Below are 144,179 nucleotides of genomic sequence, written 5' to 3' on the forward strand. Positions count from 1 at the left end.
AGTTTGTCAGAATTAGTGGGTTTTTGTTTGTCTACCCGACTCTTGAGGATTGACCACAAGTTCTCAATGGGATTAAGATCTGGGGAGTTTCCAGGCCATGGACCCAAAATTTCAACATTCCGGTCCCCGAGCCACTTAGTTATCACTTTTGCCTTATGGCACGGTGCTCCATCGTGCTGGAAAATGCATTGTTCTTCACCAAACTGTTGTTGGATTGTTGGAAGAAGTTGCTGTTGGAGGGTGTTTTGGTACCATTCTTTATTCATGGCTGTGTTTTTGGGCAGAATTGTGAGTGAGCCCACTCCCTTGGATGAGAAGCAACCCCACACATGAATGGTGTCAGGATGCTTTACTGTTGGCATGACACAGGACTGATGGTAGCGTTTACCTTTTCTTCTCCGGACAAGCCTTTTTCCAGATGCCCCAAACAATCGGAAAGGGGCTTAATCGGAGAATATGACTTTGCCCCAGTCCTCAGCAGTCCATTCACTATACTTTCTGCAGAAGATCAATCTGTCCCTGATGTTTTTTTTTGGAGAGAAGTGGCTTCTTTGCTGCCCTTCTTGACACCAGGCCATCTTCCAAAAGTCTTGGCCTCACTGTGCATGCAGATGCGCTCACACCTGCCTGCTGCCATTCCTGAGCAAGCTCTGCACTGGTGGCACTCCGATCCCGCAGCTGAATCCTCTTTAGGAGACGATCCTGACGCTTGCTGGACTTTCTTGGACCCCCACCTGCTGTTAGCATTCCATTGACTCCCATTCAATATATTCAATATTTTATACAAAATGTATAAAAGGCCCCATTACCTTGTATCTTACGTTATGGCCCGTAGAATACCATATGGACAGGAGAAGTTCGCAGGCAATCTTTTACTGTCTATGAGGCTATCGGGGGGACGTGGAGACATAAAGTCAAGGGAGAAGCCCATAGAGAGTCCATAAAAGCAACGGGACAAAATTATTCAACAACGTCTGCAAGATTCGGTGGGTGATTCAGATTTGTCTTGCCACAGCGATTAGAAGACTTAAAATTGTCAGACAGGTTGCTCACGTGACCTTTACGTCATCAAGCTCAGTTTGAGTCTGTGCAGTTCGCTCGACCCCCAGGAAGTGCGTGCTTCTAATTGACTTCACTTCTTGGATTGATGTTGAATATCTGATATTTAAATTTACAAAAGTAAAGATTTAACTATCTGGTAAAGATATTTTTTTGTTATACAAAAATAAGAGTGTGGAGCAAAATTTTGTTGTTAACTTAATAATAATGTATGGAAAATACCATATACACAAGCAGAAATGGTCAAATAATAAACCTAACATCATATTATTTGAAATTGAGCTTAAACATTATATTGAAGCCCTAAAAGAAGCAAGAAATAAAAAAGCGAAACGGATGTATAGAATTTTTGAATCCTTTTCTTTGTAATTTTTTTATTTTCCCGTGTAATTTTTTTTTTCATTGTTTCTTTGATGCTGTTTTGAATGTAATAATACATTGTGTTCCTCTGAATATGTATGTTGTTCTGCAAAAAAAAAAAAAAAAAAACACCACTTCTCTCTGTTGAATCTAATGGGGTCGCTGTGTCCATTTCTTTTACTGTCTGTCAAACACCAGGGCCCTTGTTCATAAAGAATCTTAATGCAAAAAGTAGCTCCTAGTGACAAAATTCTAAGAAAATTCTTAGAAATGTGGGCGTTTACTCTTAAAATTAAATAACAAATCCTAGTAAAGAAAAAAGTAATTCAGAAAGCATCTTAACCCTTAAAAGAGGTCTTAAGGTCAAACTTGTTAGGAGCACAGACGAGGACTTTTAAGAGGCTTAATAGTTTCTTTAGCAGAGGAGAAAATGGCAGAAAGACGAAGAGGCAGAAGAAATGTGTTGCAGACAATGGATGACAGTGAGTTAATAAGACGCTGTAGATTAGATCGTGCAGGGATCATGTTTGTGACTGATCTTATTAGAGACGTGCTAACATCTCTGACACAGCGCAGAAATGCCATAGCACCAGAAATTAAAGTAATCACTGCATTACGATATTTGGCAACTGGGAAACTGCAACAATGCAATAGTGATGATTTGGGTCTGTCACAACCTTCTGTAAGCAGAGTGATCACACAAACAATTACAGCACCTTCAGAACATCTTATTGTGTCGCAGTTCATTTCGTTTCCACTGGACATTCCCACCTTGCAGGCTCAAAAAACTGCATTTATGAATATAGCAGGCTTATAGGTGCGCACAAGCAGGGGGAATGAACCGTTAATAGTTTGTGCTATACGCTCCCATGTCTGCTTCTTGTCCCTTGCTGTGACACCCGGCCCGAATTTTCCTTTAAGAATGGCCTTGTGTTCATCCACTAACTGGGCTAACAGTAAACACTGTTCCTCTGTCCAGTTTGGCTTTTTTCTCCCTTCTTGGTTTTGATTCCATGTTTGATACATTAAAACCAACATTAAACCGCCACTTAAATAGGACAGCAATCACTGTGATTGGAAAGAGTGGAACAATTTGTATCATTCTAAGCCAATCAAATACCTTATATGAAATTACAAGCATGGTAAATAAAACAAAGGATTTATATACACACATATAATGTGTGTGTGTGTGTGTGTGTGTGAGAGAACGGTCAAATAGGAAAAATTAGGCATGTAAATTCAAAGTGAGAATTAGGATAAACTTGCTCTTGCTCTAGAGTTGCTCTCAGATCGGTCCCGAATCGCTCTTAAGCTAAGACTCCTACGTACAAGTTTTTAAGCTAAATTAAGAGTTTTCTGAGAGGATTCTTAGAATCTTTATGAATACGGGCCCAGGAGTCTACGTGTGACGTCACGGACACTACGTACATGTTTTTATACGGTCTATGAACCGTACCCACAAATTCATAATCCGTGCGCACGTTTTGTATTTTTTTCTCCTACAGGTGACCTCCCGGGCTCCGTGGTACGGTTGTTTGCGTCTGAAGCTCATTCCTCCAGCAGAAGACCGTCAGAGCAGCCGCAGGTGCGGACTCCAATCCGGCTGGTAGCGGTAATTCACCACAAGCTGCTGGTTCGCCAGCTGCCGAAGAAAACCTGCACAGAGACCATGTGGTGTAGCCTATGGTTGTAGCTTCATGCTTCCTGAGACACGCGGATCCTAATGAATGCGTATAGAGCAGCGTTGAGCGGATATTATGCGCGTGAATGGAGCAGATGAAATGAGAGAATAACCAAGAAGATCGTGTTTACAGGTGAGCAGATAAACGAAACGACGACTTTCCTCCGGGTAACCTTCATTTCTCTGTTTAGATATCAAACTTGATCGCCGTGAACTCACGTGATGACAGCGTTCTGAAATCATCAACATCATCATCTATGTCTGTTTCTCGGTTTCTCTCACAGTGAATTGAATTTGCTGGTGTTTACTCCGGTAATTTATGGCATTAGCCTCCCAGCGGAGAGGAAACAGAGCAGCTTTTGTGCCACGCAGACGGTCAAAGCAAAGCAGTCTCTGTCTGAAAGCGTCTTTCACTTAAGCAATAAAAAAATAACTCTCCAGCTTAATTTGTTTTAATTTTTATTATTATTTATCTTTATTTGTGTATTTGTAAAAAAAAAAGAACACCGGGTTTCAACATTCGATTCGTCTTTAACAATTCTATAATATTTCTATATCTTTATGTAGATATGCTATATATATATATATATATATATATATATATATATAGAGTGTGTGTGTGTGTGTGTGTTTATATACGTAATTGCTTATTCTTGAGATAAGGGACAAAACATGTTTTAAATGTTAAGTTTTTATTATTTAATAATACATTATTTCTACATGTTTATATTTGTAGAGAAAAGTTAGTCACAGCTAATGAACCATGGAAAGGAGCAGGTTTTGCTGAATGTTTTTTTTTTTTTTTTTTACATTTATTCACTTAAATTAATTTGTGTCAACTCCCTTAGATGTGTTTAAAAGCATCATAATCTAATTTGTTCCACCCAATAACAGTGTGAAGTCTTCAATTATGAGTCATCTAAAGGAACATTTAAAGTACTTTAGGGGTTTTGTGTGTAGGACCTGTTTTGTTCCTTATCTCAAGAATCATATATATATATATAATTTTTATTTTACTTCTTTATTGCCAATATCCGACCGTGATAAGTACACTACTGCTAAGAAAACATTTATCTTGCATAATGTTTTATTAATCACTAAAGAATTTTAAGCAGAGTAGAGACTTCTGGTAAACCACAATTTTAATATCCTGACTAGTGCGTATGATCTCTGTATTTAAATATGCAAAAATGTTATTGACCACATGACTGAAGGTGGCTTGAAGCAGACAGAAAGGAGAGGCTGTTGTAAATGAAGCAGTGCTGTGTTTAGATTCAGATGATGTTTCTGAAGAAGGGGTGGACAAGAGGAAGATGGAGAGATGTGTTCGTGTTAAATCTGTTCAGTGAGGTTTGTTTATGCTGGAATAGATCATTAGACAGAATATTAATGGGTCCATGACAAATAAGAGTCTCCACGATAAAGAAAAGGACAAATCTTTCAGATTTATTGATTTTGAGGCATAGATTGTTTGCATTATACTCAAGAAGGTTTTGTTGGCTAATATAAAATCAAGCAGCATCATGAATATCAAGATTATTTGAATGCACTTTTCTTAAAGAGCATGTAATCCGATTAGTTTTGCGATCCTTCCTTGTCTTGAGTATGAAAAAGTACTACTACATACTGAAATCACTTTAGGTTTTATACTGCAAACCAACAAACAACAACCATAAAGCATACTTTTTGAGTACATAAACGTTCAAGTGATGACATTGATAATAAAAATGAGAGGTAAAAGTTTCCCTAGTCCAGGATTTATTGAACACGATCCTGAGTAAGCAAATCAAATGTGCGTTTAAAACCGACACAAATAAAGCAATGTTCATGTAAGAACAACACAACCGTATTAGAGATGAGCATCCTGTCACTTCAGTTAATAAAATGATCAAATTTGAGTAAAAAACACTCAAGGTTTACCATCATATTTTTTTCAACATATGTAATGAAATATCATTCATTCTTGTGTTCAGTTTGTGAAAAACAGTGCTGAAAATAGGATGCTTTTAACTACATTTTTATTATTTCTTGCACTTAAACATTTTTGAATCTGCTTCAAGGGCTATTGCAGAGAAAGTTCATAAATATTGAGATATTGCTCAATGTCAATGGATGGATATCTTGAAATACTTTAGATTTTTCCTCAGTATATTTCCTATCCATCCAATCATGTAAGATCCCTCTCGCCAGGTGTTTTTTTAAAATCAGTCAATCCAGAGAGAAACCTACTGAAGCTCTAACAGACCTTTTGAATGGAAGCACTAGACCAGTCACTAAAGAGTTAATCCATTGACATTCTCTGCATATCTGCCACCTAAATTCCCGGCATTACCTTCTTCGTGTTACCCTCTAAAGTGACCCTATTTATCTACTCACATGCTGTTACCCTTGTGTTTCATTTCTTTGGCTCTTGTGAAGATAATTTGTGAGCTGTTGGGAACAAACTGCTTGATTTTTAAAATGTGGCTCTTTCCACACATAACTGAAATAAATTGGCGGGAAAAACCCTCCTAAGTGCTCTCTGTCTTACGAATACAAGTTTCCCGTGGTGTAAAAGTACGCTTAAGCATACTCTCCAAAAGAGTACGTAAAAATATACTTAGGTGTGAACTGAATGTAATACTTTTGGACTCTTTATTGCATGTTGAAATGCGTTTAGCTGGACTTTTTTTGTTTTTGTCCCGCTTAAGTTGGACTTAAGTACATCTTTACATGCAATTTTGTAAGGGTTTCTATTGTCTTTCAAATATGGCTAGAATACTGCTGAAGATACTGACAAGCATTTATGGTAAACTATAATATATTTGTTTAATGTCATTTCTATTGAAAATTGTATTTTACAGAATCCTTTAATTTGGCATTATACAAATGTCGCTCTTTAAAAGTGTTCTTAAGTGTGTTAAGAAATAGTCATGAAAGTGTCTCAATCTAAGTCATTGAAATTGACTTTTATTTCATTAATATTACATATCTGCAAGTACAGCTTTTAAAAATATACTTTTAAGATTTGAGGTACACTACACAGTCAGCACAGTTAAGTACACAAGTGCATGTTCAATACAGTTAAGCGCACTTCTTTTGCACAAGGGCCTGTAACCAAAACCTTTTATTTAATCTCCGTCCAACTGTTGGAGATGATGTAGAGTCAACTTTTTAAGATCCAGTCAGTTTCTGATATCATAAAAATGTTAACGTACCCATTCATTGCTTTTCAAAGTTGTAGAGTTTTTTTCCTTTTTCATGATTCAGGTGTGCTAGGTGTGTTGTTATGGGGATTCATTAAGTAGAATTGCTGTTAGATACAGTACTTGTTTAGTATTAAACACATCTGAGTCAGGCTGCTGTCGTAATACATCAAACCCATTTGTGGTGTGTCTCATGAAGGAGGTGGTAGTGTATGAGTCATGAGTATGAGTTCATGCGATTGAAGCAGATTTGCATTGTTTCCTTAGCTTCAGTTTACAGCACAGCAGTCAACAAAACTCAGTTACTCAATCACTTCATATATCGTTCATAGAAATAATGCTGTGTAACAGGTTTCGTTGTTGCCGGTTATAAATTTATAAAATGTAGAGCCTTCAAACAGCTAGTCTAAAATACAGTACAACTGAATACAGTACTTAAGATAATTTTGTTTTTAAAACCAAGAGAAATTTAAGTAAAATTAAAATATTTAAGAAGCTGATGAAGTAAATTGAAGATAATGGATTAAGCAATTTTTGTTTTCTCAAGAAATAATCCTGACTCTTTGAAAAACTTAAGTGTAAAAAGAATAGCCTACTTAATGCAAAAAATTTAAAACAACATACATTGTGTGAACTGAATGTAATGTTTGTTTGCATGTTAACTGCAATTAGACAAAAATATATTATCATTTAAGCTAACTTAAATAAAATTACAAATAAAGATGTATTATGCTATCTTTCAAATATGACAAGCATTTATGGTAAACTAAAACATACTTTAATGTAATCTCAGTTTAAACTTATTGGTCATGTATTTACATATTTGCAATTACACATTTGTAATGAAGTTGCAATTTGTCACAATTCACTTTAATTGTAATATTGAATAAAAGTTCAAATAAAAATGTACTTCACATGTGCTTCAGTTATTCAGCACATCTAATTTAACTTCTTTAAATCAAAATGAAAGGTTATTAAAACTGATTTAAAATGTAATTTAAAATAAAACTTTTAATTTGCCACTTTTAGAAGTGTACTTAAGTGTGTTAAGTCACTTAAGTGGCCTTTTATTTCTTTACTATATTATCTGCAAGTACAGTTTTTTTTATATGCCTCTAACAGTGCATAAGTGCACATTTAATACACTTAAGTGCACTTTTAAAGAAGGCTCATTATCACAAAATATATATAGTAGTCTGTTATCATTTATCTTTGCATTCGTTCCAATTTACCACCGTTGCAACCTAAACGTCCTCAAACAGCACGGGTGTCTGCTGGGTAATTCAATTCCTTTTTCGTGTGTGCGAGAGAGTAAACCTGCTGTGACGTGAACGCTCCTCCTACTCTTTCTCACAGAATGCTGTTTGTCCACATGCATGCTCACGTTTAGTGTAGTTAAACTGTTGTAGCTGAAGCAGTCATGTACCAGATGTCTTGCTGTTTTGTGGAGGAACTGCAGTGTTACCTAGATCTTTTCTGTATTTGGAGTAAATAAAGGTAAAGATGTATTTTTCTCATTCTTTTCTAGACTATAATTGAGCGCAGCAGCTTTAAGATGGTCAATGTTTGTGCCGTTTGTGATGTATTTAATGTAAAGCTAGAATTGTGTTTTAATGATTTGATGTTTTGTTTGTCAAACAGCTGCCACCCGTACAAAATGAGCCCAAGAGAAGATGCTCCTGCAGACCGGTACGTTCTTCATTGTGGATTAAATTTTTTACCTTTAAAACACAGAAGTGTCTCAAACTAAAGGATGGATGTGATCGCAGTGAAGCACAATGATATGTGACTTTGAACAAGGGTGTGGATTGAGTTTAATTGATCTGAAAGCACAGAGTGAGTCAACAGAACAGACTGTAATCAAGCTAATAGCTTCCCGCCATTGCCTCGAGTCATTCATTGTTATTAATTAATGTATTTTTTTGTAAAGGTAGGGGCTTTTGAAGCCTTTAAAGTGTCTTGAGTTTACTTTTCAAAATAAAAAAAGCTTAAATCATGTAAAAAAAAATGTCTTAAAAATTTGCAGTCATCTTAAATTTGGCAATAGACAGTCAGGAGTCAATTAGCAAGATTAACTCAGAGTAAATTAAGATTTATTAAAAATGACAATGTAACCAGCTTGTAAATAGTCTGTAACCAGTGTTGCTATTGTTAAATAAAACTATTACAGATGTTAAAATATAATAAAAAAATAAAAATCTTGCTTCTTGAAATAAAGCTGAAATAAAATACAAATTTAACAAAAAACAAACAAACAAAATTAAACCACGTAACAAATGTTGCCTTGGCAGCTAATTGGTGTTAAATGACTAAAATTAATAAAACTGAAATTTAAATAAAGATATATATATATAATCGTAATCGTAAGTAATAACGAATGAAAATATAAAAGTATAAGCTAATTCGAAATATTATTAAAAGCTGTAGCATTAACCAAAATAACACTAACGAGGGATGCAAAGACTGTATATCAGCCTTATTTTATTTATTCATTCATCCTGTGTTTAATTGTATATACCAGTGGTGCCCAACCCTGCTCCTGTCCTGCAAAGTTTAGCTCCAATCCTAATCAAACACACCTGAAGCGACTAATTAAGGTCTTCAGGCTCACTTAAAAATTCAATACAGGTGTGTTTGATTAGGGTTGGAGCCAAACTTTGACCCTATACTGACCCTTTATTAATTTATATATACAGTACAAACCAAAAGTTTGGACACCCCTTCTCATTCAAAGAGTTTTCTTTATTTTCATGACTATGAAAATTGTAGATTCACACTGAAGGCATCAAAACTATGAATTAACACATGTGTAGGTTCTTCAAAGTAGCCACCTTTTGCTTTGATTACTGCTTTGCACACTCTTGGCATTCTCTTGAAGAGCTTCAAGAGGTAGGTTACCATCTCGATTGGGTTCAGGTCCGGTGACTGTGGAGGCCAGGTCATCTGGCGCAGCACCCCATCACTCTCCTTCTTGGTCAAATAGCCCTTGATGCCTTCAGTGTGACTCGACAATTTTCATAGTCATGAAAATAAAGAAAACTCTTTGAATGAGAAGGTGTGTGCAAACTTTTGGTCTGTACTGTACATAGAGGTATATATAAATATAGTTCATATAAATATAGACATAGAAGGGCTGTGTGTATTTGTACATAAATTAAAAATTATCTTCTTATAATAATAATAATATAACAGTAATGATAATAATACTGTTTTATTGTTGTAGTTTGACACATAATAGTATGGATAATTAAAATATATTTTGATCAGAAAATAGTATGGATACGTTCAGTTCCCTGCTTTCACTCGTATATTCTTGAGAAACAAAATCTAAAATGTCATGATTTCACTTGAACAGTCTGTTGACTGCTCTTCTCTCTTCTCTCTAGCGGCTTCTTCGTCGGGATCATATTCTTCATCCTTGGCCTGGGAACGCTGTTGCCATGGAACTTCTTCATGACGGCATCTATGGTAACGGAATGTGGAAAACATTCCAAATATGGGAATTAAACCCAGTGCTGGTCATATGGGAATAACACAGGATGTTCTCAGAATGTTTCTGGAACACCACAGTTGTTTCTATTTTTACAGGCACTTTAAGCTGAGAGAAATTCCCGAAGCCCTTTATTGATCTTGTTTCGATCCGGATTCTCCAATAAGTTCACTAATTAGTTTGCTACAGTAGTTGGCTAACAGCCAAGATTAAACTGATTAGACTAGAGTTTTATCTTCCATTCTAGCACTCACTATACAGGCGTAATATTATTACACTTACAGTTCATTTTTATGAATGATAGTTCATTAGTAAAATAGTCTTATTTGAGATGCATTTAAGTTTAAATCACATAACAAAATACAATTAGAATAAAGCAATACAAAGAAAACCCCCTCGCTGTTATAATTTCACTGTAAACCACTGCTTCATGAGGATTATTGCTTTTATAAAACGTTTATTCCATATATATAGCAAGGTTTCACAGAATAAAACAGAGCAAATAAAGTCTAATGATATTAATAAAAACTGTATTCTTCCACCAAACAATGTAGTTCCTCAAACAGTTCCAGCAAAGTGGTTTCTGAGCAAAGTTGTATGTTTGTAGAGTAATTTACAACATGAATGTGGCTCAGCCAATCAGAATCAAGGACCTGAACTACCTGTTTTATAAACTTCACATATTTAATTAATCACATTTATATATTTATATATATATATATATATATATATATATATATAGGCCACTCTGCTTGATAGGTCATCTGTATCGACGATCAATAAAAAACGAAATCAGTCAGGTGACCACTAGTATTGACTTCTCCTTCCCATAATGTTGCGTTTGATTACAACCCGAATTCCGGAAAAGTTGGGACGTTTTTAAAATTTTAATAAAATGAAAACTAAAAGACTTTCAAATCACATGAGCCAATATTTTATTCACAATAGAACATAGATAACATAGCAAATGTTTAAACTGAGAAAGTTTACAATTTTATTCACAAAATGAGCTGATTTCAATTTTGATTTCTGCTACAGGTCTCAAAATAGTTGGGACGGGGCATGTTTACCATGGTGTAGCATCTCCTTTTCTTTTCAAAACAGTTTGAAGACGTCTGGGCATTGAGGCTATGAGTTGCTGGAGTTTTGCTGTTGGAATTTGGTCCCATTCTTGCCTTATATAGATTTCCAGCTGCTGAAGAGTTCGTGGTCGTCTTTGACGTATTTTTCGTTTAATGATGCGCCAAATGTTCTCTATAGGCGAAAGATCTGGACTGCAGGCAGGCCAGGTTAGCACCCAGACTCTTCTACGACGAAGCCATGCTGTTGTTATAGCTGCAGTATATGGTTTTGCATTGTCCTGCTGAAATAAACAAGGCCTTCCCTGAAATAGACGTTGTTTGGAGGGAAGCATATGTTGCTCTAAAACCTTTATATACCTTTCAGCATTCACAGAGCCTTCCAAAACATGCAAGCTGCCCATACCGTATGCACTTATGCACCCCCATACCATCAGAGATGCTGGCTTTTGAACTGAACGCTGATAACATGCTGGAAGGTCTCCCTCCTCTTTAGCCCGGAGGACACGGCGTCCGTGATTTCCAACAAGAATGTCAAATTTGGACTCGTCTGACCATAAAACACTATTCCACTTTGAAATAGTCCATTTTAAATGAGCCTTGGCCCACAGGACACGACGGCGCTTCTGGACCATGTTCACAAATGGCTTCCTTTTTGCATGATAGAGCTTTAGTTGGCATCTGCTGATGGCACGGCGGATTGTGTTTACCGACAGTGGTTTCTGAAAGTATTCCTGGGCCCATTTAGTAATGTCATTGACACAATCATGCCGATGAGTGATGCAGTGTCGTCTGAGAGCCCGAAGACCACGGGCATCCAATAAAGGTCTCCGGCCTTGTCCCTTACGCACAGAGATTTCTCCAGTTTCTCTGAATCTTTTGATGATGTTATGCACTGTAGATGATGAGATTTGCAAAGCCTTTGCAATTTGACGTTGAGGAACATTGTTTTTAAAGTTTTCCACAATTTTTTTACGCAGTCTTTCACAGATTGGAGAGCCTCTGCCCATCTTTACTTCTGAGAGACTCTGCTTCTCTAAGACAAAGCTTTTATAGCTAATCATGTTACAGACCTGATATCAATTAACTTAATTAATCACTAGATGTTCTCCCAGCTGAATCTTTTCAAAACTGCTTGCTTTTTTAGCCATTTGTTGCCCCCGTGCCAACTTTTTTGAGACCTGTAGCAGGCATAAAATTTTAAATGAGCTAATTAAGTGGATAAAAGTGTAAAATTTCTCAGTTTAACCATTTGCTACGTTATCTATGTTCTATTGTGAATAAAATATTGTCTCATGTGATTTGAAATTCCTTTAGTTTTCATTTTATTAAAATTTAAAAAACGTCCCAACTTTTCCGGAATTTGGGTTGTATAATGCAGTGTTAAAATGGCTTGTTTATTGCGTTTAAATCATATTTGGTTCTTACAGTATTTCAACAACAGACTCAACACGTCTGAATGGAGTAATGGAACAATAACCACCAGGAAGGAGTATTATTTTGATAACTGGATGACTCTGCTGTCCCAGCTGCCTTTGCTGCTGTTCACTTTCCTCAACTCTTTTCTCTATGATTGGTAAGAACTGTTTTTTTTTTGTTCCTGGTGCACAAAAACCACATGGACTTGACACGTAGCTATGAATTCTACATGTATAATATATTTAACATTTACAACATTTGCGTTTCAGGATCTCGGAGAAGATGAGGATAGCAGGCAGTCTGGTCTTCATCCTCATCCTCTTCGTCCTCACTGCTGTGCTGGTGAAGATCTCGATGGAGGAGGACCGCTTCTTCTCCGTCACCATGGCCACTGTCTGGTTCATCAATTGTTAGTGACTAGAGGAACCTCAGCATTGTTTAGCAGCACTCATATGCATATAGTATACGATATGTGTATGTGTTCAAGAATGCATTGCATTGATCAAAAGTAACAGTAAAGACAATGTTATAAAATATTTCTATTTCAAATAAATATTGTTCTTTTTAACTTTTTATTCATCAAAGAATCCCAAAAAATTTGATGTGTCGCAGTTTTCACAAATATGTTGTTTCTAACATTGATAATAATCATTTTTTATATTAGAATGATTTCTGAAGATCATGTGACACTGAAGACTGGAGGAAGGATGCTGAAAATACAGCTTTGCATCACAGAAATAAATTACATTTAACTATATACTCGCATATAAAACCATTATTTTAAATTGAAATAATATTTTACAATTTTACTGTTTTTACTGTATTTTTGATCAATTAGATTCAGCACTGGTGAGCAGAAGAGACATCATTCAAAAACACAAAAAAATCTTACAACTCCAAACTTAACTAACTGAAAACACCCTTTTAAATGGTTTCAGAGTAAATGCATAATTACTGACGTGCATCAAAATATTTTTTTTCATGTAGATCACCATCATGGATATTAGTGTTTTGTGTGCTCATGGTATTTATGTCTGTGTCTCTCTCAGCGTTCGGGGCCGTGGTACAGGGAAGTCTGTTTGGTTTGGTGGGTTTGTTGCCACAGAGGTACAGTGCCATCTTTATGAGCGGACAAGGGCTCGCTGGGACATTTGCTGCTCTTGCAATGATCTTCGCCATCGCAAGTGAGATTTTGTGCTATTTTACTATCATTTTAGTTATTAACATCTTGAATTAGTTTTTCGTTTCTGTTTTCTTATATTTAGGGTGTGAGTAACCTCTCACACAGTTCTGTATAGATCTGTTCACTGTGTGTGTGTGTGTGTGTGTGTGTTTAACAGGTGAAGCTGATAGTGAGTCTGCAGCTCTGGGTTATTTCATCACTCCGTGTGTCGGGACTCTCATCACACTCTTCAGTTACATGCTGCTCCCAAAACTGGTGAGTGTGTGTGTGTTTAGATGTAATCCTGTCACATCTGTGCGGTTTCTTAGTCACCTGAATCTGAGACTGATCTCTGGAGTGTGTGTGTGTGCAGGAGTTTGCTGGGTTTTACCTGGACAGCAAAAGCAAGAGTTACGAGCTTGAGACGTCCAGCCGGCTGCTGCCTACAGGTGAAACTTACCGTCTATAAATTCACAGATATTGGACTGCCATTCCACCAGTTAAAAGCAATATAGCAATATAGACTCATTTACATGTGAAAAAGAACACGTTAGCATATTTGACGTGCAATTAAGTGTCTGAAACATTACATTCAGTTCATGTTAATTGCAATTGAATGAAAATGTATTACATTTTAAATGTATATTAAATGCAGTTAGCTAGCTGAACTTAAGTGTTTCTTAAGTTAAGTACATCTTTATTTGCAATGTCATTAATACTTTGATATATTATTCTAAAATATACTTTAATGTCATTATTTTTGAAAGTCTTTTGAGACTTTAAAAAAATATTTATGTCTATGGAGGCAAAGCTGAAACTTCATCAAAATAAAAGTTATAAAGAACGGCATTTATTAAAAAAGGAAATATTTTGTAACAACATACTCCACCATTCAAACGTTTGTGGTCAGAGAATTTTTTTTTAAAGCAACGATGTGTCTAATTCTGAAAATTCAGCTTTGATCACAGGAATAAATTAAATTTGAACAGATATTCACATAAAAACAGATTTTAAATTGTAATAATATTTCACAATTTTACTGTTTTTACTGTATCTTTGATCAAATGTAGCCTTGGTGAGCAGAAGAGACTTCTAAAGTAAAACCTTATTGATCAACTGATGTTGATTGTAATTAACTTATGAGTATATACAAAATATATCATATTGAATAACAAACTAATGTTAAAATTATAATCCAGTATTTTATGTAAAGTATGTGCTTTACTATGTTATTCAAGACATTCAAATAATTGTACTTTAAAACATAAAAGATTATTAAAACAATGATATAGAATGTTTTTAAGTAAAAAAGAAAGAAAAAAATCCTTTAACTATATACATATTTTTGTTAAGCGTTTAAAAAGTGTACTTAAGTGTGTTAAACAGTCATGAAAATGTCCCTTTTTAAGTCACTTAAGTGTCCTTTTATTTCATTGTGTTGTTTTATATTATCTGCAAGTATGTTTTTTGTTTAAATATACATGTATGATTTGAAATACACAACAAGTGCACATTCAATGCAATTAAGTAAACTTATTTTATTTTATTTTTAAGGTGACTCTGTCCCTCCAGGTGATGTTGAAGGCTGTGAGAAGACCAGTGATCCGTCTGTTGGCTCTGTGGCGAATGGGAATCCTAATAAAGGTGATAGCAGTGTGATCGAAGAGGAGGGGGTCAGACAGGCCTTCATCCCGCTGCAGTCAGAAAACAAGTCCACGCAGAAGAGCTCCATCCTGGAAGTCTTCAAAAAGGTGCCGTTATATTTTACCAATAACAGTCAAGTCACCTTTATTTATATAGCGCTAGGGCAGGGCAATATGGAGCAAAAAATATATCTCGATATCTTTACAGGAAAAATAACCCCCCAAAAACTACTGCAAAAACAAATATGCCAAATATTACGTTTAGGGCCCTATGAAACGTTGTATTTTTTCTTCAACATGTGTTTTATTGTTTCCTAGTTCTGTGTTTTAGCATGTGTAATTATTTAAATGCATGAAAACAACTTAAATAGTAAAAAAAAGAAAATCTTACAATAGCCTTATGTGAAATTTTTTTTTCCCTTCTGAAATTCTGTGTATTTACATTTTTCTGGTTATAAAATGTAGGCATAAAACAAACATTTAATTTCTTTTAATTATTTAAAATTAAGCAAACTTTATTTATCATTTACTATTAAAAATAAAACATGGAAGAACTGTTGTGTGATTATTCCTTAAAAAAATGTTTATTTCATTTTAATAGTAGTAATAACTTAGTGGGCTATGTACATTCTGCTAAACAATAGTAATAGATTTCTGGCAAATACTTTTATTTTGACGGGTTTACCTTTACAGTTCTGTGTATGTGATACTACAGTCTGTGATGTGATATATGATGCTAGTTTTACTCGGATCAAACGGTCAAATGCTCATAAAGTGCAGTTCTTGAGATGTTCTTCATGTGTTTACATCCTCATTTAGTGAGAGGAAAGACGCTAAAATCACGCGCGCTTCCGTGTGTGTAATAGAAGAAGACACGCTTCTGCGCCATTCATTAACACAAGACACGCAGAACATGCAGGATTCTTATTTAAATAGACTTTTCCGGCTTAATATTTGCAGATATTAGTCCATATCGCGATTTGATGTAAGCGCAATGACTTACTTTTGATTAATTCATTCAAAATTTGACAAATTCCGTGACATTCCGTTAAACTGTAAATTCCGTTTTTATGATTCCGCGATTCCATTCCGCGTTTTCTGCATCGCAGAAATCATAAGGCCCTACAGTAGACATCTGCCTGCTGTTCGTCCTACGCCTTAAAACCGAAGTATCTCCATATAATGGAGCCAGTTGTCCTTTTTTAAGACTTTTTTTTTTTTTTTTACTAGTTCTGTAAACGCGAGGGGAGGGGGGACAAAATCAAGTACAAATATGGTCATACTTCCTGGTTCTTGTAAGAACTCTAGCTGCTGCATTTTGGAATAACGTGAGTTTGTTTATTAAGTGTGCAGAACAACCACCCAATAAAGTATTACAGTAATCTAACCTTGAATTCATGAATGCATTCATTCATGTCTCTGCATTTGACATTGAGCGCATAGGTTGTAATGTAGATATATTTTTAAGACTAGGTTTTAAAAATCCTAGAAACATGGTTTTCAGAAGAAAGATTGCTATCAAATAGCATACATGGGTTCCTAACTGATGATGAGGAATTAACAGAGCAGCCATCAAGTGTTGGTGTTCTAGGTTATTACATGTTGAGGTTTTAAGTCTGATAATTAACACCTCTGTTTTCTCAGAATTTAGCAGTTGGAAATTACTGGTCATCCAGTTGTTTTTATATCAGCTATGCATTCTGGTTTTCAAATAGGTATGTTTCGTCTGGCCACAAAGAAATATAGAGCTGAGTATCAACAGGGAAAGCGAAAACCATTTTTCCTGATGATTTCTCCCAAGGGTTACAAGGGTGTGCACGGATAGTCGAACATTCGAATATTCGTTCTGCTCTAATTATTCGATAAATTAAAATGATATTCAAATTTTGCTATATTTTTGCTTGCCATAAAAAAAAAAAATCCACAATAAAACCTAATTCGGTAACTTTCTGTGATTCTCCACGGCATATTTGAAGATGTATGCAAGCAAAAAATAATGAATGAATGAATAAGAACTGCGGGGGGTGTCTGCTGTCTTGGGTGACGGGATGGGGGCTTATGGTATTAGACTTCGTTAGTCTGCCACAAATAACAACAACAATAAAATCATGAACTCAAATGTCATTGTAAAAAAAAAAGCAATCAGACCGTAAATCAGTAAATCAGACCTTCCTGTAACGCTAACGCCAATAAGCTTAAACGAAAATAAGGAAATAATTGTGTACCGGAGTATTTTTTTGTACACAGTGCCGCGAACTGTCAATCACTCCTGTACGCGTGCATCACTGTCCTCCTCGCAGCTGCAGCAACTTGCGCTCTCTTCATCAAGCTTTAAAACAAAAAGGGGACAAAAATGTCGTATTGTCTTTGTGCATATAGATTAATTAGATATATCTAAATTCGTGCCTGGCCGCCTATGGTATTTCTTAAAAACTTTTTTAGAAAAAAGATGCTGCAGCCGATGAGCAGCCGGCGGGGGCTGGTTGCAGGACGACTCAACCTCCGCAGACAGTTTTTAATGTTTATCAGACAATAACTACTCAAGATTTTGCTTTAGTATAATTTTCAGGACAATTAGGGCCAGATTCGGGACTCGAGACAACAGTTTAGATTTCGTGACTTGTCCCGAATTTTTCGGGACGTCTGGTCACCCTAATGCCCACTAGTCGGAAAAGGCTGAGCCAGTTCTTCAGCGATGATTACAGAGAGTCCAGCCGGGACGAGTGGGAACAGTTTTTGCTGGAGCCATGTATTCCACCAGATGAGGATCCCATTCAGTGCGCATTGTTAAAGGTTTTTAGCTACAAAACACGATGTGTAATGTTCAAGCTTATTGTAAGCTTGTTCAAAAATGACGGAAACAATAAATGTTGCTGAAAAATAACGTCTGTCTCATTAAACTTAATTTAAATAAACAAATATTTGAATATTCGTTTTTGTGAGCTCAAATATTCGAATGTGATATTTGCGGAAAACGCCCATCCCTAGCTACATGTAAAGTGTGAAAAGCAACAGTCCTAGTACTGAGCCTTGAGGTACTCCATACTCCACTGATCAATGTGATATCTCATCATTCACTGCTACGAATTGACGACGGTCAGATAAATAAGAATTAATCCATGCCAATGCAATTCCACTAATGCCAACATAATTTTCTAGTCTATTCAAAAGAATGTTGTGGTCGATAGTGTCGAATGTAGTGCTAAGATTCAGTAGCACTAATAGAGAGATACAACCACGATCAATGATCAGATCAGCAGATTATTTATAACTCTGAGAGCAGTCTCTGTACTTTGATACAGTCTAAACCTGTATTACAGCCTGTGGTCTGTTTTGGCTGTTATAACAGTGGCTTATTGTCATCATCATCTTCTCTCTCTCTCTCTCTCTCTCTCTCTCTCTAGATTTGGCTTATGGCGTTCTGTGTGACGTTTGTATTCACCGTTACACTCTCAGTTTTCCCTGCGGTTACTGTAGATGTGAAAACTGTGTATGGAGGAAAATGGGGTACGAAACGCACACATATTGATTAAAATTGTAATTACAATGACTACCAATTCATTAAAACCCTAGCCCTCAAAGAAAATATTTTAAATATACTATCCCTGATCCCACCATAACCATTAATTATGCCTAAAATCAATGGTAGATGAATTAGGGTTAGCTTTATTGCTAATTAATAGTTTTTTTCCTTCTGTCTAATGTTTATCTGAGAATGAGAGTTTAAAGCAAGACACAACAGGTGAATGAACAGATATCACCATGCTTTCCCCAGTTGATTAATCACAGTGTGTTAAGACAGTTGTTTTGTATTACATGTTTTATGAAGGTTTTTTAAATAATAAATTGAGGCATTATCTAATTAAATATGTACTACTTAACATACATTTTCAGGAAAAATAAATAAATAAATAAATATATATATATATATATATATATATATATATATATATATATATATATATATATATATATATATATATATATATATATATATATATATATTCTGAACATTGATATGTCAACAAAATCACAAGAATTTTTCAATTTTTTCACTCCATAATTCAGAAAATACTGTCAGCGCTCAGAAAATAAATATATTTTTACCATGTTTATAGCTGGTCTGGCAAAAACGCAAAATAGAGATGGATCGATTAAATAATTTCATGACACATCTCTATTTTATTTGATAATGCTGCCATCTGGGGGATCTGTAAAGAATAACACACTTTGAGCACTTTTCAATATTGTATGTATAAGGGATGTGCATCACATTTTTTTCTCTCTCCCTCTTTCTTTCAGAACGATACTTCATTCCTTTTTTTTGTTTTCTCTTGTTTAACTTGATGGACTTTACTGGCAGAACTGTCACAATATTATTGAAGTGGGTGAGTGAATTATTTTATCATTAATTCTTCCATCAGTTCATTTATATTTCACCACCAAGAGAACTGCAGATAAAAAAATTAACTCAAGCTGTTCACAACCAGTGTGACGTGAATATTTGTTGCTTTCTTAGAAATGTTTCTATACCTGAGTGAACGTTAATGGCACTTTGAGATATATATTTCTGTTACTGAATGAAGGAGAAAGTGGCATTTTTCCACAGCCTGTTTTCTTTTTTCATTTTATTTGTTTTATATTGTGGTTCTTGTTTCTTGGTGGATCTTTCATGCAGTATGTAATTTCTCCTGTGTGCTGTGTGTCTCCCGCAGCCGTCTAAAGACAGTCGTTTGTTCCCGCTTCTGGTGGTCTGTCGAGTGATCTTCGTCCCGCTGCTCATGATGTGTAACGTTCAGGAGAGACACTACATGCCTGTGCTCTTCTCAAACGACTTCATGTTTGCTGCAATCATGTTGTTTTTCTCCGTGTCCAGCGGATACTTTGTGTGTCTGTCCATGACCTACGCACCACAGTGAGTACACAAGTTTCAGCACATAATGTGTACAAAAAGGCTCTCCATGGCTGCATTCATTTGATCAAAAATACAGTAAAAACTGTAATGCAAAGCAGAATTTTCAGCATCATTATGCCAGTCTTCAGTGTCAAATGATCACCCAAATTCACCCAAAAATTTACATTTGCTGAAAATGTGCTCACCCTCCTGTCATCCGAGATGTAGATGAGTTTGTTTCTTCATCAGATTTGGAGAAATGTAGCATTGCATCAGTGTCTCAGCAATGGATGCTCTGCAGTGAATGGGTGCCGTCAGAATGAGTCAAACAGCTGATAAAAACATCACAATAATCCACAGCACTCCAGTCCATCAGTTAATGTCTCGAGAAGAGAAAATCTTTGTGCTTGTAAAAAATGCTTAGTAAAATGAACCAAAAAAGTAAAAAATATCTTAATGATAGCGTCTTACAAACATGCAACTTTTCTCTTCTCAAGTCATTAACTGATGGACTGGACTGGTGTGGATTACTTGTGGATTATTGTGGTGTTTTTATCAGCTGTTTGGACTCTCATTCTGATGGCACACATTCACTGCAGAGCATCCATTGAGGAGACACTGATGCAATGCTACATTTCTCCAAATTTGTTAAGATTTAAAATAAAAAAAAACAAAAAAAACTCAGGGCTACGGTTGGGAATCGTTAGAAAAGTTCTGGTTCCCGTTCCATTAAAATCATTAAACAACTATGTATAAAATTGTGGTAAGGAAAAATGCACAATACTCAACTATTCAATACTGTTTATTACTTACTGTCAACTTAATTTAAAGGTTGGCAATGTCAAAATTCAACATTTCCGGTTCCATTTAAATGAATTATTATGTTTTTTTCCTATTTTCCCTTCACTGAATGTAGTGTTGCTGGAAGGCAGTAAGTAATGTTGAGTAATGCTAGTCCATCAATCAGCATGTGTTTCAAAGTTGATGTTTTTTACGCTATCAATAACATTTTGCTTTTGCTTTTTGGCAAAATAGTCCCTTGAGGGCTGAGACACTTGTTTATTTCCCTAAATTAATAAACTATAACCTGTTACAATTATAACCATGTATAAACACTCTCCATAAAGCCCCAATTTTACAAATTATAATGCATTTAGGAAACGGTGTGATCCAGTGAATGGTTTCCACATTTTTTGACATTTAAAATGCATGAAAATAAATATTTTCTATCACTTTGTTTAGCACTCTTGAAGTGACCTGTACACTAAATAATCTACCCCTCATAATTACATGACAATAGCAGTTTATTTATTTAGTGATCCAAGTTGAAGTCAGTGTGTATATTATGACAATATGTGACAAATATAATGTAATTTAGTGATGCCGGTACATGTACAGTCAGACAAAACAACATGCCAAACCATACGTACCAACAAACCAAAATGTAGAAATTGCTCATGGTTCTGGTTCTTTAAAAAAAAAAAACAGAACCTAAATAGGTTCTGAATAAGAACCGGTTCTCGGTTCCCAACCCTTCTCAGGGCACCACAAATATATAGATTCTCATTTCGGGTGAACTATTGCTTTAAGAACACACTGCACACATCACATACTGATGTTTTTCTCTCTTTCCAGGCTTGTGGAGCCTAAAGATGCTGAGACGGCCGGTGCGTTGATGACGTTTTTTCTTGCTCTGGGTCTGTCGTTGGGAGCAGCGTTGTCGTTTCCTCTGCGTTTGCTGGCCTGACCTCACCATCTCACTCTCACTCCTGAATCCTCGGCTCTCAGGCTCCTGCAGCAGCGCTCGGGTGTCAGTCTCGTCTCTTACTGTTCACACACATCAGACACATTCATGAAGGGAAGCAGTGACATTACGCCGGTTTATTTGGCAGCTAAAAAACATGCTGTACAGAATCACCATGCTGTCATAAAGGGAGAAATTAATAAAAAAAAATATATATATATATATATATATATATGTCACACTTTTTTTTCTTGGTTTGGCTGGTCCTGCGACTTATAGTCAGGTGCGACTTATTTATCAAAATTAATTTGACATGAACCAAATGAACCAAGAGAAAACATTACCGTCTCCAGCCGCGAGAGGGCGCTCTATGCTGCTCAGTTCTCCTGTAGTCTACACTGAAAACATAGAGCGCCCTCTCGTGGCTGTAGAGGGTAATGCTTTCTCTTGGTTCTCGGTTCTAAATAAATGCGACTTATAGTCCAGTGCGACTTATATATGTTTTTTTTCCTCGTCATGACGTATTTTTGGACTGATGCGACTTATACTCAGGTGTGACCTATAGTCCGAAAAATACGGTATATGTGTGTATATATATATATATATATATATATATAATACATTTACATGCACAGTCGTGGCCAAAAATATCGGCCCCCTTGGTAAATATGAACAAAGAAGGCTGTGAAAATTCATCTGCATTGTTAATCCTTTTGATCTTTTATTTTCAAAGATCACAAAAATGTATCCTTTCATTGGATAATAAGAATTTAAAATGGGGGGAAATATCATTATGAAATAAAGGTTTTTCTCAAATACTCGTTGGACACATTTATTGGCCCCCCTACAAATTCTTATGAGTAAAATATCGCTGAAGTATATTCCCATTCATATTCACAATTTTGAGCACTCCAGCATGATCATAAACGTGAAATTATACTTCCATGGCTTCTCGTTTCAAAGACAAATAAAGAGGAGGGAAAACAAATCCCAAATGCCCTTAATCATCCATCACGATGAGAAAAACGAAGTATAACGAGTATAATGCCGCGTTTCCACCGCAGGAATTTTACCTAGGAACTAGGGCCGGTACTCGTGTGTTTCCACCGCAGGAACCAGGAACTAAATAAAGTCCCGGGTAAAAAAAATGCCCCTCAGAAAGTCCCTGATGGCGAGGTGGTACTTTTTCAAAGTTCCGGAACTTTCGGGGGCGGGACTTGGGCGCTAAACATGCTGATTGGTTGAGTTTACGCACCATTTATTCGGATCATTTTCAAAATATTACTGTTATTGTGTCATGAAATGTCATTTTAAAAGTATTTCAGGCGAGAATGTAGTTGTTTAAAACTCAAATCTGTGGTTAATTTATAAAGGCAGCGCCTATTTAAAAATGTGTTTCACCGATCTCAGAGACGGTCAGCTCGACGCGATCAGCGGGAGCTCAGTGATCATCTATCCGCCGAGAGCAGCCTCACCTCGGCCAGACCTTCTGATATGTGCCGCTGGCTCTGATGTCTCTTTAGTGGTTAAACATAAAACATAATTCGTTTTGGGTAAATCTAACAGGTTATCTTTGGTCTGTATTCAATTTATCTATATGTTAAAACGAAAATAAAAAAGGCAAATTTATAGAATATTTCGTTTCATTGTAATGGCTGTATATATGCACATATCCCTGAACTAAGTACATTTCTGCAGCTGTTATTATGTTTAAATGAAAACGAAAGGAGGCCGTGGTATTTGATATCCTATTTCGTTTTATTGTAAATATACAGCGAGGAAAATTGCAGTAGCCATGGTCAGCTGACTGATGTTATCAAGTACGCTGCTGTTTGCAGATTTACCAGATTTGCATAGTTGCGGACATCACACTCCCGAGACGAATGAACAAACTCTGAACTACCGAGGATGCAAGTCCAAAATCAGCGTACTTCGTATTGAGAAACACGCGCAGACCTACGTCACCAGTCTATTTGCCTAATCTTCCCGGTACTTTACACCACGGTGGAAATGCAGAAAGCAACAGGTCTGGGGGGGAAAAAAAGTTCCTGGTACAAATGTTCCGGAGAATTTCGGTGGAAACGCGGCATAAGTCGCATCAGTCCAAAAATACGTCATGATGAGGAAAAAAAACATATATAAGTCGCACTGGACTATAAGTCGCATTTATTTAGAACCAAGAGAAAACATTACCGTCTCCAGCCGTGAGAGGGCGCTCTGTGTCTTCAGTGTAGGTTACAGGAGCACAGAGCAGCATAGAGCGCCCTCTCGCGGCTGGAGACGGTAATGTTTTCTCCTGGTTCTAAATAAATGCGACTTATAGTCCAGTTCGACTTGTATTGGTTAATTTCTCTCTTTCATGTTAAATAAATTTTGATAAATAAGTCACACCTGACTATAAGTCGCAGGACCAGCCAAACTATGAAAAAATATATATTATAGTCCGGAAAATACGGTATATATATGTATATATATGTGTGTGTGTAATATATACACATATATATTGAATGTCAGGATACTGGGAACAATACATTTTTGATAAAATAAAATAGTCAAAATGCAAGAAATTTTTTTTTTTTTTTTTTTACTAATTCCTAGCTGTAGTCACTAGCACTATTGTAAATGTATATAAGATCATCTTCAGACAGTGGATGAACCACTGGAGGAAACTTGTGACCATGAACAGGAGATTTACGGGAAAACCCTTGCATTCAGGGAAGTTTTGAAAGGAACATTATTATTTGCATTTCTTATAATTATGGAATATTTATTACGTATGTAAAATGCAGTTATACACACATCAAAGTTTCTCTGATTCTGTACTGTTCTAGGTCACCAATCGCATAAGAAGCAAAAAAAAAAGGGTACTGTACTATAAATATGTACAAAATGTCAGATTTTCTTGCATTAAAGCATACAACATGATCTTTGCCCAAGTCATGCTGGGATAGCAAGGATGATCAGGTTTGACATCGTTCAACATTTCAAATTATGCTGATAATGGGAGGATAATGCATTTACACTAGAAGACTATGGACTGTGATGCTCATGACATCATCAGTGTTCAAATATGCATAGATGGGCATTAAAGAAAATTAATTTATTATTAGGGTCCCGCAGACAGGACGCGCCTTTAGTTTTTCACAAGAGACAATTAAATCTTGACTGTTAGACCAGTTTTCAAACTGAGAAAAACAAATCCGTGTTTACCCAATTTGACGTTATTTCCAGTATTTTCTGTTTTGTAAAGAAAGGTTGGAAATGAAATGAATCATGACTTTCATTCTGTTGAAAGAACTGATAGTGGCATATACGAAGTAGATGTTCTCCAGATAATATTTAATTATATAGACCCCCCCCCTCCCCCTTTTTTTGGGTGAAATTACAGTAAAAGTGCATTTGTTGTCTTTATACAATCATATTATTATTTTAGTATAAAAAAAAATACACTTCTGAGGTACATTTCTGTCTGTTACATGCAGAGTTTTCTTTTCTGCCCTGTTACACTTACAGTCAAACGTAAGCTCTTGTAATGATTGTCATGAGCTGGTCATCTCATGTAGAAACCTGCTTTACACTTCTGTGACCTTTCATTTCACTCATGCATATGGAATATTTAGCAGACGCTTTTATCCAAAGCAACTTTCAGTGCATTCAGGCTATCAATTTTTACCTATCATTTATATATCTGTGGAACGTCCTGTACATATGTTGGGAGTGTACAAAGTGCCATATGAAATTGAGAGGTGAATTGTTTTATAGGACCAGCAAAGATGTTACAGATCTTTTAGAAACGTTGATTGTTTTGCAGTGTTTATTTAGAGTGATGCTTTTAATTAAATATGAAATAAACACCTGTTATATACAGTAGAATCGCCCAATCTGCATCTTCCTTCCTCCAAAAACACAAGATTCATTTACAGTCGTGCGTTCAACAGAGCCCACTGTATCAATAGAGTCACTCCTCGTCTGAAGAGCCAGCAGAATGACTGTAATCTTGTTCGTCTGTGTGGATGAAGTGTATGTTGTAATAGGTGACAGTATTCTGGGATTGTTTTTGAATCTTGGAGTACAGATATACTGAAATAAATGTCTATTCATATTTGTGATTTACACTTTTTTTCATTTTTGTTTTGCATTTTATGAAGTGATTGTAATCATGCAAGTTGCTTCAAAAAGAGATGAAAGGAAACAGATTTTTGTGTGCTGAAGGTCACGTTTATTTGTGTTTGTAGTGAAATCCAATACTGTATCAGAGGAACATGACAATATAACAAAATATATCACAGTAGTTTGTTCTACATCCAGCAGCAAACATCTCCGGTGAAGGCAAACTTTCAGAAACGTCATTACATGCACTGATGCTTGTTTTCTTTTCAAATAAATCATCAGTATCAGCACATTGCTCTCTCTCTCACACACACACACACACACACACACACACACACTGCTTCTACCAATATCAAACAGTCGGTTCTGTCTGTATAATGTTAGTTTTCTTTAAGAAGCAAAGGTGGTTGCTCAAATATTTAGAGCCAACAATCAGTATAAATTGTCTTGTTTAAAATCAAGTGTGTGTGAGTGTGTGTGTACTCATTCAAGACTCTCACCCTATTGCCCCCATCAGTATATGTGTTTTTTGCAGTGTAATACTAGGAGTATTGCTATTTTTTTCATTTTTTTTAATATATAATTTTCACATTTTCTTTCCTAACAGTGGTGTGTATAATTGAGATCCTTCAATCGTAAGGTGCTCTGTATTTTTGCTCTTTGCCCACTGCTGCTATAGACAATATACTATTCAATAAGTTTTTTTCCCCCATGACTAACTACACAAAATGTCATTGATTTATTCCCTCCGAACACCACTGAGGGTGAGTTTTTAACCCTCCTGTTGTGTCTTGGGTTAAACTGTTTATTTCGTGTTGAAATTTTGTCAATTTCCTCATTTAGGGTCATGGATGTGCACGCAAACGTTTGACACACAGCTGAGTTTTGGAAAGGCAGGTCAATACGAGCCTCGCTGGTTTCCATGCAGTTTGCCAAAAATCGCAGTTAAAAAAACAGAAAATTTTATTAAAGCGTCTAACACTAAAATATGAAAATGTATGAAATTTACAACTCTTGAGTTTAGTGATTATGGCAACACTTTACAATAAGGTTCATTAGTTAACTACTCTAGTTAACACAAACTACACATGAACAATCAACAGCATTTATTCATCTTAGATGGTTAAATTCATAATTTACTAATGCATTATTAAAAATCAAAATTCGTTGACAGTATTTAATGCACGGTGAATTAACAGTAAACGACTGTATTTTCATTAACATTAACAAAAAAAAAAAATACTGTAATAAATGTATTGCCATTGTCTGTTTATGTTAGCTAATACATGAACTAATGGAACCTTAGTGTAAAGTGTTTACAAATTACAAAACCAAAAAATGCAAAGTACAATAATTAGTGCACTAAAACCAATTTTTTTTTTTTACTGTTTATACTTGGAATTATTTGCACCGCAAGTGTTCAACTGCACGCAGACATGAGAAAATGTATATATTTTGGACACAATAGAAATATATGGCAATAATTACATTCCTAAAAATTTTTAGTTTCTGACCAGCTAAGAGTTCTCTGTTATTATATTAATTTACAGTGTTTTACACAGTTGATTTTTGGCAAATTGCATAGAAACCAATGGAGCTCACCCAGTTTTTTTTAACGCATCAGTAAAGAGATATTTGTGCATTTTCTAATTCTGAAATGATGGGAAAGTACATTGTAATGGGTTGTGTCACGCAGCTGTGTGCACTTTCAGCATTTTAAAGGACAAATACGTGTGTGTGTGGATCGTTTCTGCACTCTCAGCGTAGTATGGCAGATTGTAGCAGTCTGCTGGTTCCTCCACAAACTAGCAGTAAACAATGCTCTCATTCATAGTGTCTGAAACATCTACAGGACCTGTGTGTGTGTGTGTGTGTGTTCATGACAGCACAGTGAGTGTGACGGCTCCTTTGGTTTTCTTCAGAATACAGACGGCCTCCTCATGAGTGACTCCCTCCAGACTCTGGCCGTTAACGGCGATGATTTGATCTCCGCGTTTCAGACGCCCATCCTCCGCCGCGGCCCCCTGAACACACACATCAGATAATAATGTTTCTATCCGTCTCGTGTCATCAGTGGATGAACGCACTCGCTGTGTGAAAGCGTTACCTTGCTGAAGACGGTTTTGACGTAGATGGGAAGGTCACCGTGAGGACTGCCGAATCCGCCCACGATACTGAAGCCCAGTCCATCAGGCCCTCGCTCCAAACTGATGCTCTTACACTGCGGCGGACTGCACACACACAGATGAAGAGAAAGATGTTCTGATTTTAAATCACATTATTTTATACCCATAAAATCAGGGGCATGATTAGAAGAGAAAAGTATCAAAAATGCACTTTTTGACAAGAGAGGGTTCGATTAGGAAATTTTCCTGACCATATATATTTCTTACCTGAAATGCAATTTTATTTATTCATTCATTCATACTCATAGTTTTGCTAATGTAACCAGTTATTGACTCTTCTCATACAATGACATTGGGTGTTAACCTCAAAAACAATAATAATAATAATAATAAAAAAATCGATGCATTCATAGTTAAAGATAAAAAAAGTTTTGGCTGAAATCTAATGATGTTCTCGGTAAAAATTTGTGAAAATGCAAGCACTGTGTGAGTCCAGAATTCATGGAGATCTGGATTTTAAAAAAGATAAAGTATCTGGCAACCGCAACCCTGAAAGCTTTATTAGAAATAAAGGTGACTTGAATACAGAAAGGTACTGAGATTCAGGATAAACCAACCATTATTAGTTGACTCACTAAAGCCAGTTGTAAGTCACATTTGGCACTTGATAAATATTATTTTATGAGGCTAAAGAGAGAGTTTTGTGTACAAACCCCAGGTCATCGTGGAAAATGCTGCTGGCTGTCTGCTCTGCTGACGGTCCAGTCACTGTTGTATCGCCAGCAACCACCTACAAAGTAATTAATAGTTCATGTATTTGTTCTTATTTTATTACTGACTGGTTACTTGTCATTTTTATTCAATTCAAAGTTTGAAACCAAACTCGTGCTACTGCAACAAAATTACCCAACTGTCAATTCAAAAATACACTGAGTGAGCAAAAGTTCTAATGGTAATTGTGAGATAGCTAGTTCTAATGGTAATTAAACAATGTTTACATATGAATAAAAGCCTACATTAAAATCTGTCATATAAATTGGTCTCTTCAGTAGATATTAGCCTACTGATTGCCACCATTGATGGACAGTATATTCTGTGGTTCTTCCCGGTTGTACCGAATATCGATACCTTTCAAAGTATCATATCGAAGTTAGAAATTTGAGTATTGTGACAAAATACATTTTGTAGGGTGCCACAAATTTGTTAAAATTTCCAAAGGGTGCCGCAACTAAAAAAAGGTTGGGAAACATTGATGTAGAGACCTGTGTTTTTGCAAAAAGTTTGCTTCACAATAGTAAGTTTAAAGTGTGTAATGTGCTTGTACTTTAGCGGTCTTGGTCTATAGATTAGGTAGATGAGTGAATAGTTTCACTGAGTGCGCCTCAAGTACCACTTTTAGTATCCAAGAAATGTAGAGTTCAGCTAATTGCATTAAATATACATTTAAACTATAATAAATTTTCATTTAATTGCAAATAACATGCCGTTAAGATTCTTTTATTTTTGTAATGTATGCTTAAGTGAATGCTGTTTTTTTTCTACCTGTAACTGAATGATTCCCGTCGTGTTCTTCAGCAGTGAAACAGCTTTATTGTGAGTCATTCCCTCAGTCGAGTCTCCACAGATAGATACAATCCTGTCTCCAATCTATTACACACACACACACACACACACACATATTAAACACAAGAGACTGCGATTCACAAATACACACCAGCTTCAGATGTTAAACACACACACACACCCAAAGTTTCTGCGTCTGAGCTGCCAGGCCGCTGGGGTTCATCATGGCGATGAATATGGGCACGTCACCCAGAGGACTGCCGACCCCTCCAGCTATACTGATGCCCAGAGAGTCTGACGGGCCCTGAGACACATACACACACACACACACACACACACACACACACACACACACAGACAGACAGACAGAAACACGCACCCACACACACACACACACACACACACACACACACACAGACAGACAGATCCACAGACACACACACACACACACACACACACAGACAGACAGATCCACAGACACACACACACACACACAGACAGATCCACAGACAGACACACAGACACAGACAGATCCACAGACACACACACACACACACACAGACAGATCCACAGACACACACACACACACACACACACACACACAGACAGACAGACAGATCCACAGACAGACACACACACACAGACACAGACAGATCGACACACACACACACACACACACACACACACACACACACAGACAGACAGATCCACAGACAGACAGATCCACACACAGACACAGACAGATCCACAGACACACACACACACACACACACACACACACACACACACACAGACAGATCCACAGACAGACACACACACACACACACACACACACACACACACACACACACAGACAGATCCACAGACAGAAACACACACACACACACACACACACACACACAGACAGACAGATCCACACACAGACACAGACAGATCCACAGACACACACACACACACACACACACACACACACACACACACACACAGACAGACAGATCCAGAGACAGACACACACACACACACACACAGACAGATCCACAGAAAGACACACACACACACACACACACACACACACACACAGACAGACAGATCCACACACAGACACAGACAGATCCACAGACACACACACACACACACACACACACACACACACACACACACACACACACACACACACACAGACAGACAGATCCACAGACAGACAGACACACACACACACACACACACACACACACAGACAGATCCACAGACAGACACACACACACACACACAGATCCACAGACACACACACAGACACAGACAGATCCACAGACACACACACACACACACACACACAGACAGACAGATCCACAGACAGACAGACACACACACACACACACACACAGACAGATCCACAGACAGACACACACACACACACACACACACAGATCCACAGACACACACACACAGACAGATTTACAGACAGACACACACACACACACACACACACACACAGACAGAAACACGCACACACACACACACACAGACACACACACACACACACACAGATCCACAGACACACACACACACACACACACACACACACACACACACACACACACAGACAGATTTACAGACAGACACACACACACACACACACACACACACACAGGAAACAATGAATGAGTCTCACAGCCTAGACATATGACCCAAAATATCTCATTTGATTGGTTATTTAAATGGTTTATTGAAGAAAAAAAATACTGACCTTTGTGAATTCAACCGTCCTGACGTCTCTATCCAGCACTGCAAGGCAAGAAAGGAAAGGTTGAAAATCAAGAATTGAGCATGAATCATAACGTTGAGCGGTTTGTTCTTACACTCGTGTGTTTTCTCCGTGTCTCCCTGTAAAGCTGCACAGCTGGAGAGAGGAGTGACCTTCCCGCTGCCCGTCTCGCTGGTCTGAAAACACAGATATTTCACACATCTGAGCGCATACACACCAAACACAGAAAGATTGATTTCAACCATTCATTTCACTGCAATTTTAATCTTTGGCATGGCCTTACTCAGTCAATATTTAAGATATAAAATTATATTTTTACAGAATGTTCTACATCTTTATAAAGGATGATTTTATGTAGAATATAGTAAATCACACACACAAAAAATGACTTTAGCTGGGTTTTCACAGGCAGGGTCGCAAATATAAGTAACAACTGAAATAATTAAAGCTGAAGAGCTAATATGACTAAGACTGACATTTTTTTATTTATATATATATATATATATATATATATATAAAATAAACTAATAAATGAAAATGTAATTACAAAAACTTGAAATTGAAAAATAAAAGCTAATATAAAATAATAACAAAACTATATAAATGATACATGTAAAAATAATATATAAAATAAATAAATACAATAGTATAAAATGTATTTCTTTTGTTATCTATTTTGTACATGTTCTATCTCTACCTTTTATCCTTTAATTAATTTCAATACTATTCTATTTAGTATATTGTTTCATTATATTTTAATTGTCATTTTGTATTATATATAAATTATTGCATTCCTTTACTCTAGTTTTATACTTTAACTTATACATTTCTTACCATTTTTTTAATGTAAAGGCGTGTTTGTTAAAAAAGCAGTTCACTGCGTGTCATACTACTGTATATGGATGGTTATGTATATGACAAATAAAAATGTGATTTGAAATAATATAATAATAACATAAAATAATAATAAATAAAATAAAGTGTAAATAAGGTAACACTTTACAATAAGGTTTCATTATTTAACATTAGTTAACATGAACTATACTTATACTTACTAATACATCATTAAAATCAAAAGCTGTATCTGTTAACATTAGTTAATGCAGTGTGAACAAACATTAAAATCCATTAACTATTATTGTAAAGTGTAACCATTAATTCTGCTATAATAACATGGGTGCACACTTTAGTAAGACCCGCTCCAACTAGTCACAGATGTCAAACCTGCTTAAAATCTGACGAACGTAGTGTTCGAGAACAAACTCGCTGATTGTGTGACAGTGTTTTGGGATCATAGCTTCAGATGGATGAGTCTTAAACAGCAGGATGTGCGTCTGACCTGACTGCTCTGAGACAGACGGCGCTCCGAGTGGAACGGCCCCGCCCTAAAACGGCCCACCTCCAATCTGATTGGTCCAGCACAACTCTGAGGGACATCCAGACCGGTTGATGTGAGTGATGCGTGTGTATTGGTTCTCACATTCACACCAGATCAATCACATTTACGATGAACAATTCTCAAATCTTACCGCACATTACTTCTTCAGCTTTTCACAAGGGTTAGATTTGTTAACAAAAAAACTAGAACTAAAACTATGAACTTGAAACTCTAAATAAAATACAAGTAAACATTAAAATATGTAAAAAAAACAACAACTTAAACTTGTTTTAATTAAAATTTAATTAAAAAATTAATAAATATTACTATGTAGACAAAAAAAAATAAATGATAAAAATTACAAAAGCCCAACAAATTAACTAAAAATAAAATGTTAAAAAATTTTCAAAATGTTAGCAAAAACCACTGGTTTCACAAGGTTCATAACGTTTCAGCTAAAAACTAAAGCGATTTCTATACAAAACAAACTTTCGATTATCCATCTGAATGTCTGAAGATCTTTCAGTAGTAATCAAATGGAAAAGGCAGTGCTTCTGACGTTCACCTTGAGCAGCGCTGCCACGTACTCTTGTGTGGCTGAACGAACGTCCTCGCCGTTAACCGAGAGGATCTGATCTCCCTGCATCAGCCGTCCATCCGTCTCCACCGCTCCACCCTTCACAATGTCCGAGACGAACACCCCTGTGTCGCTCCTGAGACAGAGACAGAGTTAATCACTGACAGAGACACACAGCTGAACATGCATTATGAGCACTTGTGAAAAAAGACTGTATACCGTTTAAGTTTTATAAAAAATTGATTGAATTTGCACTTGTGGTGTACTTCAAATCACAAAAATATATTTTAAAATATTCATAAAATACAATTGCCACTAAAGTGCCTTAAAGAGAGACACTTTCATGACTGTTTCTGAACACACTTAAGTACACTTCTACTAGTCGATTTTTTAAAAGATTTTAAAAAAATACTCGAGTTACTCGACTACTCGTGGTTCATGCTACTGTAAATGAAAAGACATATTTTTTTTTTTAGCAATAAACGCTTATTAATTCATAGCCTTATGCAACAATTACATATATAAATTGTCAAAACTATTATGACATTACATATTTAAATTTTCATGTAACAGCCAGTATTTGTATTTGTGTCTGTAACAATCATAACATTTTTCGTATCTGCATTTGGATACAACGTCGTACAGTACTTGATAAGACCGTTATGGCTATCTTTTTTCATAGTTATCACTCAACAAGTATGATGTGTTAAACTAAAAAAATTATTCATTTCTAAAATAATATTTATCATGCAAGCAGAGAGATGTCATGACAAACGTTTAGTGATCATTTGAACACAACTGTATCCATTCAATGCACACATTTTCATTTCATTAACTCTTTAAACGAGTCTTAATGTTTAGTAAACTTCACTAAACAGATGTGCGTGTGCCGCACAAACCAGCAAAAGATAAAGATGCAAACATGTAGGCCAAATAGAAAATGTATCCATATCTAAGTTGATTATTAGCCTACTCTCTGGTTTTTGAGAGACTGAGACGCGCTGCGTGGCTGTTTGATTGGTGAGCGTGCTGTGCTTAATCTATTCATTTGTATCATATCGTAGCCTAAGGTTTAAAGCATTGCCTTTTAAATATATACAATAGAACGTGTATGATGTATTATTATAGGTAATATTATTCTAGCCAAGCTCTGATTTCTGAGAGATGCAAGGAGAGACAACAGCAATGGTGTGTTTGATTTGCGCTCTTTTCATTCATAAAGTTTACATTGATTCACTTCACACTCGTGACTTTAGAGGTCTGTGTATAATATTGCGCTGATCCCCTGACTCTGCTGTTATCTAGCAAACTCCGGACTGTGCAAGCTTCAGCTGAGTATTCAGGCAGAATTATTCCTTGTCTGTTATTCATTTTTGAAGCCATTATCCGAGCCATTCGGAATAAGGAACTCGGCTTCAGGCACAACCCTAATTATTTACATATTTTATTTTTACACGCAACATAGATAAGGTAATAGAAAGTAACAGCTACACACAATATTGTTATCCTAAAATTCACGTTGTACTTGCAAAAAACTTTTTACGCATTATGGTTAATCGATTGTTTCCGACAGCGCTTGACTAGTGGTTGAAGTAGACTACTGGACTACTCTAGGCAAGCCCTAATAAGTAGTAACATTTTAAAATGTACTCAAGTCCCACTTAAGTGAGTCAAAAAGTTCAGAAAATTGCATTTAATATAAATGTAAACTATAAAGCATTTACATTTAATCACAATCAACATTTTAATTTTAGCGTCTGAAAAAATCCCATTCAGTTCCCACTTAAGTATGTTCTTTTAAACTCTTTTAATTCTGTAGTAAGTATTCTTTTTCAAACAAGCTAAAGTAAAGTGATTTGTTTTTCTTTTTCACAATTGGAGTTATATCTTAATGTTATCTGGCAAATCTAGAAAGTAGACTGTGTACGGAATATTTTTTTTAAAGAGATGTTTGTGTATATTTTTTCATTTCATACTCATGAACCATTGTTGCAATTTAGCAGCAGACAATGAGCACACCAGAAAACTGATAACTCACAAATACCAGCTTTTTAAAATAACCAGTTTTAATAACCGTTTATATGCACTTCAGTAAATCACGTTTAACTGACTTCATTAATAAATCAATTTATTTCCCTGTTGTGACATCAGAACAACCATTTGCATATCTGACTACAAGCATTCCATGTATTGTCAGTTTTGATGTTAAATAAAGTTTGCAACATGTCAGCGAGAATAACTTACAGCTCATTTATGATCCTCTAATGTAAGTTGCAGAAGCATCCATTTCACATTACATCTGTCATGATTTATTTTCATTCTAATGTTTTATTTTTAATATTGACACGTATCCTAAACTTATTCAAATGCAAGACATACTGAAGCATTTTCAGCTGTTTAGATACAGATGAAATATGGAACACAATTCTGATCAGTGTGCAAAAATATGTGGAAACCCAATTAACTTTACTGACTAGCTCCTTTAACTAGTGTTTTAGTACCTTCTCCCGATGATGCTGAGTCCGAGTCCGTGGCCTGGTTTCTTCTGAAGTTCGACGCTCAGAGAGTCCCACAGCTCGTCCTCTTTATACTGACCCTCGTCTCTGAAGACCGTCAGACAAACACACTGCGGAGTCTGCCGCAAAACATTGATGGCCTCGTCGTGCGTCGCCACACGCAGATCTACACCGCTCACCTGAGACAGACAACGGAGAAAGAGAACAGCTGGCATCAAATCAGAGCACTAGTCAGAAGAGCGTCTGATGGTGGAGATTTTACCTCCAGAATCTGGTCTCCTGCCCACAGGCGGCCGTCTTTAGATGCGGCTCCCTCCTCGTACACCTCATGAATTATTATAGTGCCCTGAACAGACAAACACCGTTCTCATGAATGAGTTCTTCCATCCTTGTCAAAAGGAAGTGTGCTACTTTGTATTCAATGTCTGCTTGTTGTGCGCTTCAAATTTTTAAAGTATATATATAAAAAAAAACATACTTGCAGATAACATAATATTAATTAAATAAATAAAAGACCACTTAAGTGACTTAAAGACACTTTCATGATTGTTCCTTAACACACTTAAGTAAAAATTGCACAATTGGGCCAGTGTTATGATAGTATTATTTATATACTATTATAGTGTTTATTTAGACTTTAATTCGTTTATTTATTAGTTTGTCATTTGTTTTAGTTTTGTATATTTCCATTTAACTTTGAACTTAAATCTTTCAGAAAATTCTAATTAGCTTTTATTATTATATTTTCAGTTTTCATTTTAATGCATTAAGTTTAGTTAATTTTACATTTTAGAAATGGTGTAACATGCCTTTTTCTTTTTTAAATGAATTTTATTCATATTTAATTTAAGTTGTTTTATTTATATTTCTATTTTATTTATATTAATATTTTGAAGTAGCTTTTATTATATATATATATATAATACATTTTAATTGTAGTAATTTTGCTAAGCTTTTGTCATTTCTATTATTGTTTTATTTCTATTTAGTTTTTATTAATATTCTTAAGGTTTTAAGTTTACATTTTCAGTTTTCATTTGAATATGTTTAGTTAATTTATTTAAAGTTTTAGTAATTGTCTAATGTTTTGTCATTTGCATAATTTTTTTTCATATTTCTGTATAAATATTTTTTTTTTATATCAGTTTTAGTTATTTTAGAACTTTTAGAACTGTGTTGTTTCAGTTAGTTGCCAAGGCAACATTATCTAAATTATGTTCTAATTAAAAAATATATTTTTTATTTCAGGATTATTTTGCTTAAAATATATATTTTTTAAATATATTTTTATTTTGAATTAACAATAAAAACCAACAACTGGATTTTCTTTGAGTCCCAACATTTGGATTCTAATATATCAAGCAAATTAAAGATTGGTGGAAGCTAATTTGAATTGAAATCAGGTTTCTATCAGTCGAGTGTGAAATAGTCTGAGTTTATTCACCAGAAGAGTGTCGCAGCCGCCCACGATGCTCAGCCCCAGTCCTGTTCTGCCCTTGCAGATCTCTATAGTGGTCTCACAGCCGGGGATGATGGGACATGTTGCCGGATCAGACGCCAGTGTCGCCGGTGTGGAGCATCTGCTCGAATCTGCAGCACAATAATAATGAGGACAAAGATCAGCTTCTGATTTATTCATCAACAAACTCTTTCCATTTTCCGTTAATAACTCCCCGATCCCCTCCTCTCTTACTCCTGATTGGCTCTGTCTCTGATGATGTCAGAGAAACCAGCGGCAGGCTGCTTCCCAGGTCCGATCCCGAGCAAATCTGATTGGACGAGGAGGGTTTGGAGGCGGAGTCAGTGCAGATGCTGAGCTTGACGGATTGCTGGCCTTTCTGCAGCAGTGACATCACCTACAACACACACACACGTCACATCAGACACTGACGATTTTGGAAATACTGAATCCTATTTACATACACTACAGTTCAAACATTTGTGGCTTGGATGGATTTTTTATTTTTTTGTCTCTTCTGCTCACCAAGACTGCATTTATTGGATAAAAAATACAGTAAAAACTGTGAAATATTATTACAATTTAAAACAAGTGGTTTCTATGTGAATATCTGTTAAAATGTAATTTATTTCTGTGATGCGCAGCTGTATTTTCAGCATCATTACTCCAGTCTTCAGTGTCACGTGATCTTCTGAAATTATAATATGATTTGTGATACATTTAGAGCAGATTTTTGTCATTTAGATTTAGATTTTTGTTTTGCTTTATTATAAACAGAAGTTTGGATATTCTTTTCTCCTTTTGCTTTACACAGTAGACAGAAAGTCATAGGGGTTTGGACTAACGCAGGTGAGTAAATCAGGACACAACTGCCTACTGCTTTAAACTCTTGCTTAAAAACATTTCACAGCTGGAAAGAGTTTTACCTTTTCCACAGAGAGTCCCAGCACCATCTCATCATCCACTGAGAGCAGCCGGTGTCCCGCTGCATTCTGCCCGTCCTGAAACACACACACACACACACACAAAACTTATTCTGTATGATTTATAAGTGTTTTGAAAAATGGGGACATGGGTTATGTCCTCATAAGTCACCCTCTCCTTGTAATACCTGTGTCATGCCCATGTCTTTATACAGAGTTGTGTCCTGATATGTCACAAAAACAAGAGCACACACACACACACACACACACAGAGGTTTGAGATTGTGTTACTATAAAACACAGATACTCAATCAAAAGCCTTATTAAAACTAAAAGACACAGTATTAGTTCACACCGATTGACATTAAGTGTGACTTTTCTTTTTATGAATTATTTACATTCACAAAGTGCCCTTGAAATGTATTATTCCATTTTCAGGCATGCTGGATTGTGATTGAAATTAACGTAAAAACTGAAAATGTAAAATCTAACTCAAAACTTTAACACAAACTATAACAGTTCATCAAAGATGCTAAAATAACACTTTATGTTTACTTTCCTAAAACCCTTTGCTGGTCTTATCGAGCACAGTTCATCATCAGAACAGAAAATGTTGGTCTTTGTCAAACAAACAAACATTTCAAGCCCTGAATATCAGAAATATGTCACATTAGAAAAGTAAAATGAAGATCATTTCTGTGGTCTTTAATTCTTACCGTTCCAGCCGCTCCGTTCTCCTCCAGACTCTGAATGATGCGTCCGCTCCTGCTGTCATCCTCCTTCAGAGAGAAAGAAACACTGAAGATCAGCGCTACGGAGAGAGAAAGCACACAGAAGAGAGCAGAGGAGTGTGTCTCACCACAGGTAGAGTCACGTGCTGGATCACGTCTAGTGTTGAGCGGGCCGTCTCAGTCTGCGGACCAGAAAACATGAATTATTGAACCAGAGGGTGACCGTTTGTTTGCTTAGCTTCAAATGCTGGCCCCTTACAATCTCTTAAAATCATGAAATGGACTTATCGAGATGTAGAGGAATGCTAACGGATAGCGTTATGTTTTCGAAAATAAAGTAGTGAATGAACCTTTTATATACATACATCAGGAATGTTTAATGTGTGTCTGTTCGCTTCACCTTGTGAAAAGGTAGTAAACTTTACAGTACTTTAAAAAGAGTATTTATTATGGAAATAATATACTTAAGAATGGAATATTTTCAGGCAATTAATTGCATGCTAATTGTAATTAAATGAAACTGTATTACAGTTTATATTAAATGCAATTAGTTGAACTGTAGAGTGTTTTTCCCCCACTCAACTAAGACTTAATATATCATTTTTATGCATTTCTTAATTACTTCTGTTATCTTTGAAATATGGTTAAAGTACTTCTAGATGTACTGACAAGCATTTATAGTGTAGTGTGCTTAACTGTATTGAATGTGCACTTGTAGTGTACTTCAAATTGAAAAATTATACTTTTAAAATGTATTAATATATTTTAAATGCACTAAATCGCAACATCACCATAACAAATGTGTAATTACAAATATTTAAATACATGACATACAGGTCTCAATAGAAATTATATTTTATAAAGTATATTTTTAGTTTATCATACATTCAGCAGTACTTTAACCATATTTCAAAGACAACATAATTAACAAACAAATATGTACTTAAGTCCTACTTAACTCTAAAGCTAATGTCCCTCTATATAAATCAGAACTTCTATTATCTTTGAAATATGGTTAAAGTACTCCTGAATGTACTGATATATTTGGGATTACACATTTGTCTCAGTTCAAAAATAATCAAGTACAGTACTTAACATGTCTCATCAAAAAAGTGTACTTCTTTAAAACATGACAAACAATGATTAAAATAATGATTTAAAATGCACTTAAAGTAAAACTTTTAATTTGACATTATTACAAAGGTCACTTTTTATACTTAAGTGTTTTATAAAAGTGTCTCTCTTTAAGTCACTTAAGTCAAGTCAGCTTTATTTATATAGTGTTTTTAACAATACAGATTGTGTCAAAGCAACTTTACAATATTAAATAGAAAAGGCGTGTGTCAATAATGCAAAATGACAATAGTCAACACACAATTTTCAACTTAAGTGGCCTTTAATTTTAATCATTTTATAATATCTGCTTCTACAGTTTTAAAAAATATATACTTTTAATATTTGAAGTACACTATAAGGGTACATTCAGTTCATTTAAGAGCACTTCTTTTTCACAAGGGTCTAAAGTTGACTAAAACTGATTCAGAAATGAAGTAAGTAAAGTCTATTAGAGCTAAGTTGGCACACAGATGTGTGTGAGTATACAGTACCTCAGTGTGTGTGTCCAGTGAGTCGGTCTCCTTCATCGGCCCGACAGCCATCTGACTCAAAGCATCTCTGTTCCTGAAACACACACAACCACACGTGTCAGTGTGCAACAGGCTTCAAAATCTTTTCAGATCAACACCTACATGCCAAAACCTTCGACATACCGGATGAAGATGATCTTGACCTTTGAAGGTGCGCTTTTAATGATGGAAGAGGCGTTCTGATGACTGCGGCCGTACAGAACCTGACCGTTTATCTGCCAAGACAATCAGGTGAATCAGAAAAAGTATATACTTGCAGATAAAATATTAATGAACTGAACACACTTTTAATGAGTGACATTTGTTATAATGCCAAATTAAAAGTTTTACTCTCAAAATTTTTTTTAATAATTTTTTGATAATATTTTGTTGCATATAAATTACATTTTATATTAAAGTATATTTTAGTTTAGCATAAATGCTTGTCAGTACATTTAGCAGTACTTTAACCATTATAAATACAATAGAAGTAATAATGAAACTACATATAAAGATGTATTTACATACCAACTTAACTGTGTCAAAAATAATTTAATATTAATTGGATTTAAAAAACGCATTTAATATAAATGTAAACTACAATATATTTTCATTTATGTGCAATTAATATGCTATTAGGTGTCTGAAAACATTACATCCAGTTCACAATTAAGTATATTCTTTTAAAGCAAAGTGATAAGTACTCTTTTTAAAAGTATGCTAAAGTGTATTTATTTTTTCACTCACCTCTAACAGTTCATCTCCCACTACAATGTGTCCGTCTCGGCCGGTGGCGCCGTTGGGATCGATGCCCACCACAAACACACTCATGCGTGAACGATCCCGGTTCCCTGCCAGACTCAAACCCAGACCAGTGCAACCCTTCTCCAACTCGATCATGTGCAGCTCACCCGGTAAACGACCGTACCGCTCTGTTACCTTCTCTTCTCACACACACACACACACACACACACACACACACACACACACACACACACACACACACAAACACACACACACACACACACACACACACACACACACACACACACACACACACACACACACACACACACACACACACCTGCAGTTAGATGCTTTCACTTGTAAATTACACTTGCAGAATATCACTGCAGTCTTATAACAGATTTACACTTCAGTACAGTGTGAATGGCCATAAATAAAACTCCTGTGAAAAAGTAGTGTGCTTAACTGTATTGAATGTGCACCTGTAGTGTACTTCACATTTTTAATTTATACTTTTAAAACTTATACTTTAGTGACTTAAACAGTGACTAAAACATAATGATTTAAAATGTATGAACTTAATTTGACATTAGAAAGTGCACTTTTAAAAATGTACTTGAGTGTGTGTAAGAAACGTCTCTGTTACGTATGGTAACCCTCATTCCCTGAAGGAGGGAACGGAGACGCCACGTCGCTGACCGACGAATATGGGATATCGCTTCGTTAGACCGATCTACTTCGAGTGTAAACTAAACGAGCCAATGCACATTGGCATGCAATTATTGCATCCAGCTGCTGCTGATCACTGCGTGAGTATAAGAAGGCAGCAGGTGCAATGCATACCAGCTTTTCGCTTCGGAGCATAGCATTAGTATCGCTCTGCTCAACTGTGTCTGCTGTGAACTACGAGTTCAGCACGCTCTCGGAAGCTTTGTGTGTTTGCGAGACGGCGCTTCAGCGGCGGTCGTTCCTGTGTCGAGTGGATTGCACACTTCAGGCTGCACTACCCCTGTCGTGTTGCAAGCAGCCAATTCCCCTGTGTGCCTCAGCACTAAAAGAGCATTTCCTAAAGAGCAAATTTCTCTAAAAGAGCTTCACGGGTGCGTCTTTGTAAAGAAGACGGATCGTCATTATAAGGATGCCGTTTCACCTGTGCGTTTCTGGGTGCGGTCGTTACCTGGCAACGGGTGATGGTCACGATCGCTGTCTCACATGTCTGGGTGTCGAGCACGCTGAGGTGGCTTTCGTGGATGAGTCATGTTCTCACTGCGAGAACATGACAATCTCGGAGCTGCGAACCAGGCTCTGCTACCTCCAGGGGGGCGGATTCCCGTTGCCGTGATCTGGGGCTTGTTCTGGCGAGGGTCACAGTGGTGGCAAACCCCGCAGGGAACCAACCCTCTGGGGATCACCACTCCAATTGCACCTCTGATCCAGTGGAGCAACCCACGGAACGCGCTGGGCCCTCTTCAAGGAGCGTTCCAGCGGTATCCAGTGGGACCCCCCCCCCACTGGATGTCGATCTCAGCATCGGAGGGAGAGCTGTCGGATGACGATTCGGCTGCGCTGCCGCCCCTGGGACGGTGGCAAAGCCTGAGTCGGATCCCGAAATGGCAGCTATGCTTTCCAGGGCCGCCAAGAGGGTAGGGCTCGAGTGGAGTCCCCCACCGCATTCCGAACCCTCGCGGCTGGATGATTGGTTTCTCGGTGTGCAGAAGCAGTCTGAGGCGATCCTACTCACGCACCCTCTGCCAACCCGTGGAACCAGGTGAGCCCTGCACCCCACACTCGCACCACACACCGGCCTGCTCACATGCCGCCCGAGTTGGGTCCCTGAGTTCCACCTCGCTGCCCCACTGCGGGTACGGCTGTGGCTGTGGTCAGCACTACCCAGCCCGTCTTACTGGCTTCTGCGAACCATCAGCCTCGGCTATGCGATTCAGTTCACCCGGCGTCCCACCAAGCTCTGCGGTGTCCGCTTCATTACAGTGAAAGCGTCCGATGCCCCTGTCTTGCAGGAAAAGATCACAGTCCTACTGGCGAAGGACGCGAAAGAGCTGGTCCCTCCAGCCGATATGAGGACGGGATTTTACAGCCCGTACTTCATTGTACCCAAGAAAGGCTTTTGCGTTTCCCCCAGTGAGCCTTCTCGCACAGACACTGTGCAAAGTCTGGGAGGAAGAGGAGCAGGTCTTGCTAGTAGCGCCGTATTGGCCCACGCAGACCTGGTTCCCAGAACTAGTGCTTCTCGCGACAGCCCCTCCTTGGCCAATTCCTCTGAGGAAGGATCTACTGACTCAGAGATGGTGCACCATTTGGCACCCGCGTCCAGACCTTTGGAAACTCCATGTCTGGTCCCTGGGCGGGACACGGAGGTTCTAGGTGGCCTACCCCAAGAGGTAGTGAACACCATCACTTCGGCAAGAGCACAGTCTACGAGACACGCTTACGCCTTGAAGTGGAACCTGTTCGTCGAGTGGTGTTCTTCACGCCGAGAAGACCCCCGAAGGTGCCTGATTGCAGTCCTGCTGTCCTTTCTGCAGCAAGAGCTGGAGCGAAGGCTGTCTCCCTCCACCCTCAAAGTCCAGGTTGCTGCTATTGCTGCGTACCATGACCCCATGAATGGGAAGTCTTTGGGTAAGCATGACCTCATCGTCAGGTTCCTTAGAGGGGCCAGGAGGTTAAATCCTTCTCGGCCCCCCTCTATACACTCTTGGGACCTGACTCTAGTGCTTAAATCACTACAGCAGGGCCCATTTGAGCCTTTGCATGCAGTTGAGCTAAAGTTTCTTTCATTGAAAACTCTGCTCCTGCTTGCACTGGCCTCCATCAAGAGGGTAGGGGACCTGCATGCATTTTCGGTCGACGGTTCGTGCCTAGAGTTCGAGCTGGCTGACTCCCAGGTAATCCTGAGGCCCCGGCCTGGCTACGTGCCCAAGGTTCCCACTACACCCTTCAAAGAGCAAGTGGTGAACCTTCAAGCGCTGCCCTGGAGGAGGCAGACCCAGCCCTGGCTTTGCTTTGTCCCGTCCAAGCATTAAGGTACTACGCAGACCGTACACAAAGCTTCAGGACCTCAGACCAGCTCTTTGTCTGTTACAGAGGCCGGCAGAAGGGGAGTGTCGTCTTTAAGCAGAGGATGGCCCACTGGATTGTGGATGCCATAACCCTGGCTTATCAGGCTCAGGATGTGCCCTGCCCGTTCAAGTTGCAAGCTCACTCAACTAGAAGTGTTGCGTCCTCCTGGGCGCTGGCTCATGGCACCTCATCTGACAGATATTTGTAGAGTTGCAGGCTGGACGACCCCTAACACGTTCGCTAGGTTCTATAGCCTTCGTGTAGAGCCGGTATCCTCCTGTGTTCTCACCTCAAACGGGTAGTGGCACTGAGAGGCCCCGGTTAGTGTCGGCTTGCTTAAACTGCTCCAGAGTGTCTGTACTGTAGACCCTGTTGAGATCTTCCATCACCCTAAGCAGCTGGACGGGGCGGAACGTCCGGCGCCAGGCCTTCATGATGAATCCGTGAGAACCATGGAAGGCTGGGTTCCATATTGAGACCTAAGCGGTACTCGTATGAGTAGCCATCGAGACCTCCTTCTGGAATGATGGGGATTCCGCAGCGTCCCGGTTCCAAGTGGAACGGGTACGGGTACGTTTTCCCAGTGTTTTCCAATCTCACCCAGTGAGGTAGTGCTTTGACAATGGTGAGTGGAACTACTTGTTCTGAGCCCCGGCCTACACCTAATAGGGGCGCAAGCAGCTCGCACAGGGCACTGGAAGGGGCAGCTCCCATGGCGCTTTGATAGGGATCCCATATTCGTCGGTCACCGACGTGGCGCCGAGAGTGACCGACTGAAAGGGAATGTCTCGGTTGGAATGGGAATGGAGACGCCACGTCCCGTCGCCATGGTTGCTGTACTGCCACTGAGCTGGCGGGTCTCCGGCTCGGCTCCTCAGTGAAAACCTGGTATGCATTCCACCTGCTGCTTTCTTATACTCACACAGTGATCAGCGGCAGCTGGATGCAATAATTGCATGCTAATGTGCATTGGCTCGTTTAGTTTACACTCGAAGTAGATTGGTCTAACGAAGCGATATCCCATATTCGTCGGTCACCGACGTGGCGTCTCCGTTCCCTCCTTCAGGGAATGAGGGTTACCATACGTAACAGAGACGTTTCTTACACACACTTAAGTACATTTTTAAAAGTGCACTTTCTAATGTCAAATTAAGTTCATACATTTTAAATCATTATGTTTTAATCATCTTTTTTTCATCCATTAAAGAAGTACACTTATTGTGATGTGTTGTCTAACATGCTAAAGTAAACACATGGAAAGCAAAATTTTAACTGTAGTGTGTTATTCAGTATTACTTTTAAAAGTTAATATATTTTAAATGCACTAAATCGCAATATCATCATCACAAATGTGTAATTACAAATATTTAAATACATGACATACAAGTCTCAATAGAAATTATATTTTATAAAGTTTATTTTTAGTTTATCATACATTCAGCAGTACTTTAACCATATTTCAAAGACAACATAATTATTTATGAAATTACAAACAAAGATGTACTTAAGTCCCACTTAAGTGGGTTAAAAACACTTCAGCTAATGTCCCTTGATTTAAATCTGAACACATTGAAATTTCATTGCAAAAAAAGAGTCTTAAAAATATTATATTAAGTTCACACTTAAGTATATTCAGTAACACTTTATTTCATGGGGTCCTTGTTACACGTTACTTGTACTTACAATAGTAATAACTATAAATTATGCATAATTACATGCAACTAACCATATAGTAAGTCCAGGTATTTAATAATAATACTCAGTACTTAAATGTATAATTACACTATTACAAAGACTTTTAAAATAAAGTGTAACCTTACATTATTTTCACAACAATAATCATTCAAATAATATTATTGAAAATAATAATAATAATATTAAGTATCCTATAATGTATTTCTTTTTCACAAGGGTCTCTCTCTGAATCTAGTCCAGTGTGATTCAGTGTGTTAATGTGTGAGTATGTGAGACTCACTCCAGCTGTATCCGTACTCATCCTCCTCTTCCTCATCAGGACCGTCATTATGAAGAACGAGTCTGTCGGGAATCTCCGTCAGCGTGTCCGAATCGGTTTCCCCGACATGTGGAACGACAGGCAGTGACAGGACGGGTGTCGACAGGAAGCTTTTTCCCTCCTCTCGATTCAGCTGGCACATATTTAAAAATATAACCCATTAAAACATATAATTTATATCTAATTAGCATGTCATCTGTCAGCATGGCATCCTCGATTAGACCCATGAAATATGAAGCATAATGTAATCAAAATTACATTTAACACATTAATCTGTTCTTCATTTCTCAACATGAAGAACCAACAAACCAAAACATGCTGCTGTTCTTTAAAATCCTTACAGATCATTTGTTATCCTGCTAAACTTAAGTAAATATGATAAATATCATAGTTACAGTGTAAACTTTCGGTTACTCAACATACAATAATAATATTACATTGTTACATTTGTAAATCAAATGTTGTTCCAAATGTGATAACTTTGATATATGGAACTAAATTGGAGATGTTTCACAGAATGTTCATGCTGCTCTTTACCTTTCAGTCTTTTCTTGATACAATTTTTTGTGTCATTTTTTAAATTTAAAAGCTCCTGGTCACTGTGTGGAAAAGAGCAGCAGGAGCATTCTGGTAAATATCTCGTTGTGTGTTCCACAGAATAATGAAAATCATGCAGATTTATGGGTGCATGGGTAAAATAACACGTCTTTGTGTTGTGCAAATACAAACTATTACTTCAAAAAAGTCTGCTTTTTAGTTATGTTCATGTTTGCATATATCGGCATATACAGTATATATATATATATATATATATGAATTACCTATATACAAAAAAAAATTCAATAGTGCAATGCAAAAATGAATGAAGTAACTACTATAAATGTAAAATATTTTTTTAATACATTTTATTTTTATTTGTATAATATTATATATTTATATAATTAAATTTTCAAAGATTATTTTATGTATTATTATATAATTATATATAATATTATATGATTTAACAGAAAAGGAGAAAGAGGGTTTTAGGGCCATTTATATGCAAATTTTATGAAATCAGATGATCCATAACTGCATATAGGTGGGAGAGGAAACACACACGCACACACAGACACACGAGACACGAACCTTAAATGGTGTAGGAGTGAAAGGATTAGTCGGACATAGACGGAGGAAAGGTCTACTGTGAGTGTCAACGGCCTACAGAAAACAGAGAATAACCAGCACCAGTGAGACACAGACAGAGAGAGAGAGAGAGAGAGAGAGAGAGACAGAGGGAGAGCAAGTACGTGTTCAGACTAACTACAGCAGAGCACATCTAAAACATCATTTACAGCACAAAATCTGTTCCTGAGTCAGTTTAGAAAAGGCCTGAAAACCAGCTGATCTACTGCTGACCTCTGACAGCCCACACACTTTCTGTCACTGATGGAATAGAACACTAGCGTACCGCCTGATAGTTCTGAAAACATTTAATATGCAACGCTGTTTTATCACACTGACTGTGTGTGGCATATAGTCATCAGTTTGGAAATGAAAACAGTTATTTCTCCATTTTAATTAAATTGTATGTTTTATTTTATTAATTTATGTTTACTGTTTGCATTATAAATACAGTTTAAATAAAATAAAACAGATGAAAACCTTTACGTTAAAAAAATTATTTAAAAAAATTATAATTTCAAGAACTAAAATTACTAAAACCAAAATAATTATAAATTAAAGCTAAACAGAAATGCTGAATAAAAATAAAAACTGGTAAAAATTACAAAAGCTAAAAAAGACAAAAATTACTAAATACTATAAAAGTATATTAATAATACTAAAATAACACTGGCATGTCATCCTGTTATATGTTTACAGAAATACACATACAGTACTATGCACAGTGTAGATGATATACTGTACACTGCAGACATGGTGATAGAAGTTAGTATGTTACTAACTGAGTCTCACACAGCGCCTGAAGCATAATGCATGCAAAAACCGTATCAGTTTAAATATGCATTGGCAGACTTTTACGCAACTTCTTTTGCTAACAAATAAAGTTTTGTTTACAATGTAGTGGACTTCTATAACGAACTCGTCTGAAGAAGATCCAGTCTCTAAATTTGACAATGTTTCCCAGATTAATGACCTTTTGAGGTCTGCATGAGGCATCAGCGATGACTCCACCTTTTTATTATTAATTATGATTCATTTTGAGGCCTTATTATTATCCAGTCATTTGTGATTAGATACTGGATAAAATCACAGCATGCGTTTACATTCAACAGACTCGCTCTGAAATGCAAAGCTAGAGAAATCATATAACAGGCATTTCCATGAGTTCTTCAAGCCTGAAAATCAAGTTTGTAAAATTAATATTACATTTTTTAAATGAATGAATGAAACACTTGTGTGATTTTGCTAGATTTACAGATCCTGGAACTCAGTAAAAAAGTGATATTTATTATTTTTTGTACATTTTAGTTCTTAATTTTGGACTTAAAGATGCATTCACAAATCAGAGTTCAACTCACTGGGGGAAAATATTGTCAGTCAGTTCAATTAAAATCTTCGCCAAGTGATTTAATGATGAAGTAAAATAAAAACTAAAAATTAGATGGAAAAATGTAAACTAAAAAAAAAAATAGAAATGTTGCCTTGCCAACTGACTGAAATAACATAAGCACTAAAAAGTACTAAAACTAAAACTGAAAACTAAATAAGAATTTAAAAATAAATAAAAATAATTAGTAAGTACTAAAAAAAAAAAAAAAAAACTACAAGAGCTGGTTAATTTATATCTAATTTATAATAGTTCAATAACACTGTTATCACTGATTTTCTCTGTTTCTATTGCCCAAACAAATATTTTTTTTTGTGGTTAACATGAACTGTTGTTTTGAAATGTTCTGATTTTCAAACAGCTCTTTGTTGTTATGAAAAGCACTCCATTAATTCCTGAAAATATTCAGTTTCATTGAAGACAATCATGCAGGTTTAAGAATGACCAGAGAGTGAGAAAACAATGAAAATAAAATAAAATAAATTTAGAGCAGTAACAGAGTCATATATCTGTGATGAAGATTCACTGGCGTCTGTCTGCTCACCTTCTCACTGCTGCTCTTCAGATCGAAGGCTGAGATGTCCTCTATTGCATCCAGCGCAGATGTCTGCCGTTATTAAAAATTCAAGAAGAGTCCTCGTCAAACACAGTCCCACAAAAATACACTACAAGACTTCAACAACATCATTAAACTCTAATGTCATTGACCAGCTCTCTGTTGGTCCAGAAGATCTGAAATAAAGTCCTGCACAGTGATGAAAGTCTCTCTTTATGGCCCCCCTCGTGTTTTGTACTTGTTGTTCAGAGCCACTGAAACAAAGCTACTTTTAAGAGCCATCTGCAGAGAGACATCTGCTGGGCGGGAATGAGGCACGGATCATTAATGCACATCTGGACAGAGACTTTATAAAGGTCTGATGAAGAGAAGGACAGACCGCAGAGAGCCGGACTTTACAGGTGCCTTGATACAAGAGCTTTGCTCAGCTGAGAAATTCAACGACATGTTTCAGAGATTCAGCATTATTGCAATACATTAAATCCTGTAGTTTTGGGATTTTTTTCAGGTTGAGATTTCAGCAAAAACAGTCACGATGTGTGATTTCATGATTAAAAACAGCTGTTTTGAGTCGGATCATGAAACCCATTTACACTTTAGGAAACTTATTTTGAAAAAGTACTTAAGTGTGATTTGAATGCTTTCGGACTCTAACTTTTGCATGTTAATTAGGATGAAATTGGATATCATTTGAAAGCTTGGTAACACTATTTTAAGGTGTCCTTGTTACATGTACTTACTATTATAATAACAATTAATTATGCATAATTACGTGCAAGTAACCCTAAAACAAACCCATATCCTAACCCTAACCATATTGTAAGTACATGTAGTTAATTAATATTACTCAGTACTTAAATGTATAATTACACTGTAACAAGAACACCTTAAAATAAAGTGTAACTGACAACTTAAACACTCACAATTCATCCTCCTCCCCCTAGTGGGTGGTGTCAAGTGTCATATTACTAAATTTACTACCATATTTTATTATCAAAATGTTTTCTAATCTTGACAGATTAAAGTAACCTCAATTTTTGTGATATCAACTTCAAATTTGGAACATAATTTAACTAGACAAATGGCTTTTGAGTATACAGCAATTTTAGATTACAGAATAATTTTGTTAAATATTTATTTTATATACAATATTTTTTTTAGAACAGTACAAGTTCTTTACAGTAAACCTAAACTTATATAACTTTTTTTACGTTTACATTTTTTTTAATTCTTCAGCAATAATCTGCTGATTGTCTTCTATAAAAATAAATCAACCTTAGTTAAGAGGTTGACTTCTTTTTCACAAGGGACATTTTGATTCTACAGAGCATTTCATTAGACAAAAAGTCATATTTTCATTGCTAGTATATACTTAGAAAACCCCAAAAAACTTTAAAAATGAACCATAAACATGGAAAATTTTGAGGAACAGGGATGAGTTTTCTAGAATGTGCCGCTTGATAACCGTTCAACACATCAGATACACACACACACACACAGGCATCTCCGTCTAACCTGTAGCGGTCTGAATGTAAAGCAGGGATTGGGGTAAGGATGGAGGGGTTGCTCTGAGCGCTTCAGCTGTAGCTGGGCTGATGGAGGTTTCTACAAGCACAACACAGAAGGTTAGCAGCCAGAATCACCCTGCACCAGGATATCAGCTTAAACACATTTCATCTAATGAGATGACTCATTAAAACATCTAATATGTAAACTAGAAGTGCCATTATTTTTAAAAAGAGGCCTGAGGGTAAATCAAACTAAGTGGAGGACATGACTCAGGACATTTACAGTGAAACAGTTGAACTTTGGAGGGCCATAACAAAGTGTTACTTATTTAATCACATTTGATTGAGTTCGTAAATGTGTTTAAGTTGACTTACTGGCAAATCTTAACATTAAGCCGAGCTGAATGCGGGATGCTGGGAGCGGAGATAAGAGGGCCGAACAGAAATTACCTGACACTTTGGCACAGGGACGCATTTTAAAACCGTCCCGTATTTCTCTATGACAGGAGGTGAATCAAAACTATACAGAGAGTCAGGCTGAGAGACAGACAGACAGAAGATGAGGTGCAGAGCGAGAGACAGAGGTCTTTCTGAGCACTAAACCGTATCAAAAGCGGTTAGTTAGTTAGTGCTGGGAAATATATTAAAGATTCACAATATATTCATTATTATGGAAGGATATTGTAACAGTGTCTGGGTTGTGTTCCCTGGGTTTCCACTAGGTGTCCTCAGTTCCCACAGTGTTTATCATTTATCACTTCCTGTCTCCTTATTTGGTCACCTTCCTCCTTGTTTAGTTAATTGATTGTTCCCCACCTGTCTCCTGTTTCCCCATCATCCTTTTGTGTATTTATACCTGGTCTGTCTGAGTCTTAGTCACGGAGTCCTTGTTTAATGTTGATGTTAATTCATGTCCGTCATCTTGCCTTGCCCTGCCTTGTCTTCGTGTTTTGTTTATGTTTGGATTTGTTGGATATCGACCCCTGCCTGGACTGTTTATTCTTTGGATTGCCCCTTTAATAAATACATACCCGCAATTGGTTCTCTCTCCTGTGTGTTCTGTAACACCGATCGTGACAGAAGGACTCCGTCACTGCAAGAGCCAGCGGTATGTCGGCTTATGTCTCCTCCCCAGCCACAGTGCGGGAGAGGAGTGGATTTGAAGGAACTCGCCTGGTGGTTTTCCGGGGAACCCAGAGGAGGTCGCCGAGGAGGGAGTGGTCGAGAGGATACTCAGCACCGCTCTCAACCAGGGCCGCCCTTCGACCCGGGGCTCGTGTGGGATGGATTAGAGCCACCGTCTCACCATGGCGGACGGAGAGGAGAGAGGAAGCGCACGTCCGCCACAGTGGCGTCACTGCCCATGATGGCCGCTAGTCCAGCGCCACAGCACAAGATGGCCGCCAGCCCAGCGCCACAGCACAAGATGGCCTCCAGCCCAGCGCCACAGCACAAGATGGCCGCCAGCTTGCAACCACAGCACAAGATGGCCGACTCAACGCCTGAGTCTCCAGACAAGGTGTCACCGACTCGCCAAAATAGAGGGCGGAGGAGGAGGAGACAGGCGTCTACCGTTCCTCAAAGCCCAGAGGACGTTCCCGAGGCGGTGCCCGATGCTGTTCCGGAGACCGAGGCGGTGCCCGATGCTGTTCCGGAGACCGAGGCGGTGCCCGATGCTGTTCCGGAGGCCGAGGCGGTGCCCGATGCTGTTCCGGAGGCCGAGGCGGTGCCCGATGCTGTTCCGGAGGCCGAGGCGGTGCCCGATGCTGTTCCGGAGGCCGAGGCGGTGCCCGATGCGGTTCCGGAGGCCGAGGCGGTGCCCGATGCCGAGGCGGTGCCCGATGCTGTTCCGGAGGCCGAGGCGGTGCCCGATGCTGTTCCGGAGGCCGAGGCGGTGCCCGATGCTGTTCCGGAGGCCGAGGCGGTGCCCGATGCCGAGGTGGAGGCCGAGGCGGTGCCCGATGCCGAGGTGGAGGCCATTCCCGATGCGGTGTCCGAGGCCGCTCCCGATGCGGTGCCCGAGGCCGCTCCCGAGGCCGTGACCGAGGCAGTGCCCGAGTCCGTTCCAGAGGCGGTGCCCGAAGCAGAGGCGTCTCAAGTCTCCACAGGCAGTCCAGAGTCGAGTCAGGTTCCAGTTGACCCTTCAGAGGCGAGTCAGGGGCCAGTGAACTCTCCAGAGTCGAGTCAGGTGCCAGTGACCTCTCCAGAGTCAGGGCCAGTCACCGTTGAACTTTCAGAGTTAAGTCAAGTCACTGGGTGGTCTGCTGCTCCGCCCTGTTGGACTCCGGCATCGACCACAGGGGCGTGGTGGTCATCTGCTTCACCCTGGAGGACTCTGGCCTTGACCACAAGGGTGTGGTGGTCTTCCGCTCTGCCCTGGGGGGCTTCCGCTCTGACCACACGGACGTGGTGGTCTTCCGTTCCGCCCTGGAGGGCGTTTGCCCTGACTACACGGTTGTGGTGGTCTTCCGCTCCGCCCTGGAGGACTCTGGCCTTGACCACAAGGGTGTGGTGGTCTTCTGCTCCGCCCTGGGGGGCTTCATGTTGTTGTTTTTTTTCTCCTTTTGTTTTTGTGTTAATGTCGGTCCCTGTTCCTTTCTGTTAGTCTGGCCCTCCGTCCCTCCCCCTGAGCTTCCACCTGTCCGCCTCCCTCCTGGTCTCTGTTTTGTGTCTGTCTTGGAGCGTCTGGGAGCCGCTCCTTAGTAAGGGGGTACTGTCACAGTGTCTGGGTTGTGTTCCCTGGGTTTCCACTAGGTGTCCTCAGTTCCCACAGTGTTTATCATTTATCACTTCCTGTCTCCTTATTTGGTCACCTTCCTCCTTGTTTAGTTAATTGATTGTTCCCCACCTGTCTCCTGTTTCCCCATCATCCTTTTGTGTATTTATACCTGGTCTGTCTGAGTCTTAGTCACGGAGTCCTTGTTTAATGTTGATGTTAATTCATGTCCGTCATCTTGCCTTGCCCTGCCTTGTCTTCGTGTTTTGTTTATGTTTGGATTTGTTGGATATCGACCCCTGCCTGGACTGTTTATTCTTTGGATTGCCCCTTTAATAAATACATCCCCGCAATTGGTTCTCTCTCCTGTGTGTTCTGCAACACCGATCGTGACAGATATTCCATATATATATATATATATATATATATATATATATATATATATATATATATATATATATATATATATATATATATATATATACAGTACAGACCAAAAGTTTGGACACACCTTCTCATTCAAAGAGTTTTCTTTATTTTCATGACTATGAAAATTTCATTTGACCAAGAAGGAGAGTGATGGGGTGCTGCGCCAGATGACCTGGCCTCCACAGTCACCGGACCTGAACCCAATCGAGATGGTTTAGGGGTGAGCTGGACCGCAGACAGAAGGCAAAAGGGCCAACAAGTGCTAAGCATCTCTCGGGGAACTCCTTCAAGACAGTTGGAAGACCATTTCAGGTGACTACCTCTTGAAGCTCATCAAGAGAATGCCAAGAGTGTGCAAAGCAGTAATCAAAGCAAAAGGTGGCTACTTTGAAGAACCTAGAATATGACATATTTTCAGTTGTTTCACACTTTTTTGTTATGTATATAATTCCATATATAATTCCACATGTGTTAATTCATAGTTTTGATGCCTTCAGTGTGACTCTACAATTTTCATAGTCATGAAAATAAAGAAAACTCTTTGAATGAGAAGGTGTGTCCAAACGTTTGGTCTGTACTGTATATATATATATATATATATATATATATATATATATATATATATATATATATATATATAATTAGATAAACATCACTGATTACCACTGATTACCCACTCATTGGGGGAAGTCGTGGCCAAATGGTTAGAGAGTCGGACTCCCAATCGAAGGGTTGTGAGTTTGAGTCTCGGGCCGGCAGGAATTGTGGGTGGGGGGAGTGCATGTACAGTTCTCTCTCCACCTTCAATACCACGACTGAGGTGCCCTTGAGCAAGGCACTGAACCCCCAACTGTTCCCTGGGCACCGCAGCAGAAATGGCTGCACACTGCTCCGGGTGTGTGTTCACAGTGTGTGTGTGTGTTCACTGCTCTGTGTGTGTTCACTTCGGATGGGTTAAATGCAGAGCACGAATTCTGAGTATGGGTCACCATACTTGGCTGAATGTCACGTCACTTTCAATTTCAAATTTTAAAAGTATATAAAAAAACTGTACTTGCAGATAATACTTGCCATATTTCACAGACAAAATAAGTAATTGTGAAATTAAATATATATAAAGATGTGCTTAATGCTTACTTATAATTAAATACAATTCTTAGTGTTCTTTTAGCAAAAAAAAAAAAAAAAAAATAAAACCTGAAGAAATTTTTTTTCTAACTAGATCTTTACTGTATGCAACATTTTGAATATATTCAAATTAGATTCCTCTGATTAAAAAAAAATAAAACACTGCAGAGCAAATATATAAACACTGAGCTATACAGCAAAAAATATCCTTAAAAGGCTGAAAAATGTTGAGATTGTCAACAGAATGTAAACAGTTTTAATTTGATTTATTAAAATTTACATAAACATCTAACTTTTAGATAAAAGAGTGTTTAATAAAGTTTGATATTCAGTTAAAGCTATATCACCCAGCCACAGTTAGTATGCAGCTGTTATAAATATATTATAAACACCCACACGTGTTAACCATCATCAATAAATGGATCAGTTCAGCAGAAGAGTGTATAGTGTGTGTGATACTGACTCTGTCTCTGTGAATGATGCTCTGCACCAGGAACACCACGGGGTTTCCAGCGTTACGGATGGCCTCCACCGCCTGCTCATGACTGGCATCACGCAGATCCGCTCCGCCCACCTGTCACACACACACACACACACACACACACACACACACACACACACACACACACACACACACACACAGCTCAACTTTATGAGCAGGTATGTAGCCCAAAACCTGCCAGAAAATGCCAGCCTGCTTACTTAAACAGGCTGGGATGTGTGACAGTGTTCATGCCAAAGTAAAAATGCATTAACTGAATTTGCTATCATTTATACTATGATTTAAAAAAAATCAGACAGCAAGCTGAAAACTGCAAAAACTGTGCCATACCACTTCCAGCTTAGACAGCTTCAATTAATGTAAAAGTTCATTTTAGTGTGTAGGAACAATGACGCTAGCATGTTGCTAATAGTGCGATACTGCAACAAGCGCTAAAATACACTGCACATCCAAATATTGTGTGAAGCAGTGACTTCTTCATAATTTAAAAGACATTGACATTTGACAATTTTAAGTAAATTAAAAACAAACGTAAATAAAAGCAAATGTAAAACATTTAAATAAATGTAAAATAATAAATAAAATGTTAAACTGTTTGGATTTCATCAAAGATGTGAGCTTGTATAACGCTTCGTCAAATATCTTAAGGTATTTCCAGCATTTCTGCTGTGATTATGACAGAGCTGTTTGTTTTTATAATTTTATCTTATTAACAATAACTGAAAATATGTAAATAGCAAATTAACTGCAATTCATTTTGTAACTCCAGATTTTTCAAGAACTGTATGTTATTCAATAAAAACAAATTTGAGAGAAAGTAAAAAGAAATATGACCTCTATTTACAACCAGATTTTGTGTTTTTTAGCAGTTTAAATTAGATTAGAGTTGGATAATTAATATATATTAATAATAATTTATCACTAAGTAAGTGTGTATGTACCTCTAAAATCCTGTCTCCTGTCTTCAGTGTGCCATTGCGTCCAGCTGGACTGTCCTCCAGGATGTGTTTAATAAAGATGCCCCGCATCACTTCCCCGTTGCTAAGGCGACTGCCCATGCCCCGCCCACCAACAATACTGATGCCCAGAGATTTCCCAGCTTCCCTGTGCAACTCCACTCTGAGCAAACACACACAGAACATTCATTTAACATCCAGTAATGCCAATTTGCAACATCATGATCAACATATTTTCATGACTTTCTCACAGTTGTCTTCACTGATGTCTTTCTCATCATCATGATCCCACCTTCTAATTTAACAGCATCAAAATTAGCAAACTTTAAATATATATATATATATATATATATATATATATATATATAAACAGAACATATTTTGTCTGTTTCAATATGCCAAACTGTTTATAGCATACAGCCTATTTCATCAAAAATCTAATGACTGTAAATACGTCATATAGCTCTATGAACATGAAAATCCCAATTTTAAACTTATGGTGGCGCTAGAGGGTTCGAGTGAGAGAGCCCAAAACTGGTCAGATTGATGTTCATACCTTCCCTAATGAACGCACCAAATTTTGCTCCAATGGTTTTAAGGGCTGCCATATAATCCCAAAGCAACTATAATTAGAATACCAACAGAAACCGGTTTCTAATACATATCTATTCCTAATAGATATGCCCATGTTTTTCAATCACATGCAACTTATTGGTCTGTCCTCACCTCCGTGGTAGATTCCAGCTGTTGGAAGCTGCTGTCTGTCGTTCACTCTCCTGTCCTTCTCCATCTTCTCTCTCTGGAAGATCTGAGACTGTCTGACTAAACACACAAACACAAAGCTTTCATCTTTTGTTTTTGGCTGACAGTATGTGTGAGTGGAGTACGTACTGTTGAGTGTCGTTTTTGCCATCAGAGAGATCATCACTCTGGAGCTGCTGGCTCGCCCAGTATTCCTCTAAATATTCTGCAGGAACATACGTGATTCTGCACACACATAATCACAAGATTCATAAGCTTATGATGACATTTGACTCATCAGACCTGTCATCAACACTGCCAGAATCAAACTTCATAGGAATCTCCCAGCTTAAACAGCATTTGTGACTTAATGGCCGCTTGTTCTTCAGTAAAAAAAAAGAAAAAAAAGAAAAGAGGAGTCGATCAGCAATATGCAATAAATGATTTAAACTGAGCTTAACTTGCATTGAAGCACATCTTGTTTTTTCAGCATTATGGGTAATATGTGATATTCTTTGCCTATCTCTGCCCAAGGTGAACTCATAAATCAGTTATGTGATTGTCAACAGCAGCTGGTGTTTTATGGGTTAGTAAATGAATGTCCCACAACAAGACATTTCTCTGTTTCATTTGCATTTCATCCAAAAAATTCAAACCAATATAGTCTGACTCAACAGCGAGCCCGCTAATTTAGCTTGAATTTTCATGTTTCTGGATCAGGAGTCAAAACAAAAATAGTTTTTTGCTTCATCAATTGACTGTAAGTGAAGATGACAGATCTAATGGAGAAAAATCAAACCTTGTTTTGAACAATTCATGCATACAGGCGGAGATATCAAGACATTAGGAGTCACGGCACATCGATGTGAATCAAATATTCATTAACCACACGTTCAGAGAAAACGCTTCATAAATGAACAACAATCGATGGCTGGAAATGAAATCATTGACATGAGAGAGAGATGTTAGTCAAAGATGAACAACACAAAACACACTATGTTAGAAAGAAACGATGGCCTGGAATGTTAACGATGAACGACAGTCTCTTGAGAACACGAATGCATGTTACCAAGGAAACAACAACCTGCTCAAACACTGCTTGATGAGGAAGCGCAGCATGATTGAGTTTAACTGGAACGTGAGTGTTAGGCATTAGTCAGGTCAAACCTACTATGCAGTACAATTCAAATTTGCCTTAAAGTATTGGTTAAAATACCGCAATTAAAACTGAAACACTCTCCTATCCTAACTTAATTTGAAATTCTTTGGTGTAGACCTCATACACTTAGCTTTAAGTGAACATGGGGCGAATTTGAAATCATTCACTACTTTGTTGTGCATAAATGTTAACCTTTTTTGCCATGTGAACTCACTTCTGAAATGAAAAACTATCAATTTAGCAAGTTAATTTTTTATTTATCTAGTTAAAATTATTTTAAGAAAACACGTTTCTGCAATGCATACTTTTTTCACAAATGAATTCACTACAAATTGCATTTCAACCTGTTTGTCTTTTGTAATATCACTTCAATAAATTTTAAACAAATAATAATAAAAAATATATATAGTGGGAACACAACAGCATCAAATATTTGTTTGTAAATATTTATTTATTTATTAATGTAAAAACAGGAATATTGTGAAATGTTATTACGATATTTCAAAATAAATAATTCTAATTAACTGTTACATTTAAAAATTTTAAAATACATTTAAAATTGTATAAATATTTAAAATGTAAATTTTAAATACTTTAAATAATAATTTATTCCTGTATTTTCTGCATCCATTACCCCAGGTGTTCAAAGCAACTGTGCTGCTTAATATTTTATAATAATAATGGTTTAACAATTTTAACAGAATAGAAATAAAATAAATAAACAATAAAATAATCACAAAAAGGTACTGCTTAACAGAAATGACCCAATAATGGAGAATTAGATTCAGCAGAAGAAAGAAACTCATACAGGTTTGGGATGAAATGAGGGAGAATAAATGATGCCAGAACTGTGTCCAGACTTTGAGCTCGTGTGTGATTAGAAGAGAATGGAAGCAGGGTTGCGGGCGGCCCGAACAATCTGACTTTTGGATAAAGCTCTGAGCGACAGCTCAAAACAAACACAAGCAGGGAGTGAGGACAGACAGCATGAGGAAGGCAGTACTCACACAGAGACGGGGCTCAGCTCTTCCCCCGCAGCACCTGTGGATCTGGAAACGTGAAGAGTAGTTTACGGACACAGACGCCGCTGGCAGCGGGAGGCAAAATAAAGCCAGTGACTGCAGCTAGAACAAGCTCTCTGCTGCCAGACAGCTTCTGGATCACCGTTGGACACGGATAAGCTTTGTTTTATGAATGTCTGTTTAACCTTTCACTGTGAATGTAAATCCTGAGCTCTGCCGAGGTTGATGGCTCTATTAAATTGGCAGCACCCTTAAAGTACACCCTGACTGTCTGTACATAAATTCCATTTGAACAGATTTACCAAAAAGTACCACCAAAAGTAACCAGATCGACAAGCTAGATGCAACCAAATAATATCGGTCTATGTGAAAAAGTCCGGGGTCGGTACGATTTTTTTATGTTCTTGAAAGGATTCTCTTTTGCTCACCAAGGCTGTATGTATTCAAACAATAATATAGTACAATTGTGAAATTTTTCTTTTTATTATTTAAAATAGCTATATATAATATATTTTAACTCTCTGATGTCTAAGGGGGTTTTGGGGGGTTGGAGAAGTTTTGACATGCCCTGCTTTTTTCAGTTGCTTATGACCATATACATGGCTAAAGTCTGAAAACACTGTATTCAATTTATTCCTGTATGTAATTAACATCATTTGATCAAAGCTGTATTTTCAGCATCATTCCTCCAGTCTTCAGTGCCACATGATCTTCAGAAATCAGTCTAATATACTGATTTGCTGCTCAAGAAACATTTCTGATTATCATCAATGTTGAAACAGCTGTGCTGACGGATATTCTTGTCAAAACTGTGACACATTTAATTTTCCAGGATTCAAATATGAATAGAAAGTTCTAAAAGAACAACGCTTATTTGAAATATAATTGACCTCAGACCTTTGAACAGTGTAGTGGATGCAGCAAACAAACACTTTTATGATTAATTAATAAGCACACCATGCAATTAATTTAATTAGAGTTGTTACTGAAAGGACAGCCCTGCATGTATATTCATTTGGTTACTTCCCTTAGCAAATATTGATAAATATGATTTATTTAATTATTAATCAGCATATAATGTTAGTTGTTCAATTAAATGATTAGAAACTTTACAAAAGCTTCCATTTGATAACACTGGTTAACTACATTAGTTAACATGACTAACAATGAAAAACACTACTAAATCATTTCTTAATCTTAGCTTAAATCAATTTGAACAATTATTAAGACATTATTGAAATCCAAAGCTGTATCTGTTAATATTATTTAATAAACCTGAGATGACATAAACTCTGAACAGTTAACAAAGATGTATAAATACCGTAACGCATGTATTGCTCATTGCTTGTTTATGCAGTAAACAAATGTTAACTAATGTAGTCTTAATGAATAGCTTTTTGAAAAAAAAAAAAAAATGACACTCTCTCTGTTTAATATAAATAATATAAAACAATAAAACACAAACCTTTCTGAGAGTGTCTATAATTATCCACCTCTCAAAAATACAGCATCTGATTTGTGCCGAGAAGTTGAACTGTGTGTGTGTCTGTCTCACCCCAGGTCTGGTCCGATCAGAGAGTGTCTGCGCAGCATGGCTCGCGCCTGAGCATTGGTCAGGTTTCCCGTTGGCTCTCCGTTGATGGCCAGAATCAGGTCCCCGACCCCGAGCCGGCCGTCTCTGCTGATGGAGCCGCCGTGAATGATGCTGCGGATCAGCATCCCCGGCCCGTCTTTCAGCGCACACACCGTCATGCCTGAAACACACGCGACCGGACAGGATGGCTGCTGTTTATATGCCATGCCAGCTTCCTTGGCTATTTTTTAAAGGTGAAGAACAAGTTGAAATTTGCATTGAAAATGCTATATAATGTTTTTGATGTTTGCTTTAGATAAAAAATAATCTAAAATGCATTCAAGGTTGACTCTGGAAATGTATTTAAAAGATACCATATATACACTATAGATTACAATTGGAGACAGAATTTTAAATGATTGACAGGAAAGTTTTACTGAACTGCAATTCAAATAAATTCAACACAGTAATAATTTTTTGACTATACATTTTTTTTTAACCTATGATGCATATTTATTCCCTGATATGTGCAATATGTATATATTTTTTTTACATTTATTTTATATGTAAATTATATATATATATATATATATATATATATATATATATATATATATATATATACATATATATATTTTTTATATACTTTATATGTAAAAAAAAAGCGCGTTTTGTTATATGCTTGTGTTGTGAGAATTTGCAACACTTGTGTTGTCAAACTGATGAAGATGTTTTCTTCATTTGCTGGTGTTTTTAATTTGCATGTGTTTTCTTAAGTCACAGCATGTTGAGCTCTCTCGGCCACCATACATTTCAAACATTGATTACTAACACACTTTATGTTGTGCTGTGTGCATAAGAACATGATTACAGGTAATTCATGCTAAAAAAATGAAGTATCACTAAATATAAATAAAGTAGAATGCAGACACAGACATTAAAGGAGGTATTATGAACCTTTGATGACTGTCATCTTGGTCTTCCATGAGGAGCACTTAGTGATGGATGTCGTAAAAAATCATCCGCCAGGAAATTAAATGCACTTTAATTGCAATCTTCTAGATCAAGAATGGGAGCCCATTAACACCTGTGACAGTAAAACTGAGTCCAGATCTAAAGCGGTGTAAAGCAGCCTCAAATGAATGCCAGATTTCCCTCAGCTGAATTTTCAATACCCTATTAGCGTATATTGGCAAAGCAGACTGTGTTCAATTGCTGCTTCGGGATAGAGGCGCCCCAAACTGCTGCTGTATGATCCCACGGCCAAACCCACTTCTTAATCATTAGTGAAATCAGCAGCTGGGGAAAACTTCTCATCACATCACTTGCTGCACGTATACAGCAAGAAATATTCCCTTCATATTTTCCTGTTTTAAAGTGAGGTCACATTTACCATTGCACAAATCTACAGTTGCAGAAAATATAATATTAATTACATAAAAAGCCACTTAAGTGACTTAAAAGAGAAACACTTTTATGAACACAGTTAAGTACAATGCTTAATTATTATAACTAAGTGTATTGTTCAAGTTGTATTTTAAAGTGCATTTAAATTCATTATGGATTAATATTTTTGAATGGAAATGACAATTAAGTATATTTTAGTAAATAAATGCTTATCAGTAAATTCAGTGCACTTTATTCAAGTAATTATGAAATTACTAGTGCTGTCAATTGTCAAAATGTAACAAATTAATAACACATTTTTCTGTAATTAAAGGCATACTTCAGCCCAAAATGAAACTTTTGTCATTAATCATTAACCCCCATGTCGTTCCAAACCCATAAAAGCTTTGTTCATCTTCAGAATGCAATTTAAGATATTTTGGATGAAAACTGGGAGGCTTGTGACTGTCCCATAAACTGCCAAGTAAATTAAACTGTCAAAGTCCAGAAAAGTATGAAAAGCATCATCAGAATAGTCCATCTGCCATCAGTGTTTCAACTGTAATGTTATGAAGCGATGAGAATACTGTTTGTACGTGTAGAAAACAAAAATAACGACTTTATTCAACAATTCCTTTGTCAACAGTCTCCTCTGTTTCTCTCCACATCACTCCACAGACTGTTGACAAAGCTTTCGCCGCATGCAGCAAAGCCAGTGCCGCCGTCCACGAGCCCCGCTCCCGCCGCACTGAAGACTCGAACACCGGTGACTCTTGTGGCAAGCTTGCAAGTTGTGGATATGGCAAGCCCTATATACATTTAATTGCCTGCTTCTCACATACGTCCTCAAGAGCACCCTCCAGTGCCAGCCCGCAGCTCAGATCTAATGGATATGGAATTACCCTAAGGTTTCTCAGCATCCATCCTCTCCCCAGATTCCACTCTAGGGCACTTCCCTGAGCCTCCTTCATCTCCTAAGTCTCATTAGCCTCCAATGGTCCCGTCCAGCCTTTCTTCGTCTCCTGAGCACCCAGAGTTAAGCCCACGGCAGACTCCTGATCCTGAGTTAAGGAAGGCTCCTGATCCCTTGTCTAGCCCAGGAAGGGCTCCTGGCCCCCAGTTAAGTCCAGTGTCGGCTCCGGGCCTTGAGCCGACACTGGAGCGAGCTCTGGGGCTGGAGCCGACACTCACCTAGTGATTTTCCTAGTATTTGTTATTTTTTTTTGGGGGGGGGGGGGGGGGGGGGCAGTAGGGATCCAGCCATAGAGGCCGAGGCAGGGGCTGGGGCCATGGACTCGGAGGCTGCCCCACCATGGCCTCCCGTATCACCGGCTCTGCCATGGTCGTCCGAGCTCCCTGCGCTGCAGTGGTTCCCCAGGCTCCATGCTTTGCGCTGGAGGTCTTCCTTGACTCCAACCTTTTCCAGCCCTGCACCAATCTCCAAGGCGACCGCCCCCCTCCCCAGTGTTATGGCTCGGGACCAGCCTTCCGGGAGGGGGAAGTAATGTCACAGTTATGGACTTCTGTTTTCCTGTTCTTTCTGAGTTTCCTTATTTGGTTATGTTCCTTTTCTTGTTTAGTTAATTGATTACTCCCCACCTGTTCCTGTTCTCCCTGATTACGTTCCATCAGTTTGTAAGCCCTGTCTGTTTGTCTTTTTGTTGTCAGTAATCTAATTTCAGTCACTTACATGTGTTTCTTTACCATCATGCACTGTTTAAGACTCTATTTCAAAATGACAAGTTTAATTATTGCCGCTGCTGTAAGAAGAAGCTACAGATGATCCGCCAGCTGAAACAACCACACACGTGATAGAGCCTACTGACCAGGACTCCCTCTTTATGTATTCAGACGTATTTGCTTTTGTAATGACGCAAAGCGAATAACCCAAACCACTCAAATTTATAAAACATTATTACAAGCTTACCGTTGTGAAATGGGCCAAGGTAAGGAGATAGTAATATTTAAACACTGACTGGTCATATTTAAGCATATTCTTTTAAAGTATATTATTTCCACAGTAAGTACTCTTTTTAAAAGCATGCTAAAGTTTACTACTGTTTCACGAACACACTTCCTCGCTGTTCTCATACCTAGACTGGAGTTGCCCTTGACCACAGTGATGGTCCTCTCAAAGCTGCTCCCCCCCGCGGCGTTTAGCTGCTGGGCCTCGTCTGAGGGTTCATCTGGAAGCAAATCCTCCTTCTGAGAGTAGAAAAGAACAGAATCCTCATTAAAATGATATCAAAGACTGAAGTCAAGGATACAAAGTGATGAAAGAGGTCAGCAGGATGAGGCGGGATTGTGAGGGTCGAATCGGGAAGCAGGAATTATGGGAACAGATTAGCGATACTATGGGAAATTAGCCATAATATTTGATTGCTGCTTGACTGTAAAAAACGCACCACCACAGTGTCAGAGTTGGTCTGATGACTTTCTCTGTATTTACTATAACTAAGTTCAACAGTTTGATGCCAGGAGAAGGACAGCACGATTTGGGGAAGAACCTAATTTGCGATAGTGGTGACAACATTTAAAATGTTATTATTATTATTATTATTATTATTATTACTAAAAATATTAAAATGATAAATATTGCAATTGTATAATTTCATTGTAAAATAAAAAATATGTAATAATTAGAGGTCGACCGATATCGGGCCGATATTTGTCATTTTTTAATATATCGGCATCGGCCGATATCCGTGTTTAGTAGTGCCGATTTAAAGTCAGGCACGTCGGCGGGCAGCCCCGTGTTATTGGTGCGGTGCAAAGTGTTGCTGCTGCCACTGCATGTGAAGCACCCCAAGCCAAAACTTTTGGAAGATTCAACAACAGTCCTGGGAGATAAACCATAGGTTTGATGCAGACAATAATCAGTTTTCCATCCAACTCATTTGTATTTAGGGATGTCAATATTCAATAATTTCCATGATCGATCGTCGTTTAAATTAATGATCAATTAATTACTTTAATGCTGCAAAATGCGTCTGCAGCGGTATTATTATTATGTGCAAAAGCCACTTGGAAAAAAAGCTTTCTCACCCGAATTAAAGGGGTTTTAGTCTGAATAAAATGCTAGTAGCAGGACTGTAAAATGAATAGATGTGATTATGATAATTTGATAAAATGAAGAGAGCGCGCCATACGTTGGAGATCATTTTACTTTGTTGACTGTTTCTCGTCAAGGAGACCGCTGAATGCGCCTCTTTAAATGGTTTCGTGGTGCTCGTTGTTGTATTTTAAAATGCATCTGCAATTTTTTCAAATGACACACTATAGTAGTGGTGCAACGGATCATCATTGATCAATATCTTTGGTACGGCACACACGTGACCCCCGGATTGATTTATGAAAAAAAAAAAAAAGTTGCGCATGTTTAGTCCACACTCAGTGGTCATGGCGAGCGGAGGAACGGAGGAGCTTGAACGGCCCGCGCATTTTGTATTCCCTGTCAGATATAATGATGAGGAAAGAGGTTGTTAGAGTGAAAATAATGTGCCAGATCTTTATGAACAGGAGAAGAAAACAGTTGTGGATGAACTATCCCGAGCATCCTCTGTTGCGCTCACGAAAGACGGGTGGACGTCCAGGGGACGGAGAGCTCTGTGACGATAACTGCTCACTTCATCACAGCACACTGGAAAATGAGAAGTCGGGCTATTATGTTAAAAAGAAGATATTATGTGCACTTCAAGTTGATTTCATATATTTTCATTTAATAATTTAATGTTAATAAAAAAAGACAAAACGTATGTTTATTTGTCTTGGCCTTTTTTTTTTTTTTTTGCTGATCCGAAAAATTATCCGATCCATACGAGGACGAGCGAGCGAGCGCAGGTTTGACTAGATGTATTTGGAGGTTATTGCTCACGTCTCGTTCTGCACATATCCAAATGTTTCCATATTCGCAATGTATCTGAATGTTAAACTATAATATTTTTTATTTATTTAATGTAAACTAGACGGAAAGATCATCCTCTACACATGAGCAAAAACGTCCTTGGCATCACAGCAGAGTGGACCGGTATACTACGGTCTATTTAAACTGACCAGTGTAACCTTTTAAATGTTTGGTTGACTGTTCTTTATTTTAATAATGAACAGACTGTGATGTAAGTTTGTAATTAGTATGCACTTTAGATGTTCTGTGTCATTTATACCAAACTCAAATGTTGCTGGTTGCTAGTGTGTTTGCAGCACTACTGTTATTTATTTTTTATATATTTATTTTTTTATATTTTTCAGATTTTTATTTTTAAAATTGTATTTATTTAAATGTATATTTAAGTTTACATTTATGTTCCAACAAACTTGAAAAATTCTACTTGATAAATGCTCTAAAACTATTATGTAAATGATTGACTTTTATATATATATATATATATATATATATATATATATATATATATATATTACCTGTTTTATATATTTAATACTTGGTCAGTTTATTGATATTGTTTGGTTAACTTTGGATACTTTTTTTTTATTTTAATACCGTGCAGTGCACAAAATTAAGATTCGAGAGATGGTTCAAGTCAGTGCTCAATAAATGATGATAAGTTTAGAAATGTTGTGCATCCACTTATTATTAGTGTGACATTTTTGCATGCAAATGAAGGGGAAAACGTCAAGATATCGGCCCTAAAAATCGGCAGCACATATCGGCCATCGGCTGACCCTGACCTCTAAACATCGGCATCGTCATCGGCTATAGAAAAACCCATATCGGTCGATCTCTAGTAATAATAATAATAATAAATTCACTGTGAAATGAAAAAAGAAAATGATTATATTTGTTATTAATATTATTACTACTATTATTATTATTATTATCATCATAAATAATAATATTTGATACCAATATATTAAATAACGCCATTGTAAAAATTTACTGAAAATTGAAAGCTGAATATTTAATAATTATTCCTAAAAATATTAAACAATATAAGAATCACCATAATATTTACACCATAATAATCATCATCATCATCATCATAGTTATTAAATATTCAGCTTTCAATTTCAAATAGCTGACTATAAAGTTAAACTATGAAGTTTTGAAGCCGTTGAAGCTTCTCTCTCTTGAAGCAGCTGGTTTATAAGCGCTTCTCATTGCATGTGTAGAAAGATGGCTGGCATGTTTTGCGTTCCTAAATTTACATGTAGTTCATTAAGCAGTATTCAAAGTGAACCGAGTCGCTTTGAGATACTGAAAACACGGATCATGAGCTGCTCACGAGTAAATGAAAACAGTGCTGTGACTCACAAGAAAACATGCAGTGCACATATTTATTTAATTAAATCACAGCCTTGAGATTTGATAATCACATAAAACATGCTGTGATTTCAGTTTTGTGTCCATAAAGAGATAATATATGAAAGAAAATGTTAAGGAAAACTCCTGCGGGTAAGACAGACGTACGTAATTTCCCTTTCACAGCTAAACCGCTGATTTATATCCGCAATAAGAGTCAAATCAGATGCAGATGATCTCCTGATGAACAGCAGCGTTAATGACCTGCAGGACTGCAATAATGGGAGAGAGCAATTTCTGCCGAGAGACAGGGGAGCGTGTTTCTGAATGTAGCCATGATTCATACAGCTGTAATTGAGTTTGTTCATGCAGAATGATTCAAGAGGGACTGACTCACTCGCCTATGAATCTGAGCAGAGGCCTCCCAGAGCAGAAGCCATAAAAACACAAATAAACGCACAACTGATGGGACTCCACACAATATAGTGGCAAATTACAGCACAGAGAGCGGCTGGCCTGTGGCACGCTGGTCTGGAGCAGTGCGAGTCAATGTGGCAGTTCAGCAAATGACATGCATCAGACATTTATTTAGGAAATAAACTGGTAAGGCTTTTTTAAGATCAGTTTTTTTCCCTTACTTCCTCTGTTTTCCCTCACCATCATGCCTCACCAAATTACACCCAGTTTAGTTTATTTGTTCACAAGGGCAGTTTTGAAACATGAGCTACGGTATACAAAGAATTGATAAAACAATCCCAAAGGTGACTAAATCTGTGTGAGTTTACTACATAAGACTGTGTGTACCTTCGGTGTGGAGGCGGGTCTGTTCTTCTGATAGGTCAGATCAGCGCTGCAGATGCTGCCGTGCTCAGCAATCATCGACTGCAGCATCTCGTCCTCCTCCAGAAAATGAGGATCAAATGCCTTTTCATCAGACAGGTCTAAATCACTAGAGTCGATCTGGAAGAGATGTTATGTACAGTAGATGAGAACAATAATAGCATCAGAGAATTACCGTTGTTTTCTAAAGGCCACAATAACTGTGCTGCACTTCAAATAGTTTGTTAGGATAACCTCCAAAAAACATTTTGGACTTTTTAACTTTTTTCAAAGATGCCATGTGTGTCAAGCTAAGCTTGGAGTAAAATGTTAGGCATCCGTCTCCAGTAAATGCTGATTTATGGTTGCTCCTACAAAACATTGCACTACTAACATGCTTTGCACAAGAATGCTTTGGTTGTGTTTTATGAGCACTGACCACTGCAGGTTCAGCGCGGAACACAGCTTCATCCTCCTCATCACCATCACAGCCCTTCGTCAGCAGCAGAGCCGAGAAGATGAAGGAGGAAGAGCCTTCCTCATCCTCAGTCTGTGAAGACAGGGTGACCATTCATTCTCTGATGAGCAGATCACATTAAGCTTGGGCGCTATGACCAGAACGAGTAGCTGTATAACATGATTACTGTATATATTATTAGATACTTTGGAAAATAATACTTTTATTTCATTAAATCGATCAAAAGTGAAAGTAAAGATATTTATAATGATACAAAATGTTACTTTTTCAAAGCAATGCTGTTCATTTGAACTTTCTTTTCATCTGTAAATCCTGGAAATTAAAACATATCACAGTTTCCACAAAAATAGATGGCAACTGTTTTGAAAAATTGATTATAATAAAAAAACATTTAAAAGAGGATAAATTAGGTTCTTTGGTGAGGATATAAGACTTCTTTTGAAAAATCATTTTAAGTTAAACAGCTATGTAAATATCCTTTAATTCATTTACTTTTTTTGAGTTCCACAAAATAAATACATAAATAAATTAATTTAAATAAAATAAATAAATGCCAGCGCCAGTAAATATTGGGGGAAGTTAAACTTTTTGTGTGAATTTATTCCTTTAATTGCATTTCTTTGTTAAATTTAAATTAATACACATGAACTGATTTAAATTGGTTAGAATCACTCGTTATTCAGTTTTAAATGTATAAACGGTAACATACACATCTTGAATTGTTTGAGACATGCCTACTCTGTATTTTCATATTGTTCTTTGTTATTATGATGCTTTATGCAATAATGCAAAGCAATCCTGCATACTGATCCCGTGCAGATATATATTTACTGTGCTACAGCAGAATCTCATTTCATCATAACACCCAGCCCAAGATCACAATAAAAGACTGAATGTGATTTGATTTGGTTAGAAATCACTTTGCATGTTAGTAGTGCAAGGTAGGTTAGCGAGCTGAATCGTTTGTTGATCGATTTTGACATCATTAAAATTGATGATCACATCGAAGATTTGAAGTCTAAAGGTAAATAAGAAAAAATGCTTTCTCCGTTTTCACTCCGCTTCTTGGAAGTGTGTCATTTGAACCATATTAAGAGGTGATGTTACCCTATCGCACTTGAGAGAGCAGAACAAAAGCATTCGGCACGCTCAGGCAGTCTAAGGGCCTCTCGTGAGATTAAATCTTCAGAAAGAAAAGCCTGATCAGATGACCCACAATGCACTTGACAACCCACCACACACGCTCCAAACCTCAAGGCCTCTGAGGAGAAAAAGAAGGAAAGATGCCAAAATGTGCACACAATCCCAGAATAATGGAGCCGAGATAACAGCCTTGGAAAGTTGAAGAGGTTAAGATAAACTACAGCCCCTGAGAGCTCTTCACAAAGATACAGACATGCTCCTCCAAGAAGATTTCATTTCCTGAGGCCTTAAAGGACTACAGACCCGCATCATGAAAAATTCAAAGAACCTGTGAAAGGAATCCCGTTACTGCAGCCACGGGTTTCAATAACACAAAATCGTCCAGAGAAAAAAGCTGCTTTAGAAAGTAGAGGATAGCATTTCTTACGGGCAGTGGTTTGGCCACCCCGATGCTTACGGCGCCCATGTTTGCTCCCTTCAGAGCCTGCACTGCTTCTTCCAAACTGGCACTCTCCAGGTTGATGTTGTTGACATACATGAGACGGTCTCCTGGCAACAATCGCCCGTCTCGCTCCGCTACGCCATCGGGAACTAACGATCTAATCACAATCACCGTCTTGAGTGGGTCCATTGGGTCCTGTACACATATGAACACACACACACACACACGCACGCAAAGTGAGTATAATATTAACATAATCGGTTTCACTTTATTTTAGTAGACCTCTTTAGACATTCTAGTAGCTGTAAGTAGCTAATTAACTCATGTTAATTTGCAACTACATGTCAACTAACTCCCATTCATTTGCAACGTCATCTCCCATTATTTTGCAACTACGTCAACTAAATTTTATTTTTTTGCACTTAAATGCCAACTAACTCCCATTAATTTGCCACTACATGTCGAAAAACTCCTGTTAATTTGCAAACTATGTCAACTAACTTCCATTAACTTGCAACTACATGTCAACTAACTCCAATTAATTTTCAACTACATCCACTAACTTATGTTAATTTGGAACTACATGTCGACTAACTCACATTGGTTTGTGACTACATATCAACTTACTCATATTAATTTGCAACTGCATGTGGAATAACTTGCGTTAATTAGCAACTACATGTCAACTAGCTCACATTATTTTGCAACTACATGTTAACTAACTTTCATTAACTTGCAACTACATGTCAACTCCCATTAATTTGCAACTATATGTCAAACAACTCCTGTTAATTTGCACACTACAACTAACTAATGTTAATTTTCAACTACATGTCAACTAACTCCCATTGGTTTGCGACTAAATGTCTACTTACTCGTGTTAATTTGCAACTGCATGTGGAATAACTTGCGTTAATTTGCAACTACATGTCAATTTACTCGTGTTAATTTGCAACTGCATGTGGAATAACTTGTGTTAATTAATTTGCAACTGCATGTTGAATAACTTGCATTATTTTTGCAAATACATGTCAACTTAGTCCTGTTCATTTGCAACAACATGTCAACTTATTCCCATTTAATTAAATTTAAAGATTTGAAGCAAACTACAAGTGCACATTCAATACAATTAAGCACACTTCCTTTTCACAAGAGATTGGCTGACACAATATAATATACAGACATTAATATTGCATTATCCTCTCTTTTTGTACACAACAACAAACATACAGCACAACACGTTTAGTCTGAATCACAGATAGATGACTTTCATAAGTCAGTTCTTTCAATCAGTAAAAAAGACACACAATTCAACCTCAAACTCATGAGTTACTGCTTTGTATTTGATGTGTGAGACATAAATCAGTGAAAAATAAATAAATAAAGTGCTCCTCCCATTCTCATGTGATGGTCTAAATTTAGGAAGCTCCTCCCACTCGCTCACCTGATAATCCAGAATGCTGAAGCCCAGTCCGCTCTCTCCTTTCTCTAGTTCAATGTCCTGTATCTCCGTTTCCCACATCGCTAACGGCGTTCCGGTGGGCTCTTCAGTCACATGATTTTTCAGGCTGTCTTCTGGTTCGCCAGAGACAAGGAAATCCTCAAACTCAACCGGTACCTACACAAACAAGATGAACACAAACTTTCTTTGTAATAAAATCCCTAATAATGGTTCATAATCATAAAACATCACCTTAATCTATCATATCTAACAGGGTGGATGCAAAACGTACAGCTTTTATTGATAGCTAGACTGTGTCATGCATTTAGGCATGAAGGTCTGTCCTCTGAGAGCGATTTGAGATGTTTAGAGATTATAATGGTGCACGGTAATCTGATATAATCCCAAACAAAGAAAAGTCTGACTGAACCACTCATCTTGTTTAACACAGTAATGAAAAACATGAACTTTATTACTGCAAAAGCATTGTTATAAAACAGTTTTAGGTTGACAGGGGATCAGTTTGGTTCACCATTAAGTGGGTTTTGATTCAATAAATAATATCTGATTCAATTAACAATTATTCGAATAAACAGTGCGTTTCAAATAAATTGTAGGACAATCTGTTTGTTAAATCTGGAAAGACGTTACTTACATAATGAATATGGGCTAAATTAGAGCATTTTTGGAAATGAAGTGTACTTCCACCGTTAGATATTTAAATAAACATTTGTTTATATCTATTATAAATATTTAATTTATGAATATTTAAAAAAAATCAATTTATCACTATTTAATATATAAATAGTTTCATTACAAATATTAAAATATTTAATTTATTATTTTTTAATATTCTTTAATTGATAAATTAAGATTTTATTATCATATAATTTAATTTATTATTATTTAAAAAAAAAATAGAAATAGAGATCACTGAGAGAAATGTCATCTAATGTTTCTAGAAATACTACATAAGGTATATTTATGATAACAGGTCATTCATATTAAAATTAGATATATCACATTATCCATTTTTCATTCTATTTTAATTCTGTTGGCATGGATACATTCAAATTAATTAAAGAACGCAACTACAGTAAGGGTTTGTTTTGCAATAATGTCCAAAAGAATATATATTATTATGTAATAATTATATAATTACATATTTAATCTTACATATTACATATAAATATGATATTTAATGTAGGATTTAATGTACCTGAACAATGGAATCAGTGGTCATATCCTCTGGCTGTGGTTGGTCAGTTTGGATGTCAATCATTAAAGGGGCGGTTCTACAGCAGACCATGGTCACAGAAACAGGAAGTTCTTTCAGAATGTCAACAACCTCTTTATGAGTCTCTCCTCTGAGGGGAATGCCATTCACCTGAACAAACACATGCAAACGTATAAATATATGAAAGTAACAAAGAGACAGTAAACATAAAACATCATTGCATAAAGCATCATAAGTGTCTGTTCATGCATTTGAAGAATATCACCAAATATTGAATTCTGAATCTGCCTTTGGAAAAAAAAACATATTAAAGTGTGAAGTGACATTCAGCCAAGTATGGTGACCCATACTCAGAATTTGTGCTCTGCATTTAACCCATCCGAAGTGCACACACACAGAGCAGTGAACACACACACACACACTGTGAGCACACACCCGGAGCAGTGGGCAGCCATGCCTTGCACAAGGGCACCTAAGTCGTGGTACTGAGGGTGGAGAGAGAACTGTACATGCACTCCCCCCACCCACAATTCCTGACGGCCTGAGACTCGAACTCACAACCCTTCGATTGTGAGTCCAATTCGCTAACCACTAGGCCACGACTTCCCCTCACAACTTTTTTTTTTCTTAAGAAGTTTGTAAAGTAATTAATCACTTTTTTTTCATAAAATATCACAGTTTCCACAAAAATATTGGGAAGCACAACTGTTTCAACACCGATAATAATCAGAAAAATTTCTTGAGCAGTAAATCATCATTAGAATGATTTCTGAAGATCATGTGACACTGAAGACTGTAGGAATGATGCTGAAAATTCAGCTGGGCATCACAGAAATAAGTTACATTTTAAAAGATTTTCACATAGAAAACAGTATTTTTAAATTGTAAATATATTTTACAATATTACTGTTTTTACTGTATTTTTGATCAAATAATTTCAGCCTTGCTGAGTATTTATATGCTTTGCAGCTATTGGAATTGTCCAATATACATGATAAAAAGTATGTATTTCAAATAAAAGTTTACATGACTTTTAAAATGACAAAATAATATATTCATATGTCTTGTGCGTATTGCTAGAAATGTAAATCTGGTTGGGCCAACTGGATTAGTTCAAAAGAAATATGACACATACACAATCAGAATTGGAACAAATTCCAATATTAATTTGACTTTGGATGCATATTGGTGGTGGGTTGTTTCAGACTGATGTGTTTTACCTCTAGCAGTTCGTCTCCACTACAGATTTTTCCCGATCGCCCGACGGGACCCTCAGGAAGCACTGAGCGGAGGATGTGACGGTCAGCACACACGTCCAGACTGATCCCTAAACCACTGTTCTCACTGAACTTCTCCACTTGAGCCACCTGAACACACATTAACATAGAATCACAAACTTTAGAACTTTAGAATGTTCACATTCTGAAGTGTGAAACAAGTGTGTCATCTGCTTCAAACTAATTCTGTCTGTTCACTCCCCACAAATTCTCTTAAGTATTCACTCTGAATATAGCCTTGTGAAAGAAGTGCACTTACTGCATTGAATGTGCACTTGTAGTGTACTTCAAATCTTAAAAGTAAATTTAAAAAAACTGAACTAATAAATAAAATGGTATGAATTAAATAAAAGGCCACTTAAGTGACTATTTTTCTTAATACACGTTTTTTCCCATACATACAGGCTGCAATACAAATGCATTAAAGTATATTTGAGTTGATCATACATGCTTGTCAGTACATTCAACAGCATACTTTAACTATATTTCACAGACAATAGAATTATGAAATTACAAATAAAGATGTCCCTATTTAAGTCCTGTTTAAATCCAATCTTAAGTTCAACTAACTGCATTTAATATGATTTTAAACTATGATACATTTTAATTTAATTGCAGTTAACATGCAAATAAGCATCTGAAAATTTTATTCTATATGCACTTTTATGTATATTCTTTTAAAATATTTTATTTCTGTAATAAATACTCTTTTTAAAAGTTAGCTAAAGTTGGATTGGTTTTGTTTTAATGTGTGATAGCGTGAATTTTTTGTGTGTGTGATGGTAATAACATTATTCACTTTTCTGCAAAAAAGTCTAAGTGTTATATAATATATTGGGGACAGCAAATGAATGACAAATTGTACATAAATACTACTTTAATTAAAATTAGTGAAAACTCTGTGTAGGAGACAATCCCAGCAACATTAATTATGAAAAGGCAATTACAGAGATGCAGGAAAAAGTACAAAGGCAATATTTTCTTTCTTTCAAATCACTTAAAAACTAAAAAAAGGAAAAAAAAGAAAAAACTATATACCGTATTTTCCAGACTATAAGTCGCACTTTTTTTCACAGTTTGGCTGGTCCTGCAACTTATAGTCAGGTTCGACTTATTTATCAAAATTAATTTGACATGAACCAAGAGAAATGAACTAAGAGAAAACATTACCGTCTACAGCCGCGAGAGGGCGCTCTATGCTGCTCAGTGTAGGCTACAGGAGCTATGAACAGCATAGAGCGCCCTCTCGCTGCTGTAGAGGGTAATGTTTTCTGTTGGTTCTTGGCTCTTAATAAATGCGACTTATAGTCCAGTGCGATTTACATATGTTCTTTCCTCGTCATGACGTATTTTTGGACTGATGAGACTTATACTTAGGTGCGACTTATAGTCTGAAAAATATGGTATATATATATATATATATATATATATATATATATATATATATATATGCATGCAGAGCCGGACAGTAACGGAGTACATTTACTTGAGTACAGTACTTAAGTGCAATTTTCAGGGTTCTGTACTTTACTCGAGTATCATTTTTTGGGAGTACTCATGACTTTACTCAAGTACATTTGAGAGGCAAATATTGTACTCTTTACTCCGCTACATTTCTATCCATAACCGTAAGTACCCATTACTTCTTCGGCCCCGTCCATAAGGAGACGGAGTTTACCCCAATCCGATCTTTTTTTCCTCGTCTCAAGAAATATCCATGTCCACATGAAACCACAAAACGATGTATAGTACACATGCCAGACCAGCATGTGGCACTGTCATTCTGCCACAGAGATACACTTAAAACAGAGAATACATGGACTATGCTCATAAACCTTGCGTGTGGTACACAAACTTACATGGAACAATACATTTATTAATCTGTGTTAATGTTAGTTAATAAAAAGACGTTCAGTGTTTGTTCATGTTTTTGTTGCTGTTACGTGATGTAGCGGTTTCTGATTAGAGGCGAGACGTGGACTCATGCATCATCGTTTCAGAAAATATATGGATTCGCCGTCCACACGAAAACACAAAGGTAGCGTTTTCAAATTTATCCACTCTGGGACCCAGTTTCGAAAAACATCGGTTTCACTCTTCCAAAACGCCTATCCGATAAAAAAAAATTGTACGTATTCAGAGAAACACGAAGGAAAAGAAAAATCACACATAGATTGTGTGTGTGAGAATGGTGTTATTCAGCTGAAAGTATTTTCTCCTGCCTTTCCCTGTATGTCAATGTGAGAGGAAGGGGCTTAATACTGTCACTCAAATGAGCTGGATTTAATTTTTCCTTCTTTGTACAATGACCTAAACACAGCTGATTAGCTGATTTTCATTAATCATTATTATTTTCTTTTCTATGCTGAGTGTATAACACGGTCAGGTTGAGAGGTGTGTCAGAACATTGCTATATTGCCTTCTTTGCTGGTTTAGGTTTATTGATTTGATTGATGTAAAAAGAGAAACTCACATGTACACACAATTGTTAGCTGAATTTTCTTTTCTGATATTACACATTAATGTAAGCTGAGCATTTTCTTTGATATTCTTGAGTATGCGGTGTGTTTAACACAGTCAGGTTCAAATGTGGGTGCAAAAAATCCATTTAAGCTCTAGCAGAGCTTTGTCAGAGCGTTGCCATTGTGCTGTTGTCTCGTGGGCAAGTGAGAAATGTTAAATAAAGCAACATGGTAAAAAGATGAAAATGAATTGATTTTACTTTCAATTCCTTTTACATTCTCCAAGGTATTAACATTAAAATATTTCATAAGTCCATGTAGGATGTTTCTGTTCATAAATGTAAGCACTGTGGCAGTAGTAATGCAATATTTAGAAAATGTACTCTTGTACTCTTGATACTCAAGTATTTTTAAAAACAAGTACTTCAGTACTTTTACTTAAGTAGACATCTGACTGTAGTACTTTTACTTGTACTTGAGTAAAATTCAGCAAGGGCTATCTGTACTTTTACTCAAGTAATGAAGCTGTGTACTCTGTCCGCCTATATATATATATATATATATATATATATATATAAAATAAAAAATAATATTTATATAAAAAAACGTGTACACAGTAAAAACTATTTTTACTTATAATGATTTAAATATTCAAATATCTTAAATATAAAATATTTTTTAAATCATATTTGTTTGTAAACGTACACCATACGTTTATAATCATTGTTTTATTTACAATTTGGCCTTTTTCTTTTTACTTAATAAAATTTTTTTTGGAGTTTAAGATTAAATTTTTACTCAGAAATAGCTAGTACATTTCTGAAATAAAAGAAACTGCAAATGACATATTGCAACATGAAACTTTGAAGCAGTTTGTGGTCACAGTTTAAAGTACTTTGGAAGAAATTAGTATTTTCTTTTAAAACCTACTCAAATAATTTTTGTTTTATTTACAACCTTGAAAAATCATTTTTACAGTGTACTTGGTGGCTAAAAGTTTCGGTAGCACTTTATTTTACAGTCCTGTTCTTCATGTACATACTATGTACATATTATAGTAATTACAATAACTATGTAATAACTAGGTACTAACCCTAAACCTACCCCTAAACCTAACCCTACCCCATGTAGTTACCTTGTATTACCAGAACTTTCTTAGATAAATACACTGTAAGTACACTATAAGTACATGTTAGTACACGTACTGTAAAATAAAGTGCAACCAAAGTTTCTTTTAAATTAAAAGATGAAGCATAAAGGAGTTACTCACAATGACTTCAGTGCAGACGCCAAGCTCGTTCTGCCACTTCTGCATTAGTGTGTGCTCCTCCACAGGACCTGAGAGAGACATGACAGCATTACCCTCTGCTCTCTGCGAGTCGATTCGCTGATGTGACAAACATCTCTCACCGGCGCGTCTGTCTGGAGCTCTGACGGGTGAAGCAGTGACAGACTGAGGTTTGGCCTTTTCCTCTGGAGTGAGAAACACTCTCTCATCTAGACATGAAAACACAGGGGCATCAGTCTCTCTTCATATAATAACAGACTTCATGGGACTGTGATGAAAGGATGAGTGAGGGTTTTGACTCTAAATGTGGTGCGGTGGTTGTGGGACTGACTCACACACACACACACACATGCACACACACACACACACACACACACACACACACACACACACACACACACACATGCACGCACAAAGGATCTATCAAACATCCTCACTGTCTTTCTTATTGGGTTAAAAATAGATATCAGCTCTGGCTTCACATTTCTGTTGAAAAGCAATCACTCTGTGTTTAGGCATTAATCAGGATAAAATTTTTAAAAAACCCTTGGATTATCAAAAGTGCAGAACACAACACTATAAGGAATATCATATCATCCCACAGTGTAGAATTGGAAGAGATGACGTGTGATATTTCAGATCTCTCTTTTGCATCATTATGTGAGCAGACTAAAGTTATTATTACAGTTAATCAGGCAAAAAAAGAATGCAATAACTGTTCTAACTAGTTCCAGGTTGATAACTGAACACCAATCACTTGTGAGGAAATGTGATGAGGTCATGTGACCGTGCAGAATACAGTTGTTACAGTTGAATACGATGTTTCACGCAGTCTTATTATTGTTAACCAAAACGAAAATAATTTTCGTTTAAACAGACGTGAGCGACTGATGTAGACAGCTTCATTCAGATTGCTGTTTGTTACCGTGCTCGGTGTTCGTTCGCTCCATTGTTGAGTTTCGTGATGCGCTGAGGATGGGTGTGGTCTCCACGGCGACAGGTGTGATTGACGGGCACACGTCCTCCAGGTTAAAGCCACGGCGGACGAGCTTCAGGTTTACCGTCTCACCCGTGTGTCTCAGGACCTCCACGGCCTGCTGGTTAGTGTAATCCTGGATGTTCAAACCGTCTACCTGCACACACACACACACACACACACAATTGAAATTCAGAGAGAAAAGAAAAAAAAAAAACTTTCTGAAATATAACTTTACCAATATATTTCATTTCTTAGATTTCTCTTCTCATACCGTTTGCAGACCCATAGCATATATGTACACATGCATAATAACAGAAACACTCTGCATTTAAAGCCTTTTGAGTTTTTTAAGCACTGCAACACAAAACAAGCATAAACAAGAGTTTAATCTGACACTTTCTTTGTGAAATAACTCACAGCTATGATCTGATCCCCAACATGAATTCGGCCGTCTTGCTCCACCGCGCTGTCCCTCGAAATGCTCTTCACGAATATTCCAGAGGGTTCTGTGACAGGAAATTACAGTCAGCAAAGGTTAAACGCTGTCTAAAATGAGGCACGCTAGAATGAGAATCTGCTCAGAGTGAGAAAGAGAAACAGAAAACATTCAAGCCCAGGTCTGTCAGGAAAAAAACGAACAAAACAAAAAAAACATGTATGCTATATTTCCTGTACATGAAGGCTTAACATGATAAAATAATTTTTTTTTTTTAAAAGAGCTGTTTCTTGCTTCGAAACCTGATGTAACTTACATGTAAAGGTAAACCTGACTGAAACCGCTTAATTGTCCTTAAATGCACATTTAGAGTACTTCAGACCTCAGAAGTTTTTCACACAATTCACTTATCTGTATACCGCTGTTTTCACTGTCATAAAAACGGGCTGATGCCTTCCTTGTTCTATAAAGTCCCTCCTTCAGAAATACGTAACGAGTTCTGATTGGGAACCGAGTTAAACATAAACTGTAACCATTGATCTCCAAGTACAGCGTCCCTGGGAAGCCCAAACAAAGGTGATTGGACTCCCGAGATGAAAATAACAGCGTTTCGGTGACATGGCGACAAACACACTCTTCAAACGCAACTTGTCCTCTTCTGCGTGCGAGTGCAACAAGACCACGCCCCTTTTTTGTGTATTCATGTGGGTGGAGATTAGTCAAAAAACTGTTTTAGAGACATCATTACTGCAGGAACTAGAGGGATGTAGTCCAAACGGGTCGTTTGTTGTAGGCAAATTCTGTTAAATAAAATATCTCGCTTGGCATTGAACTTTGAGCTTTAGAATTTTACAGATATTATTTATACTCTAACAACAACATTACGCACTAACTAAAGTTTAAAACATGGGATCATGAAGAACGGGACCTTTAATTGTAATTGACATGGAATTAAGTGTCTGAAAACAGCACATTTAGTTCACACTTAAGTATATATTATTTTTGTAATAAGTACTCTTTTTTAACATGCTAAAGTGTATTTTTTTCACAGGGTACTACTCACTAAAATTATACAACCCACCGTACAGACCATGTGATTTCAGGTCAAATAATAGCAAATAATAACACTGAATCAATATTCAGCATTTGATGCGTCCACAGCTAACACTAACATGTTAAAGTTTAAGACCTCTGCACTGTTAAAAAATAGTGTCATTTTAACAGTAAAATATTGTAAAACACTACATAAGAAAAACTGTTAAAAGGTTAACAGTAAGTTACCGTATTATATACAGGGAAACTGTCAAAGATCTAACCAGACATTTCATGTCATTTTACAGTAAAATACTGTTAATTGTATGATTTTTAGAAATAAACAAAAACAAATCAACGTATAATTTACAGTAAAAAAAAAACTGTAAACTGATATTCCCAGAATTCAGGAATCAGGAATTTGTAATGCCACTTGTGTTACTCCCTGCCTTTGCATACTGACCGATTTTTTAATCTAGACTTACGACTTACATGTTACTTGTCAACTTCTGTCAGCGATGTCCTAAAAGCAACAGACATTAAGCAGCTTCTTTGGCGTTTCGCCAGCTACAAAGAAATGCCAACTGGAGCCAGAGTCAAAAAAAAGATTTGGCTCAAAAAGAAGCTAGCGACGAGCACACTGAAATGTGGTGTAAGATTTGCCGCTCAAATCCACATCTAGCAGACAAAACAGGTGCGTTCTATAAAGGCTCAAAGAATTTCAACCATCCTTTATTTGACAAACATGAAAAGAGCAAGGAGCACACGAATGTGGTGCAAGCCATTGCTAATAAACATGCTACCCGAGAAGAAATGTCAAGTCGCCCACTTGCCAGATGGCGAGACAAGCTGAATGAAGAACAGCGGCAAGCTCGGTTTAATATTTTTCTCCTCGCCTTCCATTAAGCTAAACACGCATGTCCCATGTCTTCTTATTCTGAGGATATTCAGTTACTGAAGCGACTAGGAGTAAATGTCGAAGGTGCTTATCATTCACGTGAAGGGGGCACATGGATCATGCAAAGCATAGCCCACGCCATCAGCGGGGATTTACGAGCCAAGTTGCAGTCTGCTGAATTTTGGGGGCTGCTTTTTGATGGATCTGAGGACTTCACAAAAACTGAGCAGGAAATCGTTTACATTGTGTCTGTGTCCAGCAACGGAGAGTTTACCTCAGACTTTATTAGACTGATTGAATTGGGTGCTGACCAAACTCCGCAGGCCATAACAGCGAGACTTGTGAGACTTCTCCAGGACACAGGCTTGGATGACTGGACAACAAAGTTGGTCATGTACGTCGGTATGTACAACGGCGTTGTGCCAAAACTCCAGTGACTTGCTGGGGTTGGAGACTCCCTTATGCACATTTAGTGCACCACACACACACTGGAGAATTGCGAAAAATCAGCTGATCGTAACGTTCCGTACTGTGAGACATTTAATCGCTCTGTTGTCAAGCTGCTGCAGGTTTATTTACAAAAAGGTGGAGCAAAAGAAAACTACTGAACTGAAGAAGCTTTGTGAAGAAAATGGGATCTCCTTTGTGAAACTGGGTAAGTTTCATAATATCAGATGGTCTGCATGGAGGCATGAAACACTGTTAAAATATCAAGACTATTGCCAGCCATTAAAATGCAACTGGCTGCGAGTGATAACAGTGACTTGCAGCATATATGCTCTGAGCGTTTTTAGTGCTTTCTGTCAAACATGCTTGACATTGGTAACATTTTGAAGACCACATCCATTAAGTTTCAGAAGGAACAGCTGACCATTTGAGAATATAAGGATGACCTTATGGTTGCCATTGGACAGTTGACACTTCTGCTTGATGGTGAAGGCCACAGGGCACACACTGTTTCTAATGCTGATGCTGACAGAGACAAGACAAACTTACTGAGAGGATTAATTGAAGAGTTTGAAATCAGATATGACTCCCTCAAGTCATGTGATCATTTCTTAGTATTTAATCCTTCAACATGGCCTCAGGAAATGCAAGACCTCCACAGTTTCGGAAACACAGTTTGCAGCATTCTCAAGAAATATGAGGCCACATTGCAACTTGACAAAGACACCACTGTGACAGAATGGATGCGCTTAAAGCAGGCAGGAAAACACTACCTGTGTAGCACTCATGAAATCCAAAATGAGCCAATATTTGGCATGACATTTCAAAATGTCTCACAACATTTGATATGTTATCTATATTCTACTGTGAATAAAATATAAGTTTCCATTCCTTTTTTACTCACAATTTGTACAGTGTCCCAACTTTTTTGGAATCGGGTTTGTATATATATATATATATATATATATATATATTACAGTGTAGGGCTGAGCAACAACTGTAGTGATGGAAGCATTCGTTTGTTGAGTTTGCACATCAGTTCTGTTTATTAATACAGTTCGGTGTATGTTTCAATGCTCACCTGAGGTTTTGTCACCCACATACCCCGCGATGGTGATGCCTAACCCCTGAGCGTTCTTCGTCAAGCTCACATCGAAAGAGTCCTGCTCCTCTTCCTCAAAACCCTGCCAGCAGACAAACACAGCAGTGAGAACAGAATGAGAGACAAGGAAAGAAAAGGAATCTGTGAAAGTCTTCATTATACTTCACATACAAACACACAGTCAAGAGTCGTTCCTGTTACAGAGCTTGTTGTAATTTACAGAAGTATTTCTATAAAGAGCATATCAGACACGCTCTGGTCATACTCAGGCACCTTTAACTAATATTACTTGACTATTACACAATAAGAAGAACATTAACAGTCACAGTTAGCTTAAATGAGGTTCTTTTTTATATGTACCACAAAATATAATTCATAATTTCTGTTGCTAATTCTCATGTTTCTTCCTGTAGTATGATGTCTTTAAAGATCAGCAGCCAGTTGCAACAAACTCATTAGTGTAAGAAAACATTCCCTTGTAATTATTATTACTAACTTAATGGGTTTGTTGCACTGGCCTCAGGCTTTTGTTACTTACAGAGAAAACAGAACTAAGACTAACAGAATGAAAAGTGATATTGACGACTTAATACAATGATAAGCAATTCTCAAAAAAAGCATTTTTATGTTATTAAAGAAAGGACCTGCAATATTTCCTAATAAAATGCATATATATATTTTTTTTTATAGTTAAGTGCACAAGACTCGGGAAGACTTGGCAAAGCAAAACATCCTCTCAAAAAGATGTAGAAAAATAAACGGAAATTCAATCTTCTATGGTTATTTAAGAAGAATAATGTGATCTCCATCTTTAAATACTGAGAGCTTTATGTTTTTAATCAATATACTAGGACACAAACAATATTGGTCAACAAAACACTGAAAAAAAAATATATATATATATATATACATAAGCAGTTCTATCTGGTCCTCAAATCTGATTGGCTGAGAGGAGTGCAATTTTCTAGTGACAAGTGAACTCCAACCGTTTCACCGTTTGTATCACTCCGCTTGCCGTATTTCTCACAGCGAGTGTCATGATGGATGCCCAAATCCACTATAAATTTATTAATCATACTGTTTTTGTGACCACCACCTTTGTTAAAGGACTAGTTCTCCCAAAAATGGAAATTTTCTGAAAATGCTGTAAAAGTCTGGGCTGAATCAGGAGAGGAATCTGCACAGAGCAAGCACTGTTTACAAGCCAAAACAGTCCAAAACTAATATGTGGATGGATTTTGATGTGAGAGACAACATGAGATGGACTTTTTCACTGAAGAAAGCATTATTATGAATTTTGGACTCATATTTTAGCCAGAAGCTACAGTTTAAAGTTAAAAATGTCTTAATGATGTATTTGTTTCTTACAAACAAGCAACTTTTGTCTTCTAAAGACTCTAACTGATGGACTGGAGCGGTGTGGATTACTTGTGGATTATTGTGATGTTTTTATCAGCTGTTTGCATTCTCATTCTGACGGCACCCATTCACTGCAGAGCGTCCATTAAAGAGACACTGATGCAATGCTACATTTCTCTAAATCTGATGAAGAAACAAACTCATCTCCATCTCGGGTGACCTGAGGGTGAATTCAGTTTCAGGAAATTTTCATTTTTGGGTAAACTGCTCCTTTAAGACTGCACGTTTATCAGTCACTGCAGTCAATTTCAAAACAGCAAAATGTATACCGAAAATGTACATATGTATCACATGCAGCTGTACCTGTTGCTCAGTGACGGTTGGCAGGGTGACAGGAGTGGAAGGAGCGTCATCCACTGTCCCACGGCTGATGAGGAGTCGGACTCTGTTTCCACATTGTTTCAAAACTTGAGCAACCTGCTCACTGCTCAGACCAAATAGATCTGTATGACCGATCCGCAGGACGTGATCCCCACTTCGCAAGCGACCGTCCTAGAACCAGTGAGAGAGACGGTGAACTTCTGCATATTTCATAAACAGGTTTTATGACAACCATCACTGTTTCATTCTTGGGTTGAATTCAAGTGAATGGCAGTCTTCATCTCTGTACAAATCCTGATTGACAGGAAATGTTCGACCCGTGTGAAGAGGCTCGCGCGGGGCGCAGCAGGCGGAAGAGTCGCCCCGCGACTGCAGTTTTCTCTCATTTTGGCGGCATCTTGTGCAGTTCGTATAGTGCTCGAGTCGTGGTTTCGGAGATGCAACGCGGAAAATAAATACAAACGGAAATACTTCAGTATTTCATTGCTCTGTTGTTGTTTTTGATTGTTTCCATTGTCCTCATTTGTAAGTCGCTTTGGATAAAAGCATCTGCTAAATTACTAACTAAAACCTGTAAAATCCAGTTGGAAAGGTTCAATATCTGTATTAATTTTGTGACACAATTGTACACTGAAACTGTGAACTTTTAAAGCAGGGTCTAATATACATATACATATATAGTTGTGGTCTTTTTATAAAAATAAATTTTATACGTATTATACATTTAACTAAAGGATTCTGCAAGCACTTTAATTTATCCCGCTTTACTCATACTGCACAAAAAGTGGTTCAATAATGTTGAATCTTAGAGGGATCACAATATATACAGTAGTATCGCAACCCCTGTATCGTGATACGTAATCGTATCACCAGATTCTTGGCAATACACAGCCCTATTTGCAATGGTGCAGATATTCGGGAAAACAGCTGTCTTGCTTGTGCAATATTGCTAAACTATATCATATGATATAAATATAAGACAAATTCTCATATAGGGGCATTTTTTTACCCTCATATCTTGAATTTTAGGGGCATTTAAATGCATACATACACTAAATCACACAGTCACAGTCAGTCATTCATCAACAACTCCATGCAATATAAGCACAGGTCTAGGTGAGGCGGGTGCGTTAAATGCGCTTTATTTAACGTGTTTTTTTTTTCTAAAATAAATTGCACATAATTAAATTGACAGCCCTACTTTTTTTTACTTGTCTTTCTTTAATTGCTTGAACGGAAAGCAAAAAAGTCAAGGACAGGACAACAGGTCAGAGAGTGGGGCATACAGACAGACAGAGACAGAAACACCACTGGTAGTAACACTGCATAAAAAGATCAAAGGTGCACTTACCTGGTCAGCGATGCCTCCAGGTAGGATAGTTTTGACAATAACGCCGGTGGTTTTACCGCCAACAATCCCGAAGCCCAAACCAGTTCCATCGTTCACCAACTCGATCGTCTCCACATGAGTCCAGTGGGCCTAAAAAGGCACACAATGCGGTCAATTACAAATAAGGTTAACCATCATGATGATAAAAAGTAGTTAAATAGCTTAAATAGTTTGTGTCAAGTTCTCGGAATGTTCAAAACACGCAGTTGTTTTTAAAACACTTAAAACATTAGGGGAACATTCAGATTTATAATTTTGCAAACATTATAAGAACGTTACTTTTGAACGTTCTTGCTGGAATGTTTGTAACTTTGAGAGAGGATGTTCTGAGAATTTTCCTTGTTAGCTGGGTAACAGGGATCAAAATACAAGATTAACAAAAGAGATGTGACGCAGCCAACACTATAAGAGTACAACTCATGCTTTCCCTCTTTGGAAAAAATTTCACGAATAATGCATGTTGTTCAAGTGACCATAACATGCCAGTCCTTTGACTGTTGAACTCATCACTCCGGTCTTAATTCGTGGTTCCTGATCATCTATGCCAGTGGATGACCAATATCATTAGAGTCAGGAAGGCAACTCACCCACATGAAGGCAGATGACCACATTGCTGCTACAAAGACGCCTGTGAAAGAGACTCCTTCAGGAGTGGCTCACGACACAGTTACGCTCCTGATGGAATGACACACCACCAGACACGAATGAAGACTATCACGTATCACACAGGCACTAGAGATCACTTCCCTTTTTTCCATGCTAGTTGATGATGCTATTCAGTGAAGTCTGAATTGCAAAACTGTGCTCTGTCTGTCTCAGTATTCATTTCCCAATGTGCAGAAGCTCCAAAAATGGTTTTGTGTCAATTTCTTGAAATTGAGATTTTATGCATCATCTGAAAGCTTTCCATTGATGTATGGTTTGTTAGGCTGAGATACAATTATTTGTAAATCTGGAATCAGAGGGTGCAAAAAAAAAAATCTAAATAATGAGAAAATCGCCTTCTTTCTTCTAAAGAAAATTAATTCTTAACAATGCATATCAATATGAAAAAGTTTTGATATATTAACAGCAGAAAATTTACAAAGTATCTTGATGTAACATGACATTTACTTATTTTCCTAATGGTTTTTGGCATATAAGAAAAATCGTCTCAAGGTTACGTATGTAACCCTAGTTCCTTGAAGGAACGAGGCGCTGCGTCGAAACGCTTTTGGGGAACGTCCCTGACGAGACCGACTCTGAATATCGTGTGCAATCAGTCCATCGGAAAGGCGTGACGTCACGGGCGGGGTGACGTAGCGACCAGGAAGCTATAAAAGCACGTGCCGTGCAGCTGGCTTCAGCTTCGAGTAGGGAAGCAAGCGCCGGCAGGGGTGCCGGGAGTATGGCTCTGCGACGCAGCATCTCGTTCCTTCAAGGAACTAGGGTTACATACGTAACCTTGAGACGTTCCTTTTCAGGAACTCGAGCTGCGTTGAAACGCTTTTGGGGAACGATGTGCCCACGCTGCCAGACTTCCAAATCCCTGCCTAGTGTGTAGTCAAAAGAGCACAGCTAAGACGAGAGAACAGAAGAGCCCGGCGTGGCTCGCATGTCAAGATCGTAAAATCGGACAAATGTGGAGGGCGTGGACACAAGAGGGACACACCTGCTGAGAAGGCCTTGGAGGCCGCCATACTCCGAGTAGAGTGAGCCTTGGCCCCCAAAGGAGGGGGAAGACCAGAGGACTCATAGGAGACGTTGATAGCCTCGACTATCCAACGACTAAGGGTCTGCTTGGTGGCAGGAGAACCCTTGTTAGAAGGACCGTAGCAAACAAGCAATTGGTCTGATTTTCTCCACAGGGCAACTCTGTGGACGTATGCGTCCAGTGCTCGCACTGGACACATACAGTTTAGCTTCTCTTGGTCTGGCTCCCGAAAGGGAGGAGGACAGAAGGCCTGCAGTACGATAGGTTGTGGTGTAACAGAGGGAACCTTCGGAACGTAACCCGCTCGAGGGTATAAGAATGCTTTGGCCATACCAGGGGCAAAGTCTAAGTAAGTAGGGGCCACCGAAAGGGCCTGAAGATCTCCAACTCTCTTTAGTGAGGTGATTGCCAGTAACAGGGCAGTTTTAAGTGTCAGATGTCTATCTGAGATATCTTGTATTGGCTCGAATGGAGCTTTACAAAGAGCCTCTAGAACCACAACCAAATCCCAGGGGGGAACACGGGATCGTACTGGAGGTCTCAGCCTCAGCGCACCGCGGAGGAAACGTGTAACTAGGGGGTGTCTACCCACTGACTGACCATTGAAAGGGACATGGAAAGCAGCTATGGCCGCCACGTAAACCTTTAAGGTGGAGTGGGATAACCCCGCAGAGAGCCTGGCTTGCAAAAACTCCAGAACTGTACCAACTGGGCAGTCTGCTGGGTCAAGCTGGCGGTCTCTGCACCATGAAGTGAAGAGCTTCCACTTCAGGGTGTACAGTTTCCTCGTAGAGGGAGCTCTGGATTGGAGTAGGGTCTCAACAACCTCGGTTGAGAGACCAGCTGCTAACAGCTGTGCCCCCTCAGGGGCCACACCCACAGCTTCCACAACTCCGGGCGAGGGTGAATTATCGTGCCCTGCGCCTGTGAGAGTAGGTCTGTCCTGATCGGTATCTCCCACGGAGAGCCGTCGAGGAGCGAGACTAGATCTGAGAACCATACTCGGCCCGGCCAGAACGGGGCTACTAGTAGTAGACTCTCGCCAGAACTCCCGGGAGCAGAGCGATAGGGGGAAAAGCGTACAGACGAAGCCTCGGCCAGGTCTGTACCATAGCGTCCAGTCCCAGAGGAGCTGGATGAACTAGAGAGAACCAGAGGGGACATTGCGATGTCTCCTGAGTCACAAAGTGGTCCACCTTGGCTGTGCCAAATACTCTCCATATCTGCTTCACCACCTCGTGGTGAAGCATCCATTCCCCGGGCCTCGGCCCCTGTCTCAACAGTATGTCTGCTCCCACATTCAATCTCCCAGGAATATACACTGCTCTGATCGAGAGGAGTTTGCCCTGGGACCACAGAAGGATCTGGTGTGCCAGCTTGTACAAGGGGCGCGAACACAGACCCCCCTGGTGATTGATATAAGAGACCACTGATGTGTTGTCGGTGCGCACCAACACATGGTGACCTCTCAGGTCTGGGAGGAAATATTTCAATGCTCGATAGACCGCTAGTATCTCTAGGCAATTGATGTGCCATGTTAGATGGCGACCACTCCACAGACCGCGGGCAGGGTGGCCACTCATGACCGCACCCCGACCAGTGAGGGATGCATCTGTCGCTAGCGTTACACGGCGACAAGGAACTCCCAGCACCGGGCCCTGATTCAAGAACCAAGGTTTCCTCCACATGTCTAAGGCACGAAGGCACCGCCGCGTGACCTTGATAACTCGAAGTGGATTTCCCCTCGGGGAAAAGCCCTTGGACTTGAGCCACCACTGTAGGGGTCTCATGTGCAGCAGGCCAAAAGGTATCACGTTGGACGCAGCTGCCATCAGCCCTAACAATCTCTGAAATTGTTTGACAGTGAGTGACTGGCCTTCTTTGACTCTCTCGACTGATGTGAGGATCGACTCGATCCGAGCAGGAGACAAGCGTGCCTGCATCGTGGTCGAATTCCACACTACGCCTAGATAGGTGGTTCTCTGAACTGGAGAAAGTACACTCTTCTTGGCGTTTAGTCTCAAACCCAGCTCCCCCATGTGTGCGAGGACGACATCTCGATGTCGAACTGCCATCTGCTCTGATTGAGCTAGAATCAACCAATCGTCGATATAGTTCAGAATGCGGATGCCCTGCATACGGAGGGATACCAGAGCCGCATCTACACATTTCGTGAACGTGCGGGGTGAGAGTGCGAGGCCAAAGGGAAGTACTCAGTATTGGTAGGCTTTGCCCCCAAAAGCGAACCTCAGAAACTTCCTGTGTTGTGGAAGGATGGATATGGAAGTATGCGTCTTGAGATCTATTGTGACAAACCAGTCCTCGGATCTGATTTGAGCTACAATCTGTTTGACAGTGAGCATTTTGAACTTCAGTGACATTACTGAGAGGTTTAGATGACATAAGTCTAAGATCGAACGCAACTCCCCATCCTTCTTTGGAACTATGAAATACCGGCTATAAAACCAGGACTCCCTGACTAGAGGAGGAACCACCTCGATGGCCTCCTTCCTAAAAAGGGTATTCACTTTTTTGTTCCATAACCAGAGCCTGCAGGAGGCCGACTATTGTCTTTCCCCTGTGCGCAGGACCCATTGAGATACATTGGCAGTAGTTTCCACGCTTCTAGCTAATGTACTAAGGGAATCAGTCTCTCGAGACTGATCTCTGGAGTAAGAGGCCCCCGAAGGGGAGGCGAGCATCCCAGCTCCGCTACGCTCACGGGCGGAAATAACTGAGTAGTGCTCGCTGGAGGCCGCTGAAACTCCGGCAGGGTTGGCAGACCCACCTCCCGAGGGCACTGAGGTGAGACGGGCACCGTGTAATGAGGTGGACACCGCTCTACCCCAGTAGGGGCTGCCCTCTGTAGTCGTGACTGTTTGTACGCGGAGGGGGCTGCTCCCGCCCAGCAGTCCCTCCAGTACATCTAACTTCATGAGTCAAATAACTGTCATTATATTCCTCAGAATTTAATGAAATCAAACAATCAGACAAGTAAATACGGTCTGGATTGTGATACAATACACATTGAAGTGATATATTGAACTTCTCGAAGTTAGATAACAGTCATTAGATTCCTCAGAATCTAATGCAATCCAAATTCCTCAGAATTTAGTGAAATCAAACAATCAGACAAGTAAACACGGTCTAGATTGTGATAAAGTACACATATAGTGATATATTGACTTCTCAGAGTCATATTCCTCAGAATTTAAAAATAATCAAACAATCAGACAAGTAAACACGGTCTGGATTGTGATAAAGTACACATTGAAGTGATAGAACCAACTCCTGCTTATTAAATGGAGTTAAAATAACCAGACACGCGGTCGGGTATGGAAAAATTCACATCAAAACTGAAAATGATGTAATACACGCGTTGCCTCGACAGCGCGCGAATAGCTTAGTCACACAAACAATATTAATCCCCTCGGAGATTAAATAGCTGCTCACTAACGCTGCCCGTATAATGACACTGTTTGTTTTATACTGTGCTTATGCAACTTTGTTTGTGCAACTACAAGCTCGCCGACGCCCTCCGTGTCAATCTCCTCGGAGAAAGAAAGGCAGAGCGTCAAGCCCGACGCTCGGGGGGAAGAGCCGAAGCTCGGGCTTCCAAACCCCGGAATCAGGCAGATCTGGTGGGAACGTAGGAGATAAGGACGTGCCCGTCTCCATACCTTCCAGCAGATCGATCTGCGAACCCAACGAATGCCGGCGCGGCTTCGCCTCGGCGAAAGCGGAACCGGCATCGCGAGGAACACTTGCGAAGGCTCACTTCTCGAAGAGAGCCCTGCGGGATCGAAGCGTCCGCATTGGCATTCATTCACAATGCGGGCAGTCGGCCCCCTCGAGAGCCGACTCAGCGTGCTTCGATCCCAGGCAAGCCACGCACAAACTGTGTGTATCCCCACTCGTAATGTAGCGAGGGCAGGGAGGAACACACAATCTATAACGTGGCTTGGAATCGCCCTTCATATGTTAGGTCTTTTGCTTTTGTTTTGGCATATTAAGCTTTTTTAGCGATCTTTTAATGGCTAAGGGACAGACAACAATAAATAGGACCAACAGGACAGACTTTGACATGCACACACAGAGCGCTTGCTGACAGATTCGAAGCTGAAGCCAGCTGCACGGCACGTGCTTTTATAGCTTCCTGGTCGCTACGTCACCCCGCCCGTGACGTCACACCTTTCCGATGGACTGATTGCACACGATATTCAGAGTCGGTCTCGTCAGGGACGTTCCCCAAAAGCGTTTCGACGCAGCTCGAGTTCCTGAAAAGGAACTATAATTTTGACCCATACAATGGTTTTTTTTTTTTTTTGGCTATTGCTACAAATATACCCCAGCGACTTCAGACTGATTTTGTGATCCATTTTCACAAACGAGTGTTTCTCTGATAGTGTGTTTTGACTGTCGGTGTCTGTTTCATGCACGAAATATGGATAAACTACAATAAATAAACACAATGTTGGATTAACCTGATATTGACTCTTAAATCTCAAGATCGATCTTTTAGTCTAAGCTGTTTTCTGTTGATCCATGAATTTAAACTAAACATTATTTACTTTAAGTTGCTTTCAAAGTCTGTCAATTTTATCCCAAAATACACAAATTAAATGTGGTTTTGACGCTCTTTAATGTGGCAAGATACATCACTTTTCTATTTTTCATTTCGGTTATCAGCCAAGTGTATCTTGATTTTTCCGGTTATTATCATTTTGGTGCATCACTAGTAAATCTAGCACAATGAAGTCAGGAAAACAAACTCATGTCATGACAAAAGCAAGTCAAAACAAAGCTGTTTTGGAGTTTGAAAATGCTTGACAAGTAGAAAAGAAAAGTAGAAAAGTAGGCTCCGGTTGGTAAACACTTTAAACTCGAGTTACTCTGTGGTGATTCAAAAGTATGTAAGTGGGTTTGGAGTCTTCACATTTTTTTTCAGCGAGAGCCAGGTAGGGCACCACTCGATGCAGACAATTTTTTTAAAACTGACGATTATTGTTTTTTACTCTTATCAACTTTGAGAGCTTTATCCAGTTCACAGATGTTAGGAACAATAACTTTGAAGTTCAAAGAAACTGCAAGATCTCCGATCCCAAAAGGAGGACAGCAGGGGGCCGAATCCTTTTATAAAGGGGCTGTGTCACATCTCTGTTATGTGCTGCTCCCCACTAAGCACAGCAGGAATATTCACAGGCTTTGTCATAACTTGGTTCTTAGGAGACATGAAACAGAACTTTTATACCACTTTCAACAATATATTTGTCATTCAAGTCGCATAACCAAAAAAATTTTATAGAATAGTTCCCTGGATTTTTAATAACATTTCCCCCATTATAAATTATGATGAAAAGTGTTGTGTTGGCCAATATTTTTGTGGAAACATTTTGTTTTGAATTCAGGATTCTTTGATGAATAAAAAGTTCAAAAGAACAGCATTTATTGTAAACAGAAATTATAAATGTTTTACTGTCACTTTGGACCTTTGCATCCTTGATGAATAAAATAATTTCTTCAGAGTAGTTTTTTTTTCTACTCAGAACTGTTGAATGGTAGTGTATAATAAGTTTCCACAAAAAAATATTGTGCAGCACGAGTCTTTTCAACATTGATAATAATCAGAAATGTTTCTTGAGCAGCAAATCAGAATATTAGAATGATTTCTGAAGATCATGTGTCACTGAAGACTGGAGGAATGATGCTGAAAATACAGCTGCACATCACAGGAATAAATTACATTTGAACAGATATTCACATGGAAAACATCTATTAAAAATTTTAATAATATTTCATAGTTTTACTGTTTTTACTGTAATTTTAATCAAATAAATGCAGCCTTGGTGAGCAGAAGAGACTCCTTTGAAATAAAAAATTAGTCCAACCCAATGAAATATATATGTGTGTGTATATGTGTGTGTGTGTGTGTCTCACCGCACTGGAGTGAGCTGAAAGTGTGCTGGCAGCACTGGGAGTCCTGGACACCACGGGGCTGGAGAGCTGTGGGACGGGCCCACGGGCGACAGTGAGGCTCACGCAGTCCGACGCTCGCTGCAGGAGAACGATGGCCTGCTGGTGACTGACGCTCTGATCCAACGGCTGACCGTTAATCGCCAGTATCTGATCCCCCTCCTTTAGTTTTCCATCGCTGGAATAGAGGAACATTTGTTTAACAACCAAAAACTGTACTGAGATCAACTCCCAATCACTGCAGAGCAAAGAACGTGACGGGTTTCAAGTTTCAAGTGAGCTTGACATTTCTGAAACTGAGTTTAGCATGACTTGAAGGGATTTAGGTGAACAGTTCCTTAAGACTCAAAGAAGTCAAAGAATTCATAGTGAAGGGAGAGAAGTATGCTTAATTTTAGTGAATATATGCACTTGTAGTGTACTCCAAATCTTTAAAGTATATATAAAAAAAGATTTCCTTGCAGATAATATAATATTAATGAAATGAAAGGCCATTAAGTGTCTTAAAGACACTTTCATGTAAGTTTAACACATTTATGCACATTTTTTAATTAAAAAGTGAACTTAGTAGGAATGTCAAATCATTGTTTTAATAATCTTTCATCTTTCTACTAAGTACACTTATTTTGATGTGCTGACTAACATACTAAAGCACATGTAAAGCACCATTTTCATTCGATTGCAATTAAGTGTCTGAAAACATCACATTCGGTTCACACTTAAGCATATTCTTTTAAGGTATATTATTTTTCTAACAAAATCTCTTTTTAAATTTTTGTGTAAAAGTGTAATTCTTTTTCTCAAGGAAATAAATGTGAATGGTGAATTAATGGTTGAACTAAGCACAGCTATGCACCACTGTTATTGTAGTACAATGTAAGATATATATCTAGATTTCTGTGGGCCACATAATAAGCAGACAGAGATTTGCTTGCACAAGGAGGCACCAAACTGCTAAAAAGCACTAACATGTCAGCAAACTAGCTTGAGCAGTGAATTTGAGCTAAAAATGCTGACGTGACATGAACTGGTGACACATTTGTGATTAAGATTAGAACTGCAGCAGCTCTTTAAAATATGAGTAATCTTTATTTATAAAATGGGAACAAACTGGAAGAGCTGTGTGTACAAATGACTGATCATCTGACAGGAGTGTGTGTGTGTGTGTGTGTGTGTTCTGACCTATATGTCACACTTCCAGCCTGTATCTCCTGAATGAAGATGCCAAGTTCTCCACGGTTCTCACTACACAAGCCAACCACACTGAAGCCCAAACCACCTGATACTGGCTTCAGCAGGTCGATTTGAGTCACGTACCGACCCTACACACACACACACACACACACACACACACAGAGAGTGAGAACAACAACAACACACATACAGTCACAATCACACATCAGTTTGAATTTGCTCTCAGAAAGTAAATGACTAAATGTGTGGTATCCTATTGACTATTAAAGGGCCATATGAGAGTTTAGAGGTTAAATGGTGAATGATACAGAGATGGATGTTGTGTGTCACCTGAGCCATGGAGCGGATGATGTGTTTGTACTCTTCAGATGAAGGTTGTCCATTGAGCTGAGCTGAGAATCCTTCATCGCTGTCCTTCAGATCAGGGTTAATACATGGAGTCTGAGAGAAACAGAAAAACAGCCCAAATTACTTCTCGCTCTGTGTGTTTTCCAAGTGTTTAGCTTCTTACACTGAGCATCTAAAAATATAAATAGTCCTGAGAGCGCGTGGAAAACTCATTTGTTTTGATCATTTCGGGTGATAATTTGTCCTCCCAGCCATCTGCGCACACATGTTTTTCATTACATCCAGGAGCTGCTTAATTAACTTTTTATTTCCCTCCCCGACTCGATCGCACACTCCTGATGAAGTAAGATCCATTTCACATCAATTACCGCGACAAAACGTGCCCCAAAAAAGCATCTCTCTGTGAGAAAAATAACAAGCACTTCACATTGCAGTGTGTTAAGTCATTTCCTTAAAACATTTGCTGTATGCTTGAATTTAATTGCTTATTAAACCACTCCAGTGATTTACAGCTCCGTCCTTGCTGTTATATCAGCATTTCTCAGTCTTTTCCACAAGAACATCTCACGGTGCTAATTTATCAAAAGAATAGTTCACTCAAAAATGAGAATTTTGTCATTTATTATTTATTCACCCAAAGAAAGAAAAGTTTTGACGGTAGCTATTCACTTCCACTGTATTTGTTTCCATACTATGGAAGTCAATGGCTACACTCTAAAAAATGCTGGCTTGTTTTAACCCAACTTTGGGTCAAATATGGACTAACCCAACCGTTGGGTTGAATTTTTACATTACATTTTTTAACCCAAAAGTTGGGTTAGTCCAAATTAGACTCAAAGTTGGGTTGAAATATCCCAGCATTTTTTTTGAGTGTACCGTCACCTTTTGGAAAAATATCTCCTTTTGCGTTCAACAGAAGACAGAAACAATGGTTTTGGAATGACGTGCGGCTGAGTAAATGATGACAGGATTTCCATTTTTGGGGCAAACTCTCCTTAACAAACTATGTCAAGTTCTGCAGGTTTTATACGGCTCTTCTGTGCACTTCACTCTGCTGCAGTAAACATTAATGTTCATAAACCTCTCCCAGAGGCTCTTCAGATTAAGCACCGCAGAATCTCAGCTCGGTTGCTGATCGTGCACAAGCTTTGAATGCGCTCTAAACTATGTCAGCTCTGCGAGAGCGTGTATTTGTTAGTCTTCTTGTGTAAGAGGATTAGGCCTCCAGTTTGGCTCGTCTGCGTTTCAGAAATTACTTCTGCTCCACTTCACACATGAACCCACATCTCTCTCTCTCTCTGCATTCTGGTAACTACAGCAACACAGACAAAGCCAGACGCAGCAGTTGGCATGTTAGTGTGGAGAGACGTCAACAGACCGGAAGAAAATCTTCTCAGGTTATTAAAAGGTGTTTGATAAAAGCAATCATGGTGTTTCCTTTTGCCTAAGTAACAAACTTTTTATAGCAAATGCATGTAACAATCTACTTGTGTGTCTCTCCCTTGTGAAAAAAGCACACTTTAGAATACTGTTAAAAATAGCACATAAAACAAACAACACACAAAAGTTAAAGTGATAATCTAGTACTTAACATGTTTTTAAAAGTGCATTTAAGTGTGTTCAGAAATAGTCATGAAAGTGTCTCTCTTTAAGTCACTTAAGTGGTCTTTTATTTTATTAATATTATATTATCTTTGTATTTTAAGTAGACTACAAGTGCACATTCTATACAATTAAGCTCACTTCTTTTCCCCAGCTCTGTTCTATACGAGTCCATAACTTTTAGACTGACTTTAGATGGTTTCCTTCTTCCACACAGGCTGTTAACAGTGTTCTGCTCTGCAGTTCATAAGTATGTGAGTGAAGAGAGCGCGAGGGGACGCCGCTGGGGATTTGATAATCTCCATTCCTCTGTTCCAGCATAACTCGCATACTTCAGACCATACGGCTGCCAGTGCCAAACTCTCCAAGTCCACACAGAGCTCCAAAACCCCTAAATCTGCCCGAGCAGTGAAGCTTCTCCCTAAATAATAAGGCTGTGTCTTACTTCTGAATATTTCACAGCATTTGTATTGTTTGGGATTTGAATAATCATCTAATCTCAATCAGATCAGGGGAGCAAAGATTCAAAGCAGACTGTCAAAACATGTCATTGCATAATTAACTGAGACACAAATCTTAAGATTAGTTGTGATTACAGCATGTCTGAAATGACCAAAGACATGAGGCACTGTCTCTCTCTCTCTTTATATATAAACTTATATATATATAAGTTTACATTTCCAAGCATGTACAGTGCTCAAAATTATAGGGTCGGTAGGATTTTTTTAAAAATGTTTTTTAAAGTCTCTTCTGTTCATCAAGGCTGAATTTATTTGATCCAAAATACAGTAAAATTTTGAAATATTTTTACAATTTCAAATACTGTTTTCTGTGTGAATATATTGTAAAATGTGATTTATTTCTGTGATCAATGCTGTATTTTCAGCATCATTACTCCAGTCTTCAGTGTCACATGACCCTTCAGAAATCATTCTAATGTGCTGATTTGTTGCTAAGTATTATCAATTACTATTGGTGGTCAAGTATTAATAATGACACTTATTATCATAAATGTTGAAAACATACAACATTTTCAAAAGTACAGCATAAAAAAAATCACTTCTGATCAGTTATATGCATCCTTGCTGAATAATATTTTTTTTTTTTGTTTTTTAAATATAAAATAAACATTATATATATTATATTATACACATTTCAAGCAGTAATATTCTACATTTTCGTCACATGATCACACGTGCGTTGCATGAAGCCACCAAGTTAAATGCAAACTCCAATTCATGTACAAAACCGTCTGATTTGTGAACAAATTATTTGGTCCAAATTTGTTTTGAAATGTTTTGTAGTTAGAGAAATATGATTAATTTTTTTCTTCAGTGTTGTGTTTTGTTCTTACATGCTCCTTCAGGTGCTGCACTGATTTCTGCAGCGCGAGGATCTGGTGAAACAGAGGACTCTGCAGAACCGCCTTCAGAAGATTCAGCTTCTCCTCGGCAGGAACGTCTGCTCCCTTTTCTTTCAAGCGAGACTGTAACCTCTCCACGGCCTGCAGACAACGCTGGGTATCTGTCACACACACACACACACACACCTGTAATGACACACTGGAGGCCACCGCCAGAAATCGTGTCAGAAGCGGTGATAGATCCATCAGTCTGTGATGAGCTGCGCTAGAAATGTTTTCTATAATTCACTTTCTTTCTCACACAGGTACATTATCCGCTTCAATATTCAGGGAATATTTCAATAATTAAGGGAAGAGTGGATTCCCATCCATTCATCTCCGTAGCGGCGTGGACTCGGAGTGTTTTCTGTGGAGGATTTCACTGCTGTGAGGAGGTGCTTTGTCTTTTAATGGCACAGCCTGATGCCTCGTGGGTACAGACGCTATAGCACGCATTCCTCTCACTGAACAAGAGCAAGAGAAAAGTCAGTAATTCACAGTGAAAGGCTGGAGCAACTTGCTCATGGCTGTCTTAAAAAGTGGTCGGGACAATTTATAGGAAAGAGCTTTTTAATTGCACTGTGCTCATATTACATAATATGATCTTTGACTGTTGTGCACTAATTTAAGAGTTCTGGACTGCATTTCACAATATTGTACACCTATGTACATTCAAATAAATATTTAGGCCTAAATTTAACTTTTATGTATTTTAATGCATGTAAAATATGCATCCGTTAACTTAATGCGATGCATATTTGTCAGTCACACCTATATAGGTCAGATTTTTGTAATAGAACTAATAACCTGAAGGTAAATAAACAATAACCGGCTTTATTTGTTTATCATTAATAAATCTGATTTGTTTAATCTGCAAACTTTTTAACTAACTAAACATTGCTTGTTTCAGAGTTGGTCATATTTTCTGCTTAGACACATTTCTTCTTAATATGTTCAATTGATTTGTCTATTAATAGATTTTTAGAGAAGAAAGCCCGTTTCCATCATGGAATTATGATGGACTTATTTCTCAGAATTGTGAGTTATAAATTAAAAAATATATATTTATAGACTTTTTTCTTACAACTGTGATTATATCGCTCAAAAGTCAGAATTGTGAGTTTATATCATAAAACTAGTTGGAATAGTTGGTCTTATTCTGTGTATACATCAGTTCTGCCGCTCGAGTCTGCAGGTTTGTGTGCAGCAGTCCAGATCATATCCATCCTCTCAGTGTGTGTGGAGTGTGTGAACCTCTTCAGAAACCACTGACTGTAAACAGTCCCACAACAAGCAGCAAGCCCAAGCACACTTTCACATGGAGTCAAACTCTCTCTCTTTCTTTCAACTTTTTTTGGTTTCCTTTCTGCTGTATATTTTTGGGACTTCCATGGAAAGTTATGAAGATCAGGTAACTCCAGCACTTTGCAGATAACACTGAACATCGCCATTGCCATAGTTCCACAGAAATGCAAAAATAAATGGACTTACCCATTGTTTCGATCATGTTACGCGTCCTTCCTCTCTCTGTTGTCTTTCCTCATTACACGTCACACCTAAAAGCAACATTTAGAGTTAAACTCACATTTAGCCTTTGACTAAAGGAACATTGACAGTCATTTTATGTTTTTAAATACAAAAACAATAGCAATTCATTCATACAATGCATTTCAATGTTATTACTGTTAACTAAAACTATTACATACTATTAACTAGTATGCTTATTACTAGCGTTTATTAGTACTTATCAAGCACATATTAATGGCTAATTCTGGATGACCATATTTTAGATCCCTTAATCCTACACTATACCTAAACTTAACAATAATTATTAATAAGCAGCAAATTAGGAGTTTGTTCAGGGAAAATTCTTAGTTAATTTCTTAGTTAATTGTGACTATGTGTTGCTTATTCTATTATATTTTTAGTAATTGAAATAAATTAGAAATAAAATATTTATATTAGATGAAAGACTGTCTAAAACGTTTCCTTGCCAGCAAACTGAAATACTGAAATAAATAAAAACTGATCAAATATAACTAAAATAATAATAATAATAATAATAAATTAAAGGCATAGAGAAATAATAATTCCAAAAATAATTTATATGTCAAAAGCACATACAATTAATAAAACTTAAACTACAATGAAAATATAAAAATAAAAGCCTGAAACGAAAAAATAAATAAATAAATAAAAATCTTAAATAAAATTCGAAATGTTGACTTGACAACTATAGTCAGATATGAAATATTGAAATGACACTTAAATTACTAAAGCTGAAATAAAAAGAAAAGAAAGCTATAGATAAATATTTTAAAAAACTAATGAAATGACAGAAAATTAATCAAACAAACTCAAATTACAATAAAAACTGAAAAAAATAAATAAATAATAAAAGCTAATTCAAAAGGTTAATATACTTTAAGACTATATAAATAATAATAAAGTAACACAGATACAAAAGAAATGCAAGTTTAAATGTAATTCTCTTGAATACAAATGATAGTAAATGAATGTAGAGCAGCAGCTTGTGTTTGCAGAAAGGAGAAAAGTGTTTGAGAGCTTCAGCGGAGAGAGAACTTGAGTCTGTTCCTCAAACAGAGCTATTGAGTAACACAGAAGGTGAGGAAGGAGCTTTGGTTTTGGAGCTATGAGCATTTGTTAATCATTTCCCTTGACTCTGCAGATTAATCAAAACTGGTCTGAAAGCAACCGAACGCAGTCTGTGTTCAGGCACTCGGAGGAACTGCAAATTCCAGTCTCAAATCTCAGAGAGGTCATGTGACTCGTGGGCAGACGCGCTTTCGTCTGACCTCCCCGTGGTTACCATGACGATGGGACACAGAGACTGGCTCTGGTTTCTTTAGAGACGCCTGTAAGCGACAGGTCTGCAGTGAATAGCTGCCATTGTGGGAGTTTTTATCATCACTGATCACAATGAGAGGAGGACGAGATTTACAGAAGAAGCGGCGCTGACGTGAAACAGTCCAGTGTGCGTTATTTCCTATCAGAGCTCAGCCAGAGACGAATACTTGCCCTATCAGCAGTCTGGACAGCATCTGCAGCACTTTTGTTGATAGGACACTGTTATCTACACGTTCGACTGTTTCTGATATCACAGAAAATACATTAATGTTACGAAAGAATTCTATTTCATATAAATGCTTTTGAATTTTATATTATTCAAAGAATCCTGAAATAAATAGGTGTTGGGCAGCACAACTTTTTTCACCCCTTATAATAAACAGAAATGTTTCTTGAGAAATCAGCGTATTCAAAGGATTTCTGAAGATCATGTGACACTGAAGCCTGGAGTAATGATGCTGAAAATACAGCATTAAATCACAGGAATAAATTTCAGTTTACAGTATATTCACATTGAAAACAGCTGTTGTAAACCCTAAAAATATTTCACTGTTTTTAATGTATTTTTGATCAAATAAAAGCAGACTTTGGTGAGCAGAAGATTTTTTTTAAACGTTCACCAGCCCCAAACTTTTGAACAGGGACGTAAATAAATTAAAAATATCTCAGGCTATGTTAAATACAGGCGATATGGATGAACAGAGTTTACTGCTTTTTGTTACATCCTTTGCATAACTGGCTACCAAGAGCATCATTTAGACATGATTGTTTGTTTGTAGGGAACAATTTGTCATCTTCAATCAAATCTCAGTCCTGAAGCAAAACCCCTGCATTAGAAGAGCAATAAGAGTCAGTGCTGCTGAACATACTGTCAGCTCGGCCTCGCTGCTGTCGTCATAAGGACTAATGCTCTTACGTGAGGATTAACTTCTTCTCCCTCCCATCATGCTTCCCACGGTTTTAATTAACGTTGACTGTGACATCTACTGCAAGACGCTACACAAGATAAAGTCTTTTCCCTCCTACACACAATCCTGTTTCACAAGAGTAAAACAGCATGCAGCCACGACTAGTACAAAAGCCAAAAAGTTAGGTAAAAGTAGTGTTTATTACTCTTCAATTACAGTGTGATGAAGTTATGACAGAAGAACTGAGCTCACAAATAAAAACCGAAGCACAGAGATGGGTCTGATGTGTCAGTTTGGGTGTTTTTTGGCCCTGAGTTGGCCCCAGTTTTTACAATCTCACTAGTTGAGTTTGAATACTAATAATGTCCAATATGAACACAAGCAGCAGAGCAAAATTATTTAATTTTTGTCAAATTTCCGCAACCAACAAATGTCATTTTTACTAGACTGAAAAAAAAGATGTAGGATTTACTTTGAAACTATTTTCACTCAGAAATTGCAAGTATTTCACAAATAATTACAAAGAAATGGCAAGTAAAAATGAATCAAATATACAATTTTGAATTAGAGAGAAAAATGCATTCCAATGTATTTCAATAATATGTTTTGCCTACCACTTTGAAAAATAATTTCTTACATTGTACATCTAAAAGTATTTAGTCTGTGGTAAATTATATACATAAACTGGAATAGAATTACTGATTTATTAATTATGACTAAGCACACATAATTAAATAATATTTTAATAATTTGGCAGTTTGATTGGTAATGAAACATAATAAAAATAATAATAATAATAATAATATTAAATAAATAAATAAATAAATAAGTGCTCAAAAGTGATTTTCGTCATGTCTAAGGTTTCATCGCATGCTCGTCTCCTTGGTAACCAAGTGTACTCACTTTAGTAACAAAACTGTTGATGCTGGTGGAAATGATGTCACAACCGAGGGACACACACACACACACACACCCAAAGATCTACAATAGTTGAAGATCTGTAGCGCGCTGTTTATTTGACTCTTTGATTGGAACGTCGCCGTTTTTAAAACGTAATCATTAAATCGTGACGCATTTCTCTGTTCTAAAATGGCAAAATTGTATCTAGGACAAAGGTTAACAATAAACACACACAGAAGTTTCAAACCCAGAAGAGATGACAGCTGTAACGTGATCTTCATGTAGCAACTAAATCAAGACCTGGCAGATAAAAGCGTGTTTTTGGGACAGTGTGTCAAATAGCGCGTGTCCCGTTACTCGCTGATCTCTTTGTGTCCACGGGCCTGTCGGGAATAAAATCCGCTTTTCGTACCGAGCGGATGAAGCAACAGGCTGCTGGCGCGACGAACGACGGGAAAAGTTGACCAAACGGAGCAAATCAAGTGCGGGAAATGATATTAAAACAACGACGCACGGCGGCGGTCATCAAAGGATCGAAGATGCGCGCGCGACATTCTATCATTCCAACAAAAGCGCGTTTGTTACAATGTAACCTGATCGTATCAAAGCCCGCCGCGCCGCGCCATTCACACACATTCGCGAAGAATATCGAGTTTTGTTGAGAATAACTTACATGAACGGCAGTATCTCGCTACGGGACGGGGTCTGTCCGGTTATGTTGTGTTGTGTTAAAGATGGGCGCTGTGTTTGAAAGTGGAGCCGCCCCGCACACACACACACACACACACACTCCTGCGCCGCTCCGTGGCTGCCGCGACCACTGAACCCTCGCAGACATCTGAAGGAAACTGCTCTGGAATAGATAAGAGAGCCTGCTTGGTTCAGGAATATTTTATTACCACATTCAGATAATCAAATAGTCAGTAGGCCTAGATATATAATCACCGGGGCTAGTTGTCACATGGGAAAGTTGGCATTCCATGAGCTTGCCCTGAAGAACATTAACAGGGAAAGAACAACCCACACTGCTTTCACATTCCACTGGGCAAAGATTGCAGACATACCTGTCCCACTCTCCTCTCCCGCTTCTCCTACATCATACTCGGGCCACCAAGAGTTCACTTGAGTGTTTGTATGTCATTTAATGAACTCTGTGAATTCATTCTTTCTCTAGTTCATGTTTGGTAACATAATTGTCCCAGTGTGATTGTTGCGGCAGTCTAATTTTGGATAAATTCCAATTAATAGCTTATTTATTACATATTTTTGGTTTGATAGAGGTATTGAAGGGAACACTCTTCAAAATAAGGGTTCTAAAAGGATTATTATTATTATTATTATTATTTTTCACACCAGTTCAATAGAATAGCCATTTTTGTCTCCTCAAATAAGCTTTCAATAAACAGTTCTTAGTGAAACAATTTGTTCTTTTATTAACAATGTTTTAATAACTCAAAGGATGATTTTCCGCCATAAAGATCCTTCAACCAAAAGGTTGCAAAGGTGCTTCTTGAAACCATTTCTTAAAAATTTAATAAATAAATAACCATTATAAAAAACATTATGTAGGTGGTAATAGTGTGATAATGTGAACAGAGAGAAAATAAAATGTGTATAACTATATGATTTCTATAAATACAGTAATAAACAGTACTTAAGCCATTAGCTCTGTATGGTTGTATGTATACTCAATATTGAATTTTATATATAATGTTTTATTTGTTTTTATATGTTTTAATCTATATGAATACAGTCTCTTTTTCTCTGAAATTGGACTTCTACACATCTTTCAAAATGCATTTAGTTCCTTATATATATATATATATAACATAGCTATATGTGTGTGTGTGTGTGTGTGTGTGTTTGCATTTTCCAAACAATATAAAGTATAAAGAAGATATAAATGTACTAAAATTGAGCAAGGTGAAATAGTGTAAAGTTTACCAAAGTATAAATGAGTAGTTTATAAGCTAGCAGTTAGCAAAGTACTAGGACTATCTCTTTTACTTTTTCAAATTTATGCCAACCTACATTTTTGAGTAACTGACTTTTCTCCAGTCTTAAAGAAATAAATTGCACAGTCCAAGCTGTTTATGCCACTGGCCACAAGTTTAAATTAGATTTGGAATCCCAGATTTTCATAGGATGTTTTGATGGTGTCAGACTGTCTGACCCTGCTTATATTCCTGCAGTGTGAGCAGATGTGACCTGCACCTAAAATCCAAGACGACCAGCAGGACCATTCGTCAAAGACTTTTTATTGGACATAACGCTCCTGTTTTCAATTTCAGTGTCAGGATGATTAATTAGGATGTAGAGGGAATATCACAACTAATTAGGTGCACTGCCTATCCCAGAAATTACCTTGAAAATCAATCAAGACAACAGGAGATGTACTTTTTCACTGGAGGAAGTGTTTTTGTGAATTATGGACTCGTATTTTGTCCAGAAGCAACAGTTTAAAGTTAATATGTCTTAATGATGTAGACCTATTTGTTTCTTACAAACACACAGCTTTTCACTTCACAAGATGTCATGTGATGTCAATTTACTGTTTTTACAAATGAGGGGGCATCCCAAAACGGAGGCTTTGCCAGATTTATATTGCTTCTGGGTACAAATTTTCCCTCAAACGCCCTAAAAACTGTGATGCTGAAACACCTGGAGAAGAGCGAGTCCCTTGAACTCATAGTTTTACAGGATTAGTGTCTCTTCTCTTTACCAAAAGTGACATTTTGATCAAATCAAATTAAGTGACAATGCCGCTGATGGAACTGAAAGTTAAATGTATCACAGTCACTTTAGGGCCTATAAAAACACCTCTTCAGTTAAACTCACCTCTGCTGTGCCTCTGAAAACCACACACACAGACTGCAGATGAAACAAGCTGTGCGTCCCTGAAACAGAGGCTCACTGGAAATATATACTGTATATATAGTATACTATATATACTGCAGAACCTGAAATACATTGCTCTAGGTCCATTTTGCTGAATTCTAAAGATGACACATCCACAAGAGGCACTATAAGTTATATAAGTTTCCTCCATTGCAGATGCAGGCTTATTAAACCGATTACAAAATGTTTGCAAAATGATATTGCATTGCTGATAACACATTTCACAGCAGTTTTAAAGCAAAATATCTTTCTCTAAATAGTCTGTTCAGTGTTTCTTTAAAACAGTTATACATTTTATTGCACTGGTTATTGTTCGTATCGGGGCAGTTCAGAAATGTCCTGTGAGTGACGCTAAAAGCTTCATAAACCTAATTGACAATGTTAACAAAAGCAAACGTGAAATAAATACACACTGCTAAATCAATCATCACATTTAATCTTGCTTCTACAGTCTTTGAGCTCTTTTATCATGATTTGTGTTTCACAGCACTTATACCAGAGCGCTCTGTATCTCAAGTTTAATGCTGTACCGTGTGCGCTACCAAGCAAGTTTACTACACCAGAAAAGCCAAACATGTGAAGCTGGTTATGTGATGCCAATGTCAAAATTTGTTAGTTTATAAATCATGCACTATGGTAAGTGTTTTAAGGTCATATTGCATGATATTGTGGAAGGAACCACATGAAAATAAATCTTTATTAATCAATAACCTGCTCCTATATCATCATTTGTGTGAAAATGAATAAAAGTCATTAACATTTTACTGCCACTAGTGTTCATTTCAGCTGGAAATTGCAATTGTGTTGTATGTAGTGGCAACCATTTGCAGTTTTTCAGAAACATAGATAGAGTTTTCAGTGAGGACTGGAGTGTGATGTTGTTTTTTCAAGGTCCAGCTCCTGGAGGAACGCATTCACTGGAAACGCTTTGACAAGGAAGCAACAGATCGACTCTGTATCCAGCAACTGTTGGTGGTACCAAGCACTAAAGCAGAGACTGTAATAAAACTGGATCATTTGCCTCCCATAGCAGGTCATTTGAGGATGAAAATTATGGTAGATCATTTAAGGGGCCTCTACATTGGCTTGGTTTGGAGAGTTAATCGGTTCTGGCCAAAATTCGAGATGTGGCAGCAAACATCCCTCATTAAACTCCTGCTGAGGACTTATATTAATCCCTGATGCTAACTGTAAAATTATTGGCCTTGCAAGCAATGCAATTAAGATTTTAAGTGACTCCAACACTCAAGCTGTGCTGGTTGTAATATAGTCATGATGTTTCAGATTAAACTGGAAAGTTTTCTCTTAAATTGAAAGCAGGTTGAGATGGAAAGAGTTGGAGAAAACAATGGAAAAGTCTGTTGTTACTGCAAGATAGCCAACTATTTCCATCAGAAATGTACACATTCTCACACATTATTTCAGTCTGGGAGTAGGATGATCAGCGGCCTCTGAGGAAGCAGAAGAAGGTGAAAGTCTTTCCATTCCTTCCAAGTGAAAAAGAACACTTTAGCATACTTTTAAAAAGATAAATAGAAAATTTAGTGCAAATTCCATATTTACTGACACATAACTGCATGCTAAATGCAATTAAATAAATATATGACAGTTTAACATTATATTAGAAGCAAGTAGTTGAACTTAAGAGTAAAATACATCTTTATGCATAATTTCATAATTCTATTGTCTTTGAAATCTGGTTAAAGTACTTCTGAATGTACTGACAAGCATTTATGGAAAACTAAAATATGCTAATGTCACTTCTGTATGTCCCGTATCTAAATCTATATGTAATTAAACAAATGTAATGATTAAATGACAATTTAAACGAATAATTTAAAGTAAAACTTTTAACTTTACATTATATGTGCCCTTTTTAAAAGTGTACTTAAGTGTGTGAAAAAAACATGAAAAGTCATGAAAGTGTCTCTCTTTAAGTGACTTAAGTGAACTTTTATTTTTCAACATTATATACGAGTACAGTTTTCACTTATGTATTAATTTATTTTAATATAAAGTGACCAAAAAAGATACTTAAAATAGTTCCACTCTGTTTGCCTTTTGTCAGTAACTGTGACTGGCACTGTGAATTTGTCTGTGTATTAGCGATTAGTCCTTCTCCTCAAACCCCACATGATGCCACAGACCCTCACACTATTATATTGGCTCTCAGTGTGGGTCACTGTCACCATTTGTTCTGCTTGAGTGGAGTCAGACGGCTGAATCTCTCCTGCAGCTTGTCCCAAAACTTGAAATCAGTCATTCTGAAACAGAAATTCTGCTGTTTACCCATAGCGGTCATAGGAAAGAGTGAATAATGCTAAATTACAGTACATAAAGCTTAATCACAAAATCTATCCCTCCATCCATCCATCTACTGTATTAGTGCATTTTACGGTGAATGTCATTTTTCTTTGTAACATGATATTAAAAAAACTTTCCAAAAGTATGAATATGCACAATTTAGGTACATGTCTGAACACTTTAGGTACAATATATGCAGCTTTGAGGGATTAAAAATCACCCTTTAGGTGTAAATAAAATACAAAGGTTTATCATTTGAAAGGGCACCATGCTGACTTGTTCTTAGAAAAAAAGGTACAAAATTCTCACTGGGGCAGTATCGTTTCCAAAGGTGCTAACATGTACACATAATCATTTTTTTAAACTACTCATATGTACTTTTTAATAGATTGAGACAAACTGAAATCAATTTTGTTTGGAAATAAGCATCAAGGAAGACTGAGGAAGAGTGGAAAAGTTCAACAGCTGAATCAATAGTACAAATTTTCCAGCAAAACCACAGGTGAGACATGCATCCTTCAGTTATACAGTACGTTTACATTTTTGTACTGACATTTTGAGATATATTACATCGATTATTTAGTGTTGTAGGATCCAAAGTTTGCCTCCCACAGGAGAGAGAGAGACTCAATCTTTTCAGATGTACAGAAAATTGCCAACAATGCAATAAATGTGTGGGAACCAGGGTGCTGGTAGACAATCTCACTTTTGGGACAGTGAGTGAATATGGTCAGCACAACAACAATTGCAAGTGTCCTAGAGAAACATAAAATGAGGATTTACTTCAATTTAGTTCAAAATGAACAACCAAATAAGCAGCAATAATTAGTTACAAAACCTCCGATCTCAGATTACACTTTTTGTGTTTAATGTTTTATACTTATTGTATAAAACATTGGTTACCATTGGTTCTGGAAGTGACTATAGAAGGAAGCTACAATACTTAATCCTTACTCCAAAATGTACATTCACATTATGCTTCTGCACATTAAACATGTTTTATTATTATGTTTTTTATGGCAAACAACGATAATTGAAATGATCGCTTTAATGAAAGTTAGTTAGGAGAACTGTGTAAAAAAAGAAAAAAAAAAGAATAGTTTAATTTGTGTGATCTGTTCTGGTTTAGTTTTCTGTGATTCCCTTTCTCCTGCCTTGTTTGTTTCTGGTTTCTGGTTTTTGATAAATTTTCTTCTTAGTCATTATTAGTTAACTTCCTCCACCTGTTTTCCACTCGTCATCTGCCTTACTTTAAAAGTCTTCTTTCTGTTCAGTATTTTGTTGGTTATTAGTTAGTGTTTGATGTTACCACCTGCATCGTTTCCTTGCTTGAGTTTTATAATAATAATAATAATAATAATACATTTTATTTATAAAGCACTTTATATTAAAAAGTAATATAACCTTTGTTGGGCCCTCAGATGTTCAGGGAGGGCATTCCACAGGATAGGAGCGTCTGCACAGAAAGCTCTGTATCCAATGGTGCAAGTCTTAGTCTTTGGGGGAAGGAGCCGATAAGTGTTTGTGGAGCGGAGGGAATGTGCTGGGATCTGTGGTGTAAGTAGTTCTTGAAGGTAACTGGGGGCATTTCCATGGTTACAGTGATGTGTGAGGAGGGAAACTTTGTACTCAATCCGGGCTGGAATATGAAGCCAATGTAGGGATTGAAGGATTGATGTGTTGATGTGTTCATATTTGCGAACTCCCATCAGGATCCGAGCTGCAGTGTTCAGAATGTGCTGAAGTTTCTGAATGCTTTTGGCAGGGATCCCGATGAGAAGAGCATTAGAATATCCAATCGTGAGGAGACAAAGGCATGGACAAGTTTCTCAGCATCACGTAAAGTTAATGAGGGATGGAGTCTGGCAGTGTTCTGAGGTGATGAAATGATGTCTTGCAAAGTTGCTTAATGTGAGACTCAAAGGTTAAATGAGGATCAAGCCTGACACCAATATTTGTAACTGATGATGATAGTGGAATGACCTGGACCCAGAAAAAGTAATGCAGGTTATGGTAGATGTTCTGATCTGATATGGAGAACCACTGAGGATTGCTTCTGTTCTCGAACTGTTCAGCTGGAGAAAATTATTATTCATCCATGTTCTTATTTCCTCTAGACAGGCAGTGATTATGGATAACAACAGTAAAAACTTTTGTTGTGGATTATCCTCATCTTCCTCGCCTTCCTCCGTGAGACCGTAATAGAATAACTGACCAACAGAGTATTTAATATAGTGGGATTTTTCTTTTCTTTGCTTTTTGTTTTGTTTTCCACCCCCTTATGGAGTGGCTATCCCTGGCGTACAACTCCTTTGCCTGTAGCAGCAGGACCCTTCACTGGAGGACCATACCAGGGACTTTTTAGAGTATGTATTTTTTTATAAGGTTGCATTAGAGAACATTATCTGAAGAACAAAATGTTTCAGAAAGTCAGTTAGCAAATTCGGCAGCCCAGGTGGCCTAGCTCTTCCAAACATATATATGAAAACACAGAGGTAATCAAGAGCTGAAATCATAAAGAAATAGTTATAATGGAACAGTTGCTTTCTCCATGAATTAGTGTTGCTTGCGAAAACTTTACCATTGCTTGTACTAAGGGATTTGAATGAACCCATAACCAGAATTATTAAACTTTGACTGCATCACACCAATAATGTATCCAGAAATTCAGCAGGACAAGAGATGCTTCTTTTGACTTACAGAGGGAGTGAAAACAACAACAAAAAATGTTTAGATGGGAGAGAAGTTGACCTATAAGTCCAATACGTCATTTCACAGTCTCAAGTCCCACTTGTCCTTCACTAATTACATTTTCAATATAGGTTTCATCTAATCTGGTTGGCAACTTTCTTTTACAGAAGCAAGAAGTCTTTGTCAGTTTGATCAAAGTCATTGTTTGAATCATCTCTGTATGCCCCCAAAATCTCCTTGAGGTCTTGATCAAATGAATACTGCCTGTGACAAAGAGGTTGACGGATTATAGACCCTTTGTGGAAAAGTCACTTGTCTCACAAAACTTGTTGAAAGTGATGAGAAGAAACACAGATGTCATTGTTTGCATTAGTTAAAAGAGCTGTTCAGCCTCAAATTTAGTCTGACTAGAGCAAACTCAGCTAACATTTATTATATAGCCTCAAACAGTGTCAAAAGTTTACTCGGTGAGTCATACTGAAAGCTCCATTGTGAAACCATTTTCATGTGGTAGTTTTCAATTTCCAGAAAGCTGTAATGCATGTTAGACCCATTATAAGGCTGTAGAAACTGTTAAAATGACCAAAAAACCCTACATAACAGTAGGTCATGCCCAGTCTTGTGCTTTGCAGCATCTAGAGTCAATGCGAAGCTTCCAACAGGTTTCTGTCAGGATTGTTTGAAACCCTCCCTCTGAGGCACTATCAAACCTGAATCCACAGCACATCTAGGTCAAGACTGAGTGTTTGTAAGACATCAGAAATGCTTTGTGAGATCCCTGCTATGTCCTCTGCCTGCATGAACCCCACAGCAACTTCCAGAAATATCAAGGCTTATGCACTTTCCTTTTATATTTGTTTTTAGTTTGAAAACAACTGTTTACCAAAAAAAGAAAAAAAACCTATATCCCAAATCAACACATCCATCTTTTAAACCATGTTAGTTTAACAGTATTGTTAATGAATTTATTGATTAAGCAGATCAAACAGATGTGAATGTCTTGGTGGTGTGATTGTTTCGTGTTTTTGCCTATATGAACAAGATGCATGAACTGGGTCACCACTAGAATTAATTGCCAAAGAGGGTATTTGAAATATTAAAGAGGGTTTTTGGAAATTCAAAGGAGGTATTTGGAACTTCAGAGGAAGAATTAGAAATTTTTAAAGGGAATTTGGGATATTAAAGGGGGAATTTAAAAATTTGAAGAGGCATGAAGAATTTCAAAATTCAACTTTTGGAATGTCAAAGGGGTTGTACAATCCTTTTGGAATTTCAAAGGGGAATGTGGAAATTTGAAAGGGGGAATCTGGAATTTCAAAGAGGGCATAGACATATTTTATGTGGAGCTCTAATTAGTGTATAATTACACTAATTTCTAATAAAACTACTGTTTCTAGATCTACTAAGTGTATTTTCTTTAAATGTGTATATGTTTATGTGTGTATAGCATGCAGACACAAGTATATAAGCAGAATAATTAATGTGTAATCAAGATAACTGAGTACTCTTCTCTAAGTGATTAATTGTTGTGCACCTGTTGCTTATTTTGCCTGTGAAAAAAATAAATAAATTGTATTTTCTTGGCATACTAAACTGGAAACCTGCAAAGTTTATTTCCAGCCTGCTTCAACACCTGCCTGTGATTTTTCAAGTGATCCTGGAGACCTTGATTAATTGGTTCAGGTGAATTTGATACGGGTTTAGTCTATGCAGGACTGTGGTTCTCCAGTCTTTAAGTTCTTTGCATTAAAGAAACATGATTAGAAAATAATGCAGAAACCATAATTTTAAAAGACTGAATTTATAGGGCTTTTCGAGGAAGGGAAGAAAAGCATAAACAACAGCTGGCCATGGATATGAAACACTGAGGAAGTGGAGGGGCTTTGCTAGTGTCACGAAACAGAAGGCTGCAGCTTGTAAAAGAGGCAAGTAAGACCAGAGCTAGTGCTGTTCATCCTCTGACTGCAGATGAAGAAAAGATTTTGGCTATTGTCTTTGTCCCGAGCCAAAGCAATATGATATGAGAACCATCACTATAAAAGGCTATTTTAAGATAAAAAAAAGGTTAAGAATCAAATTACAATTTGAGCAACTACAGTATCCAGGTAAACTCTACCTTATTACTGCCACAAGCAATTGATGAATCACTCATCATGATGAATCAGTCAACCAGGTAAGCATTGCTCGGCACACTCAGACGCATCTTCGGTTTGCTCACAAGCCACCCAATTTGTGTCCCTGCATTCCACCTTGCTGCCACACTGTGGATTCAGCAGTGGTTCTGTTGGTACTGCTTGCATGGTTTCTGGGTGCCTGACTAGCGCTACCCAACCTGTCTTGCTGGCTTCTGTGGACCATCTGCCTTGGCTATGCGATTCAGTTCACCCGGTGTCCCCCCAAGTTCAGTGGCATCCGCTTCACGACAATGAAGTTGACCGGTGCTCATGTCTTGTGTGTGGAAATCGCAGTCCTACTGGCAAAGGATGCGATACAGCTGGTGCCTCCGGCTGATATTAGGACGGGGTCTTACAGCCCCTACTTCATTGTACCCAAGAAAGGCAGTGGGGTACGACCAATCTTGAACCTGCGTGTTTTGAACTGGGCCCTTCTCCGGTTACCGTTCATGGTGTTGACGCAGAAACACATCTTCGGGTGTGTCCGACCCCGAGATTGGTTTGCAGTGATCAACCTGAAGGACGCATACTTTCATGTGTCGATCCTTCCATGTCACAGACCATTTGTGTTCGAAGGACGGGCATATCAGTAGCAAAGCAGCAAAGGCTGAAGCAAAGGCTGTCTCACTCCACCCTCAATGTCCAGGTTGCTGCAATTACAGCATACCATGACCCTGTAGAAGGGAAGTCGGTGGGTTAGCATGACCTGGTCATCAGGTTCCTCAGAAGGGCCAGGAGGTTAAATCCTTCCTGGCCTCCATCCATACCCTCGTGGGACCTGTCTCTAGTGCTTAAATCACTACAGCAGGGCCCATTTGAGTCTTTGCATTCAGTCGAGCTAAAGTTTCTTTCATTGAAAATGCTGCCCCTTCTTGCACTGGCCTCCATCAAGAGGGTAGGGGGCCGCATGCATTTTTGGTCAATGATTCGTGCCTGGAGTTTGGGCCGGCTGACTCCTGCCTATGTGGAGGAGGGAGGCCCCGGAGGAGGCAGACCCAGCTTTAGCTTTGCTCTGTCCCATCCAAGCCCTGAGATGCAATGTAGACTGAACACAAAGCTTTAGGACCTCAGACCAGCTCTTTGTCTGTTAAGGAAGCCGGCAGAAGGGGAATGTCGTCTCTAAGCAGAGGATGGCGCACTGGATTGTGGATGCCATCACCCTGGCTTATCAGGCTCACTCAACTAGAAGTGTTACATCCTTTTGAGTGCTGGCTCGTGGCACATCACTGACAGATATTTGTAGAGCTGCGGGCTGGGCGACCCCAAAATGTTCACTAGATTCTATAGCCTTCGTGTGGACCTGGTATTCTCCTGTGTTCTCACCTCAAATGGGGTATTGAGAGGCCCCGGTTAGTGACGGCTTGCTAAAACCACTCCAGAGACTCCATATCATAGACCCTGTTAAGTTCCTCTGTCCCCTCGGAAGCCGGATGTGGTGGTGTCTGACGATACAATGCATCGATAGCACATGTAAAATGTTGATATCTGTAGTATAAATAAGTATAGGCACCATTTTGAATTGTCCACATTTATTCATAATGTCAGTCTATGCATTATCACCAACGTGTGCATTTTTGCTCAAACTCATGTATCTGGACTTGATATAAGGACTGCCCCTGCCTGAAGGCACAAGGTAAAGTATAAATGATGCTCAGGATTGTTGGTGGAACAGAAGTTTTCAGCGCACACATCTAAGTGCAAGCTAGCACACAGACATCCGCGTCTAAACCGCTTTTTGTGCATGGATGAATAAATATGGACAAAATTAAATCAAAATGCGCATTTTGGTGAATATCCTAGTGAACACATTCGGTTAGACATATGTCTTAACGTAAACAGTTGAGAAAGAAAAGGCATGTGTATCAGTATATTAAAGCTGCTTTGTTCTTAAAGTGAAAGCAAACTAATAATAAATAATGTTGTCAAAGAAAAATGCAAGTGCTCACTGCTCCTGACTAAATAAAAGTTGTAACATCAAAAATTATTAATCTTTATTTAATTTATACAGTGAATACTGTGCTGTTATTTTACATATGATTAGCCTTACATTTCTATAGCATACCTGGAAATATATTTTAGACTGAGCTGAAAAACCTGAAAAGCACTGTTTATTGAAATTATGTCTTTGTTGTATTGTATTTATTTTCTGCTATTGCTTGTAATGTGGTTATCTGTAGAAAAGATTTTTAGCACTGAGGCCATAGTAGCAGCCAGATTTGTTTTTCCAATTGTTTATTTTCTATTTTTTTTTTGTGAATGTCCTAACTGAGGTACACAATGTACAAATTTTAAATAAATGTTCTTGCGCAGGTAGCTAGCACAGGGCACTGGAAGGGGCAGCATCCATGGTGCTTTGGTCGGGAATCCCAATTCGTTGGTCACGTCCCGTCACAACAGCTACTGTACAACTGCTGAGTGGCCGGGTTACCCAAATGTGGTATATATTGCATCTGCTGCCTTCTTATACTTAAGCTGTGATCAGCTACAGCTGGATGCAATAATTACATGCCACTGTGAATTAGCTCGTTTACTTTACACTCGAAGTAGATTGATCTAACGAAGTGATATCCCAATTCGACGGTCACTGACATAACATCTCTGTTCCCTCCTTCAGGGAACGAGGGTTACCATACTTAACTCAGATGTTTCTCTTCTATTCCCCACCTTTCTGAAATGTGTCGATTTTCACAAAGCTCATCGTTCTGAGACGCGAGGTGTGCTCTGAATGGTCAGCTATCCAGTGCATTGTGATTGGCTGAATACCTCAAGCGTGTGACGGAAATGTAACATCCCTTAACATACTGTGATGCTGTATCCCAGCCTGATGAGACAAAACCAAAAAAACCCATTGCAAACAAGGCATTTGTTGCATCCAGTGAGGACATAATTACTGATTATAATGACTTTGTATGCATTTTTACACATTGCATTGCATATCGTGCCACATAAACATAAAACCATGTTCTGATCAGAGAAACGACAAACAACAAGAGCAACTCTACACTGCTCAAAACTCATGTTTAAATAATCACTGTCAAATTATTTTAATTTGAAAACGCACTCTGTGAATGATTTCTAGTTGTGTCCTCTTTTGGAAGGCCAAACAAAGTAGTTTCACTTTCACAATGAAATACACAGCATCTCCAGATTAAAATGCTTAGAAATGTCATTAAACTTTCAATTCCATATGATCAAGCAAGCACTTATTGAAAATGATTTTAACAAATGTTCTAATAAAATGATTAAATGCTTGTGTTAATGCACAACACTTCTGCTGCAGGTGTAATACAGTAGGTTAGAGACAGGTTTGGTGGTTTGGATAGATTTTAGGGTGTAATGCCAGGCCAGCAGAGGGAGCCCTCTCCCGAGTTTTGACTGTAACGCTCCCTCTGCTGCCTAGTTGGTGACTTCCTGTTTGGCATCCATAAAGCATGGCTTGCCCAAACACTCCAAATGACTTCGTGCATGTTTGCTTTTATTTTTGATTATTGGAATTTTCCTTTATTTTGGCTACTGATTGACTTTGTTTTGACAACTGCTTGTTTTCGGATGACGATTCTGGTTTGCCCTTCAAATAAATTTCGGCACATGCAGAAACAAGCCTGCAGTCCATCAACAAATATTTGACACATTATATTCGGTCACTTGCTCCACCCATGCCACAAATGGTAAGCCTGGCCATGCCTGGTAAATTTGATGGTTCAGCAGATAAATTTAGAGGTTTTATCTGACAAGTAGAGATTTAATTTGACCACCAGAAAGACAAGTTTGCTTCTGATAACCAGAAATGTGCTTTTTTTGATGACACTCCTTACCAGGGCCGTCGCTAGTGGGGTGAAAGGTGATGACGATTATAAGGGCCCATGGCTGAGAGGGGGGGACCCGCCGATCTAAACTGTCTGGCTGAGGCCAGCCTAAAAAGTTGATCAGGACAGTTGACAGGCTAATGCTGCGTGTCATCATGAAAGCTTATCATTTTCAGGTTTTTAAGCCTTGCCACTTGCTAATTTATACCAAAATTCTAAAAAGATCTTTTAATATTTTATTACCATTTTCCTAAATATAGCAAATAAACTGTGATAATGTGATAAATGTTTAAGGTGTCTGAATAAATTTTGGTTTGATTGTATATTTAATTTTTACAGTGAAAACTGTGTAATGCTATTTTACATTTAATTATTCAGTTTCTGTACCTGACACCTACAAACTTGAAAAAAACGTAAACATTGTGTAAATAGCACAAATAAATAAATAGAATGAACATACAAATTAAACAATTTCAAAAAGGGCCCACTGGTACAACCTGCACCAGGGCACCGCTAACCCCAGCTACAGCCCTGCTCCTTACGGGAAGAGCGATTACCTGGGCTGCTGTTGTTTGACAGCCGGATTCATTAATGCATACCTCTTATGAATACTTTAAAAAACACTTATATGATGTGTTTAAATATCTGTAACGAACGCACACACAAACAGAGAGATCCAGTTGCAGGGTTTTAATTGGGGGAATCCAAAAATCAATATCCAAACAGGCAAAAGGTCAATAACAGAAAGGCAGTCCAAAACAAGAAACACGAAAAACCCTAGAGAACAAGAAAAAGCAGGGTGACATAAACCAAGGACTCCATGAAACTGATAGAAACGAACAGGGTATAAATGGACAGGAGAAAACAATGAAAGTGGGAACAGCTGAGTGAGTGCAATTAACAGGTGTGCAATTGCCAGTGATGAATCGGATAAAGGTTTGTGGGAAATTAAGTACCTGTAGTGGGGTGACAATAAGGGGAAATGAGACCACTAGTGGACACCCAGGGATACACAGACCAGACACTGTGACAATATCCCAATGGGGGCAGGGACATTGCAACTACATCTTATGTCACAAGGAAATTGTTTGGCAGCTGACGATGCTGTGGAGTTCAGAACACTGGCACCACAGAGTGGATGGAATGATGTCTCGCTGAAAGCAATTTCCAGCTAAGCCTAACTCAGGAACTTCAAGCAGAACTGGCCTGCAAGGGTGAGACTTCAACTTTCTCTGAGTTTGTGAATTTAGTCATAAGGATTGATAACTTAATGAGGAAGGTTCCTAAGAGAAAACCTGCTCATGGGTCGTTGTCAAGCACATCAACTTTTACCCAGTCACACTCAGTTCCCCTGGTCACCAGTCAGAAACCTATGAAACTGAATCTCTCAAGGATCTCTGAGGAGGAGAGAGTTCGACAACGACAGCACAACTTGTATTTCTATTGTGGAAAGACCGGACATCATAAGTTGACATGCCCATACAAGACGTTCTCCAATTCCACACCTCAGGTAAATATCGATCAGTTCTTTCTCCTGCCGTTTAAAAAACTCACCATTCCTGTTCCAATTGCTTCTTATGACAACTCAGTTTTGTTAACAGCGCTGATCGACTCTGGAGCTGGCTTAAACCTCATTCATAGACACATTGTCGTCAAATACAACATTCCCACTCAATCTTGTAAACCACCTATCAAGATCTGAGCAGTTGATAATTCACCCATTGGGGATGGCATAACAGAACAAACTCACCCCATTCAACTCCAAGTCGGCCTGTTCCGTCAAGAGGCTATCTCATTTTATGTAATCAACTCTCCAAGAAATTAAATTATCCTAGGCGTTCCTTGGCTATCAGTTCATGACCCAGTTATTTCCTGGCATCATGGTGAGTTGACCCGCTGGTCTAATTTCTGCTTAACCCATTGTATGCACCCTGATATTTCAACTCCGTGCTTGTCTACTGGTGTTTAAAGCCCTGTCACCGAACAAACCAATAAAGTCCCAGACTGTTACAATGACTATGCTGAGGTATTTAACAAAGTGAAGGCCACTCAATTACCACCTCACAGTCCCTGGGATTGTGCTATTGATCTTCTTTCTAATGCCATGCCACCCAAAAGTAAAGTGTACCCGCTAACCCATAACGAAACCCAAGCTATGGAGAGTTACATTGAAGAAGCCTTAAACAATGGATTTTTCACCCTTCAACGTCTCTAGCCGCTGCAGGTTTCTTCTTTGTAGAGAAAAGGATGGTGGACTTTGTCCTTGTATCGACTACAGAGGTTTGAATAACGTAACCGTCAAGTTCCGCTAACCACTCCATCTGGTTCCAGCAGCCCTTGAGTAGCTCAGAGAGGCAAAGATTTTTACTAAATTGGATTTAAGAAGTGTATACAACCTTATCCGGATATGCGAAGGGGATGAGTGGAGGACAGCCTTTCTCACCACTAGGGGGTATTATGAGTACCCCATTATGCCGTGTGGGCTAGCCTGTGCTCCAGCTGTGTTCCAGTCATTCATTAATGAGATATTTTGTGACCTGTTAAACAGGTATCTGATAGTAATTGTATTACAATAATAATTGTATTAATAGTACTATGATTACTACTGTTTCTATTACTCAGATTGACGTGGTTTCTGAAACATGTGTGAATATAATGTGGTCGAAGAAATAATCTCAACTAAAAAATGGTTAAGTTTGTTAAGTTCACTTTAAAGTAAAACTACAAAGTCAATATGAAGACTGTTAGTTTATTTTTTAGATAGCCTACTTTACTTATGTGATCACTGAAAAATTTAACTTAACTACTTCTTGTGAGGACTGAACTGAAGTTAATACCATTCAAAGTCCTTATTTCCATTGTCTCTGGATGTTTAGCACCAGCAATATGAAAAGTTTTCATATAGGAAACGAAATGTTTATTGCCCTGTTTGAATGAAGGTATCAGATTCCATCACTTCTGAAATGACAGTACAGATTAAAGATTTAAAAACCTTATTGGATTTGTGAGCAGTGTAAACAAAGACTTCTCAGTAGCACATACATTGGAGCTAAAGTCTCCAGCAAGTATGCTATAATGGACCGGATGCCTAAAGGCCATGATTACTCTTCAATACACTTTTCCTGGCCAAGTAAATTTTGTAAATCAAAAGAGAAAAGAAATTGAGCCATGCAAGTTTTCTAAGGTACTAAACTGATTCCAGACATTAACTCTTTTTTACCATTTGTCTTAAAGTATTTAAGTATTTAAACAGAAGTTTAATCAGCCATATCAGAAATACTTCAAATGTAATAGTTTTATAAGATCACTGTCACAATGGAACAGATCAGTGTTGCCACTAAATGAATAGTTTAGGTGGAGTTTGTAAAAGAACGTTTTTCACAGAATTAACAAAGGAGGATGGTATGGAGGCCCATTTTCACCAGGTAAGAATTAATTATTGTGCTTTGGTAAGTTAAATTTATTCCTTTAAAAGTTATAATCACTAGATGAAAAGTTGGAATTGACATTCCAAGTCAGAATTACATTAAAAAAAAAAAATCGAAATTATGAGTCATAATTATGAGATTAAATTATGACATAACAAATTGAAACTATATGTGATAAAACATATTTAGTCACAATCATGAGATTAGAAAGTTTTAGAATTACATAAAATGTTTCAATTAGGAGAAATTAGATCTTATATATAAGTAATATTCAGAAATACATCAAAATTATGACAGTCATAATTATGATTTAACAAAGCATTTTTTTGGGGTCACAAGGGGTGGAAACAAGGCATGACATGAGGAATCAATCACGTTTGGCAAATATACAATATGAAACATAAATATATGTTTGTGTGTGTGTGTGTGTGTGTGTGTGTACCTACTTTGTACCCAAAAGTGAGCAAAACCCGACAAAAATCTCCATTTGGCGACATCCACATTTGTTACACTGTTATAAAAATAAATGAAACAACGTTTTTTTATGCAGAAAGTTTTCTGTGAGGGGTAGGGGTGGGTTTAGTTCACTAAGTGTTTAACTATCTGTATATAAAAACAATAGAAGTCTAAGTAAACTCCACCGTCCATCTGGTTGTCTAGAGTTTATCTCCTGCCACTGGATATTGGATTCTGGAGTGAAGCTGTGGAGATAGGGTTTGCGCACCTCTCTCTTCACATTAATCCACTCTCTGCGTATGCTATCACTTCACCGTACAAGTCCTTCGGCGATAGGGTAAATGTGACGGAGGCAGGTCTTGGATCAGACTGGCAGCCTTTAGCATGAGCCCTGCACGGAGGTGGCACAAGCATGATGGTCGTTGTGTGGATGGGTTGGAACAGCGTCCACCTTCGGTAGCTTCTTGTGTGACTGAGCAGCCCTCTTCAGGGTCCGCACTGCTCACCCCCAATCGGGGGGAGGGTCTAGAAAAGGTGACCCAAACATTGCCTGTTCCCTACACTCCAGGGCGACCCACCGCTGTCATCAAGGCATCCCATTACGCGGTCGAAAATATAAATCGAAACTATTAATTTTGGCTACATGGAACGTACGCACACTTCTTGATGTGCAGATTGGAACTGACCGACCCCGCAGGCGCACTGCCTTGGTTGCGAGCGAGCTTAACAAATACAACATCGACATTGCAGCTTTGAGTGAGACCCGACTCGCAGGAGAGGACTCGCTAATAAAAGTCGGGCAAGGATACACCTTCTTTTGGAAGGGCCTTCCAGAAGATGCCCCCCGTCTATATGGAGTAGGCTTTGCCATTAAAAGCAGACTGCTACAGAACATCCCAGAGTCTCCTGTGGGAATCAGTGAGCGGCTGATGACTTGGCGCATTCCCCTTGTGAAGGGTCGCTATGCAACCTTGATAAGCACTTATGCACCAACTCTGGATGCTGAAGAAAGCATCAAAGACGGCTTTTACGAGTCTCTTGACAGAGCTCTTCACTAAGTTCCTCACAATGATAAACTTATGCTTTTGGGAGACTTCAATGCCAGAGTAGGCACCAGCAACATGCTCTGGCCTGGGGTAATCGGGAAACATGGTTTAGACAACATGAACAGGAATGGCCTGCGACTCCTCTCCCTCTGCTCTGAGCATAAACTGGTCATAACCAACACAACTTTCCAAATGAAAAATAAATACAAAGCATCATGGATGCACCCCCAGATCAAAACACTGGCACCTACTGGACTACATTATAACCCGGCAACAAGATCTACATGAAATCTCCATCACTCGAGCAATGTGTGGGGCAGATGCTGGACAGACCATCGGCTGATCAGATCCAAGATACACCTAAAGGTCCGACCTCAACACGCCAGGCAACAACCCTCAAGACGGCTCAACGCTCGAGCTTTAAAATATCCTGACATCACTGCATCGTCCCGTTGCTGCTTGGCTAATAACCTTTCCTCCACTATCACTCATCCCCTACGCAATACAGCTGAAAGTGCATGGGCTAACCTTAGCTCAGCTATACAACAAGCCGCTTCCGATACAATTGGTTTCACCTCTAAACGTCACCAGGACTGGTTTGACGACAGCTCCCTTGAAATACTCAACCTTCTGGAGGAGAAGCGTAAAGCCCTCTCTGCCCACCTCTCCAATCCACAATCTCCCTCTCTACGCTCACACTGGAGTAAGATCCGTGCTGAGGTGCAACGACGGCTTCGCATAATGGAGAATGACTAGTGGCTTAGGAAAGCCCATGAAATTCAAGGTTATGCGGACACCAACAACTCTCAAGCTTTTTATGATGCAATACAATCACTATATGGACCCCAAAAACGTAGAATCACCCCTATCAGATCTGCAGACGGCACAATTCTGCACAAGGACAAACAAGAAATTCTTGAGCGTTGGGCTGAACATTTTAACACCCTCCTTAACCAATACAATCCGACTGACCCCACTGTCCTGCAGTGCCTTCCAATGCTCCCACCTGTGCATGAGCTAGATGACCCTCCCAGATTCTCAGAAGTCCTGGCAGCAGTACGAAGTCTCAAGGACAATAAGTCTGCTGGTCCTGATGGAATCCCTGCAGAGGCTCTAAAGAAAGGCGGGTATCTGCTCACCAAAAATCTCCACCAACTTATCCAGATAATATGGGCACAAAAAGCTGTTCCACAAGGCTGGAAAGACTCTCACATTGTCCATCTGTGGAAACAGTCGTGGGATATCCCTGCTCTCTGTGGCAGGGAAAGTATTAACAAAGGTCATGCTGTTTCGTCTTACTAAGCACATCACAGAGAGAATCCTTCCTGAGTCACAGTGCGGCTTCAGAAAGGATCGGTCCACCTCCGACATGATCTTTGTTCTACACCAATTGCAGGAGAAGGCTAGAGAACAGAACAAAGATCTGTTCATTGCCTTCATAGACCTGGCAAAGGCTTTTGACACCATTGACCGCCAAGTCCTTTGGGTCATTCTGGAGAAGTTTGGAGTGCCTCCAAGGTTTCTGGAAATCCTACAACAGTTTCATGATGGCATGCAGGCTCGTGTGATTGTGGGTACATCTCAATCCCCCTCCTTTCCTGTGCAGGTAGGAGTGAAACAGGGGTGTGTACTGGCTCCAGTGATCTTCAATCTCTTTCTGGCAGCATTCACCCTCCTCTCCCGCAATTCCCTCAGCCCCGACGATGGTGTTTGCCTACAGTTTCGTCTGGACGGGAACCTCTTTAACCTTCGCTGCCTGCAAGCCATCACCAAGACCACCACCACCACAATTCATGAACTGCAATGCGCTGATGACTGTGCCCTCCTAGCCCATAGCCCTACTGCACTGCAGCACACACTGGATGTTGTATGCGCAGTCTACCAAGCTTGTGGCCTACGAGTCAACATCAAAAAGACTGAGATCATTGCATAGACCAAGGCCCCATCCTTACACCTCCTGAATTCTACATCCATGGCACACCAGTAAAGGTTGTTCAGCACTTCTGTTACCTCGGAAGTATCCTAACACCCACCTGCCTCATAGACAACGAGATCCAGGCACGCATAAACCTCGCCTCCTCTGCCTTTGGTAGACTTTGATCTCGAGTTTTTGCTAATAAAGATCTCCGTACCTTCACCAAAGCGGCCATCTACCAGGCAGTCTGTGTTTCCACCCTGCTGTTCAGTGCGGAAGCTTGGACTCCCTACCGCAGGCATATCCGGTGCCTTGAGGGCTTTCACATCAGATGCCTCCAGCTCATACTAGGTGTCACATGGAAAGACAAAATCCCTCATGCAGACATCCTACAGCGCACTAACTCCAGCAGCATGGAGGCAACCATTGCTAGGCGGCAACTGCGATGGGTTGGACACGTTGTCCGCATGCCCTCCCACCGCCTACCCCGGCAGGTCCTCTATGGGCAGATATACGCAGCCAACAGGAGACCTGGGGGTCAGAAGCGTTGCTACAAGGACCACGTCAAGTCGACCCTGAAAAACTGCAGCATCAACCCTGGAGTCCTGGAAACAACTGCTGCCGACCGCCAGGCATGGAGCTCTGAATGTGGTCTGGGGGCCCAACTGATCGAATCATAGCGTACCCAACACAGAACTGTGCTACGTCAGCGCAGACACCAACGCGCCCAGCCACAACTACACCCATCCTCAGATTCAGCACTCACATGCCCCGACTGCGGCAGGACATGTGGCTCTCGGATTGGGCTTTATAGCCACCTTCAATGGCACCGCCGACAGCAGCGGCTGCCTCAACACTCCAACAACGCATCCTAGAAGTGACGTCATCTTTGAAATCGATGGACTGCATAAGAAGAGAAGAAGAAGTGTGTGTGTGTGTGTGTGTACATCCAGTTACTAGGTCATTAATGTCTTATGCTCTCTTTATTATCTTTCTAAAATTTCCAGTATAGCTTTTTAGCCTTTGACATACTCCCAGTGTGATCCTTTTTCTCAGTCGCACCACATTAACATATTCTACATCATTATTTTCACTCACCTCACATGCTGCCCCACCATCTGCATTCATATCGGGTCCAGTGTCTCGGCTCAGTGTCTGGCGCTTTGGCCTTTCTTTATTTTCCATATTTCCAAGTGCATGATACACTGTTGTGTATTCACCTTGTGGTTTGTAATCTGAATAGAGCTGATCCTTGTTTATGTGGCCATAAGAGAGTCGTTTATGTCCTTAACCTTTGCATTCAAAACACAGAGAGCTCTCAAATCAGGCATACATCATGAATGTGCTCTCACACGGTTAGCACTACAATGGGGCTTTCACTTTTTTTCTCTGCCCAAAGCAATAAATAACAGCAATTATGCATTTTTTGTTCATAGAGACAATCACCTGAACTGTAAATGCCATGTGAATATTCTTTCTGGAGCTGCAGCAAATGTATCCTGGCAAAGAATCAAGAGATTGCACAATATTACCGAGTAATGATTAAATATCGGTGATATATATATATAAAAAAACAAATACACTGTAAAATGCTTTTTAGAGGCAGAAGATATAGTTACAGCTATTGTGGTAATCAGTTATTGCAGAGATTTGAAATAAAAATTTTCATATTTAGATTTGTCCAGTGAGAATGTCTGAAATTATCACTAATACTTATCATGTTGTGGTTGTGGATTAAGTAAAGAACTAATTTCAGCTTTAATAATGATAATGCAGAAAAAACAAACAATGCACTAAGGCACTAAATAAGAAGTGAACAAAATTAATAAAAAATTAATAAAAAAGGTGAGAAACCATGCAAACAAAATAAAAATGTCAAAAACTCATAGTGCAAAAAATTCAAAATAGATTCTTAAAATTCATAATGTGTGATGGACACATGGCCTGCTAAGCTCTTACAACAGATGAGACAAAGCTTGTCTCTCTGCAAAAACAACTGTGTAAACCAACACAATAGAACACATTCCCATCATGCACCAGAGAGAGAGAGAGAGAGAGAGAGAGAGAGAGAGAGAGAGAGAGAGAGAGAGAGAGAGACAGAGATGACTCTCATCTGTCATGACAGTTTAGCACTGAGAGCTGGGACACCTCACTGATGGCTTTCGGAAACTGAAGTTTGCGGTGTGAAACCTTATCTGGGGCTATTATTTTGGGCGTCATGTCAAATTGCAGCCTGCTGCTGTCCAGATGACAGCCTAACCATTCAAAAAATGAACCTGGCCATCTGAAACATGATTAAAACCACTGAAAACACAACGCACAGAGCCAAGATTGTGCTTGTGCTGTCAGAGGGCATTTAAAGCACATGTCTGATGAATGCTCATATTAGTTTTACATTTTTATATGTATTTTTACATCACCTATTACACATCTTAAAAATTAATTCACAGTCTGCACAACAGTACTGTTTTCAGTTTCTTTAATACAAAAATGCAATTACCACATTCTGCAAATGCATGAAGCATTTTCTCACTCAAATTAAACTAAAAGTAAAATCTTGTTTTGCACACGTACATAATGTTTTCAAAAATATAGCATTCATGGTTTGGAGAATCTTTCGTGTGGCAACATTTATGGAAAATTATACTTAATACCCTTTTTGTGACACTTTCAGATTGATATGTCCAGTGGGTAGTGCTAAAAGTGTGTTAAATTTTTTCCAAAAACAGACTCATTTCATTGGACTCGAACCTAAACGCTTTATAAAGCTCAAGTGCAATGTTGTAACGGGTGCGCTACTGAGCAAGTTTACTACATCAGAAAAGCCACACATATGGTGATGGTTATTTGATGCAAATGTCAAAATGTTTTAATTTACAAATCATGCAACATGGTAACTGTTTTTGAGCTCATAACAAAGTACTGTGCAAGGAACTATGAAAATAGTAAGTATTTTTACATCTGTATTCTAACCCCTGGCCTGTTATCATAATTTTTGAGAATAGGAATACTGCCACTAGTGTTCAATTCACCTGGAAACTGCAGTGGATTGTACATATAGGTATGTTTTAGAAACCTAGAAAAAAACAGAACTAGAAACACTGAGCATATTCTGCAAGTCTTTACACTAGCTAATGAATATAGTCCAAAGAGAGCTTTCAAAAGATTAAAATCCAGTCATTTAGTATCATAATACTAAGGGTATTTCATCTTTCACTTTACAAGTTATTTTGAATAGTCATTGTGTATGAGACGTGCTATACCTTATGTAACAATGGCTGAAAGAGGAAGTATTGACTGGAAGAACCTGTAATTTGGTCATACGATACAAGAATATGCCATTTAATTCCACGACGAAAGGCTCTGTGCTAGATGAAGAAAGAGATCAAGAGAGGGGGAAAACGCCAGCATTTGGGCAGCTGATAGTTGATTACGAGACATTTATGAAGAGAAAAAGTGCACTTAGTCTTGAGAAAACGCATGTAAACCACTAAAAAAAATAAAAGTTATCAAACAGATTCACGTTCATTGTACTTGTGAACAGAGTAAAAAGATTCCTGGAGACCTAATAATTATGTTGACATTTAAATAGTTAAATTTCAGATTTATTTGAAATAATATTAAATGGTAATGTAGAACAAGCACAAAAATGGCTCTCACTGTCAAAATATCATACAACATCGAAAAAAGCCGAGCAGATCAAGCACATGACATCGCTCCATAAATAGTGCCAGGAAATACCTGGACCAATCATCACAAAAATATAATAATGAGAACACATCCTGCCCACGGGAGAACCAATGCAACGTTTATTCATTGTCTGAAGTAAATTTAAGCAATTTTATGAATATGTTTTATTGTCCACAGGTGAAAATCTAATTTGATCAGTCGGATAGCACCAAGGAACTGGGCAACAGTAATGGTGAGAAGAAAGAAAGAAAAGAAAGAAAGAAAGAAACTCAAGCGTGTCACTTCTTTCTTTAATCTGAAAACATAAATCTTTTAGTTGTTTATTAGTCTGCCATATTAAATGGATTTATTCTGTGACACATTTCCTCTCTACATCTGAGCAAAACACTGAATGCATCCCTGCAGGTAATCTCAGATCTCAGCTGGCTCTTTTATGAATGAGAGCAGTAATAATGAGGATTAAAGACTGAGGCATGTTTGCTGGTGTAAAAGCTCATTTGAGAGTCAGCGGGCCAGTAAGACGATGCACGCTTTCAAACACTGTCAGCTAATGTTCTGTTGTGTGAAATGTTTTATTTTATTTTATATATAAAAAACAAAAATATTCTGTGCGAGTATAAAACGGGGAGAAAGAGAGATTATTTCATTTGCACTGCTAGGGGGAGCTGTAGACTTTTCACTGGAGTCTATCCACTTTATGCCTCGACGCAGGGTTGCCAGATTGGCGTAGTGAATGTAATCGTCGCTTGACTTTGATCTTGAGGAGGAAACATGACATTTATATAAGTGCTGCTGTTTTATAAGGGTTTAAAAGGAAACTGGACATGATGGTCATATTTGGTACCTTTTATCAACCATGAGCATGTATTAAATGTTCAATTTGTAGACAACATCCAGCTCAAAACTGCTGATAATTCGTCTCTTAATGAATAAATTGTCTTTAGGTGTTTTACTAACATATTTTTTAATAAAACAAGCCGCTGCTGTCTTAAATTAATCAGTAATACTCTAAATTATTGACAGATGTCCATATAGACGCTAATGTAGTGTAGCCTATCTCATTATTTGCGTGAAATTATGTAGAAATGTAACCGATTTCCTATACAAAACGTACGATTAGGCTTAATACATTTCAGTTTTTCTGCAAGCCTATGTTTTATTCTTAGATTCCTGATTGAGTCTATTTGTAGCCTGACGATTCCAAACTACAAATTTAGACACATTCTTAAGGCACTAAACTAACATGTATTATAGCTCTGGTACTATTAAAAAGAGATAAATTTTGTGCGCTGTTTCCGACGCGTCTCGTGTGTCGCTTTGCGAGTTTATCTGGCAACCCTCTTTCAGCCCGCATTTCTCTCGGTGTGTGCGCCGAGCTCGGACTGTGACCGCGCGCAGATCGGTGCATTACACCCGGGCTGCACCTGGACTTCACCAGCACGCTGCTTTCACCTACAGCTGGAGAACTTTGGATGTACAGTCTTATCAACCGCTGCTCGACATCTGGTTTGTTTGGGAGAAGGGGGAAATGGGGACACGGCGTGCCGAGGTGGCACTCAGACTGGTGATGGGGATCCAAACAAGGAGCCTTTTTATTCATTTTCAGAAGCTCCTGTGAAAAGCAATCGGATATCAGGACACTGATGAACCGGAAAACGTCTCTTTGGAGTTCACCTTACAGGATAGAAGGGCTGAAGGTCTCTGCGTTGGACAAACAGAGTATTGTCATTTATTTTTCCATCGCATAAAAGAGACTGATTGTGTCCGGAGACGCGTGTGCGGACTGTGCGCCCGGTGCGCAAAAAGACCCCCCATCACCAAGAAGCTTCGCGGAGACGCGGGTAAGTTCAGCCAGATTTCAGTGCGCTTTCCATTAGTGTTTCCTTAAAACCAAATTCACGCAGATGCCGCTATCCTGATGTTTTATATGCGTGCGTGTTTCCAAGTCCTTGTCCAATCTTTGATGCAATTTGTAATGCGTGGTTTCTATTCAAAAGGTTGGTTAGACGACGTATCTGTTAATTTCCCGTTAAAGATCATGTGAGATAGTGGAAAGCTTTGGAGTGGTTAAAGTAGTTGTACCGCAATGCTTCATTATATATGTGCATGTGGCTCCGTTGCGCTTACCTTTTATAAATAACACTCCTTTAACGCTCTACTTTACATTGGTACACGCTATTGTTTTATTCATAACTAAGCTTCCAATTAACTTCCTTAGGAACTCAATGGATTAAGAAGTATGTTATTAAACCCGGACGGTTTTCTTCTAAAGCGCGCGCAGATGCGCAAAGGCGAACCGCGCAAACTGACGCAGTCTGTGGAGAGCTACTTGACATTCTCGAGGAAGAAGAGCGGGACTGAATGGACCGATGTGTTCTGCATTGATGCCTGAAGCGTTCGTCTAGTAACTTTGCGCTCAGCGGAACATTCTGGCTCCTCGGAGAGACGGACTGAACAAACCTTCAGACTGTGTCCGATCTGGAAGCTGGCCCTCAGATGGGTTAAAACAGCTGTATCGGACATCAGCTACAGGCTCATCGTTTTGCTTCAGAAAATAGAGTTGCCAGGCAGGGAAGAAGACATGCTCTCGGCTTGAATCTAAAGCAATAGAATCGATAATATTTAGCTTAATAAAAAATAAATAAATTAAACAGAACAATGGTGCTGACGTAGATATAGTTATATTAGCATATTTTTTTTAAAGATGATAACTGTAACTGTAAAGTTTTATTAATCGTTCAGATTCTACAAGGATAAAGTCCACATAACCGATAACCGATAACGACACAATTTTGATGAATGATAATGAATGATAAAACATCGACAGCCAATCAAAATCCATTCTGCTTTAAAGAGCTCCAGCATTATTATTATTGTAGCTTATTATTGTGTGGATGCTAGTTTTAATTTGGCCTATATATCAATAATAATAATAATAATAATGCATTTTATTATCATAATAATATTTTATTTATATTCACCCCAAAGTGCTACAACAAGACATATTAGTTTACAGCAATAACAAATGAAAACTAATTAAAACTCAGTCACAATAAGCCTCTTTAAAAAGATGAGTCTTCAAAGATTTCCTAAAACAGTCCAAGGTTGGAGAATCTCTGATTCCTGATGTTAGAGCGTTCCACAGTCGTGGGGCAGAAACAGAAAAAGCTCTGGCACCCATAGAGTTTAATTCATGTACAGGCTGCTGGCTGCAGAGGGATATTTATCTTTAAAGTATGATAACGATGCATTTTTAATAACAATTCTAATTGTATGAGAACAATGAAGTCCACACCACAACCTTCACAACAGAGGATGTCATGGAATTACTTTCAAGAACAGTTTTTTTTTTTTTATTAGCTGATGAACGATTAAGCATTGACAGCCAATCAGAATCCATGCATCCTGCTTTAAAGAGCTTAAGCTAAAGCAGCAGATGGAATAATGGCAGTGTGTGGTTATCATTATAGTTATTGTTCTATCACATTTGTGCGCTGACAGAGCCGAATCTCTGAAGAGACACATGTAATGCTTTGCTCACAAGCTAACCTGTCCTCATGGATTTTTCACTTTGTCGTCTCTAATGCCTGTGTGGGAGCACGTGTTTGTTTTCGTGTTGACCTCATCTCTGCGGTGAGCACAAGTCTGTGCTAGTGTTTGCTGTTTATGGCTCTCAAGGAGCATTAGTCATTTAAATAGCACCAGAAGTTCTTTACAAAGCTGGAAACACAGTTTTCTCATTAAGTCTGAGAAACGGAGCGCGGCCGGTCAACACACCGACTGGATTCACCCGATACGGGCCGAGGGCTTTGGGAAATGCACTTCCTGGGCTCGGTGTAAATGTGATTAGTTCAGTCACCCTGTTCATGTCTGCCTCACCTCGCTGATGAACCCCCGCTCCAAACCTTTCACTTCATTTTTCCTGCATTCCTGGCAGCTCCTCAGAGCCTTGATTGATTACAGAGGATCCTTTGACCCCGACTGGTCTCAAATTAAATCAACCAAACACATTAATCAATATCTATTGGGTCACGGGGTTGAATTGCAACGTGTGATCTGCCATTATGTGTGACCTACAGCTGGGCGATATATCAAATATTCATGATTTATTCACCATGAAATTGCTGGCGATGTAAAATTAAATAACTTCATGAATAGTGTGATCCTTATATATGTGGTAATTTATAAAAATCTGTAAAACATCAGTGACAAAATTGCATTACAGATAATATATCAATTGATCAGTGCATTGTATGATTGTCACTAATATATATATATAGTTTTGAAAATTCACAATAATAACAGCATGATTAGCATTTAAAATGCAAAAAAACAAAAAACAAAAAAACAAAACGCATTTACCAAGATTAATAAATGCTTTAGGTGTATTGTATTGGGGACTTATTTAAAACTCATACTTTATATAAAAACACCATGATAATAATGCATCATAAGTGTGAGAGAGATTGCTGAGAGAAAACCCGCATTCTCCAGTTTTTAATCACACTGCTGCTTAATTTAACACATTAATGAAAGGAAAATGGCAGATAAAAATGCTTTGCAATATCACACTTCATTTCAGTCCATGTAAAAACAATATTCCATCAATTTTACCACTTCGTGAGCACATTTTACTAAAACTGACAAAACTTCAGATTAGTTTTGCACATTTATTGAATAAGACCCCGAGTTTCACACCCATACAGCACAAATATATATATATATATATATATATATATATATATATATATATATAAATACATTTAAAAATATACAAAATGTGGCCAAAAAAATTAGCTAAAATATGTTTCAAAATATATTTATGTGAATATATTTTCTACCAATATATATATCTTTAAAAAATACATTATTTATACTTTATTTAATATATATATATATCTAGTAGGGCATTCCATTCAGATTTGTATTTAGCCAATGTGTAGGCAACTGTAAGATTGAAAATGTATTTTCTTGCACCTGAAATCTATTTTCCTCTGAAAAAATACAAATATAATGAATATGTTGTTCAGCTCTAATTTGGATGTGTCTGAAATCCGACAGGTTGAGAAATCCCAGACATGATGCAATCTTCATTTTTTGTGTGGCTGTGGCTATATGTGTACGTCTGAGCTTGTGCAGGTGTGGGTTGAGATGTTGAAAGCGGTTTATTATAGTGATCCAATAGCTTTGTTCGATTGTCACTTCAGATGCAATGTGAGTCGAGGGTTTCCTTTGTAAGAGCTATCTGCTATTTACTCCTCTGAAGAGCAGGTGAGAGATTGCTTTTCTCATTTTGTCTTCCTGTCAGCTGTTGCCCTAAAAATGCTCACGACAGCTCACTTTTTCTCGCTGTATATGTTGTGACTTTCTGCCAGATTTCTCCGAGCATCTGAAATGAATTTGTGGGTCTCCACAGGGCCCCTTAGGGACTTCGCCTTCCTATTGGCCGCAGTGTGTTTTGTGCTCTAATGAAGGAAATTTATAACCGAGCGGTTAATTCACAGCCTGGGCGACACAGAGGCCTACCATTCAATGAAGCAGTATTGACTGTTTCCATATGAAGCGATCTCATTGGCCGGTAATGTGCCACTGCTTCGGTTTCAGACTGCTTCGCTTTTCTTTTTCATATAATTTTAAAATAGGCTGAATGAAAATATGTGACATTTCACCAAAAACGTATGTATACATACAATTCACTGCATTTTCTAGTTTAAATGAACAATAGAGGCAGTAAAGCACCAACAATTTTAAAATTATGATTGTGAGTTAACCCTTTGCCCGCCATTGATGGCATTTTCCAGCTTTCCGTGTTTTCACCGATGTACGGTAGGAAGCGTTATTACGCTTTCTATGCAAAAGTAGGGATGCACGATAAATATCACACGATATTTAATGCACATCTCGTCAGTAATGCTGGTTCTGTAATCAGCAGTAAATCTCTACACATGCATGATTTAATGTTTACTACACCGAGCCGTTGTTCACTGACAAGCTGCGCAAAACATGTGCAAAATATGATTGTGGTTTGGCGCATGTCGGGTTTTACAGAAATGTCAGGTTTTACAGAACCCTAGGCAGAATGACATATTTCCAAAACCTTGGTTGAATATTCTACTACTATTCCTTAAAATCTTAATCTAGTTTAACCAAATTTTACTTGCATCAGCCCAAACCTTACAAAATTACAAAATTGATTTGATTTTCCCAACTATTGCTCCTTTTGATATTATCGACAGTAAAACAAAACTCACAATGCCCAGGTAAAGCAAACCTTGGTAGATGCCATTGTTCCCATTGTAATTCCCATCTCTTTATAACCAGGTTGTTTAAATTTCAGACCAAGACTTGATCTACCGAACCAAGAGGCTGGAGGCTGGGTATCACACTCGTTCTTCCTCATGACAGATACAGTTGAATGAGAAACTCTTTATCTCTTTTAAATAATGGCTCTGCATTGCGGCGATGTGAACTGCGGAGCGAGGGCCATCATCTGTGACGGTGTTTGCGCAGGTCTAGGAACAGTATGATAAGATGTAGTTTGCATTCAGATCAAGGTCACTGCGCTGTGCTGAGACTCCCTTTTCCACCGAATGATGAAGCAACATAGACTTATACACAGAGACGGCTTTTGTTTCTCCAAGCTGTGGATTTCTGAGAGAACCTAGTGTGAAAAGATTTGGCTTGTTGATCATGTATCATGCCTTTCATAAGAGGATATTATTGTTGAACAAATATTGCCATGTAATAGCCAGAAAAGTCCAGATTTCTCATAAATGCATTTTAGTATGACGGTCAATGATAAGCAAAGACTTGCGTGTGATAATCTGTTCCGGGATCAGTAGCTCACAGGTATATGTTTTTAAAAATACATTAGTGCAATTCATAAACACGCTGATTTCAGGTTTGAAATTAATAATAAAATTTATTAAATTCTTTTGTGATCATGTTTTTTTTTTTTTTTTTTGCACCATGTGATCTATGTAATCATGTGACCTCTAATTTAAAGATGGCTTCTTCACTTGCTACTGTGTTAGGCATTGAGGAAAATATTTGTATCCCCCATTTAGTTTTATGCATTTATTTATTTACACTTCCTTTTATTCTGGATCATTGTGGCAATTTTTAAAGATGCTTTATGGTTACACCACATGACATTTTAGAGTTATTACATGTAATCTTTTCTTGAAAATTGAATGCAGGTTTTTCTAAAACGTTTTCTTATCACTTTATTTGTTGTTGAAAAGTTGTAAAAGTTCTAGGGTACTGCTTTCTTTCGCACTTTATACCGCCGGAAGCACAATTCACTGGGTTCACGAATGACAAGTGTGAAATGTTGCTTAACCCGGCGTTAAAAAGCTTGAAGTTACAGGAACTATTGAGTGTTAAAAGGCTGTGAAATTGTAGCTGTGCTGATGCTGTTGTGTGTGATGTTTCTGTGTGTCTGTTGTGGGTTATTTGGACATGGTTAGCCGTTCAGTGTTTAGCATAACCATTTGTTAGCAGGGACAGCAGCTAAATGTCTCCTCATACATTTTGTTTAATTAACTAAATCAATCTCTCGCCCAAGCCAGAAATACAATTACTGCAGGGGGCGTTGCCAAAACACCTGCAGTCTGTGTGTGTGTGTGTGTGTGTGTGTGTCACTCTCTCTTCCAAGTCTCCATTTGTCTACTACAATTGCACTTGTTCCCAACAATTGTGTTTGAATAAGGTTGAATAAGAACACCTGGGCTGCATTTATTTAATCAGAAATACAGTTATATTGTGAAATATTATTACAATGTAAAATAGCTGTTTTCTATAAATTCTATGAGTTTGATATAATTCTATTTAAATGTATAATTCTCTTCCAATTCTAATATGCTGATTTGCTGCTCAAAAAACATTCCTGATTATTATCAATGTTGCCACTTCATCTGTGACATTACCATTCAAAATGTGCTAAGTAAAAAAAAAAAAAATACAAAATCATACTTTTATTCAACTGGAGTACATTAAATTAATAAAGTGAGATTAAATACATTTATGATGTATTTAATAAATATTTATATTTATATTTCAAATAAATGCTGTCGTTTTGATCTTTCTATTCATCAAAGAATTCAGAAAAATAAAACACATCAGTTTCCACAAAAATATTGTGCAGCACGACGCACACGTTTTCAACATTGATAATAATCAGAAATGTTTCTCGGGCAGCCAGTCAGCATGTTACAAAACTTCTGAAGATTATGTGACACTGAAGACTGGAGGAATGATGCAAAAATGTGTGCTGTCAAACGATTAATCGCGATTAATCACATCCAAAATAAAAGCTTTTGTTTACATAATATATGTATGTTTGCTGTGTACATTTATTATGTATATATAAATATATAAATACACACACGCAGGCATATATTTCAGAAGAATGTGTTATGTTCATAGATATTTTTTTAAAATATAAATTATATGAATATAAATAGACATGTAAGTACATGTAAATATTTCCAAAATATATACTGTATGTATGTGTATATGCATAATATACACAGAACACACACATATATTATGCAAACAAAAACTTTTATTTTGGATGTGATTAATCGTTTGACGGCACTACTGAAAATTCAGCTTCGATTACAGAAATAAATTACATTTTACAGTGTATTCGCATAGAAAACAATAGGCCTAGTTTTAAATTGTACTAATATTTCGAGCCTGTCCTCCAACAAAAAACGACCATATAGGTCGCATGTGCAAGCACCTTATTACGACCTATATTTACGTTTTAAGGTTAAGCGCCCTCTAGCGGGCGTAAAAATAATGACAGTATCGCGTTGCGTCTGTCATCATGAAATGACGTATCACGTCATTACCAATCAAAACGCACGTTTATTTAAATTAAATGCATGGGCTTTTTACACCGATCTCACAGTATTTCCTACATATTTTACTAGGTGGCTTATTCGTTCGAATGACCACACCTAACCCCACCCCTAAACCTAACCCTCACAGAAATCATGCTAAATTATGATTTATTGAGCATATACATTTTCGTGCATGTCCGTTCCCTGGGATCGAACCCATGATAGCATGATTACATATCAAGGTATAACGCAATAATCTACTCACTGAGCTACACGAAACACAAACCAGAGGGCAAATAAAAGAGTACAAAACATTCATATGAAAACGACCTTTTGCCGCAATTGTAGTATACGCTCTGATGGGTCGTATTTCAGGGATTTGGACAAACGACCTATACGAGCGTATTGGTTGGAGGACAGGTTGAATATTTCACAATATTACTGTTTTTGCCGTGGTGAGCAGAAGAGACTTCTTTCAAAAACATATAAACATCCTAATAGTTTCAAACTTTTGACCTATAGTGTATGTTGTAATTTAGGTTAAGTGAGGGTGTGTGTGTGTGTGTGTGTGTGTGTGTTTGGCTCTTCACTAAGGATGAGTTTTTATGTCCATTCATGCTTAAACCAGTGCTGACAGAAACCACCTGGCTCTTCCAGCACAACAGTTCATCTCTCTCTCTATCTCTCTCTCTCGCTCCCTCTCTCTCTCTCTTTCTCTCTCTCTTGCTCCCTCTCGCTCCCTCTCTCTCGCCTGGTTTCTCTGTCTGCAGTGTCAGATTTGAGCCCTGTGGGGTTTTGTGCGTCTGTTAGGTGACATTGGTCAGTCCGTAGGGGCCGGTGTGTGTGTGTGTGTGTGTCACTGCAGTGCTGCTCCAGTAGATCTGTTTTCATGCTTCATTCACAGCCAGAGAGGAGAGAAACACAGATGTTGGGAAACAGAGATGTGTCTGATTGGCTGGATTGAGATGCTGACAGACAGCATTTTTAAGTCAGACAAGGATTTGTGTTGAAAGTGGATATAGAAAATAAATACAGATAAATAAAACCAATAGAGATACAGTATAAACACATTTTAGCCCACCTTTGTCTGAGGTTCAACCCCGATAATTGTTTTTGCTCAGCCCATTTCTCCTTACAATGAAAATAATGTTAGTGGTTAAAGTTTATGAAATAAAATTTTGTGTTTTGAGCACAATGAATTCAGTTGATGTATTTTATGAGGTTCATTGGATAGCTGAGCTTATTAGAAACAATAGAGGTCAATCGTGTACTGGTAAGCTGACTTGACAAATGTTATATATGGGTTATAATTACAAACAGAGCATTTTTATTTGTGGAAGAAGCATGTAGAATGTATTTCACGTACAAAATTGTGAATAAGTCCTTGTAGTTTACATTTTAAATTATTACAAGATTGTTACTTTTTATATTATTTCTATTATTTATTTTTATTTCAGTATTAGTCTTAGTAAGGTACTTATAACTATTTCGGTCTCTCACTCTCTCTCTATACTGACATTTATATATTTTTATATTTATTTTAAGTTAATTACACAATTTTTATTCGGTTTAGTTTTATTTAACACTGACAATACTGTTAACACATTAGTCTGTTGATCAACGTATTATAATATATATATATATATATATATATATATATATATATATATATATATATATATATATATATACATATACATACATGCACGCACACACACACACACACACACACATACACACACACACACACATATATATATATATATTCCCAGTTAGTGTCATCATAAAAAAAAAAAAAAAAGTTTTTGAAGAGTTTCTCAAATAAGCAAATTAGAATTTCTGTAAAACAATTATTTTTTCTCATTCTTTCTCTTTTATTTGTGACATTTCAGAATAAAATAAGCTTTCCTATTGAGGCAGCTTCCCCTGTATTAATTCTCTATAAATAGGCTAGCTTAATTATTATTATTTTTAAGTAGTTTCTAACAAACACACTAGTGTGTAACCTAATATGCATATAAGATTGCACATCATACAAAAGGCATGCTAAGTTTCATGCAATGTTAATTTGCTGAGGTGATGGTTGTGAAAATATAGCGAGCTCATATAGTACAGTGGTGCACATATAGTTTAAAAGCTTGTCTACTCAATTTAATGATGACATTGATGCAAAGTTTTAAAAGTCAGGCCTCGTGCATCTATTAAGAAAGCAGCTGTGGTCAGTTTGGAGTGGATTGACTTTAAGGCTCTTGACGCGCTCCAAACACACTGGCAGTTCACCATTTATATTTCTTTCAAAATGAGAAGTATGTTTTATGATTTGAATGGCTCTGTGGGAATCAGGTCTGTACGTCATAATGAAGCAAAGGGTGAATGTTTTCAAGGCGGCTGCATTATTCACATGAGATCAGGACGGAGATTTCAGAGGCCTTTTATTCGGGTTTGATTGAAGCATCTAAGACATCAACAGTCTCTCTGCACGCAATGCTGAGTGCTGAATAAACCCTGAGAAAGAAAGTGACGGTTTGAGCCTTTAAGAGCTTCAGACAAAACAAGAAAACTTGAAGAAGAGAAGAGAAGAGAAGAGCCGTCTGTGACTCATCTGTTTCTGATTTCCTCTGAATAAAGGGATGAGGGTGAATAATGGGGGCGTGGCCTGGTGATGTTATAGCCACGCCCCCTAAAATGTGATTGTCTGAATTGCCATCCCAAAAATCTCCCAATCAGAGGCGGGAACTTCAGTAAAACAAGATACAACTTCCAAGGTTTAAACTGAAAAATATCGTTAGTACAATAACAACACCAACAAAAATAGTAATTATTATTATTATTGTTGTTGTTACTGTTTTTATTATTATTAATAATAATAATAATATAATAACAATTCTAAATTAAAACATGTTTTTTGTTGATATTTTTATGATCATTATAATAATAATATGAAATATTTTAACATTTATTATAATTTAATATAATTTAATTATAATGAAGTAGTTATAGTACTGTATCATTTATTAATAATTCTTAATATATTAATGTATTATTATTATTATTATTACATATCATTATAAGTAATTTATAAAAGAAATTATGATCAAATGATGTATGAGCTGTACTGTTATTTATTTAATAATAATGATACAAATGAATATAAATATAGATAATGATTGTATGCAATTCATTATTTAATATCATAAAAACAGTAATTTATAAAATATATATTTTATTATACTGTCATTATTATTATTAATAGTAATAATATTAATAATACAGACAATGCTTATAATGTGAAATGTATTATTATTATTGTCATTATGTAATACTAATAATAAATACAAATTGTAATAAAAAAAATACTGTCGTTACATAATGATAATAATAATAATAATAACAACAATAATAATAATAATAATTATAATAATAATAATAATAATAATAATAATAATAATAATAATAATAATAATAATAATAATAATAAACATAATACTGGTGATGATTATATGTAATTTATTATTAACATTATTTAATCATAATAGTAATAATAGTTTATTATAGTTATTATTAGCATTATTATTATTGTAGATTATGCTTCATTCCACCCTTAAATGAATTCTCTTGTCTTCGGGCTTCTGTAACCTCTCCTTTGTTCCTGATCAGAAGTTATCTCTCATCCGTCTGTAATGAAGAGGATTATCAAATCACAAATCAAGCCTGCTGGGATTCTTCATCCGAGCAGCCATATGGAGGATTTACCCATAATCCCAGTGTTAAAGAGAAAGGCTTGATGTCCTGGCCGTGTTTGAGCTTTTGTGTGTGAAATCATGAAAACATGCAGGTCATCGCTGACTGACTCGGATCGTATCGTATCGGATCGGATCGAGTGTGTTCTGATCATGTGTGAGTCAAGGTCATTACTGCAGTTACATCTGAAATCATGTGTTTATGCAGCTGATTTAATGAAGTCACACACTGAGATAAGAACAAATGTCCTTTTGGTTATTAAATCATTATGATTTTATGGCCAAAGAATCTTCACACCCATAGTGCTGCCTTTAGGTGCAGCTGAGAAACTCAGTGTTAAAGTCAGAAACATAACTCAGATAATAACTCAAACGAAAGAATCACTCTATGAACAATAAACACAAATAACGACATTTGAATCATTGAAATACAGTATGCACAATTAAAATGCCTTTAAAATGATTCATTATAATTCAGACTTTTTCTTATTTACTTATTTTTCATTTCTAGTAGTACTACTACTAATGTATTATTGTTTTTTTCAAAATGATTGAAACACAGTATGCAAAATAAAAATGACTTGCAAAATGATTCAATATAATTCACTACAGACTTTCTTATTATATGAATATTATTTATTGATTATTATTATTTTGTACCATTACTACAATATATTATTATAATTACTCATTATTTATTATATATATATTCTTTTTTTTTTCTTGGTTTATTTAATTAACAGCGTATGTGTTTGGGGCACAATGACAGAATTGCTATTTTTCAGAAGTGTTATATTTAGTATTGTCTGAAAACTATTGTAGTTTTTATGTATATTTTAAATTAGTTTTTATTTTTCCTTTTATATTGCAGTCAGCTCCACCCCCCATTTGGTGGGTTGATGCGCCATTATTGTGACCCTGGAGCACAAAAGCAGTCTTAAGGCGCTGGGGTATATTTGTAGCAATAGCCAAAAATACACCGTATGGGTCAGAAATATCGATTTTTCTTTTATGCCAAAAATCAATAGACTATTAAGTAAAGATCACGTTCCATGAAGATATTTTGTAAATTTCCTACTGTAAATATATCAAAACTTCATTTTTGATTAGTTAATATGCATTGCTAAGGACTTCTTTTGGCCAACTTTAAAGGTGATTTTCTCAATATTTCGATTTTTTTGCCTTGTCAGATTCCAGATTTTCAGATAGTTGTATCTCGACCAAATACTGATAACAAATCAAATAACCTAACAAATCACACATCAATTGAAAAATTATTTATTGAGCTTTCAGGCGATGTATGACTCTCAATTTCGAAAAGATTTACCCTAAAGACTGGTTTTGTGCTCCAGGGTCACATTTGTTCGTGCAGCTACCTGAAAATGAAAAAAATCAGGCTTCAGTATCAGGAGTGGAGGTCTACAAGCCCATCGCTGAGTCCATTCTGCCGGGCTCGGGCCATTTTTTTTTTTTTTTTTTTTTTACAAAAAAATGTATTTAGCTTCTCTCCTTTTATTGTGCCCATATACGCGCAGAGCACACATAGGCTACTGTATGAAATACTGTTATAATGATTATAGGCTATTATAAATATTATACATCACATACGCAATATGCAACGCATATACTCATGAAACGCTTTAGCACACAGATGACAGTTGACCATGCAGAGCATCAGGGAGAAGTCGGAGTATGGGGAGTTAGTAAAAGTTTCCAATGCTTCGGGAAAAGCTGCAGTTTGCAAGAGTTTTGATTTGATTATCCTCAGAAACTCGTTTAAAGCCTGTGTGATTTCTGCCGGGGTGTTCCTTCAGTTTTTCTGTGCATTCTGCATTGCTGTTTTCTGGACTTACAGAGGTTAGCTGTGGTAACGGGACAGTATGAGCAGGTCACAGCTCTCTGAGAACTTAATTTATGGTGCATTCAGAAAGCTTGTTCGGCCCTGAATACGTAATATAAGAGCACAGCCGCAGTGGAATACTGATGATGCACGTACACATGCGCTCAAACACACATGCACACACACACACACACACACGCACACAGCTCTCATCACGGTAATTGCTGGATTCCTGCTGTAAAGCAATGGCTTTAATATTAAAGCATTTCTCGTTCATGCATTGCAAGGTCATGTGACACTATCTTTAAAATGTCTTTGAAACATGTAACATAATGAACGTTAAGCTAAATGATGCGCTATTATATGTATGTCCTCTATAAAAGTGTTGAAAACAATCAGGGTTGTGTGTGTAATTTAAATTTTTTGACTGAAAATATGCATGCTAACTGCATCTTTGGCCATTTACAGTGAATATAACAAAACAATCTGGCCATTTTGAGTTTTTCTGATATTGTGTTATGTACTCTAGTGCTAAATGATCAACATAATCCATCATATTTCAGCTGTGGGAGCAGTTTATTCGATATATATTGATACTGCCTTCAATTCAGCCTCAGCAGCACGTCATACAGTATGTGGACCTTTGGTTTACTGTAGGTGGAAGGTGCTTATTCTACTTGTAATAAAATCTGTAAATTTACTTATTTGATTCAGTTAACTGCGAGAATGCAATGTTTAAGTGCAACAAACCACACAAATTTTAGGCGTGCTTGCCTTTCTAAAAATACCATAAAGCTGAACCCCCCACCACAAAAATAAATAAATAAATAAAAGATGTGTTGCTGAGAACATGACAAGTACATGTGCATCTCAATAAATAGAATGTAGTGTAAAAGTTTATTTCAGTAATTCAACTCAAATTGTGAAACTTGTGTATTAAATAAATTCAATGCACACAGACTGAAGTAGTTTAAGTCTTTCGTTCTTTTAATTGTGATGATTTTGGATCACATTTAACAAAAACCCACCACTTCACTATCTCAACAAATCAGAATATGTGACATGCCAATCAGCTGATCAACTCAAAACACCTGCAAAGGTTTCTTGAGCCTTCAAAATGGTCTCTCAGTTTGGTTCATTAGCCTACATAATCATGGGGAAGACTACTGATCTGACAGTTGTCCAGAAGATAATCATTGACACCCTTCACAAGGAGAGTAAGCCACAAACATTCATTGCTAAAGAAGCTGTCTGTTCACAGAGTGCTGTATCCAAGCATGTTAACAGAAAGTTGAGTGGAAGGAAAAAGTGTGGAAGAAAAAGATGCACAACCAACCCAGAGAACTGCAGCCTTATGAGGATTCAGGGCATCAAGAGCCACCACACACAGACGCGTCGAGGAATTTGCTGAACCACAAACAAAATCAGAGGCGTCTTACCTGGACTAAGAAGAAGAACTGGACTGTTGCCATTGGTCCAATGTCTTCTTTTCAGATATGAGCAAGTTTTGGAAAACCAAGGTCCTAGAGTCTGGGGGAAGGGTGGAGAAGCTCACTGAAGATGCTGATTTAATTTTCCAGCAGGATTTGGCACCTACCCACACTGCCAAAAGCACCAAAAGTTGGTTAAATGAGCATGGTGTTGGTGTGCTTGACTGGCCAGCAAACTCACCAGACCTGAACCCCAGAGAGAATCTATGGGCTATTGTCAAGAGGAAGATGAGAAACAAGAGACCAAACAACGCAGATGAGCTGAAGGCCACTGTCAAAGAAACCTGGGCTTCCAGACCACCTCAGCAGTGCCACAAACTGATCACCTCCATGCCATGACGAATTGAGACAGTAATTAAAGCAAAAGGAGCCCCTACCAAGTATTGAGTACATGTACAGTAAATGTTTTTTTTATTTATTTTTTTATTGATCTTATGAAGTGTTCTAATTTGTTGAGATATGAATTAGTGGGTTTTTGTTAAATGTGAGCCAGAATCATCACAAGTAAAAGAACCAAAGACTTAAACTACTTCAGTCTGTG

The 144,179-nt window shown here is 37.9% G+C and overlaps 3 protein-coding genes and 1 pseudogene across 40 annotated transcripts in view; 3 read left to right on the forward strand and 1 right to left on the reverse strand.

Annotated features, from left to right (window-relative positions):
- Positions 1-2,854: 2,854 nt before the first annotated feature.
- On the forward strand, positions 2,855-21,930 carry LOC132111133 (equilibrative nucleoside transporter 2). 3 transcript variants are annotated; one of them, XM_059518312.1, is made up of 13 exons: positions 2,855-3,233; positions 7,927-7,974; positions 9,672-9,753; positions 12,285-12,430; positions 12,543-12,682; positions 13,323-13,457; positions 13,614-13,711; positions 13,809-13,884; positions 15,008-15,186; positions 18,483-18,585; positions 19,381-19,466; positions 19,794-19,993; positions 21,608-21,930. In XM_059518312.1, exons 2-13 carry the CDS (start codon positions 7,943-7,945, stop codon positions 21,717-21,719), a joined length of 1,389 nt encoding a protein of 462 aa, XP_059374295.1. In that variant the 5' UTR covers positions 2,855-3,233; positions 7,927-7,942; the 3' UTR covers positions 21,720-21,930. The 3 variants fall into 3 exon arrangements, with proteins under 3 accessions (XP_059374295.1, XP_059374285.1, XP_059374288.1); XM_059518302.1 differs by having other exon boundaries at positions 2,859-3,233; positions 14,990-15,186; XM_059518305.1 differs by lacking the exon at positions 2,855-3,233 and adding an exon at positions 7,675-7,782 and having other exon boundaries at positions 14,990-15,186.
- Positions 21,931-27,382: 5,452 nt separating this feature from the next.
- On the reverse strand, positions 27,383-104,127 carry LOC132111156 (multiple PDZ domain protein). Its single transcript, XM_059518320.1, has 48 exons — positions 103,985-104,127; positions 100,127-100,191; positions 98,588-98,757; positions 95,614-95,724; positions 95,272-95,411; positions 94,054-94,267; positions 86,385-86,513; positions 85,016-85,204; positions 83,273-83,375; positions 79,796-79,884; positions 79,325-79,532; positions 78,522-78,608; positions 78,382-78,449; positions 74,593-74,739; positions 73,355-73,522; positions 72,139-72,312; positions 70,680-70,889; positions 69,071-69,181; positions 68,617-68,772; positions 64,649-64,760; positions 61,152-61,350; positions 59,582-59,623; positions 57,566-57,661; positions 57,401-57,496; positions 56,660-56,837; positions 55,680-55,790; positions 51,394-51,480; positions 49,424-49,486; positions 46,290-46,461; positions 41,237-41,433; positions 40,634-40,725; positions 40,472-40,544; positions 38,993-39,046; positions 38,850-38,912; positions 38,137-38,211; positions 37,445-37,607; positions 37,196-37,341; positions 36,014-36,097; positions 35,737-35,930; positions 33,224-33,371; positions 32,620-32,706; positions 31,375-31,456; positions 31,263-31,300; positions 29,697-29,819; positions 29,495-29,599; positions 28,666-28,742; positions 27,934-28,057; positions 27,383-27,850 (listed from the first exon to the last, which is right to left on the reverse strand). Exons 2-48 carry the CDS (start codon positions 100,140-100,142, stop codon positions 27,704-27,706), a joined length of 5,718 nt encoding a protein of 1,905 aa, XP_059374303.1. The 5' UTR covers positions 100,143-100,191; positions 103,985-104,127; the 3' UTR covers positions 27,383-27,703.
- Positions 104,128-120,583: 16,456 nt separating this feature from the next.
- On the forward strand, positions 120,584-124,047 carry LOC132099189 (uncharacterized; annotated as a pseudogene).
- Positions 124,048-129,056: 5,009 nt separating this feature from the next.
- Positions 129,057-144,179, forward strand: part of LOC132111166 (adhesion G protein-coupled receptor L3-like) — a 277,367-nt gene continuing 262,244 nt past the window's right edge. For all 36 annotated transcript variants that reach the window (XM_059518330.1, XM_059518347.1, XM_059518416.1 and 33 more), the window contains exon 1: positions 129,057-129,560. The gene's annotated coding sequence lies outside the window, so the exon portion shown is untranslated. The remainder of the gene's footprint in view (positions 129,561-144,179) is intronic.

The sequence above is a fragment of the Carassius carassius genome, chromosome 2, assembly GCF_963082965.1.
Source record: "Carassius carassius chromosome 2, fCarCar2.1, whole genome shotgun sequence".
NCBI classification, from domain to species: Eukaryota; Metazoa; Chordata; class Actinopteri; order Cypriniformes; family Cyprinidae; genus Carassius; species Carassius carassius.

Coding starts and splice junctions, on each gene's coding strand:
- LOC132111156 (XM_059518320.1), bottom strand. Junction 94,268..95,271: donor GCTGGAAGTGTGACATATAG/GTCAGAACACAC, acceptor CCTCTATTCCAG/CGATGGAAAACTAAAGGAGG. Junction 61,351..64,648: donor CAAGGGCAACTCCAGTCTAG/GTATGAGAACAG, acceptor CGTGTGTTTCAG/GCATGACGGTGTGTGCGCTG.
- LOC132111133 (XM_059518302.1), top strand. CDS start 7,943: ATGAGCCCAAGAGAAGATGCTCCTGCAGACCG. Junction 7,975..9,671: donor GAAGATGCTCCTGCAGACCG/GTACGTTCTTCA, acceptor TCTTCTCTCTAG/CGGCTTCTTCGTCGGGATCA. Junction 12,431..12,542: donor AACTCTTTTCTCTATGATTG/GTAAGAACTGTT, acceptor TTTGCGTTTCAG/GATCTCGGAGAAGATGAGGA.